The sequence below is a fragment of the Telopea speciosissima genome, chromosome 5 (genome assembly GCF_018873765.1).
Source record: "Telopea speciosissima isolate NSW1024214 ecotype Mountain lineage chromosome 5, Tspe_v1, whole genome shotgun sequence".
Lineage (NCBI taxonomy): Eukaryota > Viridiplantae > Streptophyta > Magnoliopsida > Proteales > Proteaceae > Telopea > Telopea speciosissima.
This window is the reverse complement of record NC_057920.1, coordinates 6,615,740-6,757,164: the sequence shown is the minus strand read 5'-3', so window position 1 is coordinate 6,757,164 and position 141,425 is coordinate 6,615,740. Positions and strand designations below refer to the sequence as shown.

Sequence of the window (141,425 nt, the reverse complement as noted above, 5' to 3'; positions counted from 1 at the left end):
GTCCGAGAAAATACCAACCTCCTTGCTGACGGAGCGGCGGTTCAATTTCCTGTTGCACGGCTTTGGCGATATTCTTGTTCACCCGCCGAGCGCCTCTGGGGCGCGGAGGGTGGAGTCTTGAGCGAGCGGAGTGCGAGGATGCAGCCCGACTAAGCTCGGCCCTACGCCGCCACCATTTTGCTGCAAGTTTCTTTCAACGCGGACCGAGCCGGAGGGAGCGCGACCGCGGCTAGCCCATCAGCCCGCCTCGGGCCATCTCGGTTCATGAAGGCGCGCAAAGATCTCGTTGGTGTGGAGCATCTGCGAGCAACGCAAATCCATAACTCGCGATTATTTGCCGGGGCTTATGGGTCCAAACTCTCCGGCAAGGGTGGCGGTCTTTGGTAGGCCATTCCCAGCCCAAACTTGGCTCGGCTCAGCCCGCTAGCCGCGGCCGTGGTCCCGCTCCAAACCTCCTGCTTGGTTCGCCCGTGGATGAACTCCGCAAAAACCAAGCAATGAGCGCAAGAGGGCGGTGTGGCTCCGCCTAGGACTCTCCGATGCTCAAGTCAGTCTCCAACGCGACAACAGAATCGCGTAGTAAAAAGCAAGATGCGAATAGTGCTCCATACCGGGTATTTATAGGGTAAGGAGGAGATGAGACGGTTGGAAGAGTCCTAGTATGGTAGGAGTCCTTCTTTCGGAAGGTTCTCTCGCGTAGATCGGAGTGGAGAGTTATTTTTGGCCTGACTCTTATTAAGGTAAGAGTCCATGTGTGATGCGATTCCTGTCGCGGCCGGGATCGTGGCTCGATCCTTATCCCGTGATTCTGGGATGTGCCGACGTGGCCAGGAGATCCCTGGGGGGGCTATGAGAGCTTCAATGGAGGAGGGTTCGGCCTACGAGGTCGGCCCATGGGGTCGGCAATGGAGGTCGAGCTCGGGAGGTTGGTCTCGCCATGAGCTCGGCTAGGTGTCTATGGTCGACCAGTATAATCTCGCCTCACCACCACTAGCTTGCTCAAAACAGGCTTTGTCGTGACTTATTGGAAATGGGGTCGGCCCAATTTCCCCGCTTCGCCCAACTCGGTTCTCGGATCGAGGTCGGATCGGCCACATGGTAGCCTCTGATAGGTGGGGTGTTATATGCCTCATCAACAAGTATGCACGCAAAAGAGCCACAATATTCCTCTCCTTCACCTGAGAAGTATAATGAATGGATCTTGGAAAATGAGTAGACGGCAAAAGCCAATCCAGCAACTGTTAAAGTGGATAAACGAAGCATGCAAAGCATCCATCAAAGCAACCCTTTAGACTGTCCCCCTAATTCTTTGTTAGCATTAGACCTCCTTGATACCATAAAACTGCAAGCAAAGATATTGGTAGCCACATCATTTTCTCATATCTAAAACACACATTTTGCACGCCTTCCATCCTCAAATTAAGCCCAATAGAAATGAAGGAAAACCCTTAACCCCAGCTCACAACAATGGTTAGAATGAGTTCAAAATTTTGTTGATAGGTAAACCCTCAACCCCGGCTCACATTTCAAATTCTAGCCCAAATAAAATTGACAAATTGAAAAAGTAAGAACTACAAAAAAGGGTGCATAGACTGCATAGTCTTTCTTCTTTTTATGTTGATTTTATGTTCCTGGAGGGAGGTTTTACAGGAAACTCATCAACTAGGGGGGCATGTAGGGAATTTCCATGGAGAGGACCAATAATATGGGTGGGGGTGTGGAGTTTCAATTTTATGCTGGCGTTGTGGGGATCTTTTTCCTTTTTTATTTTTCAAATAAACCCTTGAAGGGGACAATTTAATTAATCCATTTTGGACAAAGCATGATTTAAAAAAGGTAGTAACTCCTTAGGAAATGATGATTGCCACAACTCTTATCATAGGGTAATAAAGAGATCATCTTGCAATACTATGGGCATGCAAGTCTATGCTTTGTTTACATAAGAGAAAGAGTCATGCATGCATGTAACGGCATAGGCATGTAATTTTACACATTGCCCATTTAGACAAATTGATAATATCGAATTGGTAAAAAGAACTTTGTCGGGATTGTGCGCCCTACGCCCAAACAAAAAGGGTAAAATAACCGTCTTGCCCCTATGAAAGGTGGAAATGCCGCTTAGACAAATGCTTTTGCGCATCCTCCCATGGCCCCTACGTTGGGGTAGGGCCCATGCTCCCAGACAAATAATATCTTCCCTATCAAAGTTTCAAAATTTTCCACAAAAGCCTTCGTGCATAATCTTGATTATATTTCAGGTAGATGTTTACCATGGCGACAAAATGAGAAACCTTACCAATGAGAGGGCAAGAGATATATTCATTCAGTAGGGACCCACATTTTGTTTAAGGAGGGAGAATATTAGAATGAATCTAATGGCTCATTATGTCAGATGATGTGGAAAGAAATCTTCACTCTGACGTCATTAGGATATTTTTTGCCATACTTTCCTATGAAATTTTTTGGTAAATACTTTCCTATTAGGTGGTATTTATTTCCTTAAAAATGAAAAGGGTGAGCGTTCTATGAGTGAGCGGCATAGAATAAGTGCACGAATAAGTTGTGGCAAAATGGTATCATATATGAGCAGGCAGACACAGAATTGCTAGTATAACTTGCCCCAACAGCTGAACTTTTTCCTAAAAAAGAAAATGAAAAAAGAACTCTGTCTAGGAGTATGCGCGTTTAGACAAATGCTTCCACACACACTCCCATTGGCCCCCGCTTTGGTGCAAGGGCTATACTCTAGGATAGACCCGCATTTTGTTTAAGGAGAGAGAGTACAGAATGAATCTTATGGCTCAGCATTTGAGAGGGTGTGGAAAGAAATCTTTACTCTGACATTGTGAGGATCAAGGTTTTTTTTGGTAAAAACTTTTCTATTTGATGGTATTTATTTCCGCAAAAATGAAAAGGGATAGGGTTCTATGAGTGAGTGGCATAGAAAAAATACACCAATGAAGTGTGACAAAATGGTACTATATATATATGAGCGGGTAGGCAAAGAGTTGCTAGTATAAACTATCCCAACTGATTTTTTTTCTCAAAAAAGAAAAAGGAAAAAAAATTTGTCTAAGAGCATGCGTGCTCAAACAAATGCTTTTGTGCACGCTCCCATTGGCCCCCGCATTGGTGTAGGGACCATGCTCCCGAACATAAGATGCCTTTCCTATCGAATTTATAGATTTTTTCCGCAACACCCTTTGTGCATAATCTTGATATATTTTCAGGCAAATGTTTGCCACAACGACAAAATGAGAAACCTCACCAATGAGAAGGTAGTAGACGGATTCATTCAATAGGGACCCACATTTTGTTTAAGGAGAAAGAATATCATAATGAATCTCATGGCTTAGTATGTGAGAGAGTGTGGAAATAAATCTTTACTTTATCGTCATGAGGATCATTTTCCCTTGCTTTCTTATGAGGTTTTTTTGGTAAAGTCTTTCTTATTTGGTGATATTTATTTTTTAAAAAATGAAAGGAGATAGGGTTATATAAATGAGCGGAATAGAAAAAAAATGCACTGATGAGGTGTAACAAAATGGTATCATATATGAATGGACTGATGCAAAACGACTAGTATAACTTGCTTTAGTTGGGGCAGAATCCCGAATAATTATCACCTCCAATTCTCTGTCCGCTCTAATTCCTCCAATTCCTCTAATAGGGGGAGTGGACCACATCTTGGGCAATGTGTTTGGACAGGGGTAGGATGGTCATTTCCACCATCTATGTGAGGAATTGGAGCGGGCAGCGAATTGGAGGGGATAACGATTCGCTGAATCTCACCCCACCCCCAAAAAAATTGAAAAAATAAGAAAAAGAAAAGAACTCTGCCCGCACTGAGCCCAAGCATAGAAGAGTGATGTGACTGCCCTGCCCTCATGAAATGAGAAATGACACACCTTTCTGCATGCACTCACATTGGTCTTCGTACGCATAGGGGCCACGCTCCCAGAACACTTCCCCAAGGAAAATATCAGACGGGCCCCGATGAGTGTCACATTAGGCACTAGATCTTGGGCCATACAAGGTGTCCACTCCCCGAGGCCCAGCCTCGCAACTAGCACCACTCAAAGCGGCACGGGGCATCTCAGCAGCAAAACTCTCTGCAAGACTCAAGAACCAGAAGGTCAGAAAACGGTGGCAACTGAGGAGATTTCCGGTGTTCTCTATCGACATTGACGCCTGCGCTGTGGGTGTTCTTTATGCATCAGGCGTATTTCGGGGAGAAGCAACTCTCTATAACTCACTCAAACATTCGATTTTCTCTACGTGAGGGCGTAAAGTTTCGGACTTCACAGAAATAACCCTAAATAGCCATTGAAACTTATTCAATGCCTTGAACCTGTCGTCTCTTTTGGACTTGAAGCTCTTCTTTTTCCTGTCTTGGAGCTCCAAAAAACAAGCGAGCTTCACCTATTCATCGTACAGAAGAATCCTAGCTTCCTCGGCGGAAATCGGCATTTACGGTCAGGGCAAATCTCAAACCCTAGCTATTCACTTTGGAAACCCAGATATCTCAGGTAGTCCCAGGAAACGCTCGTTACCTTACCGTTTCTTTGAGAAATCTTCGGGGGTGTTGTTGTTCTTTAGCAGCAGAGGAGAAGCGGGAAAAGTTAAATGTGGTTCTCATATTAAGGTTTAAGGCTTTTATTTCATTCTTTACAGAGAGCTTCAAAAGTTCGAATTGCATTCTTGTTTTTGAAAGCAAAATGAGCGAGATGAAGGAAAATGGGGCAGGAGGACCAGATGTGCCCGAAGCGATGGACTCCGAGCCGGCTGGTGAGGAAGTCGAACAAGAACGGTTACCTCACTCGGGTGAAAACCAAAACCCTGTTGAAAATGGGCATTCGCTGCTCGAACCATCGGATGACAGGAACGTAGAATTGCCTATGGAGACTCATTCAAGCGACGATCAGGATTATGTTGAACCTGCTGCTGATGCCGATGGCCCATCTGAAAGCAAAAGCGATGTTGATGAGACAGGTCCGGTGAATGAGTCCCCGAATGAAGGCGCAAAACAACGCGAGGGATGCGCAGTCAAGAAGTCGGAGGATGAGAATGGGGGTGAATCCAAGAATGTGGTGATGGGAGAGGAAGCAATTCCATCTGAAGAAAATGATTTTAAAGAGACTGTGTTACAACAGGTTGTGGTAGCAGAAGAGTACCCTGTTAAAAAGGAGGAGCCCAGCCATTCATTTTTTTTGGAGACACAGTCGTTTGAGGGTGACGATTCGGGAACAGAGGAGGAACAAGCTGCATTCATGAGAGAATTGGAGAACTTCTTCAGGGAGAGGAGCTTGGAATTCAAGCCTCCAAAGTTTTACGGAGAAGGATTGAATTGCCTGAAGTAAGTTGTCAGTTCAAATCTTTTTCAAGCTTTTAACCTATATTTGTCCGCGAGCTTTTTGAGGGTTGGCTAATTCTTTTGTACTTGTAACTGTGTTAAGGTTGTGGAGAGCCGTGACTAGGTTAGGAGGCTATGACAAGGTATGCATGGCATCAGTTTATTTTGTTTTGTTTTATTTTTTGTTTTTTGTTTTTTTAAATTCTTTATGATTTTCTAGGATTTTAAGTTCCTGTTTGTGGTATTCCAATAGTTATGTGTAATGCAAACGCTTAATGATGTGAACATTGGGACCATGCGTTGTCTGCTTGAAATGTGACAAAACATAGTCAAAGATGAATGATCTTGACCAGATTCTCAGTACTACACATCCTAGCTTTGAGTCATTTATTTGAGTTTTCTCTAGTACTTGCTGGGTTTATTCTTTATGCAATATGAAACTTTTTCCCCCTGGACTATGGCATGTGCATTGTAGTATAGATTTCACTAATACAAAACATGATCAATCTTTCCATGTTTGTGGAATCTTTAGGTAACAACATGCAAGTTGTGGCGGCAAGTTGGAGAGTCCTTCAAACCCCCAAAGTAAGAATTCAGAAGTATTAAAATATTGGTTAACTTGATTTGACTATCCTGGATGTATGTAGTTTCCATGTGCTTTTTCATGTGTTTAATAGATGAAATGTTCACACTGTCTTCTTCTAAACTATTTGTTCCATTCTGTTGGAAAATTTGTACTTCTTTTGCGGTAGTAAAGTGGCTGCTATGATTTCATTTTCATCTTATAGATAATTTACCATAAACAACAACAATAACAACAACTCAGCCTTATCCCAACTAAATTGGGTCGGCTATATGGATCCTTTCAAAACAAAACAAAGTAGAAAATTGAGGTCCTCATAAAGGGAAAGGAAAGTAGTAGGAATGAAAAAATGAGATTAGAAAAGTGAGAATTAAAAATGGAAAATGAAAATGAAAGTAAGAGGAAAGAGGATAGCCCAGTAAATCAGGAAAAGCTTAGTTATCTGGTGTTGACTACGTGGATCCTTGCCCTTCAATAGGCTCTGTCTGAGGTCATACTTGGCACAAGACCCAGACTATGCGTGCCATTCTTCCCAACATCACCTATGGTCATTTTAGGCTTGCCCCTAGCTCTTTTAGCTCCTTCGATCGGAATCAGATTGCTCCTCCTTACTGGCCAAACCACCTCAGACGACATTCTTGGAGCTTGTCGCTGATTGGGGCAACTCCCACATCAGCTCTAATATGTTCGTTCCTCATTTTATCCTTCCTAGTTTTGCCGCACATTCATCTTAACATCCTCATCTCTGCCACATATAACTTCGCTATATGGCTCTTCTTAACTGCCCAACACTCCGCCCCATATAGATAATTGACCATTGAAAAAAGAAGGGCATCTTTCATAAAGCACATTGAATTTCTTGCATGCGAATTGGCAAGATTTTTGCTGTTTCTCAAAACATTAGAGGTACAAGTTCAATTGCATAATCTCTGGGATTGTTTTCTGGTCTGACAGCTGGATTTATAATCGGAAGTTTTATTTGTTGCTTACTTAAACTGATGAAGACAAGTTTGTCTTGTTATATGTTTCTGTATTAGTTATTACTTTAAGACCATGTCGAAATTGACCATCACCTTCAGATATTAGATGTGTAGCCTTCATGTTTGATGCTATGTGCTTTTGCCATTCAGCTCTCCCTCTCCCCCCCCCCCTACCACGAAAAAATGAGGGGTGGGGGGTGGGAGAACAAGGTTTTTTTGTGTCCCTACATATTTTGAGTACAGTTTATTGTTTGATGGTAACAACAGGTGGTACCATTACTCACCTCTGTTTTGGTTGGCAGGACTTGCACTACTGTCTCCTGGTCCTTCCGATGTTTCTACGAGAAGGTTTGTGAAAGACTCAGATTATTTTCTCCTGTTTTGGAGCTTTATTTCTTTCATCCTTCTTAGAGACTTGCCATCTTTCTGTTCTTTCTTGATGTGTCTAGATTTTTACATTTGAGGATGAGGATGAGGGTGAGGGTGAAAAATTGGGACACTCACAGTATAAGGACTCACAGATTATTTCCTCTTGTTTTGGAGCTTTATTTCTTTAATCCTCAGAAAATTTCCATCTTTCTGCTCTTTCTGATGCGTTGTAGATTGTTTTGAGGGTGTGGGTGAAAAATTGAGACACTCAGTGTTTCTTGATGCATCTAGATTGTTTGAGGTTGAGGGTGAAAAATTGGAACACTCAGTATACTTTGCATGCTACGTATGATTTGTAACTTGTGTCGTTGAATGTTCTGAATGAAAATTTCTATTATACAAATTGCATGCTTACATAATGATGTACTTATATTCAGGTTTTAGTGTGTGTGTAATATACTCTCTCTATCCTGCAAAGACGGTCCTTAATCCTTTTTTTGTCGTTCACAAATTTAGGTGCATTAATAGGGCTTAAGACTCTTTTTTGGGGGGAAAATAGGGCTTAAGACTCCAGACATGAATTGTGAGCCTCTAAAAATCTTTTTTCATGACAAATCCATTAAGCATGTGATTGATTTGTTTAGGATGTATTAAGAGATGACAAGGAATTAATATTAAGATGCATGACATGAGGTATGTTAGGTAGTAGGAAATGTAACGTAGTCCTAGATAGGTAGGAGACCTACTAGGAGCCAGTTCAACCAGGTTCTAATCTGAACAGGTCATCCGAATGGGTGAAACTTGAGTTTTAGGTCAAATTTAGGGTTAAAGTTAGGTTTAGGTTAGGGTTGTCTTATATAGTACTGATGGGCAGATGTAGGGAAGTCTAATGGTATAGGTTCTATGATGTTTGAGTGAATGGAAGTAGGTTAGGTGAGTTGGGCAGCAAGATAAGGTTATTTGAGACAATTCCTAATGGAGGTAGGAGAAGGGGATTCTAGGGTTTAGGGTGTTGTGGGTCTGATGAAACTTGGATCGAGTGTCAATAATGATGCAAGGGATGTATGCTGAAAGTTTGGTTTGAAACTGATGGACAGATTTGAAGTTATGGAGGAATCCTAGTTAGGGTAGGAGTGAGAGTATTATGGTAAATAGGGTATTGGAACTAGGGTTAAGAGATATGATTAGGTTACTAATTTTAGAATTAACATGTCATGAAATCAACTGCTTATTCTGAGCATGAATTCAGAATCGAGTATGGTTGAAGGTCTGAAACTGTGCTTTAATGGAGGTAGGGGCAGAATGGGAAATATGAGAATATATTCAAATCAGGCCACAGGAATTAGGTCAAATTTGAATCACTTCCCAAATTAGGGTTAATAGAGGTATGGGGAAAACCTGAGTTCAATCGGATGGCTGGTTTGGTAGATCTCAAAAATCACCTTGTATGTGACCTTCTAGAAGGAAGAAGAATAGTTGCAGAACTTCTTACTTTTTGCAGGTTTAATGGAGGGGGATGGAAGGTTGGTTTAATGGATCTGATTGGGATCGATGGAAAGAGGGTAGGTCTAGGTTAGAGGGTAAGAAATAGGTGTAAACAGAAACTTTGAATCAAACTTACTGGTTTGAAAAACTCAAAGGCAGCAGCTTGAAAATTGAAGAAACCTCCCGATCTTCTCGATGCAAGGAGTCGCAGGAGTCCACCCACCCTATCCACCTTGAGATCCACAAGGATATACACTCACAAAGAGTAGCAGCAATGACAGCAAGCATAAAACTAATTTTTATTAATCAAATTCGTATGCAATGCTGGCCTCCCTTACAAACTTATATAGAAGACTCAAAAATAGACTTAGACACTAAAAAGGAAAGGCCTAACCCAATCCTTAACCTATTAGCTAACTTAAACTGACTAGGAAACTGAAATAGACTCAAAATAGAGTCCTAATCTAGCCCAACTAAACAACTAAACAAAAAACTAATAAAATCACTTAAATTGAACCATTGGTTGAACCGGTTCAATTTAAAACACCAAATAAAAAGCGAAGTATGGAAATAAAACCAAGTATGGGAGCTAATCCTGTATGTAACCTATTTACCCATATTTTAGGCCCATAAAAGTGGCCTATTACATTAGAAACCCATGGGATCAAGGGCCCAACATGTATGTAACCCAACCCTAGACTTATTCCCAATGAAACAAGCCCTATTTGGTGATGAATCTGCATCAAAATGACATGAATTTCATTCAGTTATTAACAGTACATTTGAGGACCTTACCACCTCGCATGGCATGCTTGTTCGTCCCTTTGAGCCTAGGAAATACCATGTCTAAGAATCAAACAGAGTAAAAAAATAAACCTTAAATGAATAATTACTTTGATTTGGAATAACTTTTTTGTCCGTTTCCAAATTGTAAAACTAATCATCAATTCATAATAATAAACCTTTCTTGTTAAAAAAGATAACAAAGTGAAAAGAATCATACTGGAGAGCAGTTAAAACAATGATTGCAAGTTCACAGCTTCCCACATTTGAGTCAACTATATTGGCATCATAGAAGAAGAACTCGTCTCGAGTACAGGTTTTGACTAGCCCAAATAGCAAGTTGGCCGATCTCGACGAGTTGGGGTAATTTTTTTTCCAGCTCAATGGGTGGTTTCGATGGGTTTTAGACCTATTTTGGGGCTGAAACTTGGTACTCAGTCTATTTTAGGCCATTTAAACACAATGACACTATCAGATTTTGTAAAAAACAAAGTTCAAATAGGAGTTTCACTTCGGACCCTAGGTTGGTAGGCAACGACGTTCTAAAATACCCTACTCTACACATAATTAGTAATAGAAAGCAATCAAGGCAGTCAATTAATGTAAAACAACAAGCATTAGATATGTTAAAGTGTACGATACATCAATATGTTTAACTTATTACATCTATGATCTATCATCCCATAAAATGTGATGCATTCACTCATTTAGAATGATTCGGTCCACATATTCTTCCCATATCATAATGCTGCTGTAGTGTTGCACATAGTTTGCCATAGTACTCATATAAGTGTTGTCATCAACATATTCCAAGTCCCCTATCTTAGGGTATAGAAGAGCCGGTTGCCATGAGGCGTGAGATCCACTGCTAATGTCATATTGAGGCATGTATGGGTGTGGCTGGTTTGGGATTGGGAATATGTCCACAAAACCTGACCTAGTGCTTTGATTGTCAAACGCAAGTGCTGACTGCCTAAATTGACCATAGCCACTATATTCGGAACCAGTGCTCTCCTGGCCATAATCATAGTCTCTGGCAGGTTGTACATTGAAATCCAGGTGCAACATGAGGCAGCAACAACTCATAGGGGGAAAAAAGGGTCGAAATCTGGAACGCGACAGAGAACTCGCAAGATCTGTCGAGTTTTGGAAGTCTTTAAAGGAAAAAAAGGGTCGAAATCTGGGTCGGTTTGAGATCTCGACTTGATCGAGATTTCACCCGAAATGGTGTATTTTATGAATTCGTCTAGCATCTCGTCTCGACATATTCAAAAAGCGAGAAACTCGTTGAGATCTCGCGAGTTCTTCTTCCATGACTGGCATACCAAAAGAATGCATATTCTACGATGAGAGAGAGGCAGCCAAAACAGTTTTGATTATATTAGCACTACACCTACTCCATACATCAAACTTCTAGTAACTGAAGGATAGAGAGTCTACTATATCATTGGAGGATCTAGGCCTCTGTTGGTATTAAGGGTTGTAAAACCAATCTGAAACTGTTTACTGAAACCAAACCAAGCCGTTTGCATCGAAACCGCAAAGCCGTTTAATTAATGGTTTGGTTTTGGTTTAAAAATTGAGACTGTTTAATTAAATGGTTCAAACCAACGGTGAACCGTTTATGTAAACATTTAAAACCAATACATATAAAGTTAATTCATTCATGGTTAAAATAAAAAAAAGTAAGATTAAACAAATCCCACTAAAAATTTAAAAGACATTCAAACCTTTTGATTTTTGAATAAAAAATTAAAGCATATAAACAGTTATAACCTTACAATTATAAAAAATAAACATAGAACAATAACCAATTCAATTTAATGTTAAGTTTACATATATTTCAATAAAAAATAAAAAGAGAAAGAAGCTATTTGAATAAAAAAGTAAAAAAAACCCATCTAAAACCGTTTAAAACCATCTAAAACCAAAACCGTTTACACTGAAACCAAACTGTTTAACACCCTAGTTGGTATTAGATGCATAGTTGCCAAGGCGTTGCTTAGTTGTCCAGGCGCCTTGACAACTAGGGTCCCGTTGGTCACCTAGACACCGTGGTAACTATGGTTAGATGAGCCGAGCCGAGCCTCCCCGCCCCGACCCATGAGAGTATGCTAATCTATGAGGACAAACAATAGAAACTCTCATCCAGGATCCCTTTGACAACAACCTCTGGAATTCCAAGGATTGGGTTTGTCTGAACTCTGAATTAAAGTAAGATCACAGGTCTACCAGCTGAACTTCTCTGTATATTTTGACCCAAATGTGCTCACTTAGTTCCTTCCAGCTCTGAGTCACCCCCCATTCCCAATGGGTCCTGGTTGTCTGTGGAGTATGGAGCAACCACCAAAGTTCAGAATGGCCGCACCCAAAAGGAAGAGAACTGATACACAACTCTGCTGTGTAGGTGATGCAGCTATGCACATGGTTGCTTAGGGATGTTTAAGTAATTTGTTTTTTGATTTTATCTTGCTGGAGTTTAACGTAGGGAAGTTGATTTCAGAGTCAGTTATAGAGTTTGATTAGGAAACCTCTTTTTTCTCCCCCTTCCCCTTGTATATGTACACACTCACCTAGAGATAGGATTGGAATTGGATGGAATAGTTTACCTTGTAGAGTGCTTCTGTTGCACAAACCCTGGCTGTTGTTCCTCTTCTTCTTCCCTCTCTCAGGTTTGATTCCTCCCCTCAATCCTTCCATTGGTCTTTGTACTTGTTCCAAACTTTCTGCTTACCCTTTTCGTCCCTTTTTAACTGTATTATTATTCTTTTATATATCTCTGTTTTGACTTTGCTGGACCAAACTTGATCTTCTGGCCAATCTAATAGTTCCCATATAATTTGATCGAGCTCCATCAAGGTTAGTCCATTTGATTTGAAACTTTGAGGTTATACTTGTTACTTGAGGACGACCTAATCTGTGAGTTCTAGTCCGCGAACGTGCTGGATTACAGACTTTCCATCGAAACACAGATCTGGTCTTCAACACTACCGCCTACTCAGTTTCAGTGTCCAAAATTAAATTATTTGCTGGTTTAATTGGGTACTTACTGGTTGGGGTTAGTCCTTTGGGTCTTTGGCTTCCACCAGTAATTTCAGGTTAAAGGGGACTTGCATGGAAGAGATACTTCACCTGAACTCAAACCTGTTTCCGCTGTTTTCTTTGTTTCTGACTTTCTGTGGAAGGTAGAAGAAGATAGAGCCTTTTGATATTTACGATCAACCCCCTCGCGTGCCTTTATTACTTAAACACCCTTTCTTTATATTTTGTTTATGTTTCATCCAGTCATTATGTCAACTTTCTGAACCCTTCTCTTTTAAAATTGATTCCAGACTGGTTCCAAATCCTGTTTACTTATCACGACATTGCTTCAGAAATTACAGATTTGCCATAGAACCCTTAATTTGAGTTGTCTATTTTTCTTGTGGGGCCATAGCGATCTAATTTGAGGGGTTCAGAACTCGGGATTGCATCAATTGTTATCAGAGCAGAATTTCTTCCAGTTCCTAACCATGACAGTATCCTCTCACATCACGAACTGTTGTGTTGTACAAGCTATATCGAGAACTTGCTGAGAGTCGACAAAAGGCTGAATGATGAAGCACCAAGTGCCCACATCCGTAGGAAGAAGAAGAAGAAAAAGTCCTGAAATTAGGGCTTAGTTGGGAGCCATAGCTTTGGTTTGCATTCTAGTATTTTTCCATTCCATACTTAGTTTATTTTTCTATTTTTTAATTGAACCGGTTCAAATTGGTTGCATCTAATTGGTTCAATTGGATCAATTTAAGTTATTTAGTTAAGTGTCTTTTAGTTTAAGTTAGTAGGGTCAATTAGGTCTTTTTACTGTTTTAAGTTATTAGTTTTTAATTGTGGCCATTCCTTCCACGATTTATGAAGGAAGGATTTAATTTGTAGTAGGATTTGGCCATTGGCCTTATTATAAATAAAGTTAAATCGTGGGAGGCTCCCCCACAATTGAATATTTGGAAAAAAAAATAGAATTGTTGGCTGCCATTGTTGCTGCTTCTTTGCTCCGTGTGAATGTGCATCCTTGTGGTTCTATCAAGGTGGAAAGGGATCGGTGCAATCCGGCTGACTCCTTACGCCGTGACGGCTAGGAGGATCCTCTACAGCTGGAAGGTGGTTCTATCCTTCTATCACAGAGCTGCTGCCTCCATTGAAGACTTTCTTCAACCAGTAAGTTATTTAATTAATTTTCTTCATCCCCTTCTTCTTCTCATCCTCTAATCCAGTCCAGCCGATCTGCCATACCATTCCCTCTATTAACTTCAATCAATCCACAAAACCCTTAGTGTTCTAGTTTCTGCCCAGACCTATCCCACCAACCAAATCCTTTTAAATTTCAAACATAACTCTTTCACAGCCTCCCCTCCACTCGATCCAACTTGCAGCCCCATTCTCCCACTCCAACCCTAGTTTACCCCGTCTCTGTGAAACCCTAAAAAACCCTAAAACCTGTCCAGCATTATTTAACCATCCAAATCACCTCAAACTTCAACCGAATTCCCTTCTCATCGTTCCTAACACTCGACCAAAGCCCCAGCCTTAAAATCCCATTAAAAACCCGAGTTTCAGCCTAAGTTCTAAAACCCAAAACCCGAAACCCTAACCCTAAAATTCTGAAATTTCAAATCCTTATCTAAACCTAACCAAACCTAGTTTATTAAACTCCCTACAACCTGCCCATTATTATCATATTAGAGTTACCCCATTCCCCTAACCATAACCCTAGAATTGCCCTACCTTTCATCAAATCTGCCCCATCGACTTAGCCATTCAGCAGGTCTTGGGTATTTGGCTCCTAGTGGATCTATCCTCCATCTAGGACTACATTACTGAAGTGAAATTTCCCCAGTACATGGTGGTAATTTCCAAATCCAAGTGTGAGGAAAATTTGTCAGCTGTAGCAACTCTCACTTCCAAGGTAGATTTAATTTTTGAGAGCCTAAATATCAACATGAGAGACCAAGCATGACCGCTTACACTGGTTCCCTAGTTTGGTACGTTTCGGATTGTAGATACACCTCTGAGCCAGCAACATGAGCAGTTATTCCACATGATGACTCATGACAGTTCTCAGACAAGGATTGCGGCATTAAGGTTGAGGTTTCGGTGTTCGATGGCAAGAAGGGGCTTGAGGATTTTCTTGACTGGTCGACTAAAGTCAAATGGATTTTCTCCAAGTCCTTTCCAGGTTACATGAAGTATGGGCTTATCCTCACCAAGTTCATTGGTTATGCTTGTTTGTGGTGAGATGAATTGCTACAGTCAAGGCTTATCATGCGATTGTAACCCGTCACAAATTGGGAGGCAATGAAGCAGATGTTGAATGAAAAATTTGTTCCTTCCAATTTTGAGTAGATGCTCCAACATAAGATGGTCAACTACCATCAAGTTGATAAAATGTAGATACCTACACCATGGAATTTCACAAATTGTCTTCCAGAAGGAGACTCAGGGAGATGGATCAACAATGGCTATTGAGGTATATTAGTGGGACACGGAGATCCTGATATTAGTCCTTGATGTCCAGAACATCAGATCCAATTAGAGCTTGCCAACGGGGACTTCAGATCAGCTGATGGCGCAACTGCATATGCCAATAGTGTTGAAGAAAACATACAATTAAAGGACATGCTCAAGACTCCTTCAACCTATAAACCTACACTCAAAACTAAAGAAACAAAATTTGAGCCCCGTAAGGTGACAAAAAGAAGCCAGAGGCCTCCAAGGGTACTTAATGGCTAAAGAATATTTTGTGCTGTAATTGTAGTGAGAAAGGTCACTTTGGCAACAACTGTCCCAACAAGATCCGTTCTCTGAACATGGTTGAGACGTTGTTGGAAAATATGGACGACAAGGATGATGTGGAGGTTTATAAGGGTTGTCCTTCTGAGCCAAATGATGATATCCATTATGGTCAAGATGAGAAGTTGAAACCAATTCAGCTATCCTAACTTCCTCCTACTTTCATCTTTCACCTTTCATTTTTTCTCTTTTTTTATTTATTATCGTTCATTTTTTTCATTTTTCACTTAGCATGTCTCATCGCATTTTCCATCCCTCTTCTCCCATCTCTTCATTCCCCTTTTTATTTAGACCTCAGTTGTACCTACCTTGTTTTGTTTGGATCCATGTAGCCTACCCCATTTAGTTGGGATAAGACTGAATTTGTTGTTGTAGTTGTTAACTTCCTTCTCCAATGGACTAATAGAAAATGCGCCTCTCTTCCGAGTCTCCAACAGAAGAGTACTTTGCTATATGATGAGGATTCCACGACAATGCATACGGTTGTTGATACAGGAGCGGAAGCTAACCTCATCTCTGTAAACCTAGATCGGGCACTTAATCTTCTGCAAAAGCAGCTTTTAAAAGCAAAAATATGTGTGAAGTTTTGAACCTAATGCTAGAGGAGGGGCTGTTGCAGTTGCACATGTTGATCTATAGTTTGGGCAGTTTCACTACCAGTTGTCTTGCCTAGTCAGCCAGCTGGTGTATTGTAACGTTCTGTTAAGGTGAGCTTGGTAGTGAAAGGTTGGTATTCTCTATGATGGTGCACGGAACACCATCAAGGTGAAACAAAGAGGGCAAACGTTCCTGATGTTATCTTATGCGTCGACGGACATGCCTCGACGACAACAATTCTATCATCCAGCTATGAGTCACTCTCTCCTTCCCACTCATGGAGTTGTGTTTTGATTGTTTTCCTCTATATATGTGCCACTTTAGTGTCGAGATCACTACAAGGGTATATTGGGTTCACGACCTAACTCAGTGGAGGTGAGTTCTTTTAAGAGCAGGAGAGTTGATATAGTTATGCGCATGGTTGCTTATGGATATTTATGTATTTTTTTCTTAAAATCTTGTTGGAGTGAATATAGGGAAATTGATATCAGAGTCAGTTTTAGAGTTTGATTAGGAATTCTCTTTGTTTCTGTAAACACGCTCAATGAGAGATACGATTGGAATTGAATGGAATAGTTTACCTTGTAGAGTGCTGTTGTTGCAAAAACCCTGGCTGGTATTCCTCTTCTTTTCTCTCTCTCAGGTTTGATTACTTCCTTCAGTCCCTCCGTTTTTTTTTCTACTTCTTCTCAACTCTCTCCGTACCCTTTTCTTCCCTTATTTAGTCTATTATTACTCTTTTATATCTCTGTTGCAATCGACTTTGCTGAATTAAACTTGCTCTGTTGTGGGCGAGATCTAACAGCCCCCATATAATTTGATTGAGCTCCATCGAGGTTAGTTGAGGTTATACTTTTTCCTTGAGGACGACCTAATCTGTCAAGTTCCAGTCCGGAAACCTGCTGGATTACAGTGTTTTCATCGAAACTCAAGATCTGATCTTCAACCCTACTGCCCTACTCAGTTTCAGTCTCCAAAATTAAATTATTTGCTTGTTTGCTTACCGGTTGGGGTCAGTAGACATTTGCTTCTTTTACATCCACCAGAAATTTCAGGTTAAAGGGGACTCACATGGAAGAGATACTTCACCTGAACTCAAACCTGTTTCCACTGGTTTCTTTGTTTCTGTTGAAGGTTGAAGAAGATGAACCTTTTGATATTTACAATCAACCCCCCATCACTTGCCTTTATTACTTTATCACCCTTTCTTTTATGTTTTGTTTTTTTTATCCAGTCATTATATTAACTTCCAGATACCCTTCTCTTTTAGAATTTATTTCAGATTGGTCCCATATCGTGTGTGCTTACTTTTAAGGTCCTATCTTGCTTTGGAAATTACAGATTTGCCATCGAACCGTTAATTTGAGTTATCTATTGCCCATGCCTATTCTGTGATCAAGTTAACACTTGTGCTCCTAGTTATTTCAGATGACAAAGCCTAACAAGGAACTCCGACTGATAAAATCACGCTTTGTTTGGAATGAAAGTGAGCCTTCGATGTTTAGGAATGGCTTTCCCCCCATGTTCAAAACTCTTTTTTTCCCCCTTTTTGCAGGAGGGCAAAATATCCAGCTCCTCATCTATTAACAGACATCCCTTTGAGAGACCTAGGAAAACCTAAAGAGAGTTGAAGTGTAGAACTGTAGCTGATTATTGTCCAAGAAGCTGCGATGGATAAACAAGTGGTTCCCTAATTTATTAAAGAGGAGAAAAAGGGTGGTTCACTCAGAGGAAGGGTGTGGGTCTGATTTCAACATGCAGTTCTAAGAGAGTTTGGAGAATGACAATAAATTATGAATTTGTGGGATAATACAGGACGACTGGAGTGTCATCTTAAGCAAATTTATATCTTAATAATATTGAAGTTCGAGGCCTAGTATTAGCCGACCCCATTTAGTTGGGATAAGGCTGAGTTGTTGTTGTTGAGGCCTAGTATTATATGAACATCATTTTCAATTGAGATGATGTACATGGCCCTTATTTGGTCGCAGTTATTGGTTGTGAATATTTCTAGTAGTTTTATGTCTAATCATCCAAATTTTAGGATACGAGGACATCCTTCAGTCAACTAAGTATGAGATTATGAGTATGTGAAATACTGGACATAACACTGACATGAAATTTCCACATCAACAAACAAGGAATACACAGCATCTAGAGGTATTAATCATTGATAAGCAGTTATAAACTTGCAACATACCTTTAGACTTAAGATGTGGCATTTTACTGAGAATATGAAATGCATAAGGTTGAGAGCGCATGAATGAGATGGGATGGGGATTGCATACATGCACATATTGATTTGTCATTGTCATTTCTATGTCAGTAACCATTTATTATGTTGGACGTGTCTCGAAATGATAGATATGTGCTCAACCATAAAATTTAAGGGGTGGGAAGAATAAACAACAACAACAACAACTCAGCCTTATCCCAATTAAATGGGGTCGGTTACATGGATCCTGTTAGCATTGTTATGGAGAGAGTTTTTTTCTTTAGTACAAGCTGGATCTTCTTTCTTTAGTATTTGTATAACCCAGCTTGAGGGGAGTGTTAGAATAATGTACACCAGAATACCGTGGGGGTATTCTGGTCCTTTTGGGGTATTTTTTATGTTATTTAATGTGTTAAGTTTATATTGGCTGTGTGGGTTTAGTCCCACATCACCTAGCTTACTTTATTTTGTAACTTCCCCTCTATTATAAATAGAGGGGCCTTTCTATCATTAATACAAGTTATTCCATTATTTTATTCCCTCTCTAGGACCCACGGTTAAACCAACATGGTATCAAAGTTGGTCTGATCTAGGTTAGAGAGAAGAAAAAAAAAACCTATTTCTCCCTACTTCTCCTCCATCGATCTCTCTCTTCTTCTCCCTTTCTCGGTTTTCTCCTTCTCCTGTTCTTCTTCTTCTCAGCCTATAAAGGGGCAGCACTAATGAGATAATCTGAGTATATCGATGACTTAGTTGCTGCCCCCCCTTCCTTTCTATTTTTTTTATTAAAAAATCTGCTCGAACCCTGCTGGAGCCACATCTGCGATTTGGAGTTCCCCTTTTCTTTGGAGATCAGATCTCTATCACCTAATGAAAATTGATCCTCCAATTTTGGAGCACCCTATGCAGCCTTTTCCAGCCCTATTCTGCCCTATTCCAAAACCTAACTTCCCTTTTTCTGTCTCTCCATCTTAAAATTAAGTTTTCCAGGCACAATCCCCAAATCGATCTCACCTTGTCAGGTTTTTTTTCAAAACCCAGACTCCAATCGATTTTGGGGTTTCCCTTGTCAGATACAACTAATTTTTTAGGGATAATTTCCTACTACTACCAGCCTTAATCGACCTCAGTTTGGCTACTATCTGATGGCTGGATTTGTACCTACAGCAAAATCTTCTTAACCTGCTATTTTTGGTTACCTGTTAAAACCCTGACTCAAATCGACATTAGGGTTACAGGTTTCAGTTTTGGAGGGATGCTTACTCCACCTACAAGAATCACTTGACCTCAGTTTCAGCCTCTTTCCAAGTGTTTGAAGACCCCTAACCCCAATCGATCTTTCTTTTCAGGGTTTTGAAAGCCAAATATCGATTTTAGGGTTAGGGTTGATTGCTGCTATTGGAGTTTTTTGGGAGGTGTTTCTACCATTAAGAAGGACATTCTACTTCAACTATTCCTGACTTGACGAAGGTCTATTGCACATGATAGGTGCTGCCCTATTTTTCTGCAATTTTTTGGTGTTTCTCCCACGTGAAGATCAAGTCTCAATTACCAAGGAGATTGGTTATTCGAATCGGTTAGCATTTATTACCAGAAGACATCACCTTTGACAAGTCATCATCACTTTTGTTGAAGCCCCCTTCCTTACAATCGATATTCACTGTCAGGGTTTTTTACAAAGCCCTGGCTATAATCGATCTAAGGGTTAGGGCAGTCCACTCTTGCTGATTTTTTGAGGAGAGTTTTATAACCATCAAAAGAGTATTCAGCCCATATTTCAGCATCATTCATCAGGTTTTTTTTGCAAAAATTACAGTTCATTCTATTGGCTTGGTTTCTCCAATTATCAACCTGTTTTTCTTGTTCCTATATGGCTGGCTGCTTCAACTGCCTATGGATTTGTCTGGTTATTTATCTTATATTTGCTGGTTATTTTGAGCTTCACTACCTACCTGGCTGGTGTTATTGATTGGCTTCAGTAAGCATGACTGGTTGATGTGTTACTGCTGCCTTCATGTGGAATACTGCTGCTCTATAATTGTGACTGAGTTTCCTATTATTGGAGATTGAATTTCTTTTGTTATGGAAGACTCGAATCTGCTACCCTGGAGATCAGCTTATTTGGGACTACAACAGTGTGTTCCACGGTTATTGGCTGCACCTATGAACCTATTCAGTTATGTGCAGCTTTTCTGGTTCATATCCGGCTCACTTTGGAGCTTAAATCTTAGCATTGTTACTAATTCAGATCTGATCCAATTTTTTGTTGAAGCTTCTTCAATGCATTACTGTCCAGATATCTTCATTAGTACTGTTTAGCATGTGGGACTTTATACATTGGAATTTTTGCACACTTGTTCCTCCTTTGAAGATTGCTCAAGCCTTGAAGAATGGAATATTTCCTTACTTCAAATCAGATCTATATACTTCTCAGAATTGAATATTGGAGTTAGGAGTTTCTCCCCTGCAGGGGTTTCTATCAAAAGTGTTTGTTTGATCGATGGAAGATGGTTGGAACTTTATATGTTGCATAATTTACTCCTACTTCATTATCCCACTGCTGTTTTTCCTTCACCACCTCCCAAAACATACCTTTGGCATTCCCCATAACCACCTTGGAAGTTAATGGTATTCTCTTCTTTACCATTTTTTTTTTTTTTTTTTTCCATTACACTTGGCAACCATTGAAAAATTCTGGAATGTTGTGTTTTGCTTTTTCTCTTACATCATCTCTCTTATGTCCACGTGCACTACACGTGAGGGGGGGATTATATACAGTATACCTGCAACCATTGCAGAGAGCAGAACATGCAGGGACACTTGGTGCAAAACATAGAAGGTCAAAGGTTTCACCATTGCCAATGGGTATCTACTTTGTTATTGGGTTAAAGTTTGTCATAATGGAGAGGTTGGCTTTAAAGTTTTGAAGATGTTTGGTTATTGCCTGCCCATATGAGATCCTACAGTTTGGTTGTTTTTTCCGCTGCTTGATCTTTACTGCTACTTGACTCATTTGCCGGCTACCATACTTACTTATCGTCAAGATTATAATTCAGAGATTCATTATTGGACAAAGATTGGTGAGAGATGCCTTTTTGCTGATCAAGTCTGTCCAAGTTTGAAGGTCTATTTTTTTCAAGTTCTTGAAGGTCTATTTGGGAGTTGCATTCATTCTGGAGCTGGATTCTGCTACAACTTATTTTTTTCCCATTTTATTCAAGTTGGGCATTAGTACCTTGTATGCGTCAACTTGAGGGGGAGTGTTAGCATTGTTATGGAGAGAGTTTTTTTCTTTAGTCCAAGCTTGATCTTCTTTCTTTAGTATTTGTATAATCCTGCTTGAGGGGGAGTGTTAGAATAATGTACCGAGGGGGTATTCTGGTCCTGTTGGGGTATTTTTTATGTTATTTAATGTGTTAAGTTTATATTGGCTGTGTGGGTTTAGTCCCACATCGCCTAGCTTACTTTATTTTGTAACTTCCCCTTATAATAGAGGGGCCTTTCTATCATTAATACAAGTTATTCCATTATTTTATTCCCTCTCTCTGACCCACGGTTCAACCAACAGATCCTTTCAAAATAAAGTAGGGAAAACTAAGGCCCTCACATAGGGAAATGAAGGTAAGAGGAATGAAGAATAAAAATGAAAAGAGATAAGAGAAATATCATTGTTTCTGAAAAGAGAAAGTAAGAGGAAAGAATAAAAAAGGGCATATTGTTAGATCTGACATAACAAAGTTAGGACAGTCTCCAAATTCACCCTCCCAGGACCCCACATACGTAGGATCAGCACTGGATAATGGTCCTTACATTGTTAGATCTGAAATATCTTATGCACACTAAGGTATTTCATGTGTGTCCCCAGTATTTGGGTAAGATGAAGGGTCCATGCATGACAGGCTGGTAAGGACGTAAGCTGAGTATGTGTGAATTACTCTAGCCACCGTTTCTTCTTATTCTATATCATTGTTTCTGATACTGGTTTGTATTTTGACCCAATTGGACTCATCAACTTTCTTAGGAGAGTTCGGAATAAAAAAATTGATTAAGAGGAAAGGGTGTGAGTGTTTAGTTTGCCACTTAAGATGCATCCATGCCTTCTGGCCAACAAAGGTGCATTGGGTGAAATGAGGGGTCCATACGTCATAGGCCTGGTAAGTCGATTTTAACCAGCATTGCTTATATTATGCCTTTTGTGCTGGTTTCTATTGGAAACCAGTTGGACAAGACAGAGCAAATCTCTTTCGGAAAGGGTGGATGAGGATTTCAAGTTTCATTTTCAGCTTCGAAAGAGTTTGGCAATTAAAGGAGGTACCAAATGAAGTGGAGTGTGGGGCCTAAGGGTAGACATTAATATGAAGAAAGCTCTTCTGGAAATGTGGCTGGGAAGATTCAGCTTGGAGAATAGTTTGTGGAGATAGTTGGCAAAGAATGGGAGTACTAATTGGAGGGACACAAATGAAGTGATTCCCTTGCAGATCTAGTGTTTGGAAGGGTGCAATGGGTTGAAAATGCCTTTTGGTAAGGAATGGGATTTGATATGGGGGATGGGGCCAAATTTTGTGAGGTATGGGGAAGCTTTCCTTCAATTATTTTGAATTGTGTGGGCCTGCAGGACAAGGTGGCCAGGTTGGCAGAGTACATGCTATTGCTGTTGCAAAAGCCAGTATTTGATACTCAGGTTTTGGGGCAGTACCCCCGGAGCGCAGGACCAAGTGGGGTCCAGGATGACAGAGACTCGAGAAACTCCCTTTGGTCACTGCGAGAGAGAAAATATTAAGTTGCGCCTTTCCTGACAGCTTAAGCTTTTAGGTAAGATGGCTTCACTTGCCTTGAGTGAATGTTTCTGGGTGCTCCGACTTTTCCTTAAAAGGAAGAGTAGATTCTCAACAACCAGCCTGGTTGCTGCTCCATGAAATCCCTACAGTAAATGAAAAGGTCATAACCTGGTGTGACTCCTGGTTTCGCATGGTCCCAGGAGGGTTGTATTGGAGATGGCCTTAAACTCTGAATTGCAAGGGAAAAGTCTCTCTGCGGTTTATGCTACACCACTGCTCTCTATCTGTCTTTCCGTGACACTCTCTCCTCTCCATGCCCTATTGACAAACCGTGTCCCACACTCCCCATTGGCTGGCTCCCTCACCGTGTCTGCTCAGAGAACCCTCTTTCTTTTTGCAGTGTGCGCTTTCAAGACTAACCTATCCCCTCGTGCTAGCAGCCCAAGCTTTCTACCATCAGATCAAGCAATGGGACCTCCATGAAATCCTTACATTGGACCACCTATTCGCAAAGGGTTGGTGATGCCACACATGTGCTTTATATATAAGAGGCTGAAGAATTTGGCGGCATCTTCCTTGTGTTGTGATTTTTGGGGTACTTCCAAGAAAGCTATTAGATGTTATCAATGGACGGATGAGACTAGTTCATGGCAAATTGCACTGATGTTACTTGACTATTTTTCAAGTCGAGCCCTGTTCTGCGCTGCAATCCACACATACCATACACGACTAGTCTTGTTTTGCTGAAACCTCTGCCTCAAGTGGTTGCTAACTGTGTTTTTTTAATGGTTTTAGCCATTTGTTGTGGTCTGAAATGCTGGCTGGCTTTTTTGTTTTTCCTTCCCTCCCCCCCCAAAAAAGGATTAAACCTCAAGGTACTCCCTTGTGTTCATGGGAGCCTAGACATGTTTTATAACGGATTTACCCTCAGCAGCTCCAAGTCTTCTCATGCATGATGGGCCATTACACTGTTTGACCATGCTAATTTCTGTGAGAAGCAAGTCTTTCCTCTTAACATCTGTAAACACCTTTGCCAAGTGCCTTGGCTCCTACAGTTTAGTTTACCTAGCATTCTTCTGAAACAAGGTATGGTACACTCATTTATGTTAATATTTCTCTGGATGTAGATGCTTAATTTTAATTACTGTTTTTTTTTTTTTTTCCGTTTCCCTTCCATACATATGAATCCTTTCTTATAAAGATTTTTAGATTATCTGAGACATTTCATTGTATTATGCTTCACCATGTTTACTTTATCTGCTGTATATTCTGTAATTTTTTTCATCATTAGTTTGCATCCTTTGTCCTTACTCCTTAGTTATCTTTGAATCCCTAATTTTTCTCTTTATGCAGGCACTCCTTGACTATGAAAGGCATAAAATGCGTGGTGGTGAGCTCCAAGGACCTATTTCTTCCCTTGCAGAGAACATGAGTGTTGATAATCAGGTAATGCCCCAGCCTCTTTGATTTTCTTCTTGCCTAGGGTAGTTAATGTATTTTATTATTATTTGATTCCTCTTTAGTTTGTCTTGGGTTTTGGCCTTAGTGCATTGGTTTTAGATTATTTTAGATGTAGAGGTTATATTCTTCACTACTGTCATAAGGAACAGTATATTTAGCTGGTCAATATCAGCGCTTTATTTTACTCTGTGCGAGGAAAAGATTTGTCAGGGCTGCCCATCGTGAGACATTTTCAGGGATAAAACGCCACAGTGTGTATTGCCTAGTAAAATGAGACATTTAGGGGCGGTTGAAAAGGAAAAAAGTGTCAAGAGGGACAATCTAAGGCATTCTTTAGCGAAAAAGTCAATGATGCAGGAAGAAGAGACTCAGCCAACAAATACTGCACCATGCCCATGATTTGCCTTTCTGCAATGTTCTCAGGATCCTTTTCTTTATTGGGCTTTGAAGGCTTCTTATTGGATGGGGATTCTCTTTTGGAGGCTGCCAGACATGGCATTCAGAATTTCACTTGTGTTTTTGAGTTCCTAACTCTATATATTTAAAATGGTTGGTAGAGTGGCTGACTTATCTGGAAACAACCTCTCTGCGAAAGCAGGGTAAGGCTGCGTACATTATGATCCTCCCCAGACCCCGCAGTTGCGGGATCCTCGTGCACTGGTACAGTCTTTTAGAGTGGCTGACTATTGCAGAAGACCTATTTATTTTTAAAAAATTGTATGTCTAAAAAGGAAAAGGATATATTGTAACTCATATCTTCTGTATTTACTGTTTTCTATGATGAGCTTTATATGAGGAAGTTCAAATTCATAATGAATCCTGGATTTTCATTTATGTTGAATAAATAAGGATTTTAAAGAAAAGGAGATCCATGATACCATGGTTTAGCTCTAGAATCCAAGAGGGTCAGAATCTGTCATTTGTCTCATGTCTTTTGGGGATCCATGCAACATTTTCTGTAAACTGTTTAGGTTTTCTCATCTTCTTAGGCTGATTACTTCTTTGGCTCTTCCATGAGAATTAGTTCCAATGGTGGCAGTGGTGAGTCAGCTCCCTTGCTAATGAGTTTCCTATGGGGGGTTTCAAGGCTAGTTCTCCTATGGGATTAGATTGCTTTTTATTTATTTATTTTGCGGGTTTATATTCGGTAATGGTAATCTGCTGGCCACATTGATTCTTCCTCGCATCGTTTCTGTCAACAGGCAGGTGGTATTCAAGCGTCAGGGTCAGGTAGGGCACGGAGGGATGCTGCAGCTCGTGCTATGCAGGGATGGCATTCCCAGCGTCTTCTCGGTAATGGGGAGGTTGGCGATCCAATTATAAAGGTCTGTAGGGTTAATTGATAAATCCTCAACATGTGCTGCTCTTATTAGGAGACATTCATGATTGTCCTCTTTGTGGTATTTATTCAGTACAATGACCTTTTCTCCCTCCTTTTTGTAGGATAAGACTCCCGTTACTATGCCAAAGCGTGAAAAACCAATTAAAAGTGTTGGTATGGCTGGTTTGCAGGATCAGTGTTTTTAACAGCATGAGCCAGTCAGCATGGTTTCTTGGCTGAACTTTTTTTTTTTTTTTTTTTTTTTCTCATTTTGTTTGACTTAGGTTTACATAAGCGTAAAAAACCATCCAACCTCGAGCGTGCTGTCAAAGCTGCGCGTACTAAAGTTGTGAAGCCACAGTAAGATCCCCTGCCCCTACTTTTCTTTTTCTGTTTCTATGGTGATCAACTGATTAGTGTCTAATATTTCTTTCTGGTGGTATATTTATGTTGTAACCTTCTCTCGTCACTTGGAACTAATTGTTTGAATGCATTTCCTGATTACTAAGATATAAACTTTCACCTCCGCAAGGAAAAAAAGAGGTATTTATTATGTGGATTTCAATGATGTGCTCTTTTGAGGCGACAATTAACCAAGTTCTCTTGCACCAATATTGTGAATTCCTGTGACCTGCTCCTTTGGGGTGCTTGTCTACCAAAAGTTTGCTTCTCTTGCTGTGATATATTAATGAAGGTGGATATTTATGTGCATTCTGACTTAATATTCTTATTCAGTAGTCTTTTATTTTAAAGGAGGCTGTCCATTATTCTATTGCATGTCTCAACAAAAGTGAGAACCAAAAAGAAAACAAAAGATAACGAGAACCTAATGAACACAACTAAAGGAATTTGGACTTGATTCTTTAGTACCCAAAGAAAGGTAGGCCTAATCTTGATATTTTCCTAATCACCTGTTGCTAGTAATGAGGAAAACCAAGAGTAACCAAAATCACAGGGCTGAAATTAAACCAGAAACAAGGACTGTTCTACAACTCACAGCAGGCTTCTCAGATAGGGTCTGAATGCTAGTTGAAATTACCTGCTAGGGTGCTGAACAAAATATCAAAGTCTGGTCTAGATCTAACGGTTTGATTGGAAGTTATGCCACTGTCACAGCATTAATAATTACCAAAAAAGAATTAGAAAGTCGTGTAAAACAGAGGATAAACCGAGAATAATAACTTGTACAATACAACACTCGAGTTATTGAAAGAAATCCTGCAAATTAGGTTAGAAAGTAACGGAAATAGAAGTTTCTAATTTGGTATGGTGGCTGGAAACAGCAACTGTTGATGTATAGACCTATAGCACCATGCGCAGGTCAGTAGACTTGAGGATTTTGATTAAAAAAACAGAATGCTCAGATGGGAATTGACAGAAGATAGAGATGAGAACTGCCAGCAGTAAGTTCTCCAATAGATCAGCAACACAACTTCAGAAGTAAGGCTCGGACAGGTTCAGAAAATAGAGATAGGATCAAGGGATTAAGTGGAAGAGAAAAGAAAGAAAAAGGATATCACCAGCTAGAAGTTGCCGTCTCACCAATCTCCACCTTGGTACCTCACCAAGGTTTGCTGTCTCTCACAGCATGGGTGTCTCTTATTCTCCCACACATGCACAAAGGACACACAGGTTGGCTGTCAAAATTGTGGGAGGCTAGACTGCCTTCACCTTTATTTATTAACTGCATTGCCATTGGTACAAAAATAGGAGCTCTCCTTGGCCAATGGAGAGAATTACAAAAGAGGAACTAAATAAAATTTCAAAGAAATAGAAACTCAAAATATGGAATCCTAATATTCTTAATGACTAAGAAACAGTAAATAACTACTTAATCCCATATAAGACTGACATTCCTAATAATTGAGCTTTTAGAATTGGCCCATTACAAAAACACCCAAAAATATAAAGCCCATGGCCCATACATCCCATTCTTGGTCCAGTTTGATAGTCTGGTTTGTTGCTGGCTTTCTCATTCTTCTGAACTGCAGCAAATCTGGGTTTTCTTCTTCTGCCAGAATGGATACTATGGTTGTTGATATTGGAGCTCCTGCTGATTGGGTGAAGATCAATGTGCGGAAAACTGTAAGCTAATCTGGACACTCTAAGTAGAGGATGACAACATATTTCAACTGTATTTTGATAAATTTTGACCGGGTGTGCATATTTTGCCTTGTGCAGAAGGATTGCTTTGAGGTCTATGCTTTAGTTCCTGGGCTTCTACGTGAAGAGGTACATACAATTTATCCTGAAACAATAGCTCTTTTGATTTTGGTTGTGCCAAATTGTGGGCACCTCAATTATATGTCCCACCATGTTTTTGACTTCTCCATTCATATTTTCAACTGCTACAACTGTTTTGTGAGAAGGGGGACCTTTCAACCGATGTTATTAAAAGCATTTGCGCTGTATGAGTAGATGCTGATTTGGATGTCCTCAGAATTTGGGTCCCAGTTAAGCTCCCATATGGGAGGCTTAGCCACCTTCAAGGAAGGTTCCTTGACTGGCAGCATGGGAAACCAGTGGTTTATGTGTCTGCACACATACATGGATAGGCACAATATCTTACCCCCACCTTTTGGTATTACTATTATATCTGGAACATTCTGTGGGCCTGGCCCTTGTAACTTTGCCACATGTTCATTGGTCAGAGGATCAGGACCCATTGTTAGGTGCATCTTCAGCATGAATGGGTTGATTACTACCTGTAATCATTTGTTAGGATGGTTAAGAAATATTCAAATAAGGTCTCAAAAGCGCTCTAAAAGGTAAGAGGGGATCAGATGGCTAAAAATCATCTACTCCTAGTTGGACGATGCTGGTGTGTAGATGCAGGGTTCAAGTTTTAGGGCGACCACTTAACCCTGCAGGTTAGTATTGAATCCACTCCTCCCTTCCTTAGACCCTGTGAAAGCAGGACTTACACTGGTATATGGTAGTTGGTCCTTTATCTTCAAGGTGGGGCCTACTTGTTTATAGAGTCATGCTCCTTTGAATGTATGAGACGTTGCATGTAATCACTGCCATAGTAAATTTGCATGAACCAACAGCAATACAACAACAACAACTCAGCCTTATCCCAACTAAATGGGGTCGGCCCAAACTTGTCAAATTATTCACTTTTGAATTTGGATAGGTCTGAAATATCTGAGAAGATTTGTGATATAAATTTTTGTTCAAATAGTGTGGTAAATAAATAATTTCCCCATTAAAAATGGACTCTTTAAAGGAGAGAGAATGCTGCTTGGCCCTCTGCCAGAGCAGGGGCAATGGGAATGTGCACCTAGGCATGCAACATGGGGGACAAGATGGTCTTTTCGCCAACCACGTCTGGGTGTAGGGGTGCGCAGCCAAGCAGCGTTCTTTTTCCCTAAAAAGAATTGAGAAAGGCTGGCTTTTTGTCTCTGAATGTTGACAATGTAGATATTTAAAAAGGTCTGCCCTTCTGTGAGCTGATTTATTCCCAAATCTGAATTTACTATGGGTTCTTACACATGTGTACAGGTCCACTTGCCTGAGATCTGAGATTTTCCCCATGCTTCAATTTTCCTTTGATGCTTTTTAATATGGTGCTGGTGGTTTCCTGTGTTCTGAAAAATTGCTTTAAGTGCTACCTATTGGAATGAATAATAAAGACAATGGTGCAGATGTAGGGGTTAGTGGCCGCCATTCAGTGAGCCTTCTTAGCACATATACTGAAAATAACAATTTAGTTGAATGATTTTGATAGCTGATAATGGTGTCAAAAGAGATCAGTTATAATACCTTAGAACCGCCATTCAGTTATTTTGCCCTCATGCTGCAAGTGTACCATAATTTTTTTTCCTGTATCCATTGCACCATTTGCATATTTACCTTTGTAGGATAACTCTGGATGGAACATATTTATTATGATGTTATGAAGTCAAGGATTTGTTTGTTCGTATTAAAGCTTCTCTATCTTTTGGTGGATGAAATTCCATGTCAAGGAAATGTTGGCATTTGATATTCATCCGCACTATATAATTGGATCTTGCCTTGAAGTCAACATTATAATTCTATGTAGAAGGAATAATTTTCTTCGTTCTGACAGAATTGACTTGTGTATTTGCGAGCTCAGGTGCGTGTTCAGTCAGATCCAGCTGGACGATTGGTTATATCTGGTGAACCAGAGCAGCCTGATAATCCTTGGGGTGTCACCCCCTTTAAAAAGGTCTGCTATTTTATCCATTGGGATTGAGGAAAATTAAGAGTAGCCATTGGTTTGACTGAGTAGGCTAACTTAGCACAATGTTAGGTAGGATGGTCCAAAGTAGCCTAGCTGTTTTGGAAATGGAGGGGTAATTGAATCAATTTTGACTTGGATGAAGGTCAAACTTGAACCATTGACCTGGTTGATTTTAATTGCCTAATGTGTGAAATTTTAGACCGTAAGAAAGGGCTACTGGTTCTTGAAGTATGGTCTGTTGATGTTACAAATTAGTCATTATCGGTCATGACTACACAGTCTTATGGATTGGTGCTGGGATGCTCCTGGGATTTCCAATTATAAGATTATTTTGCTTGTGAACCATCCTTGCTCTGTTGCTCATGAGTACTTCAAATTGTTGGCCTTAGACTCACTAACAAAGCTAGCTTACCGGTAGCTCATCTGTCAATTTCAATTTCTTAGAGAATCATTCAAGCATACATTACAGTAACTGGGTTTTGGTTTTTGTTCCAGGTTATCAGCTTACCATCAAGAATTGATCCTCATCAGACATCTGCTGTTGTGACCCTGCATGGCCAGTTGTTTGTACGTGTGCCTTTTGAGCAGTCAGATTTGTAGGATGTGGTTAAAACTTAGTACTCTTTGCCCATTTCGTGAGATAACAGTAGTTATGTCAGTTACAGATAGGGAGATTTCAGGGAATACATCAGACATGAAGCTCAGTTGTGCATATGGATATTTACACATTCTAAATACTTCGAGCTGAACTATATTTGATTTCACCATATTGTTGTTGTAGACTTGTAGGTGTAACAGACATGAAGCTCATTGTCAAATGTTTATGTCAATCTGATTGGTAATGTCTAATTCATAGTTGGAAAACTAGGTTTTCATCAACTCGCATTTTATCAAAACTTGGTGAGTCGAACGAGTAAAACCTGGAAAGGGTGAGGGCATGTTTTTTTCTTATTTTTTTAACATCTTGCTCATCCCTCATGTGAAGAAAAAATGGGCTAATATTGAAAACAACAGAAAAAAAAAAAAAAAAAAGGCCAAATGTTCTCTGTGTCGGGGGTGCAGGCTGCATTCAGACACATGGGGATTGGTGAAATGACCACTGTGCCCTCCTGAATGGCAGGACCATGTCTCTGGGCACAAGCTGCGCTGTGGCACAGAGAATATCAACCCAAAAAAAAATTATAGGGTTTTATTTAGTTGTTGACCGAACTTATAACCCATTAATTGTATATGGCCCAATGAAAAAAAAGAAAGAAAAAAGGAAAGATTCAGTTGAGTTTCACATGATTCGGGCAAAACACTGAGTTGGACCTAGTCTGGTCATTTCTTAAATATTGGTGAATTCATAAATCCTCTTAAATCCTGATTTTTATTTTTTTTTTCACGACTTGGGTGATTTGCCCGAGTCAAAACCTGGTTTTTCAATTAGGATCAAATTTGCAATTATGTTTAGAAATATTTGATATCACCATATTGATATTGTAGGGCAATCAGAAATTTCTTGGGAAAATTACTAGATTATCAAAAATGGGTTTAAGTTTATTAAATTAGTCATATAATCTTTTGTTTAAGCCAATCACAAAAGTAAACAGTTCCTGCTTCCTTCCGTATATTTTTTAACACTTTTTTGCATCCAACTTCCCTCTTCCTCCACCAGATCGATGAGAAAGCACCACCAGAGAGGGTGATTAAATGGTGAATGGTTAATTAAAGTTTGTCTAGTGGTTGAGGATGTCGATTTTTTTTTTTGTTTTTTTGATGAGCAAGAAGTATAGACCAAGGGAACTTAGTATAGTTTGAATGGTTAAGAAGGTTAGTTAGGGTCTTATTAAAACTCTAAACTTCTTTGATGCTGATATTGGTACTGTTTGCAACTTTGCATATCGCTACCCTTGAATTAGACCATTAAGTTCTGCTTCCATGCTGTCAGAGGAAGTAATGTACCCTGCAGAAATTAGAAATCCCTGATCTACTAGCAAAATGCAAAATGCCCACCTTGTTAATCTTAGTTGAGGTTCAAAAATGCTGTGCAGATTAAAACAGGACAATGCATTTCAAAGTTAGATGGTAAGGTAGTTAACTCATGGTAACAAGGAGATAAGGTAGGATTAGATATAATGGTAGGTGGAGAAATGTTCAAATCACGGAGCCATTTATATACAGACTTCAAATACCAACTTGGGATTAGGTGTGGCTGACCCTTGGATTACTTTGTTCCTTTCATTTCAAATGAAATAACAAGTAATTATAAAAACTTGATAGAACCAGATAGAAGATTGTTTGTCCCAAGCTGTGGAAAGGAAAAGATTACGACACAGTTGTGCCAAGGAGGGGCGGGAGAGAAGCTCTGTTCTCAATTCCAAAGGGCCAGATGTCCAGATATGCTTAGTCCAGTCACAAGATAGAAAGAGGTGTCACATGGACTCATCACTAGAACCGCACAGAATACAAGTCGGATCGACTGCCACCCATTTTGCGATAGCGGGTTTGACGGGGTAGTCCTACATGTAAAAAACGCCAAAAGAACATTTTAAACTTCGGATGGATATTAATTTTCCAGAAAAATCTCCACCATTTAGTTAGAGTGGAAGTAGATTGCGAATTGGAAATGAATTTTGCAGCCTGTTGAGAGGAGAATAAATCAGATTTAGAGAGGTTGCACTTCCAAAGATCATCCAAGTCAGAGATATTGATTTTTAAAATTTCATTGCAAATATCAGAAGGGAAAACTTGAGAGAGTAAATCATTATTCCAACAATTATTCAAAGTGAAATCATGAACCAAAGTAGAAGATGGTGAAAAACTCAAGTAAGAGTGTAAGGATTTACTTGAAAAGGTAGGAATCCATGGGTCAAACCAGCAATTGGTATTGGTGCCTAAACCTATATTCTTCCAAACTATGTTTTTTAAAGAGGGCAGCAAGGTTGCTATACTATTCCAACACCAGGATCCTCTTTTTCTCAAAACTTTAGGGTAAATAATGGAGGTATTGGGAAAGTATTTTGATTTCGCGGTTCGAGCCCTAGTTGAATTGGGCTCACAAAGTAACCTCCATCCTAACTTGAGAATTAGAGCATGAGTGTGGGTAGAGGCATTTCTAAGACGCTCCAGAAGAGAGAAGTGAGCAAATCTTATGCCAAGCAATAAGATGAAGTTTTTTGGAGGACCCTTGATCACAATTCCGAAAATGAAGACAAGTTGAATCAAGAGTATTCATAGTTTTCTTAGGAAACAAAAAACAAGACATAAGATAAGAGGGAATAGCATAAAGTACAAATTGAATTAAATCTTTCCGACCAGTTTAAGATGGAAAATTAGATTTCCAAGTTAAAAGTTTAGATTGTACCTTTTTCACCATGTAGTCTAGATCCTTGACTTTGGATCGAGAGTGACAAAGTTTTGTCCCAAGATAAAGAGAAGATAAAGACATTTCAGGGATATTAGAATAGAGCAACATTTTCTTTTCATGGAGCCATCCATATTTTTGCTAAAAAATATCTCACTCTTTGAGAAATTAATTTTCTACCCTGTAATGTCTGAGAATAAATCTAATACAGATTTGATAGTTAAGATGTCATCCTCAGTGGCACGACAGAATACAAAGGTATCATCTGCAAAGAGGAGATGAGAGATCTCCAGGGTGCCCCTTGCAACTTTAATCCCTCTTTAAACATCAAGGTCTCTATAAGCAGATAAAGGTCTAGACAGAACTTCCATAGTAAGAAGAAAAAGATATGGGCTAAGGGGACAGCCCGTCTAAGACCTCTTTCAGGTTTGATGTAACCAAAATTTTGAAAGAAAAAGAAGTTGAAGAAATCAAGGTATGGATCAGATTAATCCAATGCAAGTGGAAACCAAGGTAGGAGAAAAGATTACACACTAAAGACCATTCAACTCTATCATAAGCCTTGGACATTTTTTGGTTGAAAGCAAGGCTATTCATTCATGGGCGCCTAACGCCAAAAGAAAGAAAACAAAAAACATAACGCAAATAACGCAGATAGTTGACATGTGATACACAAGGTTTCAAAACTGACAGGGTTCAGAAACCAGTGAGAGACATATGGTCCTGACATACATGTCATAGGCGGACCGATCGGGGGAGGAAATGGGTAACAACCAAATCCCAAGGAAACTCGTTGTAGACACAGCTTACATAATGAAGCGCAAACACGATCGTGCCATAAAAAAGGAATACATCAGTAATAAACAACAAGAAGACATCATTTTTTATGCCGCATGCTCGACACGACCCTGGGAGACAGGGAAAGTCACAGTATACACGCGGCCCAATGAAGTTCTTGATGGTCATTGCATCGATTCTAGGCGCACATTCCAAGTAGCTTCACCATCGCCGGCGAAGGTGACCGCCCAATCGAAAGGGGAAAGGGCTTCGATTTTGGCTAAATCCAAGGCGCCACTAACGTCAGAACCTGCAAAAGCTGCATAGCCACAAGCAAAAAAAGAAAAGGAAAAATAGAGCCAGGCGGATGCATAGGGGTGGAAAGGGGTGAGGTGGGGCTGAGGTGGGAATAGGAAATCAGAGTAGGAGTTTTGATGGGAGTGAGAGAGGAGGTCTTTGGGTTAAGGCGAATAGGGAGGGTGTGGTGAGGGTGAATAGGGGGGAAAGGGTGAACCGTGGGGTATGGTGAGTGTGAGTAGGGGGTGAGGTGAGGGTGAACAATGGCGTGGAGGATGAAGGCGTCGATGAGGGTGAGCGAGGTAGCGGCAGCTAGGGCGATGACGAGGGGGATGGGAGCAGTGAGGGCGGTGGCGTGGAGGATGGGAACAGTGAGGGCGATGGCGTGGAGGATGGGGGCAGTGAGCAGGGGGGCGTCGGTGAGGGCAATGGAGGTGGCGGTGAGGGGGTGGGGGTGAGAGAGGTGGTGGTGAGGGCGACGTGGAGGATCGTCATCGTCGGCGGCGGCTTTGGCGGCGTCATTAGCGACATCAAGGGTCATGGCTGGTGGACTAATACTGAACCTCACAAGGAGGAGACACACCACTGGGGCGGAGAGCTTACATGCCAATAGGGGCGGAGGGGGTGCATGCGGCGGCATGGGAGGTTGCAAAGCTCATTTGAGCGTAGAGATTAGGGCGTTATTCATCATAAGTTTTGGACATGTCCAATTTGATAGCAAGGTGACCAGTTTTCCCCTTTTTCTTTAAGCGGAGATAGTAAAATATCTCTTGGGCTAAAATAATGTTGTGAGAAATCTAACACCTAGGTAAAAAAGCATCTTGGAAAGGTGATATAAAAGAAGGAATGAAAGTTTTTAATCTTAAAGCCAATAGCTTAGCTATAATTTTATAAGAGACATTACACAGGCTAATAGGTCTAAAATCAAAGACATTGCATGCATTCTCCTTTTTGGGCATCATACTAATGAGGATGTGATTACAACCCGAAGGTAAATCACCATAGGAGAAGAAATGATGTACCATGCTAGCAATCTCATCCACCAACAAATCCCAAAAGTATGGAAAAAACATACTTGAAACCCATGTGATCCTTGTGCTTTAAAAGCACCATTAGAAAAAGTGGCTTTTTAAATTTCATCCAAAGAAAGGATGAGAAGATAGGAAATCAGCAGATTGATCATCAATGCATTTATCAAATAAGCATTCCACAAATCTAGAATCTAACGGATTGGATGTTTTAAAAAGTTGGGGCATGTGATTGGTGAAAAGAGATGCCATACCTTGAGGATTAGTAATTTTATTACCATTCTGGTCGAGGATAAAAGTTATACTCCGCTTCCCCAAGTTAGCTTTAGAGATCATATGGTAAAATCTAGTATTCCTATCTTCATCTCTGATAAAAGCATGGCGAGAGTTTGTCGTTTATTTAATACAAAATAAAAACTAATTAATTAATTAAGTTTGGGGGAATTGCCTAGATCTATCAAATAGAAACAAATTTATAAAATTGGTAGGTATAAATTATGTTTACAATTAAAAGGTATGATGTCAAAAAGATTTACCAAATCCTCGTATGAGTAAGAAAAAAAAATAAACAACCTAAAATACTCTCTCTCTCTCTCTCTCTCTCTCTCTCTTCTTCTTCTTCTTCTACTTCTTCTTCACCACAAGCACTCCCTCCTCCCTGCAGACTGGCCTTGCACCACCATTGCCGTCTGCCGCCACCCACCTCTCTCTCTCTCTCTCACTAACCCTCTCTCTTTTGCAAACCTGCCCCACCATGAGTCTGAGTCAAGCATCCGAAGAGAAAGAACAATAGTCAAAGAAGGTAAGAAACAATTATGAACACATCTAACACAAAATACTAGGGATTCTTACATGTTCTCTGATTTTCCCCGATCGGATTGGTAGAGTGCAACTAGAGATTATTGAAAATGATACGAACACGTATTGGCCTGCAATGGAATTGGTTGTAATGGAAGGGGTAATGCCACTTCGAGGGGGCAGCCTCCTAGAAACAGGGGAAGGAGAAGAAGAAGATAGACAAGGAAAGAGATTTGATATATTTCTTCTGCTCTTTACAACGATCCTCTTACTATATAAAGCCCTATCTAATGAAATTACCCATCTACCCTTATCTACTAATTACCCATCTACCCATGATCATAACATTGCCAACTCCTTCACAGAACCTTGTCCTCAAGGTTCAATTGCATACAACCAACACAACATAAGTATAGTTTTCCACGATCGAACACCAAACGTACCCTAAGGCACTTGAAGGAAGGATCGGAGGTGGACCTTGTTGACCTAGAGCTGTGGTTCATCTCGCTGAAGACGGATAGGCGTGAATGCATGGGGGTCGTGCTGGTAGCCGAAGCTCATGTCGACCTGGAGACCAATAGTCCTAAGCCCATCGAACTTGTTTTGGGACCTTCTTTGAGCCCATTTAAGACCATATAATAATGGTGTAGACCCATTTAACATTGGGCTCTTCTTTGCCCGTCCAATCTGCATTTTGAAACTCTCAACAAAATTGAGCTGCCCATCACACCATAGCCCACACTCATCATTACCCATATGCTCATCACACCATACCCCACACTCCTCATTAGCATAAGCCAACAAAACGGATCCTTTAAGACATGCTTTCAAAGATGGCGTGAGTGCATGAAAGATTAAAAATTGGGTTTTTTACAATTAACATCCCAAAATCTTTCATATTTATTATGACCCCTAAAAACTTTGAAACAGCTGTTACCTTCCCCTGTTGCATATTAATAACTAACTGGTCCCCACCGTTATAGAATCGGAAGGGGTTAGTCGTGACAGTGTGTTGTTGTCACGAATTTTCTAAGACCAAAATGCCCTTTTGAGGTGGTAATTGTAAAAAATTCCCTTCTCGTCCTCCTTCTCGTTCTTCTTCTTCCTGCTCACATGAACCGTACGAACCTCCAAGCTGATTTTAGGAGAGGAAAAAGGAGAAGGAGATCCTTTATTTTTTGTAAACCCAAATTTAACCCTCCCCTATCCATTGCCTTCTCCCTCCCTGCAACCCCACCCTTGGCGAATACCCATTTGAAGTCTGGGTTTATGAACGACGACAAAGATGGGATTTCTATTTTATGAATTAAGAGAGAGATAATAGAAGAAGAGGAGGTGATGGGGTGGTCATCATCTATGCAGCCTCAGTTGTCACTAAACCATGTTTCGTTCGTCTGCAAATCAGTGAGCAGATCAGTGAAATTCTATGAGGAAGTATTAGGGTTTGTGCTGATTAAACGCCCTTCTTCCTTCAAATTTGAAGGAGCTTGGTAAGATATATAATAATCTCTCTCTCTCTCTCTCTCTCTCTCTCTCTACATGTTTATTATTTTTTTTCACCCGCATTCCCTTCTCTACTCATTGTTTTTGTTTAATTTGTTTTCTTCTTTTCAACTTTTGTTCTTCCTTTTGTTTATCTCTTAGCTTTTTCTAAAATGCTAAATGTACGGCCCACTTCATATATCATCTATTTACAGGTGAAAGATCTTCATGTACTGGCTGGCTGCGTTAAAATCAGAATGGAAGGAGCCCCCAAAGGAATTCGTCTGTCCGATTTCTGGGTCTTTAATGGCGGATCCGGTGATTGTTGCTTCAGGGCATACTATCGAACGAATCTGCGTTCAGGTTTGTAAAGACTTGGGGTTTACTCCAATACTCCCAGATGGCTCAAAACCTGATTTCTCTACTGTAATCCCTAATATCGCCATTAAATCCACTATTCTCAACTGGTGTCGTACTAATGGCATCGAACGACCAACACCTCTAGAGCTCTGCTTTACGGAGAAGCTCGTTCGTGCACTAATATCGACTGAAAAATCAACTCTCAATTCCACGAAAGAAGAAGAAGAAACAGAGAAGGAAGAGTTGCTAAAAGGTGGCGGAGAAGCCTCCAGTCAAATTTTCTTACGCTGCAACCGAGTTAAATCCCCGGCTCACTCACCTCTACACAAGCTCTGAGGAATCGGTAATGTCCGCGCTTCCCACATGAGAAACACTTGCCCATGAAACCACCCTGGACGAAGGGTTTGTCGTCGGTGGAACCAATCTCTGTGATACGTTTGCGGAACAGAGGGTATAGCGAGCGAGGGTTGCAGAACTGAGGGCATGGATGGGTTGGAGTTGCAAGGGGTGTAGGTCTGGGCGGTGATTGCAGTGGTAGATTACTGCAGAGGTTGGGGTTCACAAAGGGGCTGGTGGTTGGGTGGTGGTGGTGACGGATGAGAGTCTCAGTTGAAAATGTGACAACAGCAGGATGAAGAAGAAGGAGAAGGAGGAGGAGGCGGAGAAGGAACGGTGATGGGTGGGAGTGTTTTTACAATTACCATCCCAAAAGGGCATTTTGGTCTTAAAAAATCTGTGACAACAGTACACTCGCACGATTAACCCCCTCCGTTACGATTTTGTAATGGTGGAGGCCAGTTAGTTATTAGTATGCAACAGGTAAAGTAACAATTGTTTCAAAGTTTTTTTTGGGGGAGGGTAATAATAAATATGAAAGATTTTGGGATGATAATTGTAAAAAACCCTTAAAAATTTCCAATGCGTGGGAGTTTCAACCACGTTGAAACCAGAAGTCTCCAAAAGCTGACTTAAAAAAATCCTTGAAGACTCAGAAGACATTGGCGGAAGACCCCGACAAAAATATCAGAAGACCCATCTTCGGCGTTTAAGGCTTTTGTGTTCTTGTTTCATCGATAATCGTGGCCCCGTGGCACCAGAAAATCAAGGGACGACGACGAACAACACTGCATTCTCAGCAAAAAGAAGGGATCAAGTAAACACAAATCATGTATATCGATCCAAGGATCGAACACAAAACACGCCATAACAAGCTCTGATTTCCTTCCGCTGCGCTGCACATTAGATCAAAGAGATTCAAAGCAGCATTGACACTTCCATGCATCCCATACCCCAATATCAATGCACTCCAAGAAATCACATCTCTCTCAGGCATTCTATTAAAAAATTTTTGGGCATAGCTTAACGAGGCGCATTTCACATACATGTGAACAAAAGCATTCCCTAAATTCAATCCAAGCCGCAGACCCCTCCTAATATTCCACCCGTGCACACTCTTACCATGTCTCAGCCAACCCAATTGGTTATAGATCAAAAGCAAGCTAACCATAACCACAGCATCAAGCAGAATACCTTCACCAACCATCTCCCTAAATACCATCAAACCCAACATTGGTTCCTTATGCTGCGCATACCCAGCCAGCATCGTTATCCCAAGCACGGCATCTCTTACAAACATTTCATCAAACAGTTTGGTTGCGTCGTTGCCGTCGCAGCACACACCATACAGATGGAGGAACGAGTTCTGTACGAAGACATCACTTGAGAAACCCATCTTCTTGTTAGGGTTAGGGTTTTAAGCACAAGGTTGCTTAAAGCATTACACCCTGAGTATCTAGTTTGGAATACCTGATCTGCGCTCCAAACTAGTATATATAGGAAAACTAGGGTTTAGGTCGATGGGCTAATTACTAGATTGCCCTCACACTGGGCATTAATACAAGTAGGATTATATTAGAACATATAAAGGGATATTACATAAATACCCTTACAATCTCCTCCTATGTTCTACATATATCCATTACACATGTATAGGAACCATTGTTCAATCAGTAATTGAATCAATATAAATTGAATATCAATAATCCAATAAATCATATAAGAAATAAGTAAACTTCAAGAAATAAAACAAAGGTTTTAGATCAAAACTAAACCCAACAATAAATCCGAAGTTCCACATGCAAGTGGCTAAACCAAAAAAATAATCAAAAGGAAAAGTCCTTGCAATCCATGTGACTTTACTCATCAAGTAAGTCATCCTCATCGAGATCCGATTCAACCGTTCTCCTCCATCTTCGCCATTCTCTCGTAATTTGTCAAATATGAATTTCATAAGATATTATGAATTCAATCATTTGCACAATAGTATCTAGTTCAACAATAAGAACTTAGTACATTTCATATATGGTCAAGGTAAATCAAAAAACAATAAGCATCATCATCAAGTTTCTTTACAAGAACTCGATCCTATATAGTCTCTATCATAAGGACCATACCATGTTTCCATTTGGAATACGTATTCGTCATATCACATAGATTTATGTTGTATCATCAAATTTGGAATGGTACACCATACTATGAAAGACATGTCATCAAATTTGGAATGACATAAAGACTAGCACAATATCATTGAAACATATCAGACATTTTTCATATTCCTTTGTGGAATAACAAAGTAAGGAGACTTCACATGAAAATTTGCTACACCATCAAGTTTGGAATGGTTTCACAAACCCCCATACTTAGTAACCTAACTAAGTTATCTAAAACATGTAAACTGTCCCGAATGCTTACCAAGGCTAGATGAGATTCGAATAATTCAAAATAATATTGGGTTAGGTTAAGACCTGACTAAATGGTCTTTAACCCCATCTCCCCGTAGTTTTGAATGTTCAATCTTTGTTCAATCCCTTTGTAAGGGCATCCGCGTATTATCCTTCGATCTCACATCAATCAAAGTGATAATCCCTTGTTCTGTTCTATAATTCAGCATAGTCTGCTTCAGCCGATGTGTCTCCTCTTACCATTAAAGAGTGAGTTATTCACAATCGTCTTGGTTGCTTGATTATCACGGAATATAGATATAGAGTTTAACTTAAAACTCCTCAATGGAATATCCATGATCGATCCTTTATCCACTCTGCTTCATCTCCCGCAGAAGCTAGAGCATAAAGTTCCGATTCCATAGATGACAGAGCAATACTAGTCTATCTTTTGGATTTCCATGCTACAGTGCTCCTCCTAGTGTAAATACATAACCACTGGTGGATCTGTCGCCCAAATCGAGCACCAAGATGTATCGAATATCCTTCCAAAGTTGGAGGATGTCCAATATAACATAAAGCATAACCTTGAGTACCCTTAAGGTATCTCATCAACCTCGATAGGGCATCCCAATGCTCTTTTCCAGGATTACTAGTGAAACGACTCAGCATGCCTACCGTAAAGGCTATGTCTGGCCTAGTACAACTCATTGCATACATGAGACTACCAATCAGTTTAGAATAATCTAACTGATTCACGATGTCACCTGTGTTAGGTTTCAACCGTTTGTTATAGTCATAGGGTGTCTCAATCGGTTTACAATCACTGTATCCCCAACTAGAAAGTAGCTTCTCAATGTAATGAGTCTGACTAAGGGTGATCCCTTGCTCACTGAAGCTTACTCTCATCCCAAGAATGGTGTCTACCACACCAAGATCTTTCATGTCGAATTCTTTGGACAAGATTTCTTTAATGTCACTCACTACAGAGAGATCAGAACCTAGAATCAACATGTCGTCTACATACAAGCAAATAATCGCGACCTTGTTTGACTCAGACAAAAAATAAAGACACTTATCCGAGTTGCTGGTTTGAAAACCAAAGCTCTTTACTGTCTTGTCAAACTTCTCATGCCACAATTTAGGTGCTTGTTTAAGACTATAGAGAGATTTATTTAATTTACAAACTCTTTTTTCCGAACCTTCCATGACAAACCCTTCAGGTTGGTTCATGTAGATTTCTTCTGTTAGGTCTCCATTAAGGAAAGCCGTTTTTATATCCATTTGATGCACAACATAGTGCTCAATAGATGCTATGGCAAGAAGAATCCTTATTGTTGCCAAATGGCAGACCGGGGAGTAGATGTCAAAATAATCTATCCCTCTCACCTGTTTATAGCCCTTAGCTACTAATCGTGCTTTATACCTGGCCATAGACCCATCCGGATTAAGTTTCTTCTTCAAGCACCCACTTACACCCTATTGTCTTGGCCCCTCTAGGCGATCAACAAGGTGCCAGGTCTCATTCTGCATTAAAGAGCTCATTTCCTCATCAATGGCTTCTTTCCATAACAGGAGTCCCTAGATCTCATCGCTTCCTTATAGGTGGATGGATCAGCCTCTAAATGGTAGGTCACAAAATCCTCACCAAAATTCTTGGGTACTCGATCTCTAGTAGATACTCTTCTAGATTCTGATTCAAGGAGCATTGTGGGAGTAGTGTCAGAAACAATTGGTTCAGATTCCAAAGGTGATTCTGTAACCACTTCAGTTAAACTAGGCAAGGTCAGGCCTTTATCTCTAAGGAATTTATCCTCAAAGAATATAGCATCCCTAGATTCTATCACCACATTGGTTGATAGATCCAAAAACCGGTCTGCAGCATTGTCTTCTGCACAACCTAGATATACACAAGTGTTTGTTCTAGTTCCCACCTTAGGTCTCCTAGGGTCTTGTATCCTAACATAAGCTATACAGCCCCAAACCTTAAGAGTGTCATATCTACAGGGATGATTATGCCATAGTTCATAAGGTGTAGAAGTCAGTTTTGAATGTGGTAGTCTATTTAGAATGTGATTTGCAATCAACACTGTTTCTCCCCAATAGCAAGAGGGCATACCAATTATCAATAACATGGAGTTTAACATCTCTGTTAACGTCCTGTTCTTTCTTTCAGCTATGCCATTTGATTGAGGTGAGTAAGGAGCAGAGTTTCAAGGATTATGCTCGAGGCACAATTCCTTGAACTCGTCAATTTGTATTCTCCTCCCTTATCACTTCTAAATCTTTTAATTTTCAAGTTCAACTATTTTCTACCCTATTCTTGAAAATTTTAAATTTTTCAAAAGCTTCATCTTTAGATTTTAACAGGTATAAATGACAATATCTAGAAAAATCGTCTATAAATGTTATCAAATACTTCCGACCTCCTCTAGTTATGTAGCTTTTAAAGTCACAAATGTCAGAATGTATAAGTTCAAGAAGTTGAGTGCTCCTAGAAACCGGTCTGAAGGGTTTTCTAGTTATTTTAGTTTGAGCACACACTTCACATCTGTTAAATCTAATTGAAGTGTCTAATGGTAAATTATGAGTTTTAGCTAGTTTGAGCATTTTCCTATAGTTCACATGTCCTAACCTACAATGTAGTATTTTGGGATCAAGTGAATTATGGTTAACCTGGTTTATTGTCTCATTAGCTAAACTCAACCTAAACATACCATTCAAATTATAAGCACATCCAAAATAAAAGGAGTTAACAGACAATGTTACTCTACCACTACTAAAAGTAATAGACATGCCAAAGATCAAGCAAAATTCCAATGGAAATTAAATTCTTTTCAAAATCGAAAGATTTTAACATTTTTCAAAGTTAATATTTTACCTCGATGATAGAACCAGGTTCGCGTCCCTTGTTGAGCCACTTCCACGACGTCTCCATTTGCAACAAGGATGCCTCTGCTACTTGAACAACATCGCTGAGCGTGTCCTTGCTATTGCAAACATGACAAGTCGCTCAGAGTCTAACCACCAATCAAGATGTACTGCCAACCCCTTACCCTTGCCAACCATGGCAACAAAGTTAGTAGGCTCGATCTTGTCCACCAAAGATATGAACTTCCTTCCAGTGGTGTGTCGGTGTTCCCTTTCTTAGGACCCCTACACTCGATGCATAGTGACCCCACTTTCCACGATGCGGCACTTGTCCCTCTTTTTAAAATTAGTCTTTTTGGCCTCCAACTCGTTGGGGTTCTTTCTTAGGTGGCTTGGACTGCCTAGGATATTTCTTGGGTTGTGAAACCAAATTGGCAGATGCCTGTTGTTGTTTCACCATCTTCAAGTTATTCCTGGCTCTGTTCTCATCTTCGATTCTAATGAACCGCTTGAGATCATCCATTCCACTTGTGTTTTCTTTCAGTGCATCTCGCTTTAAAGGAATGCCGGTAGAGGGTAACTTAAAGATAATTGCACCCACTAAGAATGCATCAACAACGGGATGTTTTCTTGGTTCAATTTTGTTCTCAAGTTCTCAAAGTCTGTTACTTGTGGAAGTATCTCCTTATCTTCTGAAACTTGAAGTCCATAAACTTGTCAACCAAGTGAGTTTTGATAGGTCCTCCTCCTTTTTGAATTGGGCTTCTAGGTTTTCCCAAATCTCTTTTGCAGTCTCATATTTACTATAGGTCTCTGCCAATTATCTCGACGAGCAGCTTCAATTGGTAGTCTTTGCAAAAGTCTTCATCACTTATCCATTGGGCTTGATTAGGTCCGTACAATCGAAAAATTTATTTACTACAAGATAGAAAATATTGAGGTATTTCATCCAAACTCGAGTCCTCCTTTTCCAAGAATCGAACTCGAGCCACTAAAGCTTTCCAATTTGATCATCTCAATTGGAACAGCATGTTTCTCCATTGTTAAGTGATTTGTTTATATGTTCAAGTAAAAATAAAAAATAAATACTTCAAAGAACGATCACACCTGAGATGGAGAACCCTGGATTCAGACGATGGAGGAAAAGATTACAGCGATGCAACGGCGTCACTAAATAAAATAGTCCCACTCCAATGAGAACTCAGCAAATTCCTGAACTTGAGTGCGTCTGAGAAACCAGCAGCGGAACAAAAGGAGTGATTGGCTTCAAATTCTGAATCTCTGAATTTCTCTAGAACTTGAATGAAGACCAAACAGTCAGATGCTTTAGCTTTTGTCAAAAAAACTTTGAGAAATTGATTTGGTTTTGTACCTTTGTCCTTTCTTCCTTTTTTTTTTTTTTTTTTTTTTAATGCCAACGAACATTCAATGCCAAACCACTTTTGGCTTTTGAATTGAATCAAAAAGCAAAGATTCCAAAAGCAAACGTACTTTCTGACAAAGTTAATGCCTTCTTCTTTTCTTTTCTTTTAAGTAATCAAATCAAAGAAAATAAAGAAGAACTTTGAAAATAGCTTTCTGCAAACCTTCCTTTTTGTTTTCCTTCGATCAAATCAAAGTTTGATTAAAGCTTTGTCACAAGAAAAGACAAACCGTGATTGACTCTGTTTCACACTTTCCTTTATTTAATCAATGAAGGAAAAACAAATCGAAAACGAACTTCAAGAGCAGAACCGTGATTGAAGAACAACGAACCATAAATCGATCAACACACACGAAGCCGATCTTGGAATCGTGAATGATGAACACCAAGGCTGATCTCTCAAAAACAAATTGTGAATCCAAAAAATCCAAAGCTGATCTTGATCGCAGGGAAACAAATATCCTAATGCTTTAAGATTGTTAGGGTTAGGGTTTTAAGCACAAGGTTGCTTAAAGCATTACACCCTGAGTATCTAGTTTGGAATACCCAGACTGCTGCCTCCAGCTAGTATATATAGGAAAACTAGGGTTTAGGTCAGATGGGCTAATTACTAGATTGCCCCTCACAGCCTGGGCATTAATACAAGTAGGATTATATTAGAACATATAAAGGGATATTACATAAATACCCTTACACTTCTCAACCACACCATGGACCTGTTTCCCCTCTCCAATCCCCATAACCTTGGCACAGAACTTGAGAAGCACTAGGAAAGTGTACTTGTCAGCCAAGAACCCAATTTGCACTATCCGTTTATAAGGTAAAATTGCAGCCCATGGCGTGTCGCTGCCAGCATAGCCAACAATCAAAGTGTTGAAAGGGAAAGAACTTAAATTATACCGAATTTGATTCAGGAAGTCGCTGGCGTCCTTTATGAGCTGAACGTCAATACTTGAGCTGGTGAATATATGAGAACATCCTTTGGAAGTCAACCACCCGTGCACTATATCTATTAAGTTCCACAATGATCTTTCCAGCGTCCTGGATGAACACCTTAATCACATCGGTTACAACGGAAGGATTGCTTTCATCCTGGAATGCTTGAAGCTGAGCAAATTGGAGCTGCTCAAGACCTTCGTTTGAAACAAACGGTAAGCGACCCTGTTGCCATGGTCGGACTGCGATAATGATTAACAGGGGCACATAATGCATTTGAAGAAATAGGAGGAAACAGAAAATGGCTACGATAACGATTAACAGGGGCACAGAATGCATTTGAAGAAATGGAAAGAAAGAGAAATTGGAATCCATGGTGTCCATATAATCCGGACCTTCGCTGGTCCAACAGCTGAGACGCCGGCAGCTGGCTACGGGCAGAGGTGGTGGTGGCTCCGGTGGTGGCCTACTGATCTAGTCTTCGGCTCTCCCTATCCTTGTCGTATCGACGAACATCTTCAAGGCATCCATAGCGTGCACATCAGCGGCACACTTGCCGCACATAATCAGAGGCCGCCCAGCGCTTTGAAGCAAGATCCTTGATAGACCGGCGAGGCCATGAACGCAACCAGAACCTGAAGCGGTGAGAAGAAAATAAGCAAAGGGAACAGGGGAGGAAGTGAGAAGAACGGATTGGGTGGATTCCGTTGTCGTGGAACAAAGAGCCAGAGTTGCGCCAGTGGTGTTTTCCAGATCGGCTTTGTGCATGCCGGAAGATACAACGGTAGGAATGAGCTCTGTTCCAGTGGGATTCTAATTGGCAAAGGAAGGGACCAGCGTTGCTGCCACGATCGTTGAAGCAACCAGATTCTGCTCGATGGCTGCATCGTTGAAGGTCTGGTTTCCATGATCGACGACGACATCAATCCCAGATTCCTGCTGATCTAGAATCTGGTCCATCAGGGCAAGGATCGAAGAAGGAAGCGACGCTGGCTCCCTGGGAATCAGGTGGTTCGTTGCTTGCTGATTATGGTCGACGCGAACGGTATGAGGGTGGTCATCATTCACGACACCGGGAACCGGATCTGATCCCACGACCGCCGAAACCAGTGGGGCCGAAACCAAAGCCGTGGAGTCAGCATGTGTATCGTCGTGCTCCCTGGAAATTGCTGCGCCTTCCACTGTGTCAAGATAGTAGATCCGCTCGAGCTCGGTGGCGATTGCAGCTTCAAGACATCCTAGGACCAGAGAAGTCTGATCGCGTTGTTCCCATGAATGAAAACAGAGGACCAAACTGTTATAATGAGAGAAGAGACCCATTGGAATGGAAGGGTAGAGGGAGGTTCAATGAAAGCACCAATGATACGAACACGTATCGGCCTGCAATGGAATTAGTTAGTTGTAATGGAAGGGGTAATGCCACTTCGAGGGGCAGCCTCCTAGAAACAGGGAAAGGAGAAGAAGAAGATAGACAAGAAAAGATATTTGATATATTTCTTATGCTCTTTACAACGATCCTCTTATTATATAAAGCCTTATCTAATGAAATTATCCATTTATCCTTATCTATTAATTATCCATCTACCCATGATCATAACAGAAAACATCAATAGAATTTTGCTTCGTTGGTTAAATTTTACAGACCCTATTTCAGAGTAGATTAAATTAAATTCATGGAAAACCGCACTTCTTCCATATCTGCGTGTTCATGTTGAATTCTTAACTGCAAAACCTTGTCAATTGTCGACGCCGCAAGGCTCCCAGACTTCAGATTGCCTTGGGTGAAAAACCATAAAACTTTACTAACCTCAAATAGAAAACCTGGCGTTAACTTCAAACCGAATAAAGCAATAACAACAAATATCACAACCCAACAAATTTTAAATACCCATTTCCCAAAACCAGAAAGTTGCAATTTTTTGTTGTAAACAGAATCCTAAAAGTAAGACATCTTCTGTAACAAAAATCACCAAATATAATGGTGGAAAAGAAAGAGAGAGATTGTCTGTGGTTTCTTAATTTATTATATTCCTGACTGTCTATGTTTGTTTTTTCGTTTTATTAAATGATTTATTAAGGAAGAAGCATGGTGGGGCGTGCAGGGAAAGAAAGTGGGAGAGGAAGGGAGGGGGTGGATGGCAGTGGTGCTGTGGGGCGGGTTTTCAAGGAGGAAGGTAGGGTGGGGTTGCACAGGGAAGGAGGGAGGAGGGAGGAACGAGTGGTTGCAGAGGTGTTCCTTCGTCAAAGAAAGGAAGAAGGAAGAAAGGAGAGAGACGAAGCACAAGAAGAAAGGATGTTAGGGGGTATTTTAGGCAGTTTACTTATTTTTTTTAATTTAATTGGGGATTTGGTAATAAATTTTTAGGCAGGAGATCTCTACTTGGTCGCATGATCTCTACACAAGCGTCTGAGTCAATGGGTGAGGATGCTAGATACACAGGGGCAAAGACACCATCTCATGGTGTCCTGTAAGAGGTCATAAGAAACACCACCAAGTAGAGATCTTTTTTCCTAAATTTTTTTTGGTTTTTTTCCTAAATTTTCAACCTCATAACTTGTGAGTGTAAAATATAATTTATACTCCGTAAGTACCAATTTTGTAAATTTTTTTTTTTTAATTAGTAGATCTAGGCTATTCTCCCTATGCAATAATAATGGCGATCATAGTATGCAAAAAAAGAGTTTCACACACCCATGTGTTTTGGCATAGGTGTACACGACCAAATAACATCTTTTTTTCTAAAAAAAGATTAGAGATTGCTGCCAGGTCATGTAGCCCTTACATGAGCATGGCGTCAATGAGGAAATGTACAAGGGCATCAACATGGATGAGATTTGCCACAACTAGGTACTTTCTAGGAAGATTCTCATGTATATTGGATGAAGAGATAGTAAAGACACCTTTGGCTGTAGAAGTCTAAACAAAATGATCATCCAACTCAAGAAGGGGGAGTAGGGAGGGATTTTTATCGTCTCCATATATCTGCCCTTCCATTTCCTCCATTTCATCTCATAGGGGGGTTGAAATGACCACCCTCCCCCCTGCCCTAACACATTGCCCGGGTGAGGTCCACTCTCCTCTATTAGATGAAATAGAGGAAATGGAGGGGCAAACAAATGGAAATGATAATTTTCCGAGTAGAGATGGAGAGAATAGGTTCAACTTGTTTTGAGTGTTAAGGGTGTGTGTGAATGGATATGCAATAATAGTGGTGGTGATGGCTGCAAATGGTAGTACTTGTACTCTCATATTATGTTAGAAGGGGAGGGGGAGGGGGTACAAGGGGGTTGTGAGTAAGGGTGCAAATTAGAACCGGAGCTGAAAATCGAAATCGAAATCGGACTGAATAAGTTGAATCAAATTGAACCAAATAAAATTCAGTTAGATTTGAATATTAGATTTCAGAACCGATTCGGTTCTTAGTTTGGTTTCGAATCAAGCATAGGAACCGAATTCTAGAACCGAAAACGAACTGAATTTGGATATTAGTATATTATACTATGTTATTTTATGGGAAAAGTTTTCATGCACGGTCATATAAACCGTGTATGTGAGAGGGTGGGAGTTGCAAGACATTAATTAATGAGTGGGGATTTTTGACTTTTTCATTTCTTTGTGAGAGACCCTCTCACATATGAAAACCTTCCCCTTATTTTATTATAATACTAATAGATTGTAGTGTATCATTATAATATTAATATATTATAATATATATTATTAATATTAGTATTAGATTTTATAATATTATTATACTATACGATAATATTATAGGTATGGATTGAGTAGAGGAATAGAAACTGAACCGTGTAAGAACCTAATAGAACCGTATAAGAATTGGAATCAAATCAACCGAACAAATTCGATTTGAATATCGAATTTCAAAACTGATTTGGTTTTTGAATCACAACAACACTCTCTCGAACCAAATCGAAACCAAACTAAATACCCGAAATGGAACCGATTGATACCCTTGCCTTGTAAAAGGGTAAAACCCGCTTTGATTTCTCAAATCCCAATTTGTGTTTTTCGAAGAAAGCACGTGAAGACCCAAAGCTTTAGGTCTTAAAGAAGAATTTAGCCCACGCAGACGCTTTTGTCTTCTATCAAAAAATTAAAAAAACAGACAGAAGCTTCTGCCACGGTGCAGTGGTGGGCGTGTTTTTTTATCCGAATCTGATGGGCCCCTTTTATTGTCCAAATCTCCAAATTATGAGAAAGATAGGCAAAAACGGTAGAGTGAAACAATCCATTTCACTCTTCATAGCATGGTTTGAGATATAGGATCGGATTGGCCGATATTGGTTGGATCGAATTGGTATCGGTCGAGGCCAATCCCAAGATTTGACCGATACAATAAGGTTTGATTGGATCATTGATTGGATCACTCAACTCAATTGGATCGATCGATCTGATCCGATCCTTGACCGATCCAACTGAATATTTTTTTTTTAGTTTTTTATATTATTTTGATCAATACCAATCGATTTTGACCGATCCGATCCAAATAATATCGGTCGATCTGATCCCGATATCACAACACCCATCAACTCTGGCCGATACATGACCCAATCCATAAAAAATGATTTTGGGGGTTTTTTTTTACCGATCTTGACCGATTTGAATCGATCCAATCCTGATCTGAAAAGGTTTCGACCATGACCGATCGTGAGTCCAATACTTGGATTTTGAACATTGCTTCATAGTGACAAATAGAAGGACCCCAAACAAATAACTTCCCGACTGAAAAAAACCCAAAGTTCCGATCTAGTCAACAAACACACCTTAGGATCGGATGGTCACTGTTTGTTTGCCATCATTCTAACGATAGTGATGGAGGACGAAAATTTTTTTCCCAGGGCAAACAAACAGCGTGTATTTAGCGGTGTGTTTAACTCACTTTCCCTGTCTACCGCGCTGCGACTTTTTTTCCCATCCAAAAAGAAAGGGAGAAAGGGAAGATTATGACAGTCAATCACACTGGTCATACTTGTCCACGGCTTGCTGCCCGTAACCCATAGAAGATCTGCCCGTAGAAGATGTGAATTGCCTAATAACTCCATAAAGCTAAAGCTGCGGCTTGCTGTCCATAGGGGATGTGAATTGCCTAATAACTCTATAAAACTGAAGGTGCTGCTGGAGCCTGGAAGGAGACGAAGGAAAATCAGACGATATGGAAGTCATGAAGCATATATACCAAGGCCTTCATAGCTACCTTCTCTGCTATTCATCTGTTCTTCCTCTTCAGGCAACCAAGGCCAAGGCCAAGTCCAAGTCCAAGTCCAAGTCCAAGTCCAAGCCCATCAACTACTATTGATTCTTCTGCTGTTGCTGCTGATACTGTCATAGAGATAATGGCATTGGAGGAGGAGGAGGAGGAGGCTATTCCCAACGGCCGACACAATTCCAACAATTCGACTTCAGTGGCGGTGATTGACTGGGGGAAAACCATCTTTGAATTCTGCCTAATGAGTGCCCTTGCTCTTGTGCCCCTCTCCTTCCAACAAACCACCACCCATTTGAACCTTTCATCATCATTTTACGTGTTTTGCGTTCTAATCTTGCTCGCCTTCGCAACATCCTTAGCTGGGCTTTTGTTCCGCCGCACTAAGTTACCAACTACAGCAGCAGTACTATTGGAGCATATGGGTATCATCTTCGCTGTGCTTGCTTTCTTTATGGTTATGTATATGTCCGTTACTCCACCACCTCTCAAATGGCTCACTTCCCTTATTTCTGCTCTCTCCTTCTTTTCCTTCTTCATCTACTATTATTACAGCAATTAACAATGCTTTATGGCTATGGTTCCAAGTAAAGAGTATATATATATATATTACTTCTTCGATCTACTATGATGAATAATTGTAGAAGAAGAGCAAGATGGTGAGACAGAAGTGGGTGGCGGCGGTGGTGGCAGACGGCAGTGGTGGTGCGACGTGGGTTTGCAGTGAAGAGGGAGTGGTTGTGGAGAGGATGATGTTGGGGTTATTTTAAGTTGTTCATTTATCTTTTCTTACTCATATTACTTATATGGGGATTTGGTAAAATCTTTTTTAATATTGTAATTTATAATTATAAAATATAATTTATACCTATCAATTTTATATATATTTTTTCCTACTCAGTAGATCTAGGGCAATTCACCCTTAAATAAAAAGTCCATAACATTATCTTTAACCGAGGTTAAGACCTTCGAAAGCGAGCCCCATCTATGGGCAATTTGACAACATCTGTACGTCTGTCCTTTTTAACCATGCGTATAGAATCAAAACTCTTCATTAGGTCAGAAATGTCAAATAAATAAAGAGGAATTTTCCCATGGCCACCCTTTATTTGTTGTTCCGTGCATTAACTAATCGAGTTCTACTATTTCTTGGCAATCCGTCTAAACATTTACATGAAAAATTATCTCCACTAATTTAACTGGGTCGGGCAAAAAACTTAAGGGGACAAAGATCCACATTTACACGTGTCTATTCTTGTTCTTGCACTCCCTTGAAGTTTTTTGGTATAGGAAAAAAAAAATCTCACAAAAACCGAGACACACAAGACACCCTTGCATTGGTCTAGAGGTCCCCTATTTAAGGGTGTCAAAACCTAGCCTGAACCGTTAAGATCGATTGAAATCGATCAAAAAAACCCGAACCAAACCGAATCGATCCTTATTGGATTGGTTTTGGGCTAGGGTATGACGGGGTCGGTTGAAAATCAGATCGTATCGGATCGGCAGATAACAAACCGAAAACTGAACCGAATGAAACCAATAAAAAAAATCATTAAGTATAAGGTTATGAATAGATGAATTGATATCCATTTGATTTCAATATTAGTGAACAAATTTCTAGTTTTAAGGGGAATTGTTACAAATCAATGAGTAGGAGGTTATGAAAAAAAGGAAATTGATTTGTAACTATACATTGATCTCCTTGTTTGCTATACAAAATTAGTTGGTTATCAAAATAAATGATTTGATAGTAGGGCTCATTTTGTGATTTTAATATTAATTATCTTCTCAGTGATTATTTATTGATTTCAATTTTAATTATCTTTTCCTTACAATTAATGATAAATAATTATATGATTTGTAATAATGATTTCTCTACGAGCTCTATTTATCGATTGATTTGAATATTAATTATCTTCCATTCTTCCCCATATAATTTATTATTCTTTGTTCGAATTATAGTATGGACATATCAAATCAATTTTATTATTGTTAGTTGTATACTTGTTTTGACTTGGGAAGGTGAATTGAGGTGTTTTTATCGAATCTTTTCTCATTGCGAATGATGAATTTAAGATTTAATTGTGACTCAAACTCAAAAAAAATCGATCTAAACCGGTATTAATTCGATATTGAAAAATCGAAATAAATCAAAACCGCACCGGACCAAAATCGAAAACCGAAAACCAAAGTTTTTTAACAGTTTGGTTTTAGTCTCACCATTCCGAGACCGAAACCAATTCAACCCCGGACCAAAACCGAGCCAAACCGGTACATCTAGTGGGAGTTCAAGTTATTCATGGAAGAGGAAATTGTTTCATCCGTTTTTACTATTGACTCCCAGGACATGGTGATGGGTGAGGGATGATTGCTTATCCAGTAGTGCTGTGTCAGCCTCTTGGACCCTTTGAAATTTTGAATCACTTGTGGCCTCCGGGGGGTTCTCTTTTCTCAAAGCTCAAAAATGGTGAAAGCATTATGGGAGTTCTTCCCTTGAGGTTGTACAAATGTTACAGGAAATGTTCCTAGTAAATTGAAATTGGAGACTCGAACTTGATTTAGTTTTCAGACCTCTTAAAAATTTTGGCTTCAAACTCTGTTAGGCATTCATCCACATGAATCTTAAAATTTAAATCTTGATTCTCTTATAATTTTGTTTAAAGTTACATTACTTCACTGCTCAAAATCAAAATCAGCTTCTGTAAAATACACATATTTATCATCTTCCATTACAAATTGAATCAGCTATCACAGTGTACATACATAAATTATTTTTTTTCTCTCCTGCATTTCAACCAAACAACCCATCACAGATATGAACAGATCCTGCAACTAGAATTTAGAAATCCATCTCCAAAAGAAGCCCACCCCTTCAATGTCACAGGATGCAGAAAGAATGACCTCCCACACTTCATTTGTTAAATCATCTGTAGGAAATTCAATCACCCAACATCATTTTCTTCAGTTGCAGGAGGAAGAGGAAAAAAGAATAGAATTCCACATTAATCAAGTCCCACAAAACCCCAATCCTCAAAAGTTGAAAAAGTATCTAATATCAATCTCTCAGCAGCTCCTCTGTTTCTATTGAGTGAAAAAAAACAAAAACAAAAACCCACCCTTACTCTGTTTGTTTCAATTTTTAGAAAGATAAATCAAGAGCCCATCTCCTAGAAAAAAGATAAGAAAATGAAAAAGAAAAAGAAAAAAAAAAAAAAAGGGAAAAACCTCAAGCTTTCTTGTGATGTGGAAGTTAAAACTGAACATGAATGGATCATCATCATCTGGTCATGGGAACTGAAATCCTGAAGTAGCGGGCGTTGTAGGCGCCTTTTGTGGGTTAACTGCTATCCAAAGTAAGGACAAAGTAATAGCGATCAGACCTGACCAGACAAATACAATGGTGGGTGTCTTGCCTCCCCTTCCCATGAGCCCCTTTGCGAAGGGATAGAGATGAGTCAATACCCAGAGACTAAAGAAAGCTCCTCCCACGAACTTGTTCCATTGAGGGGAGGAAGCATAGATTGTCCTAGCAAATGCAGTAGCAATCGCAATTATGTTAACCATGCCGATGACGATGGGAGGAATCATCAAAGAAGTCCACTTGACCAAGTAGAGCTCTGCAAATGCGTCTTCATTCTCGTCTCCCGCAGATTTGGAAGTCAAAGTAAATGAGATTTCAATACCTGCAACGACCTTGAGAAGCCCCTGTAACACAGCGGCCAAGTGAGCACTGGTGCCTGAGATGAGCCAGAACTGCTCGTTTCTCCACCACTCCTCAAGGGCAATACCAGACCACTTGACCTCCAGAATGGCAGAACCGATGAGGCAAAGAGTGGTGACTAGGAGGTATAAGAGGAAAGTAACACTCAAGGTTTTCACGATAAAGTACCCAGAGAAGAGAGAGAGTGCAGGAAGGAAGCAGTAAACGATAAGGAAGAGGGAAGTGAAGGGGTAAACACCGACATTGATGTAAGACAAGCGTTGCAGAAACTTGACCTTCCTGGTGGCAAGGAAGGCATTGTTTCTGGAGAAAAAGATCTCAACAGAACCTGTAGCCCATCGCAACACCTGATGAAGCCGATCTGTGAGGTTAATGGGTGCCGATCCTCGGAACGCATCACGCTTCGTGACACAGTAAACGGAGCGCCACCCACGGTTGTGCATACGGTAGCCCGTCACCACGTCCTCCGTCACCGACCCATAAATCCAACCCACTCGATCTCCCCACTCTGTCTTGTCCTCATACCAACAAGAGATTACAGAAACTGCCTCAGCGACGGTGGTGGCATCAAGAGGCTCGCGTGGGACGGTAAGGATTCCAGGTGGTCTTCCATACTTGATTGCAGGATGGTCGGCGAGTGGGCGGCCTTGGAACTCGCAAATTGGTATGGACTCTGCAAGTAAGGTTGAATTGCCGAACCGCTTAGGAAGCATGTTCACGTCTAGATCAGGATCAAAATCGGTGGGTTTCAACGCACGCGTCTCTTGTTCTCCGTTCTTCACTATTTTATTCACATTCGGAGGATCAAACCCGTACAGAGCAAATCTCCTGAACATACATCCTGTTCCCACATAAAACGGGCCCTGCAATTTTCCAAATCCCAAACTCTTAGCCCTTCTGGAAAATTCAAAAATTCATTCATTCAACAGAATGAAAAACCCCAAAACTTAATTACCTGCACACCATCCAATGCTCGCATATTTCCATCGAAGAAGACAGTATTGTTATTGGCATAACGATCAGAAGGATCAATACCTTCAAACCTTTGGGGGAATTGAATATAGCAAATGTCTTCGCCTCCACGATCCATCATGAAACAGAGACCCTCTCGAACGGCTTTGCAATTGAAGATATAATGATCACAATCGAGATTTAGGATGAAGGAGCCATTAGAAAGAACAGCTGAAGAACGAACCAGTGCGTTCATGGCTCCTGCTTTCTTGTTGTGATCATAGCCTTGACGCTTCTCACGAGACATGTACACGAACATGGGAAGCCTTATATCCACATCAGTGAAATCTATGATCTTATCTTCTGCACACCCCATTAAAGCATCTGCACTTGGTGGCTTTAGCATCACCTGCAACAACAAACAAGGGAGGGAAGGGAAGGGAAGGGAAGGGAAGGAAGAAGAAGAGAGATTCAATAATTTTACTGAGTTGTCATCATCATGACTGAGTCTCCATAAACCGAGTTCGATCAAATTTAGTTTAATTAGTTTCCTCTCACCTGGAGGATACTAGCATGGTCACCTTTTTTATGATCACGGGAAGGGGTGGCCCACGTACCAGGCCAGTGGGTCCCATCAGCCATCCACGTGGCTTTCTGAACCTTAACAGGCTCCAAGGGATCACCACCAGTTTCTCTCATGTGCTTCAACATCTTCATCTCCTCCCTCGCATTAAATGCATCAGATCTCCTCCGAATAGAATCTGGGAGACCATTAATCCTGACCTTAAACTCATCATACTCTCTCTTGATCCTTCTCCTGTCCTTAACAAAATCCGACCGTCTCTTGTTCTTTGTGGGGTCCCCTTTCAAGGCAAAATAAGAATCCGGGTTCCTAGGTTCAATATCATGTTTTCTGCAGAAAGGGACCCACAAGTCAGCAAAACTACAAGCTTCAGCCATAGCCTCAAAGGTCAGAAGTGCACCACCATCATCAGATATGTAACAAGCGAGCTTCTCCACAGGATAATCAACTGCTAAGATGGAAAGAATGGTGTTTGCAGTAACTAATGGTGGTTCCTTCTCTGGATCGGCGGTAGAAACGAAGAGATCAACGGCGGGAAGATCAGACCTTCCGGTAGGATTATAAGGGGTGGGCATATCGAACTTGTCCCTTAAAACTTCCAATTCTGTGCAACGATTAACTGGACAGAGCTTAGGGACCTGATCAAGAATCCAAGAGAAAGCGAACCAGACCTCACATACCACCGACATCATCCATAACCACATAGCCTCATCGTTTGGGTGCTGTAAACGCCATGTCAGGAAGAAACAGAGCACAACAAACCTCACTGCAATCAATAACCTATAAGGGCTTATGATTCCAGCAGGCATTGGAATAACTCTACTCAATGGTCTCCATGGTTTATCTGCTGTTTCCACCATTCCACCTTGAAGACCTTCATCTCTGTCTTCATCACCATACATGTCGTCTTGAGGCCAGAAAGCATTTCCATAACCGTAAGTACCTTTTGTCTCGAACAACCATCTGTTATGATCGAATTCTCCAGTTTGATTTCTTAACAACATAGATTTATTGTTATTGGAATTCATCACTGACATTCGACGATCCATCTTTGAAGAATCATCTAGTCCTGGCAATGGAAGTCTCCCACTCATCATATCTTGCATGTCGTCATCGTCGTAATCTCCAATCTTGTATGGTTCCTTGCATCCCGGGCATATTCCTGACCCTTTTGTTGCATCTAGGAAACAATCTCTGCAAATTTTGAACCTATACACAAACAAACACAATATTTTCTTGAAAAAATTCCTTACAATTAAGTATCAGAGCGAAGTTTGTGGTAAAGCATATGGAGACGACGAACGAACACATACCTGCATTCGCAAGGAGTGATATCATTACCTCTCTCGTCTCTCATTACCTTACCATCACAAGCAGGCATACCACATGCAGAACCTCTGGATCCAGCCATCTGAGGGTGAGATACTTCGGAATCGATGACCTTATCCATGAGATGAGCACGGGTAACACTGTTAAACCCTCCGGTGAACAGAGAATTCGCTACGTATTGTTCTTCGGCTTTCGTCGCCACCGACGAGTCCATAGGTTGGTTGTCCGGTGTCGGAGGAATGTGAACGGTGTAGTTCATGTAATCTCCATTAATCTCTCCTGACATGTCAAGGTCATCCCTCTCAAGGCTCACATAACGACCGCTTGAAGTCCTTCTTGCGAATTTCACCGTTTGCCCACTTGAACTTCTGCTTGGCTGTGATTCTGAAGCTCTGGGACTCCTTATAGCCTTCTTTGATGGGTTTGTCGATAAAGATGCCATTTTTATTTTCTCTTCAACCTTTCAGTTCTGCAAATGCTTCTTCTCTGCACTTTTCCTGCTCAAATAAGTATATCCCAGAATTAAGGTGAAATTTGAATGGGAGAGAGAGAAAGCAAAATACTTACAGATCAAACCAGCATCAAAGATGATGTCTTCTGGGCTGAACCCAATTTACCCAGATCATAAAACCGCCATAAGAAAGAAGCTTACTAAACCATTTTTATTTTGAGAGATTTAATTAAACAGATTTGGGTCTTGTAAAACTGGAGAAATGGCTGTATAAAAAACTCTAAAGGAAAGGTTGGTTTAATTGGTGGTAGGTTGAAGAAGATGTGATCATTGAAGAAGCCCTTTCTACCACCTAGTGAAGGAACAAATGGGGAAGTACGTAAAGAGAGAATTGATTGAAGAAGAAAGATATTGAGAAAGAGAGAGAAAGAAGGAAAGAAGAGAGACAGAACAAAGAAAATTTTGTTATAGGTCAAAGATTGGTCGATGAATTGATGGTGAGAGACTCAGTCATTGTTTGTTATTTTTGGGTTCTCTCTTGCCTGTTTTAAGCAGTGTGTTTGTGGAGGAGAATGGAGGGCTTGGAGACTTCTTTTCTGCGGGAGAGAGGAAATTTAGGAACCTTCATTTTCCTGAGTCCGAATCAGGATCGGCTTCAACCAATTCTGATTCAAATCGGCCGATCCAATCCCGATTATTGAAACCATGGTCTTGTGGGTACATATATGCTTAATTAGTAGGTTAGTTAATTAGAGGATTAAATTATTTTAATATGTATTTATGCTAATTTTATACGTAGATAGAGAATATGCTATAAAATTTGTCAATCCACATTACATATATCAAATATCACACATTGTTGGATTGATGGTGTCCATGTGGATGCTAAAATGAAAATAGGACAAATAACGCTACTTGGTCGTGTGGCCCTTGCACCCAAACACAATAGCGTGTGAAAGTACTGCCCTGTTCTCTATGAAATTAAAAATCGCATATATGTTGATGCCCCTACGTGTGCTCTAATTGGTAAAGGGGATAGCGGAGGTGGGGTGGAATGGAGTGGGGCAAAGGGCACAGCTGGTGTCGGGGAAGGGGGTACGTGCTGTGAGAAGGACGGGGACGGGGAAGGGGTGAGGGGAGCCAACGTAGGAATTTGGTACAGTTTTCTTTGTGTGCAATTCCTATAACTAACCTAAAAATACTAAACAATATGGATACAATATATGGGTAAAAAAGTCATAGTGAAACAATACATTTCACTCTTCATAGTGCTATGAAAGACTACCCATATTTTTATATCATAGAATAGTCACATAGTATATATAGGATCGGGTTGGGTTGGACTGAACTCAGCCCAATGCCACAACCCGGCCCCAGCCCAGCACAACTGCAGGCTTCAAAATCCCAACCCAAGCCCACCCTGCAGATTGAATAGTTCAGCCCAAGCCCTGTTCGGGCTCAAGACAGAACGTTGCTGCTACCCAGCTAGCAGCTAAATTAATTTATCCGCGACCTATAGACTCTCTCAAGTTGTTTTGGCGTTTTATACACACAAAAAACTGAAAAAAAAGTGTGCAAGAGTGTGAACCACGTTTAAAATGTAAAAATAAAATAAGGGAAAAGTTTTCATACACGGTCTTGATCCCTCTCACAAAGAATTGGAAAAATCATAAATCCTTATTCATTAATTAATGCCATGAACTCCCACTCTCTCACTCTCACATACACGCACACGCGTGTATGAAAACTTTTCCCATAAAATAAAAACTCTTCCAAGTTATTATTATTATTTTTTTAAATCTTTATCGTTGTCGTAGCGTGTTATATGCCCACAAAAGGTATACAAATGAGGATTTGTATCCTCTGTGACATGTGGTTGAGCGGTCATCGTGCTGCACTCGATTCATGGGCCGCCATTTGGATTTCATATTGAGACAGCGATTTGCTATTTTTGAATTTTAAATTGAACTCATCTACTAAACATTAAATTGGCATGAAATCCACATAACGGCCTTTGAATGGAGACTTGAGCACAACACAATGGCGCTCAACCCCAAGCCGCCACGGATTTCATGCCAAATGATGATTATGGCATGTCGCAAACAATTGCGAATAATTGAAATACAGTTTCCTCTACCAATTTTTCCTGACCTCTCTCTATCTCTCTCTCTCTGGTGTACACAAACTGAGTACTATACAGGTCCTTGGATCAGTTGAAAAGTAAGAAAAATGGATTCATCAGAGAGAAATGCTAACCGGAATTTCACTCCAGCTTCCTCTGCCACCACCCAACCTCTTCTAGATTCCGATTCTTCTTCAACTCCTCCTCCTGAGTATCCAAATGGTTGGGCTCCTTGGTCATCCGGCCTCTTCGACTGCGGTGCCGATATTAAGAACTGTAAGTCTTAATTAATCTAATGTTGTTCCTTGGATGGATTGCTTCTCATCGATCTACTTCCACCCACAGGTGGCATAACAATGTGGTGTCCATGCATTACCTACGGTCAGATCTCAGAGACCCTGTTTGAGAATGCAAACTGTGTTTCAGAAGGAACAATCTATACACTTCTAATGTTCTTACCCGGCTTAAATTGCTTTTGCTCGACTCTCAATCGGTTATGTATGAGGCAGCGATTTGCCTTCGAAGAGAGTCCTTGTGAGGATTGTCTGGTTCATTGTTTCTGTGAGCAATGTGCCCTTTGCCAAGAGTATAGAGAGCTCAAAAGCCGTGGTTTCGACATGAACATCGAAGGTTAATTAATTTCACTTCTTAACCCTTATTCTCTGAATTTGAATCTTTTGTTAAAAAGGGCATACCCAGTGCACAAGGCTCCCGCAACTGTAGGGTCTGGGAGGGTCATATGTATGCAGCCTTACCCCTGCTTTTGCAATGAGGCTGCTTAAGGGAGAATGTCGACCAGACACATGGGGGTGGACACATTAACCACCCTGCCCCTGAGTGACAGGCCCATGTGTTTGGGCGCAGCCTGCGGCACAGAGAACATAAGCCCTTAATTTAATTGCTTCTCTTGAATGAGCTTGATGATTTGCAGGATGGAGAAGAGGTAACATGGAAAGGCAGATCCTAGAAGCAGCAGCAGAAGCTGGAGTGGAGAAGGCTCCCACCGTGCCCCAAAGCACGAGTCGCATGGCCTGTAAGAGTGACTAACCAAGAAAGCGATCCGAAAGATTATAAGTTTGACCCATTGAAACCCCTCCGGCCCCCTTATGTGTCTTTAATTAAATCTTTAATTATCTGGTCCTAGTGTGGAGTCTTACAACCCTAACCCCAACCCCAAACCCCAACCCCGAAAACAAAATAAAAAATTGTAAGAAAAGGGTGTTTTGTGTTTGTTTATAAGTTAAATAATGGAAGTAGGTTTTCTGATCAAGTTCACATGTATTGGAATGGGTATCAGCCAATTTCGAAACTGATACGATATGGATATGTATCGATCGATGATATCTGTTGAATGAGCCAAAAAGATGCTCAATTTTTTTAATTTTTGGCTGACAACAGTGATACATATCGGTATCGTATCACGACTGATATTGATACAGTCATTCTAGTACTGATACTTAAAATTATGAAGAGCATACCAATGAAATACGACAAAACAATATCGTACATTTGAGGGTAATTAGGTCATTTCATTTGAGGAAGAGAGATTGATGCATACAAAAAATGCTAGCGTACCCTAATCCAATTGCTCATATATAGAACATTTTCCCTTTTAAAATAATTAGGGTTAAATACGCATATCCCCCTAAAATGTACCCAATATTCCTCATGCCCCCCTAAAGTTTTATTAAGTCCACACGCACCCCTGAAAATTCCACGTACCACCCCTACTTTACCCCCCTAAAGTCATTTAAGTCCATACCAGGGGTTAAAATGTTAAAAAATGACCAAACTACCCTTTCTTCTATTTTTTCTAGATTTTGAAAAGACCTAATTGACCTAACCTATTTGCTAAAATTTGAAAAGACCAAAATGCCCTCATCTTTCCCAAATCATCATCTTCTTTTACAATGTAGATACCCTATACTGCCACCCATCCTTAACACCATCACCACCATGAAGCCCTACCTCCTGCACCACCTCCAACTCCTCCACCTTTACCCCCCTCCCAAGCCCTATTTGAGCTTAGTACAGGTTCGAGTGGGTTCAGACTGGCTGGGTTTTTTTGGCACCCCTCCGAATGTTGCTGCTACCCAGTTAGCAGCTAAATTTTATCCGCGATCCATAGGAAAAATATCCTCTCCAATTCCTTAAAGTGTGGTAGTGTGGCAGTGCTAGGTGGAGATGTCGACACCTGGCAACTACCGCATCTAACCATCCGAGCTCATTGATATGGACCATTAGATTCGGCAGCTGCCAGGTGTCGACATCTCCACCTAGTACTACCGCACTGCCACACTTCAGGAATTGGAAAGGATAATAACAGACTCTCTCAAGTTGTTTTGGCCTGTTATAAACCCAGAAAAGGTGTGCAAGAGTGTATGAACCACGTTTAAAAGGCTCAATTAAAAAAAACTCTCTCAAGTTGTTGTGGCGTGTTATATGCTCACAAAAGGTGTACAAATGATGGTGGCATGTCACAAACAATTGCAGAGAAATGAAATACATAGTCAATTAATCGATAGACAAGCTTAGTCATACAAACTACCAGTGAATCACATCTCTCTCTCTCTCTTTCTCTCTGGTGTACACAAACAGAGTTGTATAAACCTCCTTGGATCAATTGAAAGGTAAGAAAAATGGATTCGTCAGAGAGAAATGCTAATTGGAAGTTCACTCCAGCTTCCTCTGTCACGGCACAACTTATTCCACATTTCGATGCTTCTTCAACTCCTCCTCCTGAGAATCCAGATGGTTCGGTTCCTTGGTCATCCGGCCTATTCGACTGCGGTGCCGATGTTAAGAACTGTATGTCTGAATTAATCTAATTTTGCTCCTCTCCTACCATGCTACCATATATCTTTTCTGTCCAAAACATATTCACAATCTGACCATATAATGGATTGCTTCAACTTTCACAGGTTGCATAACAATGTGGTGTCCATGCATTACCTTTGGTCAAATCTCAGAGATCATGAATGAGGGAACCTCCTGTGTTTCACAAGGAGCAATCTATGCACTGCTCATGTTCTTACCAGGCATAGGATGCATCTTCTCGGCTGGCAATCGGTTATGTATGAGACAGCGATTTGGCCTCGAAGAGAGTCCTTGTGGGGAACCCTGTGGGGATTGCCGGGTTCATTGCTTGTGTGAGCAATGTGCTCTTTGCCAAGAGTACAGAGAGCTCAAAAGCCAAGGATTCGACATGAACATAGGTTGTCAATTAATTTAAGTTTACCGTTATTCGAATTTGAATCTATTGGTATTGAATTGAAAGAGATTAATGGCTTTATTGCTTCTGAATGAACTTGATTTGCAGGATGGCAAGCTAACATGGAAAAGCAGATCCTAGCAGCAGCAGCTGGAGTGGAGGACGCTCCCACCTTGGAAGGGATGACCCGGTTGATTGAATAGCAAAAAAAAAAAAAAAAAAGAATAATGAAGAACATGAGAAGTGGAAGAGAATGAGTTTTACTGGCTTAGGTTTCTTGTTCACATTTCACAACGGACTCTTGGTTCCTATCTTGTCTATTCTTTCTTTGTTTTTGTATACTTGGTGCCTATAAGGCATTGTAACATATATATTCCTCCACAGTTTTGATGAGAGCCAAATATAATTCTACCTTTCATTAGGGTTAATTTGCAGCTTGATATGGTATTAGAGCTCTAATGGCCAACGGTCGCACAGCCACTGCCTCCCACACACTGTCGGCAACCAACCTGCCTGCCGCTGCCTCCCTTACCTGCAATCCCCATCTTCTTCCCTACCTGAAATCACCATCTTCTCCTGCCAAGCGTCAGCCCCGCCAACTCCGCACCATGCAATGACACCGCCTATCACGCCCCATCCTTGTTATCCCACACTCTCACATTCCCCCTAGACATCATATCTTCTCTTCTCATTAAATGCCCACCCCTACTGGATGATTTGTAATCTTCCCGACTAATTGGTGCAAAACTACACCCTGGTGTCATAACGAACCCTCCCAAATCAGTTTCTCTTTTAGTGAAGCAAAAAGAGCATTTATCCTCAATCTAAATTCAGACAGAAGCCGAGACAATCCTTCCATAGCCAAAATAAAAAGATACAGACTCAAAGCACATCCGTGCCTTATTCCTCTAGACGGTTCAAAAAAAATTAAAAGACGAACCTTCTAAGTTTAATAGAATAGAACACAAAAGATAACAAATAACTTGTCAAGTCACAGCAGTGCTCCAAGAACCCCCAAAAACTGAAAGAGAGCATGGACATACCCCCATTCCAGTCTATCACACGCCTTGGACATGTCTAATTTAATAGCAACCCATCCTAATTTAACCTTACAATAATGCTTTAAAAATCCAATAATATGAAGAATGCATAATTGTTGTTGAACAAACATAAGGGTGTATAGCCATATACGGGGATGCCTGCCAATACATTGGAGAGTATTTGCTTAGGCCCTAAAATTTGAAGTCTGGCTATTTTACACCGTGACCTCTCTATCCAACTGATAGAATAGGCACATCATCTGTTCACCCAACAATATTCAAAGTACACATATAAGAAACATTTTCCCTAACTTGGTTCTAACATTAATTTTTTTGGGTAGGGACCTTAGTTCTAACTTCTAACGTGATGGCAGATCTTCTAGCACTTGTAACATTAGAGGCTTGGGATGGGCAGGGCAAGGCAAGGCAACATCCTCTCGATGAATTTTATACAGCTTTTAGCTCTTACCCTGCAATGATTCCTATGTTTATCTACCTCAGAGATCAGGTTTTGGATTGTTTGGGATGATTCACCCTCTAGATTTTCAAAACCAAAATCTTGGATTTTGTATGGATTCTGAATATAAGAAGGAAAAAAATTTCTTAAGGGGGCAGTGAGAGGTATTAAACCATGTAATTAAGAACTAGGTTAACCTCTCCCTCTACATATGAACAACATTTACAAAGGCGGACAAAAGAAATTTCTTTTTGCAGCAAAAATTACTGAATTTTAAAGGATTCCAGGATATAAATATCTACAACATACAATAGAGGAGATAATACATGGAAAAAAAAGAAGGAAAGATTATACACGACAAAATTTTCATGTTTAGATAAACATGTACATGAACGCATTCACATGGATGCAAAATCCAGCTCTTCATCTGAATCAATCACATCTTTATAATTATAGTACGCATTCACCTGCACCAGATTGCATTTAGATGATCAATTTAAAGAAGCTTCTCATAGTATGAAGAGAGCTGAGTATTGTGCAAACACAGAAGTTCATATACCAAAAAGTATGCTTTGGTTCATAGACGAGAAGTACAATATCTGTACCTTTGGCCTTGGCATTACGGCTACAAAAGTACGGAAAACTGGCATATCAAATTCAGGGGGTTCCAGCACAATATATGCTCCCTGGTTCCTATACCTCTCCTCCGCTGCCTGCATAGCAGACAACAAATGTTAAGATGAATATTCCGACAGATTATCACAGTAATGCAATTAAAGCACACGATTAGTGTAACGATCCCATGAACTTGTGTCAAAATTATCTTTACTCTAGTTTTAGTTTCAGGGCCAAATTTCTCAATAAGATCCTAACCTAGTATCCAACAGAGAGCATGAGTTCAAGTCTTATTGCTCTGAAGTCAACCAGGCCAACTGAACATTCTCCGTTGGAATAACATACATAAGACCTAATGTCTCCAACATGGTAAAAATAACATTTGTTCAAAATGGCATTATAGGCATTTGGTTTTAAAGGAGTTGAATTCTGGTTCTCAAAGAAGCGAAGGAAATAATAATACTCCATGTGTGACATCTATATCTGGTGGCACATACAGTCAAAGTGTTCACTTTAGAAACTCCATATTGGTTCCTCGAATCCATTCATAATACCACAGAGCAAGATAGAATTTCAGGCCTAGCTGTGCTGGTTGACTTGTAGTTAGGGAAATAGAGACTCCTTCCATCCCTCAAAGACTGCCCGTGTTGGAGTTTTTCTACGTCCCAATTTGTTTTTCCATTACAACATTGGATACTTCAAAATTTTATTACTTTCCCATACTATTCTTAGCATGTTTAATGCATTAAGAGAGAGAGACTTCTGGTAGAGGCTTCGACAAAGTATCCATGCCCTACATGTAAAGGACTAGAGTACAAATCTGAGATAATATATCATCCTCTTTAGATCATGATTATTTCTAGAGTTAAATTTGAGTACACGTGATATTTGTCTTCCATATCAAGGAAATTTAATGAAACTATTGTAAGACACTGAGCATTTTTTTCCCTGAAACTATTTGTAAGACACTGAGCATCCACCATTACACATGTTCACCATGTAAAGGCCACCATAACCTGGTGCTGGTCCAGCCTATGTGGGGCGAGTTTGGAGAAGGTCTTAACCTTTGGCATTTTTTGCACAAAGTGGCCACTTTCAAAACTCGAACTCTGGCATTTGCCCTGGCAGCCTGAACCTTCTACCATTTCTCTACCATGTAAAGTTTCAAAAAATAAACAGCAAGAGACTATGGTGTATGGAATAGCACCTACAGAAGATCATTAATCTCAGAAGCCAATGTCTAGCATACAAGATCCATACATTGGTACTACGAATTACAATGCCCTACTTGCTTGTATGTGCCACACACACCATGACAGCTTATTTTCATCTACGGTCTACCTGCAGGGTAACTTTTAGAAGATGAAATGGTTATAACTTACTGATGCATTCCACTAACCTGTTTGGAGGACAGATTTGGGAAACTAACGCAAAGGACAGAATTGCAGTGACCCAGGTCTAGAGAACAATAGGGCAGAAATAGAGAAGATCGATAATTAAAGAACCAGCCAATGATGAGTTTGAGAAACTGGACAAAGGCTGGCCTGGCCTATACCTGCTGCACTTGTGGCTAAAACATCATAGAAAACCAACGGTTAAATGGTAACGATGGTTGACAGGAAACTTAAGAAAAACAGAAAACAGTAAGTTTCGAAAACAAGGATAACTCCAAAGTTCCTGTCCTAATGAACCTGCAAATTTGGACAAGTGTAGTCCCAATAAGGAGGAACATCTCAAAAATTGGGCTTGAACCAACGCTGGAATGGCTGAAATCTTTGATGGAAGTCTGACATCACAAGTTTTTTTTTTTTTTTTGGTAGGGGACAGAAACTACTGCTGCAGAGAATAAAACTGAGTAATAGAGCTAGTAAAAGATGGAGTGAATAATAACTGAACTAAGTCAATAGGAATGGAGGTAATAATGATAGAATCCAACCCACAAAATTAGAGTTTCGGAGTTCCTTGGTAGTCACCCACGCACTCCTTGTATAACTTGCTGAAACTGAGAATAAGTGGAAGGGAAGAAGGGGAAAAGAAAAGGGATATGACCTGGTTTCACCACCGAGGAATCACCACCTTGGGTTTGGTGCTGAATCACAACAGTAACTTGCATCTAATGAGAGTTAGCAAAAAAAAAACTTGCATCTAATGAGAGAACACACAATGTTTTTTGCCAAATCGGAGTGTAGATGCTACTTGCTTGTATTTATAAATTTAGAGACGGTGTTAGAAGAATAGCAAGTCTTGGCTACCAAGTAGCTTACAAAATAACAACTCAATAACATAACAACTTTCTAGAAAGAAGATCTATTTGCTAAAAAACAAAAAGGAAAGAAATAGAACAAAAATAGCAACTCCTAGATTGCTAATGGCTTAGCAACCAAATGTATTACAAAATATTTACTAGAATAAAGGAACTATCACAAAAGAGAAACTAAAGTAGTAGTAGATCTAACAGAATATTCCAGCCAGCAATCTTCGAGATAATCTCCCCTCCATGCAAATCACATGGGGCCCACTCAAATCTTCATTCAATCTTTTTGAAGGAAATCTACAAGTGCTGGTTGTGGGCCTCTTCTAGAACCAGAACCAGGTCTAGTTTTGGCCTGGTTCTTTTTCCTCCTACGCTGGTACTATTTGAGGCTTTGAGCTCTGCATCACTTACCCAAGATGCTGAGCATGAAAAGGAAGCAGATATGAAGAACAGGGACTTGGCATGGAGCTTGGCAACATGTCCATGCTGCCAATTTTTGCCTCTTATTTTTAAATGTTTAAGTTGTATAAACAACAAATACTAGTTGCATTTTTTATTTTAGTTTATGACATGCTAAATAGCTAATCATCCATTATGGAGACCAAGTGAGAATCCTATTAAAATGCAAGTTTGGTGCACATTTCTTAGGCATGCTATATCCTTTTTCCTCCGGTGGGGGGGGGGAGAGGGGTTAGTTACTTAATTAGTTTTGCTAAATCCTCCAAGACATAGGATTCTTTTCACCTCTTGTATGCATGAAGCCAAACTCATTTTTCACGCATCTTTTGCTTAAGGAGTCTTACAAGGCAACTAAAGTGATTAATAACAACGTCCAGTTAACCCATATCTACAAGTATCCTTGTAGTATTATGCGCAATATTAATAATTTATCATGTACATTTTGTGCCTATTCTTGGATAGGTATCCAGTTATTAGCACCCAAAATTTTGAAGGTAAGAAAATGGTCAAAACTTGTGTTGCACTGCTAAAACAAAAGTTGAGAAAGAAGGGCATGTAGTTTATCTCTCATAACAAAGATAATCGAAAGAAAAACCCAAATTAAGCATTAGAGAAGGGAAACAGAGCAAATATAGAAGGAAAAACCTGAAACTGTGGGTAATCAGGAGCACTGAAAAGGGTAATTAGCTTCCCAAACTCCACCACATGATCTATTGTGTATCCCTCCTGCATCCCTGAAAGACCTGGCCGTTTTTCCCTTGCATCAGGCCCTTCATGTGATCTTATAATCTGCAGTCCCAGCAAGAAACATCTTCACAGTTAGCATTGCAACTTCTAGTATTATTTGGAGCTGAAATCTTTTAATAGGATACAGAAAAGGAAATAAATGTTTCAAGATATGTAAGCTACAAAGAAAGAGAGAAAGAAAAAGTCCAAGTAACAAACGCACTTTCCATTGGGGGTGGGGGGCTCAAATCCTTCACGTGTTAAGAAAAAGCTCAATCTAACCAAAAAAAAAAATATTTGCATTTCTCAGCCTGCGCATGTTCACGCCATGGGAGCACTCACTTGCGCATTGACAGCCAAGTTCTAATACAATAATCATCTCTCTCCTCACAGGCTAGATCAGAACTTTCTGTTTATATATATCCTAATTTTTACCCAAAAATTCTACTGATCCAGGTGATATGATCCAGGTGATAAGATCCAGAATTTAACTATATAGCTCTCTCCCTTCTCAATTTAACCTTAAAATAAAGGTTCAGAAGACAGCTTCTCTAAAGGATTGGCCAGTACTATACTATTCTCTTAGCTTTTAAAAACAGATTATAGCACTTTGCCTCAAATTTAGCAGGATTCAAATTATGAAGCTGGAGAAGATCAGAATTTAATCTAATCCCTTCAAAAGTAGACTCTTTTGCATGGGCAGTAGCACTTCAAAGAATTTCAACAGAGAATTACGTAAAGAAGAAGGGTTATTGCTTAGCCAATGGATGTCGCATCTGTAAGAAAAAGGGAGCCTGCAGACATATCTCCATTGTGAAGTGGCACAGCAATGATCAGTTAATATATTGGCCTTGAAGTACATCAGGTCATGCCTTGCAACACTCAGTGCCCCCTTCCTTTAAGATATTGTTCGTAGGATCCTCTAAAACTAATTTCTTTCATTATGTTGGTCTTCTTGGTAAGAGTGAAATAGTCATATCTTTGTGGACAAGTACACAATATCTACATTTAGAAGTGGACAAGGTGGGAAATGTCATATTTCAACAGTCATACATCCCCAATGGGTTCAAGTGCATTTTGGTATGTTGGGCTTAAAGTTTTTTCATTAATGTATGATTTGAGCCTTGCCAATTATACTATTTATCAGTTTTAGTCAAATTTCAGGTTAAGTTTGAGTTGTCTCTGATTCATCTCTAGAAGCTTTAAGTTGAGAGCATCTCTTATTCCTCCCTCTTCAGGTTAGGATTACCAGCTTTGCTTGATCTTTGATGCCATCAAGGACACAGTTGTCAAGGTGTCACCTAGGCATCCAAACTCTTTCTTGGGTCCAAGGCGACAGCACGCCTTGCTGAGACTTATATGAGTTTTTACATTAATTAATGTTTATTGTTTTGATTTTTGATGAATTTGCTTTATTATATCCTATGCTTTGTTTATTACATGCTGATTTTCTCAACTTAGGTCATTACTATCATAATTATATCATATTGTGACCTCTATGTTGCATATAAGCATAATTATATAAAATTATCACTGTTATATTACATATAGTCATATAATGCATGTGTAGGGCTTAGACGATGCGTAGGCAGACGCCCCTCCAATGCCTTAGGTTGCCTGACAACTATAGTCAGGGACCTTCTTCAATTATCTAAAGATACCCAACACTTTGTCAATCCAATGACATTAGAAAAGAGAAGGCCAAAATGCTGGTAAATTATCAGTTTAAGATGAGATATTGTTAGAACAAACACCAACCAAAACACGAACAAAAACGAAAACAGAGCAAGATGAAATGGAGATTTAGTTCACACACCAGTATGGTGTGCTACGTCCACGGGCGAAGGCAAAGATACCCAACACTTTGTCAATCCAATGACATTAGAAAAGAGAAGACCAAAATGCTGGTAAATTATCAGTTTAAGATGAGATATTGTTAGAACAAACACCAACCAAAACACGAACAAAAACGAAAACAGAGCAAGATGAAATGGAGATTTAGTTCACACACCAGTATGGTGTGCTACGTCCACGGGCGAAGGCAAAGATGTTTCACTATGTAAATCGGAGAAAGTTACAATGGAGATCTTGCAAGAACACCCAAAACGGCGCTGCTTCACTCTCCCAGATACCCTAAATCGAAAACCCCAAAATTCTCACACACATTACAACAAAGCAGGTAAAGAATATAAATACTCCTCCATCGGATCGGGCTGATTCATCGGGTTGCCACCAAAAATGTCGGAGCAGGTCATTCTTTGAAACGGGTCTAAGAATTCGAGACATACATAACAAATATTTATTTACCAAAGTCAAACATTTCGGAATGAGTCCAACTATCTATATAAATACTCCGGGCAGAATCGAATTAAAGCTTACTGAAGGTTCTTGTACCACTTTTGCATGAAGAACTACGATACTTTCTGACCATTCTAAGTGTAACTCCTACAAAGCCTAGCAGTGGAATGCCTAATAGGCTCAACACCTATTCTGCACTTCTCTTTTTTATCTTTTCAGTGCCTATTTACTTGCTTAACTTTTCTTATATACGTCCAAAATATTTACCCTATCAATAACCCATGTTAGGACTGTAATATACTAACACCTACTAATTCTTTCAACTAATTGTTTATAATACCCATTTTAGAAACCCATGCCTATAAACCAGCCTTTAACATCAAGATTTTGAAGTCTAATGCTTTAAAAGAATGATCCTCGATCTTCAATCCATCCTATTTCCATGTTCCTTGATCAAGTATCCAAAAATTTCAATAAGTTGGAAAAGGTGTGTTTATCATGTTTCAAGAACAAGGTAAGCTCATCCAACTCGCAATCAGAAATAAGTACAATAGTGAGTTCCTTTAGTAGTTATACTTTCATGCATACACGATCAAGTTTTCATGGTTTTGTCAACTTTTAAGCTTAACTCTTCACTGATCAATACGGTTAGTTGTTCAAGTAGTCAATAATGAGCATCACGATGCAAATCAGGTAAATTTAATTTGGAAATCTTGTTTGGAACCATACCTTTAACTGGTACTTCTTTAGGAACTCTTCAGTGCAGTCAGGACCCCATAGTAGACCAATGCCTCTCTCTTTATTTGGAGAAAGACCAGGGTCCATTGATGGATCTGACCACATCACATCACCAGGGATCAAATTCAAACCTTCCCATGGAGGATCGAGAACTGATCTCCTTGCTTTGGATAATTCATCCAATGAACCAAGTGCGAGAGAATTCGCTTGTTTCTTTAAAACCACTCTGGGACCCTTCTTTCCCTTGGTTCTCTTTGATGGTGTAGCTGCCATGGAGCGGAAGAGCCCTCTGTGACTAGTAAAAACACGGCCAGCTATAAGAGAGGCCAATGGGAGCCCCTTAAAGCATCCTAAACATTTTCGGTAAACATGTTCCCCTTGGTCTCCATATTTTTTCATCACCTCTTGCTCAAAACCATAAACAGAGGTGCAATATTTTGATTCATGATTCCCACGGAGGAGAAACACTCTGTTTGGCAAAAAGACCTGTGAACAGGGAGAGGTTATTCAGAAGTAAACCTCGAACAAAAGAGTTGGAGTGCATATGCAAATGCATTTAGTTCGTTTCCAATAAACAAGATATATCTTTGACAAAGAATCAAAAGAAAATCTTTAGATGCTATTTGTCCATTCCATTTCTTTTCTTTTCTTTCCAAATTTACAGAAAAAAGATGGAACCAAACATTTCGGCCAGTAACCTCAATTTGCTTACAGAATCAACTAAGTAAATGAAGTTACAAAGCTATGAAACAAATCGATAGGTCGTACTTCAGAAGCAAAGGAGTGAAATCCCATATTTTTCTTATAAAAAAGAACCACAGAACACATATGAAAGATCGAAAAGTGAGTATCAAAACGTCAGAAGGAGAGAAACCCTACCTTCCAAGCCAATAAGAGCAGGAATGTCTCAAGACCCCAAGCTCCTCTATCAACATAATCACCATTAAACACGAAGAAGCGATTGTCAGAGGGAAACCCAGCATCCCGCAAAAGGAAAATCACGTCATGTAGCTGCCCATGAACATCACCGACGACAACGGCACTAGAGTCTTCCCCACATCCATCAATTCTGACGCAATTGGGTTCATTAAGCAGGATATTTAACGCCGAGCGAACCAGAGAATCGAAAATGGATACAGATAAGACAGAGGAAAAATTCGAAGGTGCAATGTTCTTCGATGACCACTCAAAGGTGAAACTGAGGTCCTGAACCCAATCTAGAGTTAGCTTCCCGTCGGGTGGCCATGAGAGAGGGATCTTGGAAGGTGGTCGAGGTGAATCTTCTACGGTAGTGGCGATATCGTCCGGTAAAGAGTTCTCATCTGAACCAGGTTTTAGGTTTGGAGCTGGAGAAGAATTTGTAGTGGTCGTTGTTGAAGTAGGAGATTCTGATTGCGACAACATAGTTCGCTAGCTTCTGGTTCTTTGGGAAGAAAGATCCTAACTGTTACTTTAGCAGTATATTGAAGAACTGAAGAAGATCTCTTGCAAAATAATTTATATAAAATTTCGTATTGGATTTTTGCAGCTACTTCTAACCTAGAAAATCCAACAAATGAATAAAGAAACTTCTCATGTACAGTTGGATTTTTGGTAACAGCTTTTTAAAATTTAAAGGTTGGGGAAAGGCTGGCACACCGCCGGTATACCGTAAGCTAGCACCATTTGTATTTATCTTTTCTCATTTGAAATGACTTCTTTACCCCTCATGTATGATGTTCCACCCGATTTATCTATGGATCCGACTCCTCTACTTCCGCCTGCCCGGTACCTCCTTGCACCCCCACGGCCGACACACAAGCACAACGGAAAGTACCACCTTACCCCCGCTCAGGCAGGAGTAAGCCGGTACATTCTGCCTTGCTTGTGTGTGGGACGCACACGGCAGTAGGGGAAGGCGAAAATAGAGGAGTCGAATTGTATATCTATTGTTGTTGGCTGCTAGTTTACTGCACACGGACAGTTCCAAGCATTCTACTCTCCTATTTTCCAATGCAATATATCTACTTTCCGAGTGGTTGCACAGCGTAGCGTAGTCCTTGAGCTCCGAGCGGGGTGTCTCTGCTATTAATGTTGGAGGCAGAAATTCTGGTACGCCCATGGTCAACGGTTCACCCATGAATCTATATATTGATCCCATGCATTCATTGTAGGTAACCACATGATATGATGATATTATCTCACACTGTATATGGTAGGGGTGAATCAGGGTTTTTCAAAACAGCAGTCCAACCCTAAGTCCTCTTAGTTCAGCCCAAGTCCAAGCCGACCCCGCCCTAGGTGGGGTTGAGATATCTCAGCCCAGGAGCAATCATGTCAAGCTCAGCCCAACCCAGCCCGGCCCTGATTGACCCTGATTGGGCTGGGGTAGGCCGGGTTGACCCTGATTGACTCTATTTTTGTAACCCTAATTGACCCTTCTTTTTTTCCATTTGCATTGTCGTATGCATTAAAAAAATGAGAATCATGTGATTGAGTATTGGTTTGTTTCATACTCAATTGACTATAAGATTTTTCTTTGGGTTAAAAAACTTAGTCCAAACTTAAAATTTTAAACACTTTCATTCAATAGATAATTAGACTGTTTTTTTTTTTTTTTGGGTAAACCAATAAATAATTAGATACTAAACAAAAATTGTAATATATAAACACTAAATTGTAAAGCATAAACTAACACAAGGTCAGGCTGGGCCGGACACAGCCCAAGACCTTAACCCTGACCCAACTCGACCCAAACCATCCTCAAGGTTGAAAAATCCAGCCCAGATCCTACTCAGGTTTAGGGTGGGCTAGGGCGGGCTTTGGGGTATGGGATCCATACCCTATGGATGGTGTGAGATTGGGTGATGTAGTTACCCGCCAGGGAGTGGAACCTGATTCCCCATTCAAAAGCAATGATAGCAATATATGAAGGAATTCGCTTCACTGTAGCTTAAGGAAAACTCGGTCTTTTATGATATGAGAATAATTATGCATAATAAGGGCTCGTTATGACGGAGCTGTATTATATGATCCAACAGCTCTAATGAACCTAATCCAATAGTTGAAATCTCCAATCCTTCCTCTAGTAGTTTGTTTCTTCTCCTCTGGTGAATATCTAGCTGCAGATATGATTGCGAGAACCACAAGAAAAAGGGAAGTTTCTCTCTTCAATTGGTTATGAAGTTTAGTTGATAAATTGGAGTCTATGATATTTGTGGGATTGCTGAATCAGTTGGGAAACATTCAAGTTGAGAGTAGATATTAGAAACCTACTTCTTATTGTATTTTCCTATTGTTTGTCAACCTTGTGGTGAAGTATCTAACTAAAAGCCTATGCTATTAGGTGGAGATGCCCAAGACTATATGAAGACATCCAATGTCCCGAACTTAAGTAATGTAGGATTATTTTCAACACTATCCCTCACGTGTAGCTTAAGATATCAAGTGCAGGCGCCCAAGGGTATATGAAGATATCCAAGGTCCAAGATTTCACCGATGTTGAACTATTCTCAACACCTTGTGAATTGAGGTCTCCAACTCCAATCAATTTTGATCAAACCCAGTCAAGTATAGAAATGACGACTCTACTTAAAACATTTTTCCATCCACCACAATTTCTCTTTAAGAGTATTTTACAAGAGAGAGGAAAAAGATTTTTTCCTTGTTTGGTTGAACAATGAAGGAATTCTTCCCTTTTCTTGTGAGACAAGACATTAAGTAATCCCATGCCAAAGTTTGAAAAGCTCTCTATCAAAGACGATGCAAGGATGCATAATTCTTCTTAATTGAGAGATCTATACACCATCTGCGTGTATTGGCATCTCCCTTGTCAAGCCAATGGACGCAAAATGGAGTGAGTGCCTCACAATTCTTATACATGGAGGGTCCACATGGTCAGGGGAGAGAGAGAGTGTTTGAGAGGGTATGTGCATCAGTTTTCCTATTCTTTTTTAAGGGAAACGGTTGGGCAAATCGCCAAGGTGCTCAACATGTGTCATCCTCTCTACTTCCCTTTTGAAAAGACCTCATTGCCCTCCTTTGTCCAACTCTGTGATTGGTGTGTGCTGCTAGCTTATCGAAAACTGGCAGTATTTTTAAAAGATTAAATATTTCAAGTTCGCATTATCCCTCCCTATTGTACGAAGTTGCCCTTGCCCATTGAAGTCACATCCAACAACACTGAAGCTAAGGAATCTTTTCATCATGGGTGAAGAGAAACTCGGTCCATTAATAAAATAAGAGAAGTATCGTAACACCTAAAACACTCTTTTAGCTGGCTAATTGGCATCCTGGTGGGCCTGGGTTTCGCAATCCTTCATTTTCTAATACGGGCTGAACGCCTTAAACTATTGGGTTGTGCCTGCTTGGGCCTCCAGATTAATAAAGCACATGAGAGATTGATATGGAAATTGACATCTAATGGTATTTTCTTTAATACTCAGTTTTTTTTCATCTACCAGTGAGATCTGACCCTTTGATTGGAATAAGGCTGAGTTGTTGTTGTTGTTGTTGTTGTATTTCATATGAGCAAGTTGGCAATTTAACATGCAAAATAATTTTTCTTATAAACAATACCAAAACCATAACAGTAGAATGATATCATTAAGAGCTAAGCTTTGATGGCATATTGTCCATGTAATCATTTTAACAACTGTGAATTTTTTAAGTAATGATTGGATTAGTGGGAGACTGAATTAGGTCACCCTTCCATATCACATAAGAGGTAAGAGCATTTAGAGGCATTTTATGACAAAGGTGGCTATGCATTGTTAAAGGAAGTACTCTATATGGGGCAAAGAAGAATCAAAAATGATTTCGTTCATCAATAATAAATAATGGGAAGTAGTTTCCAGTCTGGGAGTGTGGCCTACGTCAATACTCTCATCCTTCTATTCATTTTCTCCTCAAAACAAAGAGGCAAAAGTGTCTTTTCAAATGGAGAGGGGAGAGATAGACTCATGGGAGTGTTGGCATAGGCCACACTCCCGAACATAGTTCTTTTTTCCATAAATAATAATCAAAAGTATTTTCTTATTATTTTGAAAAGAATACATATTCCATTGATGAAAATGTATGAAGCATGATGCGACCTTTTATTACTAATACTCATTTTGGGAGTAAAGAAAAATTTTCCTTTCCCCATGAATTGGACAATATTTTGCTACTGCCTTTACTTATGAGTCTATCTCTCTCCTCCCCGTGAAAGGACAACTTTATCCTTTGTTTGAGGGAGAAGAGAGAGAGAGAGAGAGAAGGAGCATTAGGGTAAGTCACACTATCAGAAGGCAGAGAATCACATTTATGTCCCTAATTTGATATATATGAAACTTGGGAAAAAAGAACCGTCTAGGAGTGCATGTTTTGTGCTCAAACATATGGAAGTTGAAATGACCATCCCGCCTCGCATGGAATATGCAAATAACATCCCACTTGATGCTTTCACTCGCTTTCCCATTGCCCTCTCCCCATACGCAGGAGCAACGCTCTCGAATAGAAAACGTTTCCCAATAAAATTTATCGGAGAGGGTTTGCTGAGCAAGTGGCATAGAGGAGCACACCAATTCAATAAGTTGGAGCAAAATAGTATCATTCATTAGAAGGCAACGAGGGCATTTCATGTGAGGAAGAAAGAGATAGACATAGAGGTTCTAGCTAGCGTACCCTACCCAAAGGGCGACCAAGAGAACCTTTTCCCATAACTTATCCAACAAATAACCCCTCAAGGACCAGGACATCCATATATCGGTGTAAGTTTTCTTCAATATGAGAGAAGAGAATCAATTGATAGGAATCACATCCAACCACCAAAACCTTTGGATTAAAAGATTCTCTCTTAACCTTACATGAAATAAATCTGATCTTCAACACTAGAGGGTCAAAGGTTCAAATTTCTTAACCTCCAACTCAGATGTCATCATCTATGCACAGAAGTAAAACCCAAAAAACTTGGGAAAATTGGACTTGGAATTCAAATATTTGGGCTAAAAGGCTCTCCTCAGTCTTCCCTCCTTTTTTCGGACCTTGATCCTCTACTGTCGAGTTGTCCGGCAAGATCCTACTACCAAGACATAGCAAGACAGTAAATGACAACCTTACCCTTGCTCAAGCGCCTTACCCAAGTGGGGGTAAGATGGTCATTTATCACCTTGCTATGTCTTGGCAGTAGGGTCCTGCCAGCCCTGCCGGGCAGCTCGGCAGTAGAGGATCCAAATTACCTTTTTTCTTTGTTGACAAGTCTTTTGGGCTCTGGGTCAACCTGATACTCTTAATTTGTGGTGACAAAAAAGCGGCTAGGGAACTTTTCCATGGTTTCCTTCACATTTGCCATGTGGAACTCTTGTGACGTGCCACGTAAGAAGAGGTTTTTGGACACGTTAGCTTTTGCCTTACACACGTAGTGGAGTGTGGGCTTCACTTGTCACAGATTCACAGCCCATAAACTACGTGTTTTAAGAGTTTAGTTTCTAACTCGGTATATAATAGTGGAGGTCTAAGGGTGTTAATTTTAAACCGAAATTGTTCAATAGAAATTGAATCGAAACGTTTAGTTCGATTTTGATTAGAAAAAAATATAATTGGTTTGGTTTCGCCTTTGAATCGATAAATTGTGGTTTTAAATTATGGGAAGTAGTTTTTTGTTTGGTACTTTGGCCTAAGTTAGCAATCTCATTTGTTTATCTGTCTCCACTTCAAAACAAGGTAAAGATGTTTTTTCATACAGGGAGGAGAGAGATAGACTCATGGGAGTGCTGGCGTAGGCCACACTTCCAGACAGAGTTCTTTCTTCTTTAAACTATTTAAAAGTGAAATAAGTTACAAACTGAAAAAAATTGATTAAATAGAACAACTAAATCGTTAAATTGAAAAATCGATTAAATCATATAAAGCGATTAACTAAGGCTGCTTTGTTATGGTGTTCGGTATGATTTTTTCACATATTTATAAAAAATTGAAATCCCAATTTCATTTGAAATAATAAAATAACTTGAAATCAATTTCAAGTCTTTTTTGTGCTCCACTTTAATAAGCATAGGCTAATAATTGAGGGTGTCCTTTGACATGTTTAAAAATAAATGAAAGCTTTATTTTACCAATACCATCGCTACCACCACCACCAACTTTCCATCCCCACCCCTACCCTCGCTCGTACCGCCCTCTCCCAAAGAAATATATAAAATATATTCTCAGAAATTGAATTATAAAATGAATTTCTTATTCTTGAAATGTTTTAAATTGATGCAACCAAAACAATTTCAATTTCTTGAGCAAGAAATCTATTTGTTTACTATTTCATAAAATCAGCTCTTAACTGAGCCGATGAAGTGACTATTACTCGGTTTAGGAACTTGAAACTAGGGGTGTAAATGAATAGCTGAAATCCATTTCCGTATCCATGTTCGTATCCGTTTGGCACTATCCGAATCTGTCCGAAAGCTAAACGGATAAGCTATAGCTATCCAAAAAGCTATATTTACATGTAAACGGATAAAATATCTGATTCGTATCCGTATCCGTTCAGCACTATCCAAATCCATCCAAAAGCTAATCGGATACGGATGCGGACATAGCACTATCCGAGCCAAATCCGATCCGTTTACATTCCTACTTGGAACCAAGTAGTAATTGATTCGATTTTCAATTTCCATCCATTACATCATAAATCAAATCAAACCACACCATTTAACAACCTTAAGTCGAACATTATAGAAATTAAATTTTTTAAAAACTTTAAGAAGGTGAATAGTAATATTGTTGCAATTGTCAATTGAAATAGTAAAATAACTGAGGATGATATTGAAATTGAAATCAATTTCAAGTCTTTTTTGTGCTCCACTTTAATAAGCATATGTTAATAATGGAAGTAAATATGTCCGTTGACCTGTTTCAATATAAATGAAAGCTCTATTTCCCCAATACCATCACTACGACCACCACCATTTCCCATCTCCACCCCCACCCCTTGCTCCTACCGCTCTCTCCCAAAGAAATATAGAAAATATATTCTCAAAATATAAATTATAAAATGAATTACTTATTCTTCAAATTTTTTAAATTGATGTAATCAAAACAATTTCAATTTCTTGAGCAATAAATCTATTTGTTTACTATTTCATAAAATCAGCTCTTAACTGAGCCGATTAAGTGACTATTACTTGGTTTAGGAACTTGAAACCAAGTAATAATTGATTCGATTTTCAATTTTCATCAATTACATCATAAATCAAATCGAACCAAATCATTTAACAATCTTAAGTCGAACATTCTAGAAATTTTATTTTTTTTTTTTTTAAAACTTTAAGGAGGTGAATAGTAATATTGCTGCAACTGTCAACCCCACCCTAGAAATTAAAACAATGGATTTACCAGTATTCCCCTTAACCCTACCTAATTCGACGACAACATTTACTTAAACTAATACAAAAAATGAAAGTGAAGTAAGAGGTTGATGGACAACCCTAGCTGACTTAGATACTATTTTTTTCAATATTTTCCTGCTGCCGACCATGTAGGATAGGATGGGCCTTCCTCTGTTTCCTCCTTAACCTCTTCTTCTACCTTTAAATAAAAGGTTAAACCTTTCACTAATTTAACACTAATTGTCATAATCAAAGTTAAGCTAAAAAGTTTTCCCTTCCCAATACAAAATTCTCTTAAGAGATGATAGAGTCAACATTGTTAAACTAACAACAAAAATTAAATTAGCCACTTTCCTTCATACTTCTCCTTTTTATTCTCCTCTGTAATCACATTTCTTATAACATTAATTTAACAATAAATCTGTTCATGTCCACGTTGTAAAATTCGTTCACCTTTCTGTAAATTAAAGACTTTTTGTCCAAAACCCAACCAATCTTCCCCGTATCTTCGTCCCCTTTTATGATCTCACCTTCCACCATTCTTTATATCTGTGTATAAAAAGTCCATTAGGAGAGACTAATAGAGCTCTGTTTCATGTTTACTGCAAATGGGTCAGTCTGAGATGAGCTTAAACAAGGTTGGGAAGAGATGGAATCGGACGAGAGGTTTCCGGCTAAGCCCTCGGAGGTTCTCTGTGTATCGGTTGCGTGTGAGGTTTCTGTACTTCATAAGGCTCTTAAACAGGTGGAAATCTTCATATGGGCAAGCCATAGGTTCCTTGAAGAAAGGCATCACTAGGTGCAGTGGTTGCAAGAAGAGCAGCAAAGCAGTGGCAGTAGTGGAAGAAGGAAGCTTTAATGGTGGTAATTGTAAGTTGAGAAACTATGGGAGATCAAATTCTTTCTATTCAGAAGCTATTGCTGATTGTTTGGAGTTCATCAAGAGGTCCTCTGTTTCTATTGATGATAACCCAGTTGTTCAGAGATGAGAAAAACTGGTAAAAATCACATATAGAAATGTTTATATGTAGTTATTGAAGTATTATTTTTGTTGGGTTTGTTTAATTTTCTGTGTTTGATCAATTCAAAGAACCCCTGTTCTCAAGGTTGAGACTTTAGAGCACTATTGATCTCTGAGTGCAACTCTTGTCCACCTTAATTTTGTTTTACAGGAAAAAATCCGAAATGAGGATTTGTTTCACTGGGTTGTGTTAATTTTTCTTTCTTTCTTGCTTCCTTCTTTCCTAGATTCCTTGAAGTCTCTGTAGAAAATTATGAAGAATGAGAAGAAGAAAAAAATAAATTTCTCTTCCGTGTGGATGGAATAACTGAAGTATTTTCAAACTGGTTTAGCGGAACCTCTCCCTGCGTTGAGAGATCTTCTCCTGGTTTCGCTTCTTATTCGGTGCCGTTAGAATATTTGGATTTGAAAATTAAGAACCAGAAAGGCAAAGGTGAAAGACAGCGAAGATTGACAGTCTTTCTTTGTATTATTATTAGTTCTGTAGGGGCACAAGGAGAGTTTAATTAAGAACGAAGAGAGGAAAATCAACATTGTTGGTGAGAAGTGAGTGAACCGTTATACTTCACTAGGATAGTGACAGAAAGAAAACCATTTATTATTTATTGATTTATATATTTAATAATTGGGTTATAATTACTAAAAATCAAGATTTATATATATTTTGCATATAAGCCTATATGAATTATGAACTCAATTTAAGGTGTTAGATTGAAGTTTATATATTTATTAGGGGGAGAGAATGATACTTGGTACGCGTGGCCACTGCACTAGTCATTTTGCTACCCATGTGTTTGGGCGTAGGGAGTGTGACCAAGTAGCCTTTTTTTTTCTTCTATTAATTATATTAATTTTTTTATAAGTATTTGATAAGTGGCAGATAGCCAAATCAATAAGAGGGAAAAAAATTTGTTCATAGCAATCGCTAATCAGCCTCGATTTGATGTTAAGGATTGAGTAGTTTATCAATCGATTTCAGCTTAGACTCTAGACTAAGATGTGTTAAGGGTCTAAGTCAGCTTCATTGAAATTAACCGAGACCAGTCGATTGACACCCTTAAGGGTCTGAGTCAGCTTCATCAAAATTGACCGAGACCAATCAATTGACACCCTTAGGCACAATAGAAAGGATTCTAGATACGAGAGCATTCCAAAATATTAATATGAAATTGCAACAATGGTTGGTGAAGTCTCATCATCATCACCAATTTGTTATGTGGTGAAATTAATAGCCAAGGGTGGGTTCATGTGATGAAGTATGCCCCATGCTGGCTCATCTCCATGGTCTAATTTCAGCCAAAGATGAATAATAGAAGTGATTTAAAAGTGGTTTATAAAAAACAAAAAAGATAACAAAGTATGCATATATTGAGGACATTTTGGTTATAGCTTCCTCCTATATATATTTTTTAAGGATATGTCAATAGAACAGTAAATAATGTAGCTCACTCTATGGCTAAATTTGGGTTAGGGAGTTCCTCTTCTCTTAGTTTCTCCTCCTACTAGAAAGTGATGTATTCGTAGATCTCCTTTCAACTTAATGAATTCCTTATTTACCCTTTCCCCCCAAAAAAAAAGCCACATATGAAAAATTGCTTGCTCAATTGGTTGGTGGCTTGCCAGAGTCCATGCCCCAGGATGTCACAAGATCGACTCTAAATCTCTTGTAACTATAGTTAAAATCCTATTACGCAATCAAAAAAAAAGAAAATAACCACCTTGATCTTCATGGGGGGCAGTACAAGTGAGCATTTACATCACAATTGTACCTAACCAATTAAATTGATGGCAAGGTTATGATAGCTTGCCAACACTTTGGACCACCATTTATCACCTAGCTTTGTCAAGGAAGAGGAAAACAATAAATGATCATGATCATTGAACTAATGAATGAGAATTATGAATTCATGATTGGACTAATGAATGAGAATCATATGTTTGAGAACAGGCAATATTGTGAAAAAAATCAATGAATATGGTACTATATGCAGAAATAAAAAATCTCTCAATACTAAGATTAAAGTAAAAATGTGATTGATAATGCTCAATTAGAATGAAAATAGGACCTAATTGAACCAATAAACCACGGAAAAACTCATACCTAAATTGAAAATCCATTGTACAGATGTGAAAGAATATGAGAAAAGTTGCAACATGCTCTAATACCATGTGAATTAAGGATGTAAATGGATATTCGAAAATTCAAAACTCGATTTGCATCCGTATTTATTTAGAGGCATCTGTATCTGTTTAGGGTTATTCGGATTCAAAATTAGAAAAACTAGAAAAAATATATTTGATCTGAAAAGATATCCAATTAAAATAAAAAATTAAATAGCTAATAATCCCGAGGGTTTTTGAAGATTTGACAAATTTTAGAGAATGAAGAAAAAAGAATCATGAGACTAAGACAACTAAAAGACAATTACAAGACATGAATTGAGACGAATCATATCATTGGGGAGGAAGATCCGAGTTACACAAGTTAGGGAAATAAACAGATAATTAAAAATCTGAATTTGATTTGCATCCATATTCAGATAAGAGGACGAAAGGTCTCTTAGGGTAATCGATGTACGGCTATTATCCCAACACATATCTTAATAGCTATTGAGCCATGTGGAACACCAAAAGCAAGAATTTTGCCAGAGTTTTGGGAGGTTAGACTAGATAAAGAGACTCCTTTCAAGACCTTCTAGTGAAGGGTTTTATGAGCTTGAGCTAAACCTTCTAAGCGTTCAATGGGCTTTGGATGCTGATAAATTGTTAATACTAAAATCCGTGACTTTTTGCTTTCTTTGGGACTCATAAAAGGATTTGAGCTCTCACAGGACATGCTTTGGAACTTGAAATTTGTAGCTTGGATAACAAGGATTCTCTCAAAGAGTTATTCTTTCTTGCTTTTGATAAGAACAAAAAAAAAACCCATGCAATAAAAGTAGTACTGAGTTTTCCTTAAGTCATGGTGAAGGTGAATCCTTGACTGTAGCTTTTGGATGAGCGAAAGAGGGTATCCGGTATTAGTAAAGGATATTATCCACTTCATTCAATAGGGAGGATGTTTTAAGGAATCGTTATCTTTTCCTGTCCGCGATAGGATCGTGTTTTCCCCTCACATGGGGGTGCAAAATGACGACCTTACCCCCTGCCCGCACACAATGCCTGGGCGAGGTTAAGTCATCATTTCACGCCCCCCATGTGAGGGGACAGCACGGTCCTGTTCGGGCAGCGGACAAGAGAGGAAAAAAATTCATGTTTTAAAACCCTTGGATGGTGGCTGAACCCTTCCCATACGCACGATGAAAGAAAACTCTCTCCAAAACCCTAAAAGTAAAAGAAAAAATTCAATCTTTTTTTAAAATAGAACAATGAAACCCATGGTCGCCTTGGAGCTTACCCTGAAGTGAGCAATCGTCTACTCAAAATTACTTTCCACATTCCATTATATATAGTTATTAAAAAAAAAAAAAAAACTCATTCCTAGAAAAAGGCTTTCCATTTTTAATGACTCTTTAATCTCTATAATGCATTTGTAAATTTGAACCGTTGCTTTTGTTGGTAAATGTCAATAGAACAATGATTTAAATGAGAGGCCTCATATCTTACCAACCGACCCTCATATATAAAATTTGACCGTCCATCTCTTAGAAACAAAGCTCTTCTTTCCCTAAAAGAAAAAATAAAAAAAATACTTTATATCCATATTGCATGAGCCAAATAGCTGAAATTTGCCGGAGGAAGTGGACAACTCTACTTGTATCGTTCTGTACCTCATCTTATTTTTTTTTATTTGAAGATTCCTTTTCTTGGTCAGAAAATGTTTTAAAGCTCAAAAAAAAATGGATTGGGAGTAGAACCGAATTTTAGGTTGTCGGCCTTGGCCACGTACGGTAGGAGACCACAGTCATATTAGTGGGGAATTTTTATCACCTGTGGTTCCCCTGTCTAGTACGGTTTTCTAGTGCCTCTAATAAAAGGGGGTGGACCCCATCTGGATAGTGTGTTTGATCAGGGAATGAAATTATCATTTCAGCCCCCCTATGAGAGGAATTGCACAATCGTACCAATCAACGAATCTCAGGGGATAAAGGTTCGTTTAGTGGATCCCACACATGGTGCAAATGGATTTAAATCCTCTCCAATTCCTCCAATGGTATAGTGCGATGTCGTTCGGAGTAGAAAATTCGACACTTAGCAAGTGCGATATCCAACTGTCCAAACTCATTGACCCAGTTTTTTTTTAAGATGAAAAAAGAAAATATCGATCAGGACTGACTGATCGATACCCTTATTACAATCATAGAGTTCAACTCAAGTCAGGTTGGTATCAACCTAGCCCAGCCCAATCACATTTAGGGTTGACCCAACCTGGTCCAAATGAGTACATTTTCTCAAACAAACCGGCTTGAGTCATACCAGCCCTATTTAGATGTACTAATTTAATTTTTTAAAACAAAATAAGGGTAAATATGTCTGATCCAGACCGATACAGATCGATATCGATCCTGATACCAATTAGTAACACTTATGAAAGAAAATGGATAGATGTTATCAACTATATGTACTTAAGGTTACATACATGGGTAGGTGATCCAGAATCTAAGGTTGCCTTTGATATGCATTCCTAAAATGCATTTTAGTTTGAATTTTGCATTCCTATTCTTATCTTTTTATAATGTGTAATTGACTTAGAATGCATTTCAAGAATGCAACCACGCACAACCTACCGGCCATGTTTGATTCTGACCGTCCAGAATAATGTTTGAAACTAATGTTACTCTTAATAAAGAAAGCCAGGGGTTCAACTCAGGCGCAAATTACGGCTCGACTTTGAACCAAATTGAGTGGCTGGACAGAGTTGGGCTCATTTTGTTTCAAATTTAATCTATTCCCCAACTCAGGCCCGACCCACAATAGGATTAAAAATGCAAACAGGAGAGACGCAATGGGCCGGCTCATAACCTAGCCAAATGGGCCATGGATTTGGGACTTCTTCTTTGCCAGTGGAGATAATTTCCTTGGAGCTGATTTCTTGTTCTCTGGGCCCAATATATGAGTAAAGATGCTGATCGGTTGGCAAACGATTCAAAGAGAAAACAGCATGGAACCGTGAGATTAGCATTTTCGTCCACCCCACAATCTCACTCACATAAAAGTACGAAGCATCAAAGTATCAAACCCCCGTCCTCTCGCCGGTGAGTCGAAGGCTGAAGTGAAATCGATGACTGGATCACCGGACACGTTTTGGCGCCCAAAATTGAGGAAAGATAAGACCCTTAAAAGGAGCGAGGGAAGACTGAGGCAGAATGGCAGATGATATGTGCGGATCCTGAGGCGTTAGTGCTCAAAGCTCATTGCCCTTCTCAGGAGCTTCTCAGCTATCGCTTTCGTTTCCGCCGCCGCTTCTGCCTTCTTTTCTTCTCCCTCTAAACTCTCCGGCGCCGTCATGGATGAACTCCAGGCCCTGAAGACCCGCCTCTGCATCATCGGCAGCGGCCCCGCTGCTCACACCGCCGCCATCTACGCCGCCCGTGCAGAGCTCAAACCCATCCTCTTCGAAGGTTGGATGGCCAACGATATTGCACCTGGTGGCCAACTCACCACCACCACCGATGTCGAGAACTTCCCTGGCTTCCCTGATGGTCTCATGGGGATGGAGCTCATGGATCGCTGCCGCAGCCAGTCCGTTCGCTTCGGCACCGAAATTTTCACCGAGACTGTCACTAAAGTCGATTTCTCCACTAACCCTTTCAAGGTTTTTACTGATTCCAAGTCCGTTCTGGCCGATTCCGTTATTGTCGCCACTGGTGCTGTCGCAAAGCGTTTGCAGTTCCCTGGGTCTGGCGATGGCCAAGGTGGTTTCTGGAATCGAGGGATCTCTGCTTGTGCGGTTTGTGATGGTGCGGCCCCCATATTCAGGGACAAGCCATTGGCGGTGATCGGAGGAGGTGATTCCGCGATGGAGGAGGCGAATTTCTTGACTAAGTATGGATCTAAGGTTTATGTCATTCACCGAAGGGATACTTTTAGGGCTTCCAAAATCATGCAGAATCGTGCATTGACCAATCCTAAGATCGAGGTCGTGTGGAACTCGGCGGTGCTTGAAGCCTATGGGGATGGAGTCAAGGGTGTTTTGGGAGGTTTAAAGGTGGAGAATGTGGTAACTGGCGACGTTTCCGATTTAAAGGTGTCGGGTTTGTTCTTTGCCATCGGGCATGAGCCGGCAACCAAGTTCTTGGATGGCCAGCTGGAACTCGACTCTGATGGTTACGTTTTGACGAAGCCCGGAACGACACAGACGAGTGTCAGAGGTGTTTACGCGGCTGGTGATGTGCAGGACAAAAAGTACAGGCAAGCGATTACTGCTGCTGGCACAGGTCAGTGCTACTATTACTTGGCGATGTTCTTATTTTTGGTTTCTTCATTCAGTCTTCTGGTTGTCTTCTCTCAATCGATTTATTAAAGATAAATGCGGTGCGTGGTATCTGTTTGATGGGTTTCATTATTTCGTTGAGCTTAGTGAAATGATGTTCGCTGTTTGCTTGGCTTTGCTTTTATTGAGTCTGTCCAATTTGTTTCATTTAGGAGTTTTATTTTTGCATTCGAGGCTCTTCTGTTGTTTCAGAAAATGTTGGCCTGCTTTGGTGGTTGATTCAAATTAATTTTGGCATCCTAAATATGTTTGCCGGACATCTGTCCCTTGAATTTTTGCATTACCATGTTTATTGGTAATCAGGAACTTGACATACTGATTTATTCATTGTAGTTTAGACGTCATCTGTATCATCAGTTTGTCATATTCACATTCTCAAGGCTGTCACTTGAAGTTTTTAAAGAAACAACCATAGTATCTGATCTGGGAACTTTTGCTCAAGATTCAATTCGAGCTATCCATTCTTCATATATTGCATAGAACGATCTAAGTCCATGTAAGAATGCACACTCTGAGTTCCAAGAGGGCAGCCAATGATTTCAGATTTGTACGACTGAAATTATAGGATAGTTGGTACTACTGCAACTGAAGCGGAATTCACCCTTTGTGTTTCTTTCCTAATATTTATTTTAAAACCACAGATTTAGGTACAAAATCTGTTGGTCATTGATCACCAACTGCCTCCCCTCCCCCCTCATCTCTATTTGCTGATGGCCAAACCATCACCAAGGTTTATTTCCCCCCTAAACAAGTGAATCACAAAGTGATTATGCAAGGCTACTTGGTTGGGATCTTTTTCAATAATAAATCCTATGAGATGAAGCACTTGCATGTCCTAGTTGTTTGATTAAATGTTGTTGTAAATAGATCCTTCTCTTGTACACTCACTCGTTATACAAAGATTATGACATTTTGAGAATGAAAACGGTAATATCAATTATTTGGGTGAATGATAGGGCAGCTCATATGATGTCTAGGAGCCCCACACACCCAACCACCTTTGTGGTTAACCCCCGACTCTTGGGTTTGCTCACTCTTCTCCTCTAGTCTGTGTTTCTTTATGGTTTGTGGCTTTGCATGTCTTGTTTTTGGATTTCACATGTCCATTATTGCCCTTGGTTTCACAAGATAAAGTGTCCACTAATAGAGAAAACAGTGGACAAACCACCAATTGGGGGGAACGTTCAACAATAACAAGCTTGCTTAATCAACTATCTGTCAAGAAACTACCAAAGTAAATAGAGATATTGAAATTACAAATTTTCTCTTGGTTAAAGAGATTATCTTTTGATTCCATTACATTATGGTGGAGAGGTTTGAGGAAAGGAAAAGTCCCGGGGGGGGGGGGGGAAGGTGTGGTTACTAAGCCACCAATTAGAGGAATATCACTCAAAATCGAAATATCTTATAACCAGAGTATTAGCAGGGTTTTTTCAGTCCCCGGCAATCATTTGGTGGTAGGGTAGGCGTCTATTGTTTAAGGATTACTTAAGGGATATTGAAATTAACAATTTATTTCTTGGTTAAAGAGATTAACTTTGATTTCATTACATTATGAAGGAGACGTTTGAGGAAAGGAAGAGTCTTCCAGGGAGGGGGGAGGCTTACTAAGCCACCTGTTAAAGCGTCTACCGATTTATGTAAAGTTGTGTTTCTGTTTAATAGTTCTAGATAGTCTAGGATTCTTTGTTTCCTTCTTTGAGTCTGTTTTAGACTCCTACTATAAGTTGTATTCTTTCTATATTTATATAGTCATAGGGTGACCTCATAGACTCACCGGTTCTGCTTCCTTTCTTGTTACAGAGTTCCTTTATCTCGTCTCTCTTACTTCTGTTACTGGTTTATTAGTCTCTATATTGTTACATGGTATCAAAGCTGTAACCAGTACCTGATTCTCTCTGTGATAGCCGTTCTGAGAGTCGTTTTTGGGTCTCTGTTTTGAGGAAGAAAACCCTAGTTCATAGAAAAAGAATTAGGGTTTCATGTACTGATTTTGGTTGATTAGTATGAAGATCATTCCTGCTCCTACTATTTTCTGAATTGATTATCGTATATTGCTGCTGCTGTATCGTGATTTGATGGTTCAAGCCATCGAACTAGAGTTCAGACCAAGTACGTGATGAGAAGATCAACTATCTATTTTTTTCTGGCTCTGCTAATTGCTGCATACGAATTGAAGAACAAGTGCTGTCATCGATTTGCTGCTAGTATTCATATACTGCTACTGCTACAATTTCATCATCTGCTACTGTTCTGCAATCTCATGGTAGAAGGTTGAAGAAGAGAAGGTGCAGGTTCATTCTTGGTTACTGCCATCTTCTTCCTTGGTTACTGTTGAGATAAGGCTACGTTACCCACTAGAGGTAACCTAGTCCTAGTTGGCTTTCCTTTCTAATTTTAGTTTGATTAGTTTTTAATTGTTTTTTCCCTGTTTTTCTCCCCTATACAATTTCTATTTGGGATTCCTAGTTATAGTGGGAATTCATAGTAGGAATAGGATTGGGGGGGATTCCTATCTTTGCTGTAATTTGTTTTTATTATAAATAAGAGGCTGGGATGATCGATCAGATCATCTAAGCATTAATTCCAAGGCTGTTTACATGGTATCAGAGCCTAATCTGATCTAGGAACAGCTACTCTCGATTTCTGGTTCTCTCCTCTCTCTTATTTCTCAGTTTTTTCTTTTTTTCTTCTTCTCCACCACTCTCGGCCTCTTTCTCTCCATCAGGGCAGCAACTATGAGGTGATAGAATGCAAATTTAGTTGCTGCCCTCAATGTCACCTCATTGAAGATCAAAGAACAGAGGTGTGACCTATTTCTGCCGGCAGGTTTTTTCCATCCTTGGAGATCGAACTATTTTTCAACTGGAGTTTGATTTCTGCACTTATGGAGTTTGGTTCCTGCTATTAGTGGTCTGCACCAGTCCTTGTTTGAAGACTGCAGCATTGGTTTAGATCCAATTCTGCATTTTTTTTCTGCATCTTTTTCCTGCAATCAGGGTTTCTGCAATCAGATTTTATTTCTAAATTTGGCAAAAATTTAGGGCTTTTTATTGGCTTATTAGAAAGAGCTAATTTTTGGCAGATATCTTCCCTGCTATTAGAGGGAAACTCGACATCAGTTTCAGCCCATTCTGCAGGCTGAAAATTCTGCAATTTCAAAACCCATTATTCACACTCGAATCAGGTTGTTTGAAGATCTGATTTTTACTACTGCTTGGCTGAATCATGGGTGACTCAGAGATGACTATTGCTACTTCTGGAGGAGATCAAACAAGGTCTGATTTTCTCCCTTATCTCTTGTCATCAAGCTTGATGGTACAAACTACTTAATTTGGGCCGATCATTATCCCTAACGATGGTGGAAGGGGACTCACCGGCCATCTTCTCGGCACCACCAAACAACCCATCAAGAAGGGGTGCTCGTACTAAATGGGCTGCCAATGATGCAATGGTAATGCCCTTTATTCTAAACTCTATGACCACTGACCTCTCTAGTCAGTATCTTCTCCTTGACACTGCTACACAAATATGGAGAGCTGTCAAGGGCACTTATGGTCGTTCAGGTAGTGGTGCTCAGGTTTATGAAATTAGAAAGACACTCCAAAACACTACTCAGAAGGAGATGTCTGTCACCAAATACTATGCTACCCTCAAGTGTTTATGGCAACAATTGGATCACTATGCTCGGTTTCGACCTACTCTGCTGCCGATATTCTGCCTACCACACCTATGTAGACCAATTCCGTGTCTATGATTTCCTGGCTGGCCTCAATGATGACTATGACCCTATTTGGGTGCAAGTCCTTGGACGGGTTCCTTTCCCTACTCTAGAGGAGACCTTTTCTTATGTTCACAGTGAAGAGACACGCAGGGCTGCCATGATGATCACTCCCAAAGTTGAGAGATCAGCCTTCCAGACTGCTGGTTCTACTCCTGTTGCTTCTGCTGACAGTGTTGCTACTTCTACTACTACTACCAAAGAGCCTGTTAAGTGTGAGCATTGTCACAAACCATATCACACTAAGGCTCAGTGTTGGAAATTACATGGGAAGCCAGCTGATTTTGAGGCTAAACGTGGTCGTGCTAAGTCTAAAAACAAAGCTAATCACACTGAAAGTATAGCTCCAATACCCATCCAATTGCCGAACCCAGATCCAGAACCTGCCTCTCCACCTGGTAATGTTCCTGATTTACCTATTGCTCTTCGCAAAGGTGTCAGATCTTGCACTCAGCATCCGATATCTCATGTTGTTTCTTATGATTCCCTTTCCCCATCCTTTCGTGCCTTTGTTTCCTCTCTTTCTTCTGTTCGTATTCCTAACAATTGGCAGGACGCTTTATTAGACGGAAAGTGGAAGGCAGCTATGATGGAAGAAATGGAAGCCCTGAAAAAAAATAACACATGGGAGCTTGTGGTTCTTCCACCTGGGAAGAAAACCGTTGGATGCAAATGGGTGTTTGTGGTGAAACAGAAGGTGGATGGCATTGTGGATAGGTATAAGGCACGACTCGTGGCCAAAGGTTTCACTCAGACATACGGCATTGATTACCAGGAAACTTTTGCACCTGTTGCCAAGTTAAATACTGTTCGTGTGTTATTATCTTGTGCAGTCAACCTTGGATGGGATTTGCAGCAGCTAGATGTAAAAAATGCCTTCCTAAATGGAACACTGGATGAGGAGGTGTATATGGACATTCCACCAGGATTATCTTGTGACAGAAACCAAGGAAAAGTTTGTAAATTGAAGCGTGCACTTTATGGGCTGAAGCAGTCACCTCGAGCATGGTTTGGGTGGTTCCACAAGGCCATGATTTCTGTGGATTATAAGCAGAGTAATGCTGATCACACACTCTTTATAAAGAGGGTTGGTGAAAAACTCACTGTTCTTATAGTCTACGTTGATGATATAGTGGTTACTGGCAATGATGGTGATGAGATCGGACGGTTGAAGACCTTCCTTGGACAAGAATTTGAGATTAAGGATCTAGGGAAACTACGATACTTTCTTGGGATTGAAGTAGCCAGATCTTCTAAAGGCATTTTTCTCTCCCAGAGGAAGTATGTCCTCGATTTATTGGTTGAGACCGGGTTGTTTGGCTGTCATCCTTTAGATACTCCTATGGACCCTACTATTCGACTCAAGGAGAAAGAGGGTGAGCCTGTTGATAAAGGCCGGTACCAAAGACTTGTAGGGAAGCTGATTTATCTTTCACACACTCGTCCTGACATTGCTGTCGCCGTGAGTACTGTGAGCCAATTTATGCATGATCCCTACTCTTCACATATGGAGGCTGTTCTTCGTATCTTGCACTATTTGAAGTCAGCTCCTGGAAAAGGAATTCTTTTGTCTACGCATGGCCATCTACGGATTGAAGCATACACTGATGCTGATTGGGCTGGTTCTGCAGATCGCAAGTCTATTTTTGGGTATTGCTCATTTGTAGGTGGAAATCTTGTCACGTGGCGTAGTAAGAAGCAAAATGTTGTTGCTCGTTCTAGTGCCGAAGCTGAGTTTCGAGCTATGGCACAAGGGATTTGTGAGTTACTCTGGCTTAAAGGGCTGCTACAAGATCTTGGTGTTCCTATTCGTCTTCCTATGATGTTGTACTATGGCAACAAGGTTGCAATCAGCATCGCACACAACCCAGTACAGCATGATTGTACCAAGCATGTTGAGGTGGATAGGCATTTCATCAAAGAGAAGTTAGAAGAAGGGTTGATTTGCATTCCCTTTGTGACGTCTACTGATCAACTTGCAGATATCTTCACTAAGGGATTGTCTGGGAAGCTGTTTCATCCCAATCTAGTCAAGTTGGGCATGATCGACATCTTTGCTCCAACTTGAGGGGGAGTGTTGAGATAAGGCTACGTTACCCACTAGGGGTAACCTAGTCCTAGTTGGCTTTCCTTTCTTATTTTAGTTTGATTAGTTTTTAATTGTTTTTTCCCTGTTTTTCTCCCCTATACGATTTCTATTTGGGATTCCTAGTTATAGTGGGAATTCCTAGTAGGAATAGGATTGGGGGGGATTCCTATCTTTGCTGTAATTTGTTTTTATTATAAATAAGAGGCTGGGATGATTGATCAGATCATCTAAGCATTAATTCCAAGGCTGTTACAGTTACCTACCCTCGAAATCCCTTTTTCTCCTTTGTTCTAGAATCTTGATAGTTGCTGGTAGCATGTGTCACGTTTATTTCTTGTTTTTAATGCCTATTTCCCAGCCCCCACCCTCTTTATTTGATTTTCCAATATTATCTTGCCATTGGTTCATAATCCCCCTTTGTCCTTATTTTGTTTTCTGTTCCAAGTTTTCCCTTTCACTATGTTATACTCCTCTCGGTTTTGCACTTTTGCCCTTTGGTTTATTTTTTAGTTATTTATTTATTTTTTAATCTCATAATTACCCCATTTCACCCATGTCACTCATGTCCCATAATTTGTTCCTTCCATAGTACCCTTGTCTTCGTGCCTAATTCAGCCCATATCCATTTTTATGTTATTGCCTAGTGTACCCCCAAGCAATAAATATTAATTCCCTTCATTCCCCTTGCTTCATTATTTCCCAATAACCCCTTGAAAAAATCTGGTTACCAAATTATCATTGTCTTTTTAATTCTTGGTGTCTTGTTAAATGGGTGGGCCCATAAGCCATCCAAGTTGGGTTGTGGAACCCTAGTTACATTATTTGGTATTTTTGTTTGGGTGGTCCCATTAATGTGGCCAGAATTTGCAAAATTGCCATTGAGCTTATATATTTGCCATAGTATTACTTTGGTGGGGCCCTCGATCGCATCAGTTTGGGATTTATAATTGCGTGACAATTATTTGCTACCGTGAGGGGAGATTGGAAATTATTTATTGGGATCTTACTTGCATGGAGATTATTTCTACCGTTACAGGGTGAATTAGGGATTATTTTATTGGGATCTTGTTGCAACGCTACTCTTGATTATTGGATTTTTTTTTGTGATGCTCATCTTTTGAGATGCTGATTAGTGGTAGTCATTATTTGTCCATGTGTAATGTTACACGTGAGGGGGAGATTGAAGATTATTATTCTCTTTTTTGCTCAAATCATCAGTTCAAGACTATTTTTGTCTGAAGATTATTATTATTTATTTGTTCGTGTCCTCAACAACAATTTTATCTGTGAAGATGGTATTCAACAACAATTCATATTTATTTAGTCTACAACAACTTGATGTTGTCTGGTCCACAGTAACCTATATTGTCTATTTGGTCCACAGTAACCTATACTGCCTATTTGGTTATTTGGTTTACAACAAACTGATGCTGTTTGGTTTGATCCGCAATAACCTATACTGCCTATTTATCATTAGAGTTTTTATCTGAGACCTCTGTTTGGGGCTTCATATTTACCTTTGTTTGAGCAGAATACTACTTATTACCTATCTTCCTTAATAAGGGCTTTTGATGTAGCCATTGGATGCTGCACTTTTATCTTTTTTTGAGAAGATGCCTACCTATTATTGGCCTTCTTTGTGAAATGCTACCTATTACTGGCGTGTTTTGATATTGTTGTTGTTGTTATAATATTGGGGATTGTGGTTAGTGCTCATTACTTGCCTATTTTGCTCGTTGCTGATTGGATTTTATTCGACATGAAGATTATTATCTATTGGAGTTGTTGATGATTGATGTGTTAAAGTTAGGGGTGTCAATTACAGACCCCCATCGGTAGAACTGACCGGTACCGACCGATGAAAAACCGTGACCGACACGACCGTTTATAAACATGTCAGGCTTCAAGACCGACGATTATTAATCGGTCGTTCCCAGTGCAGAATGGGAGACCGGCCGACTGATCGAAACCTAGACTTGTCATCAAATTGATTTTTTTAAAGTAAAAAATTATACTCTGTTGACATGATATATAATATATATATAGATATAATGGCTAATGGAATGATCAAATTAATGATTTCACTGACATATTTATATAATCAACGATGACTTCTACTGATTGAAGTGACACAAAATATTAAAATATTAACCCACTACTTCACAAACCCTATTTTGTTTCTTCTCCACCGCACGGTTCAAAACCCTAAAAGTCTCCGGAAAGATCAGCCGCAACAGTTTCAACATCTTCAAGCCACGCTCCTCAAAATGTAATCCTAGAAGCATAGTTTGTTTTGTGAGCCTATCGTCGAGGCTTCCATATGGTTTTTGCTTAAATTCTCATTTCACTTTTCTTTCCTGAAACCTTCCCCTCTCTTGCCATGGATATCGTTTGTCTCTCAGGGGCGCAACCTCGGCTGCTGTTAAAGTTTTGATTTGCTTTTTTTTCTTTTTCCCTCTCTATTTCTCTATTGACAAAATCCCAAAAGCTTCATGCCTGGAACTCACCGTCTATGGAAATCTTGTGTTGATCTATGAGATGAATATTGGAATTTATTCATCTCACAGATCAACATTAAGGAGACCACGAAGAACAGGAAAAGCTCTGCTAGCATCTCCATCCTTAAAGCCCAATTATGGCCTGGAAAAGCGTCGCCAAATCTCCATCCTCACGCCGATAATGGCCCGGCAACCGACCGACCGAATGGTGTCGTGTTCATGCCCAGCGTCTGAAGGCCCAACTCCATAATCGGTCAGGAAAGGTGCAACATCTTAAGCTGGTGGTGCCCGATTAAGCCCGACCGAGACCGGCCGACACCGACCGGTTGACACCTAAACTTTAAGTTGATACTACTACCTGAATGTTATCCCTGTGCTTATTGGCGTCTACCACTACTGTTTATGCTCAAGATTGGTGCTACTTTTAATACCTGTTCTTGTTCCAAGCAAGAGCCCATATGTATACTCCAGCTTGAGGGGGAGTGTTAAAGAGTCTACCAATTTATGTAAAGTTGTGTTTCTGTTTAATAGTTCTAGGTAGTCTAGTATTCTTTATTTCCTTCTTTGAGTCTGTTTTTGACTCCTACTATAAGTTGTAATCTTTCTATACTTAAATGGTCATAGGGTGAGCTCATAGACTCACCGGCTTGCTTCCTTTTTTGTTGCAGAGTTCGTTAATCTTCTCTCTCTTACTTCTGTTACTGGTTTATTAGTCTCTATATTGTTACACCACCAATTAGAGGAAAATCACTCAAACTCAAAATACCACATAACCAGAGTATTAGCAGGGTTTTTTTTTTCAGTCGCCAGTAATCATTTGGTGGTAGGTATTATGTTCAAGGACTATTTACGAAGGTTCTTTCATCACATCCTTGCTCACTTTTTGAAGTTTTTTAATAAATAGGCCTAGCATAAAATGACTAGTTCTTCCGCACTAATCTTGTTTCAGCTGGTTGTTTCAAGTGTAACAGGGACTCAATACATTCATAAAAAACAATAGCAGGGGGGGTTCACCATAGGCTACACCTATTGGACTCTCTTTCTCTATGTCTGAGCAACTGCTACCCATAGCATTTGGCACTTCATGAATGCCTTTTAGCTCCTTGCAAAAACCAACAAGGAAATTCTTCTACTTCTTTTTAGTTCCTTTGGACTCCTTTTGATGCCCTCGGAAACACATGTTAATTGTGGTTAAAAAATCTGGAGTTTGTTCTCATCCTGACTTCATTTTTCAAAACATCTTAATGTCTTTGAGACCGGCTTCTGAGGCTTTGACATCAGAATGCCCCATTGGTAGGGGTGTAAAGATTTAAATATGGTACATATATTGACCTTTTAGTGACTCATGATCTGAAATACCCTGTTTCAGAGGGATAAGAAGTTGCCAAAGATCAACAGTTGGGCGACTCCTAGGGCTTGGTATTATTGGGTTGAATCACTGGTGGAGATTTGGGTGGAGGCTGCAGGGAATTATTTTTGTTGAGGGGATTTCAGCCTTCTAACTCAAAAGTTTTTCTCTCTTTCCTGAAATTTAAGGGAAAATTTGGAAAATAAGGCATTGCAGCTCTATCTCTCCTGATGACATGTCACTCCACTAGGGTCAGTCTTGCATTTCCGACCTCAGATCCTAGTATAAGGTTTGTGTTGTACGACTTATTTTGTCCATACTGGATATGTTGCACAGAGTATTAGATTCCATCTCTTGCATCTCCTAATGAGAAAACAACCTCCATTAATGATGTTTAGTACATATAGTGCAGGAGATTTCTCCCGTAACCATTGCCATGCTGATCAGGAGCATAATGTGTCCTATCTTTTTCTTTATCAACATTGAGATGAATTGTTTGCTAAAGTAATAATGATAATCTTTATAGGCGAAATCCATCCACCACATGAATGGCCATGCTGTTGCAGACTGTTTTCTGTCTTCAAGATTTAGGGGGTGTTTGGTATGGAATACAGGATTAGTATCTCGACATGGCTTGCAATCCAGGCTCAAGTGGGTGTGTTTGGTGCCGAAAGGATTGAATCCTGGGATTGAGATTGCAAAATCGCTAGGATTGGAATTGCATTCAATGGCTCAATTCCAAATACAGGATCCGATTGGCGGATCTCAATTCTACCAAAATTGCACTAAACGGTTAATTAGTATGTGGTTTATACACCATATTTGAGGGTTATTATGAGGATGTTGAGATGGATGAGTGGTAAAAGTGTAAAACTAGAAAATATAAAATTAGTAATGGACATATTAGAACTAATTTTGGAGTAGCTACGATATATGATAAGTTGTGAGAGTTGTTTGAGGTGGTATGGACATGTGCAATGGGAGGCCTTTGAATGCTCCAGTAAGGAGAGGTAATATGATCCAGATTGGAAAAGAGTCAGGGTAAGCCTAAAAGGATTTTAGGAGAAGTGGTGAGGAAAGACATGCATAGCTTAGGATTAATAACAAGTATGACTTTGAATAGAGTTGCTTGGAGAAAGATCCATCTAGCTGACCCCATCTTTTCACACTAACTTCTCTGCATAAGAGTATGAAGGAGAGCCTCCTCTGTCGCTGATTGAGGCATGCATCTCTCTCTTGCATATGTAAATATTTTTTTTTCTTTAAATTAATCTGGTAGAAACGGGTTTATTCTCGAAAGGCAATTTTTATCTTCCCTCCATTATTTCATCAATTTTGTTGCTGCAACTATTGTAGTTATCTTCATCAAACACTCCATATGCAAGGTCTGTTTGTTTGTCTTTCAATTTTAACTAGTCTGACCCCTTTGGTTTTAAGTTTCTATTCATAACTTTTTAATTCCTTATTATAATATGAATGATTTACTTTTTATGAGAATTTTTTTCGTGGGTTCTATTTTGAGTACTCTATGAGCTATACATACCTCTTATGGCGTGTAGATGAACGATGAACTCTTATTTGGATGATCTCAAAGTACATATTAAGCTGGGTATGGGGGGAGGAAGAAGAATTGTTCTCTCCCTTTAATTGTCCCATGTGACACACTTATTCCTATAATTGGCCTCGTTGGTTTTTGAGCCTAGGAAAGTGTATATGCATTTTATAGAAAATGATGAAAAAATTTCCCCATGAAATGTGCCATATATGGGGTCTAAGTTTCCCAGCTGTGTCATCAACAAGTCTGACTTATCATCCAAGTGGGGCCCATGGGATACTATCATTATTGACCAATCACAGTTGAAGAGATAGGGTTGGTGGATAGATGAACATTTATCTTATTTGATATACTGTGTTGTTGATAGATGGTAAGTATAAAAGAGTGTCCTAGTGCATGAGGCTCCCGCTACAGCAGGGACTGGGAGGGGCAAATGTACGCAGCCATACCCCCTTTGAACCTGCAACCAACAAATGGTAAGTAAAGTATATAATTTGTAAATTGCAAAATTACCAAGAGTAACCAAACACTTATCTCAATCCAGATCTTCAGGATTACAATCCAGGATGTAACACACCCAAACACAATCCTTATCCCGGATACTCAATTCAAGATTATAATCCAGGATTGAAAATCTAGGATTGCATGCCAAGTGTCCCTTTAGAATCTGATTTTTCTCCACCTCCCCTGATGCCTTACGAACTAGATTGAATCAGGTGCTTGTAATAGCACATACTCCATTTAAAGCCTGCATTTACATTTTTTTTTGGGTAAATAAAGTATGCGTTTACCAAAGTGGGTTTCATTTGCTTCTATTTTGAGATGACTTGACATCTTAAGTTTTCATTTTATATAGGAGATTGCAGCAGGGTAGTTGTAATTGCACATTCTCCAGCTAAAGTCGGCATTAAAATTTTTTTTTGGTAAATAAAGTATGCGTTTTCCAAAGTGGGTTTCATTTGCTTCTATTTTGAGATGATTTGGCACCTTAAGTTTTCATTTTATACAGGAGATTGCATCAGGGTAGTTTAATTGCACATTCTCCATCTAAAGTCGGCATTTAATATTTTTTTGGTAAATAAAGTATGCGTTTACCAAAGTGGGTTTCATTTGCTTCTATTTCGAGATGATTTGGCATCTTAAGTTTTCATTTTATACAGGATGCATGGCCGCTTTAGAGGCAGAGCATTACCTGCAAGAGATTGGTTCTCAAGAGGGCAAGAGTGATTGACTATCTGTCTGCTGCTCCAGTAAACCAACCGTGTCACGGAAAATTACCTCTCATCTGTAGAAGGAAGCTTTCATTTTGGATATGTTTGCATTCTCAACTATATCCATTGTTGTTTTCATGAGATAAAAAATAATATCTGTTAGTGTTTCGGTTTCCCTTGTTATTGTTATTGTTCTGCTACATGTCTTCTTTTGTTGATTGATTAAGCATCTGGATACCAGTTTTCTGTATATCCTGATACTACAGAAATGAAATATACAGATTGAAGAAATTTTTGGTAGAAAGAATACATGTCCCATAACAATGCTACTCAGGTTTTTGGCCTCGCACGGCCGAGAAATCTTTGTTTTGGAATTGGCAAGGATCTGTTGGATTGGAATTTTTATTTATTTATTTATTGACTTTTTTAATTCATCAACTAGAAGAATGGGAATGATTAGTTGGTAGATGTGTACCTTGTTTATGCTACTCTTTCCTTCTTTCATTCTCTCCCACGACTCTTAGAGCATTTCAGACTTTTATTGCTAGAGGATTACTTTCTCTGAAGCTTTGTTGTATCCTAGAAGCAGCTTGCCAATAAAACATTCATCAGCAAACTCAATTTTGAGTGGGACCAAATCACGCCTGAAAGCCATCTTCATTTTCTAATGTTATTGTTTATGACAATATCGTTCCAACACGTTTTGATCATTGTAGCTTCATTCATGTTTATTGATCCCGTGTCAAAAAAGCCTGCCCTGAGCCTGGACAGGGCTTGGCCCCGGTTTTGTAGCCTGCAGTGTGGGCTTGGGCCGGGCTTGGCCTAGATTGATGCCTTGAACTGAGCCCGACCCTATAATATTCATGCGTTGGTATTCTCTTTCTTGATGTTGCTGGGCCACATTTCAACCTGCTTTCCAGCCCTCATTAGCTTCTTGATGAGGATTTGAGTATCAATGTTTCCAAGCACCTCTCTCACTCTTGGTTTCGTGCTGCTCATACAACATATGTTCATTGATCAAATATATAGCACCTATCTACAAATGTCAAGGTTATTACTATAAATCTACTTAGGAGGAATGTCTATAAATCTACATCCACCCCTAAATATTTATTCATCTTTTTCTGAGTCTCGTTAATTCTTGACCTTCAATGCTTTGCAACACATTCTTCACTTTCCTGTTACAACCTTTGCAGCAGTTTACCGACACCTTCAATTCGACAGTCTGGAAGAACAAACCGAATGCATGAACTTGTGTCTCAGTACTCAGTGCAACAAGACAAATGGTAAAGCATTTCTTTGAAGAAAGAGTGCACACGGGGATAACAAGTAAAAGAAGAAAGAGAAATAAGAGATTTGGTCAATGAGGGTCAATCAGGGCTGGGCTAGGGTAAACTGTGGCAGGGTCAGGCTGGGCTTGGGTCGAGTTTAAGATCCCTAGGGTTGGGCTAGGGTTTAAGGCAAGCCCGGCCCATTGACACCCCTAGCAATTTTGCACCATCGTTTTGGTTTTAGTCTTACTTGGAGATACTGTTCAAGAAGAACTTGAGGGCCTGCATCATCAATCCTAATGCTAATGAACACAGTGATCCAAAGGAGGCTAATCCAGAGAGAGAGAGAGAGAGAGATGCATTTTGCAACCTTCACTTTCCCTTTTTCCTCTGGAATTTTTTTTTTTTTTTTTTGGTTTTAGTAATGTCACAACTCTAGCCTCTAAGCATTACCATTTGAAAAGGCATGGATTCGGCCCAGATAAGATTTTGGGATGGAAATATACAAGCTAGGGCCTATTTTGATTATGGGCTGTTCCAAACAACTTGGATTTTTTGGGCTGGCAGAAAAGTCAATTATTATGTTAAGTCTTCTTCTCTTATTTTCTTGTCCTTGCTAGCAATTCATTATCCATCATATTGATTAGCTTATCACATCATAAATTCATATGTACACTACATGCAGGCTACATGTGGGCTCTTTTTCTATCTTGTAACAAGATGATTTGATATATTAACAATTAGATAAGAGTAAGAGAATGCCACCTGGTCACGTAGCACACGCCGCCCCTACATCCTGACTTAGGGGCATGCAAAATGACCGCCGCACCTCGTGGAACCCTATGAATGAGTAGGGGTGTGGTGGTCATTTCCTATGCCCCTGTGTCAGTGTGCAGAGACAGTGTGTCTAGCGATCAGGTGGCGTTCTTTTTCCTATTAGGTAAATAAGAGATAGGCTATAGATCCAATTTGAATATCCTTCTCAAGCTTATTACCCTTCTTGTCCATAGTTAGATGGGTCATTAAATTTGGGTATTTCTCAACACCCTTTTTTTGAACGAGCTAAATATTCTTTTCTACGTAAGAAATGATAAAATATTCTCTAAGCCGCCAGCAGGATCGAGGGTATGCTAGCACCCTCTCTATCTTTGTACTCTCCATATGAAATGATCTCGTTGATCTTCTATATACAAAAACATTCTACCGCATCTCATCGTTGCGCTCCTCTATGCCACTTTTAAAGAACCCTCTTCCTTGGCAAGTCATTGTAGTAAAATTATATTAAAAATTAAGAAAAATGTTCTCTATGGAAGGGGGGTGTAGACCAAACCTAAACACGATGGGGACGAAATGATCGCCCCACCCCCCATGAAAGGCGCAAATTCCAAACTGAGATGCCAGCACGCGCAATGATAGGATATAATATCCCTTGAATTTTCTTTGAACAATGGCATTATTATTAACCATGGTACCTGGGATTGAAGTAAACAGGATATATAGGATATAATAGAATTAATTAAAAATAGGGAAAAGGCTGGGTATGCTAGCGGTATACCGTAAGCTAGCACCCTCTGTATCTATCTCTCTTCCTCCCTTTGAGGAGTAAGGGAGTCATTTCAAAAGGGGAAGAGAGAGATACATATATAGGGCGCTAGCTTACGGTATACCACTAGCATACCCATCCCTCTCCTTTAAAAATAATACCTATTCAAAGAAGCAAAACTATCATGAAACATCTTATTTTTCTTTTATATTCTGGGAATAGTTTTGAGAGGCAAATACCCTAATATTTTAATATTTTAAAACAATATAAAACAAAAGTAAGGACAATAGAAACATGTATTATCTTTTTTTTCTTTTTTTTTTCTATAACAAAATAAATAATATCTGCATGCCTAATTTAAATTTAAAATTAATAGAGGACTTGGTGGGATCGTACAAGAAGTACTTAATATTCACATGGTGACTTAGAATAATTGTAGGGCTAATAGAATGTATTCCTTAAAAAATTTTCTCGTGTTTCGGACATCTAATAAAGTTCAAATTATAAAAGAAAAATGAGTTTTGGGGTTGCGCAAGAATAATTTTTTTTAAAAACCTTAGGATTCTATAAACTAAGTTTCTATTAATTTTTTAAGAGTTGAATTAGAAATAATATATGTAGGCTTATGTTTGGTAACTTAACATTAATACCTTCATATACGCAGGATTTGAGATCAGTTGATGCTAACATTAGATCAGTTGATGCTAACATTAATTAATAAGAGGCCACCAAAAAATAAACAAATCCTAGAGTAAGAAAATAAGCCAATCTAAACAAAATTTCTTAAGGGGTCAAAATTCAAAACTAAGATCACTTACCATTAAAAAACAAATTAAGATCATATAATATTAAAGAGAGAGAACGCTAACCGGTGCTGTGCCTGTGGGTGTACCTACGCCCAGACATAGGTCAGTGCGAAAAGACCGACACTACCCCTTGGAAAGGTAGAAAGGAACAGAGGCAGCACCAGTCTTTTTGCACTGGGCTATGTCTGGGCACAGGTACATGCCCAGGCACAACACTGAGTAGTGTTCCTTTCCCCTATATTAAATTTGGGAAGTCATTCTCTGTGTGGGATGCAGGGGCCACGCCGCACGTGGCAGCCAATGAGAACGCGTACGACAGCACAATGGGCGGTGGAATTTCCATCATTCATGGGGGTATCATGAAACTTTTTCCCATAAAATTTTTAGTGAGACATCATGTTGGTTAGGACATAGAAGTTCAAAGTAGGAGAATATAAAAGAGGATAATATTTAAAATAAAAGTAATTTTTTTCTTCTTTTTTAAGCATTTAAATGAAGCATCTAGCTAGTTTAATGTCCCTTATCATTTTAAAGATTAACACTTTAATTTTTTATAGAAGGACTATGACCTTTTTTTTTTCTTTGGAAGGTGCAACTTGGAATTTAATGTGAATTAAAACCTTTCACCTTATGCAAGCTGAAATGCCATTGTTTAATCGGTTAAGTGGTGGTTAGTATGATATGTGTCATGTGTTGTTTTATTATAAGACCCGGCCTCTCACTTCTTCTCAAAATAATGTTGGCCATTGAATTAGGTCTAAAATTTCTACCACCAAAAAAAAAAAAAAAATCTAAAATTTGAACAGTCAACTTTGAACATCTCTTTTTTTTTTTTCGCTCTCTATTTTTCCACTGAGAAGCCTCTATTAACCCTGCAACTTTAAAACACATCAAATTATGAGAGTTGATGAACTTCATAAAATCACATGAAAACTTGTATGAGACCATTACAACGATTTATAAGATGAGGTAATCCAAGATCATATCAGTTGACACCAAATTTTTTTCGTAATCGATGTGAAATCAGCCCGTCATATGACTGAAATGGAATTGTAACAATTCACCATAGTATACCTAATCGCTAGAGAGATCACTAATTAATGAAGGACAAAGTTAATGTATAGATTGCTAGAGGTTGCTTTTCAGCCTTGTAGAATTGCCTTGATTTGCAAAGGCCTTGAAGAAACATGAGGAGGAGAATGAGGAGTATTGGACAGTTATGGAGGTGGGTTCCCATTAAGAGATAAATTTTACTCCCCTTTTTTTGTTAAATTTTCTTCCATTTAGTTCAGTTAAAATCTTTAAAAATTTGTCAGAATTGAAATCAACAAGTTTCCTCAACTGTGGAATAATAAAGGCTATCGTCTACTACCAGAGTGAAAGCTACCTAGAGTGGGAGTCGTCAAGGACGACAGTTGCAGAATAGTGGTGATCTGTTATGTACCTAATGAGACCCACTCTAATGTATGAACGCTAAATTGAACCAACCTAATCTTATTGACACTTTGACACCCCACAAGGTGTCAAGTAACACACACACACAATAACTAAGTTAATTGCCACATTCTTCTTGTTAATTAACATTGAATAAACATTGATAAATCAAGATTTTCGTAGATTCCAAGATTATAAACCCCCCTTGTTATCCACTGCTTTTGATAATTTCATATAAATACCTGTGACACACTTCTGGTTTTTTTCAATTACTTCATTGAAATTAACAAATTAAGCTTTAAAGACAACCATCTTGTGGATTGCAGCAGAAATCTATCTCTCTCTCTCTAACACAAACATAACCACCCCACCCACACTACTACTCAAAGCTCTTTCAAACCAATTAAATGCACACACAAAGACTCATGCATGCATATATATAAATGATTGATAAATGATTGATTGATGTATGTGTGAAGTGCTTGCCATGTTCTATTATTTTATGCATATATGCTTTGCATGCACAAATTTGGCAATAATAGCTTCTCAACAATCTTGACTGCAAAAGCTAACTCATCAATAAGTGCTCTCAACATACAAGAAAAGCTTCAAAAACAAGAAACTATCACTTTCATGTCTGAAAAACACAAGAGAAGCAAAAAAAATGTATATATATATATATGCCCAGAACCTACATGCCAAGAAACAAAAAAATTCTTTGACTAAAATGGAAGTTGTTGAAACTAAAGGCTTCTGGGGTTTAAAAGATTGGGTTTACTAGATATATACTTGAAATTAATTTGGAATTTAGAGCTATTTTGAACAATCAAGCAGAAAGTGTATAAAAAACCAAACAAGAAACAAAGGAGTTGCCACTTGGTTTTTTGTATTATATATAATAATTTTTTCCAGTTTTTGGGGAAGTGGGTGGAAATGCTTTACAGCATAAATTCCATATCTCTATAACAAGAAGTGAAACAGCTGGTGAAATCTTGCAGACTCATTTTAATGCTTCTCCAAAGAGTTATTTATTTGTGTTTTGGTAACTGACACAAGAGAAACTTTCTTTTTCTTCACAGTGACTTTTTCTCAGTAAGGTAAGTAGAAAATGAGTTAAAGAGAGCAAAAAAGATAAAGAATCCATCCCTACAAGCAAGCAAGACAGACTAATAAACTAACTCTGTACTTGAAACTTCTTCTGAATGACCTAAAAATTAAGATTTTTCTCAGCTCAATTCAGTACTAGGTTTTCTTAGAAACCAAACACATACATTATTGGAGCTATATATAATTCTATCCAATGTAAGAGAAATAAACACAAAATAATATTTTATTTTCAGTTCATTTTATGTATTTGAACTTTAAAATTCTTCAGAAAGAAACAAACAAGTCAATGAGAAGGGAACAGTTGTTGATGAACTGAAGAGTACATAAATTTATGGAACAGTTAAAGCTCAAAGAAACCCAAGACATGTTTCCACATTAAATCTTCACTCAAAATCAGTAAACATGGTAAAGAAGAGAAATTAAACCAACAAAAAAAAAAAAAAACCCTAAAATGATTTGTACATGAAAATTACCTATTTGTAGAAGCTGTAATCCCCCCCCATTTTTTTAATTTCCAACTGGATTTCAGGTTTCAGTCTCCCAACTTTCTGCCATTCTCCATTAATTCTTCTTCTTCTTCTTCTTCTTCAAGAAATAACTGAGGATCATAGGAGATCTAAATTCATCTTCTTTCTTCTTATTTTTATTCTGTCGTCTTGAATTTAAATTTCTTTTTTCCATTATCGATCAAATAGAACCCACTCTCCATGGACGGTGAAATATAAACGAGAACTCTAAAGTGGAGGTCTTCCAGCATTTCCACTCCAACCAAAAACATCACTAGGGAATTGATAATTCGGCATGTTACCTCCCAAATTATAAAACGGAACACCGCCGGTGCTACCACCTGCACCATCACCCAATTGCCCACCTCCACCACCACCACCACCTGTAACACCTGAAGACTGAGACGCAGTAGGCTGGACCTGCACCGGTGACTCTTCCTCCTCCAACGGTAGCCTCTCAAAAACTGCATTAGAAAATGACGCCGCCATCAAAACCACCGGACCTGACGCCACCAAAGGTCCAACAACACTCCCTCCTAAAACCTGTCCTTGCCCACCTGCCAAAAATATCGTTAACCCACCAGCTCCAGGCGGCGCCGGCGGTGGCAACACTGTCCCAGACAACGATAATATCTCAAACCGCCCATGTAGAGTAACTACACTCCCCGCCGGAGCTCCAGGTTGTCTTATCGTCACATTTGCGACTGATCCACCACCACTAAGCACAGATACAGCACGCCCTCGCCGCCTTGCATAATTAGATATTGACTCCACAACATCGGCGCCGGCTGAGATTTCTAGTACATGAGATCGGAGTGCATTTGGGCTGTCACGGGTAACAATTATTGGTGGTCTTGGCTTGTTCTTTGAGCCCGGAGGACGACCACGTGGCCGGCGATTGGCGGAGGAAGTGGTGGCTGCGTTTGGATCAGATTTCTGGTCTTTCTCGGGTGATTCATTAGAATCTGAGATTTGGGTTGTTTGGTTTTGAAGGTCTAAGGATCTTTGTAAGTGCAACTCTGGTCTGTGAAGTTGGTGAACGTAACGAGAACCTGGGCCTGGTTCCAAACCTGCCATCGCCACATCTATTCTCTCCCACCACTTGCTTGCCAGCTTTTTTTGTTTCTTACTTCTTTCTTCTTCTCTCTTTCTCTATAACACAAGAAATTAATAATGAAGGAATTAAGATCAAGAATTGTTTTTTTTTTTTCTGAAATTCCAAACCTAAAGTTATAAATCCAAAACATAAAATAAAAATTTAACTCTGAAAAGCCAAAACCCTGAAACTAAGAAGCTAAGAAGCTAAGATCTAAAGCCTATAAATAAATCATGTCTAGCTACCTGTTTCAAGATCAGTAACTCCTCCAAGGCTCCAAACCAGATTGATCAGATCTTTGATAGAAGTAAAGGAGCAGAGCTTGCACAAGTTTCTGAGAAGAAAAACAGTAGAGACCCAAGTAAAAGAGAGAGAGAGAGAGATGGGTTTTGAAGAGGAAATGGTGGAAAGAGGGGGCTAATAGAGAAGCAATTAACAAAAGAAGAGGCTTTGGCATGTGGGGGAAGAAAGAAATATATAATTATGGGCATATTCTATAGTTTGTTTGGTCATTTGGTCCTATGTTATGATATAATATATAGTACATATAAGAATATAATAATAGGAAGAATGTTCTCTGTGCCGCAGCACAGGCTGCGTCTAGGCACATGGGCCTGCCACTCAAGGGGACAAGGTGGTCATTGTACCGACCCCCATGTGCTTGGGCGCAGCCTGTGCTGCGGCACAGAGAACAGCACCCCTATACATGTATATATAATACATATAAGAATATAATAATAATAATAATACACAATTTAGAGGTCGAAGAGGACTAATTAAGTAACATTTGAGTACTTATTTGTCGTAATAAAGGATTTATAATGATGGAATAAGAGTTCTAGGGTTAAGGGTAATAGTTGTTATTTCATGAAATATATAAGGGTATTATTGTCTCTATGATTTTGTTGATTAAAGATAGCATATTGTACGTCCACGCCTCTCCCACTTGACATATTATAAATGTCCTCGTGTTTTAACAACAAAAAAAATAAATAAAAAAAATCCCTCGTCTTTTGTGATAAAATCATAAAATATCAAATTAATTTGATTTTAATTGTATTTATTAAGGGAGAAAGAACGCCGCATCCGGTGCGCTGCCCCTACACCCAAACACAGAGGCAGGTAAAATGACCGTCGCACCTCATGAAAAGGCTGAATTACTTGGGGTAACGACAGTCATTTTAATTGCCCTGTGTCTTCGCGTAGGGGCAGTGTACCACACGTGCCTAGATAGTGTTCGTTTTCCCATTTATCAACTAAAAATACAGATATTAGTTTTGGGCAAGAGAGCACTTCATGGTTGCATGCCCTATGCCAATTTGAAGGCTAATGGGAGCATGCACAGAAGTATCATGGGGATAGAATTCTCACCTTTCCATGGGGACAAGGCAGTCATTTTACACCCCTTGTGTTAGGTGCAGTGGGCACACAACCAGGTAACGTTTTTTTCTCTATTATTTTTAATGGGAAAGAGAACGCTACCTGGGTGAGTGCGGTGCGTTGCCCCTGCACCCAGACATGGGCGGGCAAAATGACCGCCCCACCCCTAAGAAATTCTACCTGTCCATGGGGGCCGGTGTCGCAATCATTTCACCCACTCATGTGTCTGGCATAGGGGCAACGCGCTGCACGTGCCCAGGTAGCTTTCTTTTTCCCTATTATTATAGTGTTTCGAGACTTTAAGTCTTCATTAAAATAAATCAATATAATAAATATCTTTTATAAATAATTAGTACACCGAGGGGTCAAACTATACTCTCTTTCCCCCTCCCCCCGCCCTCCAAACAAAAAAGAGAAAATAATAAAGCTATTCCTATCTATTTGGAAATGTTTGAATTTTTTTTTTTCATTTTAGATATGACTTGCTTGATTTAATCAACATAATAAATATTTTTTTAATATTTAATTTGAAAAATTTTAAACATGACATATTTTTTCAGATATTTATTTAAAGGGGAAGAGATCATTATCTAATCGCATGGCCTCTACCACCAGCGTGGGGGCCAATAATAGGGTGTGTAGGGGCATCAATATGGATGGATGGAAGAGATTTTTTATTTCACAAGGGACGGTAATTTCATGAGCTCCTATGTTTGAGCACAAAAGCCGCATGACTAGGCAATATTCTTTTTTTCCTTATTTAAAAAGCCAATGAATGATTTTTGCATAAATTGGTAAATTAATTTAGGTCAAATTTGGTATAATTTCTATTTCGGATTGATTTCACGAAATAGTCAACAAATAGATTTTTTGTCTAGAAATTGAAATTTTTTTGGTTGCATCAATCTTATATATTTTAAGAAAAATAAATATATTTGATAATTCAATTTCTGATAATAGATTCTACATATTTATTTGGGAGAAGGTGATGGCAAAGCTCGCACAATTTTTATTTTAAATTTTCCATAAAAAGCTTTGTCTAGTTAATAAAGATTTATTTCTCAACAAAGTAAATCAAGACCAACAATAGATGAGAAATCTTTAATATAAATAGAATATGACCAAATGTGCCAATTTAAAATATAAGTATGATATTTACTAATCGATCGTGTAGCCCTTGCACCAGAGAGGTAACCAACGAAAGTGCACACAAAGGCATTGATTTGGATGCAATGATTTCACTGAGAATTAAAAGATCTTTTCGTTCACAAAGACATTGGCTTGTATCTAGGTGCAAGAACCACGCTAATCAAGGGACCTGTTAGTGCTCTTTTTTTCTATTAGTTATTATTAAACAACTCTTTAAAGTAGATAGATGCTTTTTCACTATCTCCTTTGGTGAAAAAGACCAAGTCATTATAGTTTGCTAGGAATAAATTCAACTATGGTGACTCTTCATGTTATCTCATTTTTAATTTGTTTTCATCCTAAAAGATAGTGTATGATTATAGACACAAGAATTTTGTGCCAAAAGTAGTAGTAATCATTTTGAGTGCTTACATTTGCTTCGGATTCGTGCATTGATCGATAATTATACTAAACAAATACTTAAAATAATCTTTCGTCATTTATTTCTTAAAGTATATTCTATATGTATATTTTATAAGAACTAAGTTTTCCTCCACCCATAGAAGACGGTCAACACATCATCTTAGGGTTCACAAAGCCCTCATTAGGTTTTAGTATGTTCTAAAATATCCTCCCGATACCTTTTTCACCCTTTCCCACCCTGCAGTGAATGCATGGGATCCCACTCATTGTGGGTGGGGAGAAACTCGATCCTATTTATAATAGTATAAGATAATTTTAAGATTTTTACGAAGGGGAGAGTTTTCATACACGGCCGTACATGTGCACAGTCGTGCTTTCAAATGTTGGATGAACATGATCATGTACAGTGGTTCCTCATCTCCATCCAACGGTTGTAGGCATGGTCGTGCACCATACACGGCGTGCACGAAACCTTTTGCCTTTTACAAATGTTCCAAGCATAAACTAATTAGGTTGTGTTTGGTATGCATTTTAGGTTAATTTTGTATTCTTGGACGATAAAAACAACTATTTTTATCATACGAGAATGTATACCAAGCGCAGCCTAATACTCATTTTCTTTTTACACAAAAAAAAAAAAAAAAAATTTAAATCTAACACTCAATTTTTTTTTACTTCTAGTCATCTCCACATAATTATAGCATCTATCATACACGTGGTTCATTTTGTTCCTGCATTGTAATGTTTATTTGTAATTTTAATTATAAACTATTAACGAATTGGATTTTTTTGTCAATTAGTTTGAAAAATAGAGGTGGTATGTGAAAATTTCCAAACTTTATGGGTGAAAGTATAATTAAGGCAAATCTTAAGAGAGATACGTGAAAATTTCCCAAAAAATTATTTTTCCATGCATTGCATATGACTAATATCAGATGAGAATAGGCCGAAATTGAAAATCAGATTCATCCAATTCCACTGAGCTTAGCAATTTGATTCCGATATCTCAAACAATAATGGTTGAGAGAGGCTGTGGTCTAACCCAAGATATTAACCTAACTCCAAATACCTTGTGTGGAATATGCATTTAAGAATAGATGACCACACCCCATACCTGGTGGGGCAGTCGTATGATCTATATCTGATGTCATTTGTTACTGCTAGATCGCTAGCTTGGTCAGCTTGATTCTTATGATTTATGAGTTATGACTTATTCTGATGATCCCCTTTTACATTAGGGTTTAAAATTTTGGAATTGATCAATCGATTCAGATTGGAATCAGCATTGGTCGGTTCGATTTCAACCAATCTTGTACAAAAATTAGGGTTTATAGGTCTTTTTTTCTTGTTAATTTCCATTGATGTTTGATCGAGTTTAGCAAATTGTGATTGAATTTGTTGCACACGATTTTAAAATACGTTATATCATGTGAAGGTTGCTTATCACTTATACGAACATTCCATGATTCAAACATAATTAACGTAAGATTAAATTCCGTGACACAACAAGATGGTCGCACTCGCCACCTAACAATGTTTACGTGGAAGTGAACGGACGTGCAGAGGTCAGAGGATCATTTTTCGTCGGGTGGAGTCAGATACTTCGGAGAGTTGCGAATGCAATGGCTGCAGAAGAATCAGGAAGAGGGGGGGGGGGTGTACCTATAAATTCAGTCCGGTCAGTGTGTGCACGTGTACACATAAATCTCTGTAGAGCCATCTGTCGTCACGTGTGGTCAAAAGGTCAAAGCGGTATGGGTTAAAGGTCCATCTGTCAGACACGTGGATGGTGATCGGAACATCGGTACTTGGATCAAAACCGTATCTACTGGAGCTGGGCCAGTTTTTTGAGAACCAGAACTTTGTCCTTTCATTCCCCCAAAGAGGCCCAAAACGGGGATGAGTGATTAAATGACGTGGCAAGTTTTGTTATGTACCATGACGTGGACTCTTGGTCGCTGCCAGATCAGCATCATCATCATTTACTCTTACTCAATACTCATCCCCCCACTTGTTTTGTGGGTCCCATAGATGTACTACTGCCAAAATCTGCCTGTTTGATAGGCGGCGTGGACTTTACTTCTCTGTGGGCTTTCACAGAGCTCAAGAATCGAACTTGGCGAGCCAGGTGGGCCCACTCCATGTCGTCACCTGGACTGGACTCATGGGCACCTACTTGTTTTCATGTTTATCTACCAAAAGAAAGGCCTTTCCAGATACTTTTTCTTTTTTGAGGTTTTATATTTTAGGCATTCATTTCCTTCCTCCTTTACTCTGCAATTTCTCACATTTATTTGGGTATTTTTGTCTTTTGAGAGACAAGTAGAAAACCCCTAACCTTACAAGCAAGTCCTCTCTCTCTCTCATATGTTCAAGACTCTTCAGATTATGTTCCTTGGCTTGGACTGGGCATTTAGTTCATGTTGCTATTCTGGTTCCATGGGAGAGTACGAATTCGATGGAATAATTTTTTAGATGTATTACCGCATCCCAAGGGTTAGGCCCAATTTTTTCAGATCAATGGAATCTGTATGCCCACAGTCCGATTCTAATAGTCATTTATTTCCCAAGGAGCGGGAATTGCTCGCTCTCTCTCTCTCTCTCTCTCTCTCTGTTAAGAATCAGATAAGGATGGAAAAAATGAAGGTGTGAGTTAATGGTAACTTTCACTATTCCAAGAGTCCAATTATAAGGTCAAATCGACTTAGATGAAGAGATTCTTTTTTTATCTTAAGTGAAAGAAAACTTCCACTTATTATTTGAACTTTTCTATTTCTACTCATTTTCAAACACTTGCAATAAAAATACAAGTTAATGGAAGATGGATCGATTTCGGGGAAGATGAGATTTGGGGAAGATGAGGGTATTTTGATAATTATGTCCGAGCAGGGGTATTTTAGTAATTAGATTGGGTTAGGTTCTTAAGAACAAATAGTGGGGGTAAAAAGGTCTTATCAAAATAGGTTAGGGCAAAAAGCTCTTTTCATATTATGAACAAATAGGTCAAGACAATTAAGTATTTTCAAATTTATAAACATAGAAGAAAGGGTAAAATGATCAAATTTTTTACACTTAACGACTAAATTTAACAGTTTGCACTTATCTGACATTAGGGGGCCAAAATAGGGGTAGTACGTGGACTTTTCAAAACCTTAGGGGTACGAAGAATATTGGGTGCATTATAGGGAATACGTGTACTTTACCCATTTGTTTATCACTCTATGTGCTTCTCGTCCTATAAAAACAGAAAAATGAGATAGCCATGTTCTATATTTATTATGCCTATTCTCAATATTATTGGAATTAACAATTTAAGAATATCTAAGGAATTGGAAGTATCTATTATTAAATAAAATAAGATAAAAACCATTGATTTATATTTGTTTTTAGTTGGTATCATTAATTAATATATTTCCCAAACCATAAACTCATGATATCATTAACTAACATTTACATTCTTCTTGTAAAGTTTGTAGCTTCCATTCTTTTGTTAAATATTTTTGTTTATTATATGGTCAAACAAATTATCTTATCTTAAGAGGTAAATCACATTTCACACTATTAAAACTCATATTTAAATGATATTTAAAGAGTGATGTAACCTTTTAAAATGCGAGGAATGAAAAACTAAAATATCCATACATGACTTGACATATTACCATCTCTTCTCACATCATATTCTATACAAGTGAGCTACTTTGATTTGCTCTATGAATTGCTTTCCTTTGTGGATATATTGATTTCTATTATAAATTCATTTATAAAATATTTTTCGACCAATCAAAAAAGTTAGAACATGTCACGCGGATTTCGATAAATCCGCCAATGAGATTAATTGCTAAAATATAGATTAATCAAAGCCCAAGTATAACCACATCCATTAATCCTTGTAATCTTTTCTTCATTCATTTTTCTTGACATACATATCCACTAAATATCAAAGAGGTAATAATCTCTAGAGGATTTTAAACCTAACTAATCAAGAAATCAAATCACAAACTACAAAATCAGGCCATTTCTTTCATTACATCTAATAGGGAGGCAGAAATGACCACTCTACCCCTGCCCGAACACACTACCTAGGTAGGGTCTACTCCCCTCCTATTAGATGTAATGGAGAAAATAGAGGGACAGATAAATGGAGACGATAACTTTTCCAAAATGAGCATGGGTTGTATCAAAGTCCCAACTTGGTAATTTACTTACTAATCCATAATTAAACCACTTGCCAGACAAAAGGAGGGATATAAAAAATTTCCTAGTCTAAATGGTCGTGCTTCAGACAAGTTTCTAGGGTTTTTAGGCTTTATGGTTCACTCATTGTTGAACCCTCAAAGTAAGACACACTATCTCAAAGAATAATAACTTCCTCAATACTGATTCCACATAGTTAAGGAATAATCTTCTTTTAATCAAAGGTAGATCATATGTCACAACTCATAATCACTATATAAGTATATAGTATGGGTTTCTATTAAGTAAACAAAGCTAGTATGGAATTTGTTCTTTAAGAATCCACAAAGAATCTGAAACTATATAAAGAAACTGATTGTTACCAGAGTGTGCCTTTATCCTCACTAGTTCACAATACTAAAAGAACTAGTATTTAAGGACAACATACCTTTAACTTAAAGATCCACCCGAGGTTTAAGAGAGGACTTAAGATTGAAACTTCATTTAAATAGGTTTAAAAAAAAAAAGAAAAAGGCCAACTTGAAGTCTTGTGTTAGGGGCCACTTAATTAAATAATTTAGTGATGCACATTAAGCTTTGACAATGCCTTTGGGCATCCCCCTACATGGCTTAATTATCAATTCAAAGCATAATCAAGTTGCAAATAACTTTATATTAGTGAAATGTGATAGTGAAGGCACACTGCCTCGTCAGCGGCGACGAACGTGTGGTCGACACCTACTCCGTTGTCGTCTTCCTCAGATTCTTTTTCTCCCAATTGCATTTGGTTGTACGTAACAATGATATATCCATCTTAATTTTAATAAGAGAAGTCCCTTAATTTAAATTGTTGTTGATTGTAACCTCATCCCTTCATTACCTTTTTTTATTATTAAAAATAAGAGGGTTCTCAATGCTGGTGGTGTCTAGAACCCATCAATCAGGGAGACGACCGATGGTTCGTTAATACGGGGACAAGGAGGAGAGAGAGTGTCAGGAAAGAGAGAGAAAGAGGTGTTGGCAAACCCTCCACTGCGAATTTAGAGAATCTTTTCTCATTAAAGATACAGACTAATTAATAGGTGGACGATAATGGGAGAAAATGATTGCATGATTCCATTAGTGTTAGTCATAGTATGAGATATATCTTGTCATGTGTTTATACTTTCAATTGTAGAAAACTAAGAGCCACTGGCTTGCAAATTTGGAGTCATACTTTGTTGAGATGTTGGGAGAGAGTTATAGTCCTACATCATTTATTAAGGATCCCGAATGCATCTTTACATACTATTGAGCTATCTCTACTTAATAGCTGTAGGTTTTTGAGTTGGACTTTCTACCATGGTATCAAAACAATGTCATTCCGGCCTAAATTGTCTATCCATGTATAAAGTTAGGTATGTCGAAACTGTAAGTGATGGATAGTGTTGAGATGTTGGAAATTATAGACTTATAGTTCTACATTAATTATCTACTTATCTATGACATTAGATGTGTCTTTATATACCATTGGTCTATCTCTATCTAATAACTTAAGCTTTTGGATTGACCCAGGTGGACTGGTTGACATCCGCTAGTTGAAAACGCTAACAAGAGAAACAAGAGACCCAAGTACAATTTTGAACCCGACGGGGTGTTGGCTCAAACCTATCCTGAACCGTTTCAACTCAAGTGTCACCAACTCGGTCGAGTCTAATTCCGAGTTGTGATGCCTAACTTACAAGTGTTTTTGTTGTTTTTTTTTAATCTTTTTGGGACCTTCTAACGGTGGACCTTGACACGTGTTCCATCGCAAAGAGAGATCTTCCAGGACCCATTCACGTGCTGGGCCGCCACGTTGGTGGTGGTGGAAGAGACCATGGGCCCTTCAGAGATCGAAAATCCATGAGCGTATCCAAGGGATTGAGAAGACCGAGCTGGTGGGTCCCATATTCACGTGATGTTGTCGACTGTGGAGCATTATAGTGGGGTCCAAAGCCACGTGGGAATGTAGGATGCTCCCCTTAATTCGTTTCTTCCCAGTTCTTAAAGCTTTTTCCCTTCCGCTTTATTTTTATACTTTGTACGTGGCGTGTGACAAGCAACGTGTGAAGAATCGCATGACTATCCGGCTTGATGTTCCGTCCTACTTCTCTTTTGTAATGGTTATTTAAAGATAATATTTATAGTATCAATGCCGTCTTAGCTCAGCTGGTAGAGCGCGTGGCTTTTAACCACGTGGTCGTGGGTTCGATTCCCACAGACGGCGGTTATTTAAGTAAGTTCTTTTATTACCTTTTTACCGGGTCGTGTCAGTGGATTGGTATCGGCCTTGTTGGTCCGATCTAGGAGATTCCATGAGTGAGTCGCAAAAAAACATGATCCAAAAAGGTTGCATCAGTTCAAGGTTCAAAATCCAGGTATCGGACTCGGTATCGGTCATTGCCAAAACCTTTTCGGAATGGGATCGGATCAGTACAAATCAGTCAAAAACCCCCCCAAAATCGTTTTTTTATGGATCGGGTCATGTGTCGGCCAAAGTTGGTGGGTGTTTTGATCTCGAGATTGGATCGACTGATACTATCCGGATCAAATCAATCAATATCGGTTGGTATCGGTCAATATCGGTGTTTTGATCTCGGGATTGGATCGACTGATACTATCCGGATCAGATCGATCAATATCGGTTGGTATCGGTCAATATCGGTCAAGATAATATAAAAAATAAAACAAAAACTTAAAACTTTGAAAAAATAAAAAAATATTCAATCGAATCGGTCAAGGATCGGATCAAATAGGCCGATCCAAGGAACGATCCAGTCAAACCTTTTCATATCGGTCAAATCTCGAGATCGGCCTTGACTGATACCGTTCCGATCCTACTAATATCGGCCGATCCTATTCGAGATTACAAACCATGCATCGGTTTGGGTTTGGTTTAGGTTTACTATCGGTTTGGTTATGGTTTATCATGTAAATATGTTCATAAGTATGGAACATGTGTGTTTTTATATGAATTTTGGACTGCTATCGGTTTCTTATCGGGTTATTTCAGTTTCAGTCTGGTTTTCTAAGTTCAGTTTAGTGTCTTATCATTTAGAGTGCAGTCTAGTTTGGTTTCTGTATCACAAAACCCCAATCCGAAACATGATCCAATAAACTCATATCAGTTTCTATCAGTTTTCGCTGATTCAAGGTAGGTTTTGACACTCCTACAAGACCGATTCCTTGTCTTATCATTTTTTTTAGTGCAGATTTGGTTTTTGTATCACAAAACCCCAATCCGAAACATAATCCAATAAAAGCTCATCAGTTTCTATCTGTTTTTGCTGGGTTCTGACACTCCTACAAGACTGATTCCTTGAACCATGCTCTCCGTCCATTTCATCAAACCCTCTGGAGGGATATTTTGGGACCATAAACAATAGTATTTGGATGTATTACCAACAAAAAAAAAAAAATAGAGAATAGTATTTGGATGTTAACGATGAACCAAGAATCCAATCATAACATCACATCACCTTTACCATTGGTCATGGGTTAGAATACCACAGACGAGTGTTGATTTTTGTTGACTCAGGATAGAATTGCCCAAACATTTTAACAAAAATTAATTTTTATTACCTTTTTACCCTTATTCGTACCAATAGTATGGGATGTTAATGATGAACCAAGAATCCAACCATAATATCACATCATCATTAGTAAAGAGATTTTCTCTTCACCATGGTTGAAGCAAAACTAAATCAAAGCCCATATAATTCCACTAAATCGTCTGGACTCTATAGGGTGAAACAGGAATTAGGACATCAAAACAGTAGGCTCAACAACCATGGTGTGCACCAAATGGGAAAAAGGCTACCAAAAGGATGTGATAGTAGTTCACGGTTACACACAATTTTTGTTGTGCATATGAGAATTCAAGAACCGATACGATCCGGATCAAATGGTTTTGCCCTCATTTCTGGAAGGAAAAAAAAAAAAACTTTTTGAATCATTTTACCCTTAATACAGACTGATGCACTGGTGTCGGTATCTCGGTATTGAGTACCAGCGATACCAATACATATCGGCTAATACAGCCCATACAATACTGATATTATGAATTGCTTGATCCCTGTGTGGGAAGCAATTAGAACTTAAGTCATTGGATCTATCACAAAAGGGACAAATGGGTTCCCTTCTATACTGAAATTACGAAGCAGTCACTTGAGCTCTCACTGAAAGGCTGTCACTTCACTTCTGGAGAACTACTCTTTTGGATAGATCTTTATGCCATGCATTCATGCCTAGTAACAAAAATCCATTGCTGTTATGCATGGGTTTCTATGCGCCACAAAGTGGGAAAATTGTCTCCTCCAGTTTCCTGCCCGGCCAAATTCCTCTAATAGGGGGTGGTAGACCCCACCCAGGCAGAATGTTCGGGCAGGGGTAGGATGGTCATTCCACCCCCCCTCTTCTGTTGTTAGAGGAGCTGGGGAACTGGAGGTGATAAAGATCCCACAAAGTGCAGTTCAAAAGCGCAGGCCAACAAGGAAGACAACCAATTTAGGGTAACCACTCATCTTTGTCACAGGCTAGATCCTCTATATACCGAGTTTAAATCTATCTCCAAGCATACTCCCATCGCTTGTTTTCCTCGGAACTGTGGTCTCAACAGATGAATTTAAGGATGCTCAGCAATCGGTCTCAAAGCATGGATTCATGGATTGACAGCAGGATTAGCACGCCAGCCCGTAAGATGGATGAACTACACAGATTTACAAAAAAAAACCACAACCTGGACATCCATTGCCAATAGCCATTGCGAAAAAATGAAAGCCAGTTAAAACATGTGATACTGAAAAAGCCCCAAGTACAATAGACAATATAATCTTAAACCCCTCTCCCCACCTCAAAACAACAAATAAATAACAGTGAGAGCTCACTACAATATATTTTTTGAAAGAATTTGCTCCATTCTACTACTTCTCCACTGTAATGCCATTTGTACTAAATATTACATTCTCTTGCATAAGATGACTGAAAAGATAAGATTTTAAAATATTTTAAGTGCTGTTTATTGAACTAACTCATACAAAGATTTCAAAATATTTTAAGAGGGTGTTTATTGAACTAACTCATACAAGCACACAGCCTGTGGTGTGCCTTATCATGTAAAAACAAAAAAATGAGCTACACAATTATAACTGGCTACAGGTAGTAGCCAGTGACCGACAAGTTGTGTCATACAAACAGTAAAGCATTTTTTATTGTCAATGCCCAGAAATTAAGCCATGGTGACATATTGGGAGTATGAAACTCAAGATCTAGAGCTACATTTTGCTTGTGATGGGTGAGGTAAGACATGAAATGCAGCACCGATGCTTTCTCCGTCTCACTGAAGCTGATATCAAAATGAACCTATTAATTGAACAGCTTAGAAGTAAATTCCCTTCAGTCACCAACTTAAGAGACAGCTGGAATCATCAGTAAACACAATATAACATAATTAGCATCGCGATATAGAGAATGAAGTCATAAAGCAGTGTGCATAAAAACACCCCAAATTCTAAATTATTCATTGCTTCCACCAAAAGAAATAAGGGGAACAAAACCTGGTTGTAAGAGCTCCCAAGGAATTATGGTGGAGATAACTATGATTTGAGACTTAAAACAGTAACAAAAAGAAATATTATCTTATGAGAAAAATATGTAAAACTGTGTTACCATCCTTAATGCATCTAACCGTGATACAATACCCTATCTGATATGCCATGCAGTGTTCAGTGGGTTGGGCAACAAACAAAGAAGAGTTCCATTGAAAACATAAAATCATTTGTTTGGCTTGCACTCACTGAGTCTCGAATTTGATAATTTCCTATTTTTAAATCCTGGGAAGGGGGGTAAACGCAATGCTGACAATAAACTTGGCATAAAGTTGGCAAAAGATACTATAGCGATGGTCATTGTCTGACTTAAGTACAGTATTCCAGTTTCTCTGATCCTTAGAAATTCATTTGGAATGGCAATCATCCAAGACTGTTCAGCAAAATATTTAAAATAGAGGAGGTGGAGGAAACCCTTACCTAAGAATAACATGATAAACATGAATTTCTTAACTAAATACATGGTTTTAAGTATCCTTCCGTATCCACCGATACTTATCGCATCTTTAAGGTACCGATACGATACCTAAAAAAAATTGGTATTCATACATGTAAGAAACCTCATCCTTTATACTTTCTTATACATAATATATTTTCCATATTTATTTGTAGTGTATTAAAACTGTATTTTGCATTTATCCTCAGCATTTCCATACGTTTCTTGACCATTTCCATATTGTATCTTTAACGTACCTTGCATCTCTTTGATACAATACGCCTCTTAAAAAGTTCTACTAAGTTACACTATCATTAAATGAATTTGCAGGACCAAATATAGAAGCCAAAAAACATTAACTCGACAAAGATCACAAATTTGAATATTCTCACAGCCCAGTGAAGTACAAATCGAGCGATAAGATTTCTATTGTCCATTCGTTCCCTTAAAAAAATCCAAAAGCTATGGAGCAATAAAATAAAAGTAACAAAGACCAGTTAATGAAAAGAATAATGAATCTTCTCTATGTCGAGTTAAACTGACGGGAGAAAAAACAAACAAAAATATAAAGAAAGAAGAAATAGGTACACCTGGGAACTCAAACAGCTCGAAGAATTTTTAGAATCGTGTTTACATGGGCATATAGAAATCAACCAGGGGTTTTACTAGTAGAGCATACAATTGTCAAAAATTAACATTAATAGTATAAGGGAGCACTTAACATGGGTGGTCTGAGGATTTGGTGCAAAATTGTCATCACAAAGTTTCTTTTCTGATGTTTCCAAGATGACTGCTCTCTGCACTGAAAACTCCAGGATTAATGGGAATAGAAGACAAGAAGTACCATTGTCTTTACCAAAAATTGTTATAAAGTATCAGGTTCGTAAATCTTGTACACTGCAAAAAAGGTCACTGAAAGGAAAGAGAAGGGGACAGAACCCCAAAAACAAAAAAGAATACAACTGCAGGAACCCCGCTACACAAAAGATGATCATCACAGATGGTACTCCATTGAGCTCTAAAAAATGTAGCTGAGGACCATCAAAGAAGATTCTTCACCATGTCCACTACTTTCAAAATAACCATACTTATCCTAATGGATAAAGCCCATTTTGCTTCTTCCAACAGACAAGGATAACATGGAAGGAAAAGCATTCAGAAGGATTGTACCACACTAGGTAATTTTATGGTTCATCTAAACATTCATGAATCATGATAGTCATAGGGTGAAAGAAGTAACATAACTAGCCCAGAGGGAAGCCAAGAATGTCTATAGGGAAGTTTAAAGCGATAGCAAAGACCATAGGGGATAGGATCTCTTTCTGCATCTACTGATGCTAATTCGGATGCTTTTGAAACAGCGTTTGGGTTGGAGTCTGTGGCTCATTTGTTTGATTAGTAAACCGGGTGCTTCAGCTTCATAAGTGGGATTTGGAGAAGCCTTCTAAGCCCGCCCACCGGCCTTATACCGCACCGTGTGCCAATAGTATCGTATCTTTAAGGTAATGATACGATAAGGCACCACTACGATACCTAAAAAAACATCGGCTGTATTGGGTCGATACATGACCCAATATGGTTGATACTAATCGATATGCTTGGTACATCTCTAATAAACTATATATTACAATCAATGACTGCAAAATACATACCAAGAACTCCTACAAGGCAGTCTAATCAATTTTGTTCTGCTAAAATGACTCTAATACTGTTGATTTCATCATCATTTGGTGAATAAACAACCTGCAATCAAGGATCGAACCCAGATTTGCACAGGAACAGTTTTCTACCTAAACTCTGAATTTCTTGCTCAAATATTGATTTAATGTTGTTTTTTGCAATGGATCATTAGATTAGTGAAAAACGTCCTGAACAATTACATCAAACTAGGTTTTCTTTTTGCAATGATGTGTGCATCTAAATCGTAAATCTTCCGCAAACTGAAAATGACATTTTCTTTTTGAGTAAATTACACTGACCTCCCCTGATCTTTCTGACAATTACATGAACCTCCCCTGCATTTCTGAAGTTGAAGTTTGTAAACTAAAGGATTGGGGCCAAGTGCAATGAAGTTTGTAAAGTAGGGGAGGTTTGAATAAATGTTAGAAATGTAGGGGAGGCTCGTGTAATTATCAGAAAGGTCAGGAGAGGTCACCATATTACTCTTTCTTTTTTGGTATTATTACATATAAGAAATCTCATCTTTTATATGTAATCAATTGAATGCACTTGTCTTGTCATACTTTGTTCTCTTTATACATAATATATTTTACATAGGGAAGGGGTTTTCTGCCAAGCTGCAAGGTCCCTGCACCAGCATGGGGGCCAATGGAAACGCACACACGGGCATCCAAGGGGAGGGATGGGGTGGTCATTTCACTGCCACATGTGAGAGAGCGTTGCTGGTCAGCGTTTTTTTATTTATAGTATTTTATGCTTCAAAACTGCATTTCACATGTATCCTAATCATTTCAATACATATTTTACCGTTATCTTGCGTCTCTCCGATACGTCTCTTAAAATCACCTTTCCTATATGATACCTGATACCGGTACTTTAAAACTTGGCTATGCTTTCTTGGTGACAGTGCAATGAGTTAGGATGGTGATCCATTAACACACAAATATACTTATATAAGAAGCATAAGTTGAACACTAAACATTTATGCCACTAAGTAGGCAATCCATAACAAGAAGGAAAACTTGGTTTGGCTACACAGAATCCACACAAAGTTGGTTGAAAATACCAGCTCTGACCAGGAATGAAATAGCAGCAGATTATTCCCCCACCCACCACCACGGAGGACCTAAATGCAGTCTCCACACTTGCCTATCCCCAGTTTTTGGAACTATCTTGAAGTTGTCCAACTTTGTCCAAGACCTCACTGATTCTACTTTTCAGTCATTAACAATTTAACATGCCTACAAGAACTTGGAGGCAAAAATAATGTGCCCATGGTGCTCATAGCAACTCCAGACTGATGCCCCAACCCAAGGCCGTGGAGAGATGCAAAATTCTGACAGATTTTCCACACTTGAAAATCCTGCCAAAAAATTTGATCCTGTTACCAACAACCCCCTCAAATAAATGAAATTATTGAAGTCCCCAAGCATTATCCGATTACCCTCCCACATACTAATCCCATAGTTGATTCGGTTTCTAGCATGCACTGACCAAGCTATATCTACTATTGACTCGAAAGCTGTCATGACTTTCTTCATCACTTCAACCAAGGCCATTTACAGCAACATTTTTCCTACATTGGCAATTCTTCCCATTGAACCAACTTCCTCCAAGCTTGACATGGTATTGCTCAAATCACCACAAGCATTTCCTAGAAAAGCCTTATTCATTAATCTATGATGCCTCACTAAACCACAAACCCATATAGCTTGCCATGTATAGGCATTTTTACAATTTGGGTTTGGCGTCTCGTCTGGGTCCAGGATTAGTCTTCAGTTCTTGATATTGTCAATCTTAATGGTGTTTGGTCCTTTGGATTTATTTGTTGATGTCTTGATAGAAGAAATTTAAGGGTCAACTCAGCTTCTCAAGCAACCTTCTTCTACCAGTTCCTACATAGTACAAGGATATAAAACCTCTTCTTTTAAATACCCAAAATAAGAAGAAAAAAAAAGATCATTTTTAGACATTGAGAAATAAAAATTTTGACGATAATCAAGCTCTTGATTCCAGGTGAGACTTTGTATCGGGTTTATTCATTGTTTCTTGCATGTATGAGCAATCAATGGATGTATATTCCTAAATTCCTAATGTCAGTGGTGCAAATGTTTCCCATTTATAAGAGATCTTACCATCCTCTATCCGTTGGAAATGGTGTAAGATTAATTGAAGAGATAAGAGGAGAAGATAGGAAGTAAGGAGAGGAGAGAAGAGAAGAAGAGAGAAAGAGATGGCAACCGAATAATTGAGAGAGTTGTTTCCTCTCCCCTATTTGATTCACTAATATGAAATAGTAATTACAACCACCTCCCTAAGGAGGTAAAAGGTAAAACAAGAAAAATAAGATACTAGACTAGTACCCAAACTACCCTTAATACATAACTCTACCACTCCCCCTCAAGCTAGAGAATAAATGTCATACATTCTCAGCTTGCATAATAGGGTACTAAACTAATGAGGGATGAGCCCCTTGGTAAAGATGTAAGCTATTTGATCGCCTGTCTTAACAAAAGGAGTACAAATGTAGCCAGAGTCAATCTTTCTCCTTGATGAAATGTCGGTCCACTTCAATGTGCTTTGTTCTGTCATGTTGCACAGGGTTGTGTGTTATGCAAATGGCAGCTTTGTTATCACAATAGAGTTTCATAACTGCCTCAGTATCAAATCCCAACTCTTGGACCAGCTGTCTCAACCATAGGAGTTCACAAACTCCATGAGCCATAGCTCTGAATTCTGCCTCTTCACTTGACCGAGCCACAACTGGTTGCTTTTCACTCCTCCATGTGACCATATTACCACCCACAAAAGTACAATAGCCAGATGTAGATTGTCTGTCAGAAACTGAACTAGCCCAATCAGCATCAATGTAGCCTTCAATTCTCAAATGGTTGTACTTGGCATATAGGAGACCTTTTCTTGGAGAGGACTTCAAGTATCTGAGGATCCTGTAAACAACATCCAAGATCCCACTCTTGGGGGCATGCATAAACTAACTCATGACCCCAACTGCATAGGTGATATCTGGGCGAGTCAAAGACAGATAAATCAACTTCCCTACAAGCCTCAGGTATTTCCCTTCATCAACAAGGTAAGGTCCACAGTCTTCTCCTAGCTAATGATTATGATCAATAAGTGAGTTTGCTGGTTTGCAACCCAACATCCTTGTCTCTTTCAACAAGTCTAGGACAAACTTACTTTGACATATTTATCCCCTTCTTAGACCTTAACACTTCAATCCCCAAGAAGTACTTTAAGGGACCCAAATCTTTAATCTCAAACTGTTGAGCCAAGTAGGTCTTCAGCCTAGCTATCTCAGCCCTGTCATCTCCAGTCACTACAATATCATCAACATAGACAATAAGGGTTGTGATGGTACCATTACCTCGCCAGGTAAATAAAGTGTGGTCAGCTTGGCTCTGGGAATACCCATTCTTCAAAATGACTTGTCTAAACCTCTCAAACCAACCCTTTGGGGACTGCTTGAGATCATATAGTGCCTTCTTGAGCAGGCACACTTTCCCTTCAGTTGAGGGACACTTGAAGTCAAGTGAAGTCTGCATGTACACTTCCTCTTCTAGATCACCATGGAGGAAAGCGTTCTTCACATCTAACTGATACAATGGCCAATCTTTATTAGCCGCCAAAGATAAAAGAACTCTTATTGAGTTGTGCTTCGCCACAGGACCAAATGTCTTCTGATAATCAATCCAATACACCTAACTGTAGCCTTTAGCCAGCAACCAGACCTTGTATCTCTCAACTGTACCATCTAATTGGTACTTGACTGTGTAGACCGATCTACTACCTACTGGAACCCTCCCCTTGGGAAGATCAACCAGTTTCTAAGTACAGTTCTTCTCAAGGGCCATCATTTCCTCAGACATGGCTTGTTTCCACTTTGGGTCAGACATGGCCTCAGTGACATTTTTTGGAATGGAAATAGAAGAGAGGGCATCAGTGACGGCAACACTTGTAGGAGAGAGAGCATCATAGGAAACAAACTGGGCTACAGGATTAGTGCAAACTCTCTTTCCGTTTCTACCAGCAATAGAAAGGTATAAATCAGAAGGAAGAGAAGGAATGTTACCTGGCTGGGGAGGATGCATCTCAGGATATGGATCCAAAGAGGACTCATGACAGGTCTTCTTTCCCTTTCCCTTCAAGCATTCACCTCTTTTGTACACAACAACCTCATTTTCATTGCTAGCAGCAACACCTCTTTTGTCCATAACAACCTCATTTTCATTGCTAGCATCAACACCTGAATGAGTATCAGTATCAACAACAGCCCTTTCTTTGTGTTTCCCAATATCAAACAAAAATGAAGTAGGCAACGGTGGGAGGAAAGAGATAGAAACAGCCTCTTCATTTCCATTATTCTCCCCCTGAAGGGGATGTTGAAAAGGAGTGAAAAAAGGTATAGATTCAAAGAAGGTAACATCTTTGGAGAGAAGTCGCATTCGGGAAGAGGGATGATAGCACTTATACTCCGTGGTAAAGGAGGAATATCCAAGGACAATAAATTTGAGTGTCTTGGGGTCAAGCTTAGTCCGAGCACATTTAATGACATGGACATAGCAGACACACCCAAACACCTTGGGAGGAAGAGAGAAAGCAGAAGTTTAAGGAGACAACAAGTCTAAAGGGGATTTGGACCCAAGAAGTTTTGTGGGCATGCGATTGATTAAAAAGGCAGCGGTAAGAAGAGCTTCAGACCAAAAAGTCTTAGGAACATGCATGTCAAATAGGAGACTCTTAGTGACTTCCAACAAATGGCGATTATTCCTTTCAACCACCCCATTCTGTTGAGGGGTGTCAACACAAGCAACTTGATGGATAATGCCATGATGAATAAAAAACTATTGAAACCCCCCATACATATAATCCCCCCCTTTATCAGAACGAACAATTTGAATGCAAGTACGAAACTGGGAATAAATGAGCTAATAAAATTTTTCAAGGCATCATAAACCTCACTTTTTTGTTTCATCAAAAAGGTCCAAGTTGACCGGGAATAGTCATAAGCAAAGGAAACAAAATAATGATAGCCAAACAAAGAAGTAGTGGGGGAAGGCCCCCAAACGGCCAAACATCAGAGTGTACAATATGGAAAGGAACAATAGATCTATTACCCTGATAAGGATAAAGAGAAGGAAAATGTTTGGCAAACAAATAAGGTTCACACTGAAATAAATGGGAAGAAGGAATGGAAGAAAACAAGTGGGGCAATTTTGTCCTCATAACACCAAAAGAAGGGTGGCCCAAACGTTGATGCCACAACATCACGGAGTCAATAGTACTGTTGTCATTACGCCCATATGCGTAGGACTGAGCAGTAGATAGAGGGGATGTTCCTTGATCAAGAAGGTAGAGTCCCTTTTCTTCACGTCCTCTGTCAATTACCCTCTTGTCACCAAATACTGACAAACACAATGAGATGGAAAAAAAAGGAACAGAACAATTCAAGGATTTGGTTAGGTTGCTCACAGATAAGAGGTTAGTATGAAACTGAGGAACATGAAGAACAGAGTCAAGGGAGATAGAAAAAGTGACACGAACACTGCCTTTACCAGAAATAGAGGAAAGGGAACCATTAGCAACTCTAACCTTTTCCCTACCGGAACAGTTAGAGTAGGAGTCATAACACTGAGATATGCCGGTCATATAGTCAGTGGCTCCAGAGTCAATGACCCACGTAGAGGTTGTGGAAGGACCAAATGTAGAGGCTTGTAAAGTGAAAGCCGAAGAATTTGGCACTGCAAGTGTAAAAGTAGGGTTATCCAAATATGACAAAACCCTGCGAAATGCTGCAATATCATCCTGAGTGAGGGATGTGGTATCTATCTGAAGTCCATATGGAGATCCCATAGGTGCAACTTCAGTCATCAAGGAGCATGCTTTGGCTCCCCCTCTCCTGCTGTCGTGCATACCAGGGGGACAACCATAAAGTATCCAAAATCTCTCTCTCGAGTGTCCAGACTTCCCACAATGGTCACAGTGGAACCTATCTCTGTCATTTCCTTTGGGTGGATCCTGGCCTCTTCCTCCAAGAGCTGACATAATGTAGGAATACACAAAAAAAGGAAATGATACTCAAATCCAATGGGGAGTACACACTCTACCCAAACAGAGACAGTTCTTATCACGGAAGACTTCTCTAAACGACCTCTGTCCATTAACTTTTCCAAAGAACACACTTACAAGGTGGGAGTAATACCCAAAGTCAAATGGGGAGTATATTCTCAACCCAAAAAGGAACACAGTCCAGCAGCCAAACAAGGCAAACAGCTCAAAGAAATTCAACACCACAATTGGAGGGGCTCAAACCACTTTCCTCATTAACACCAAGCAGTCAAATGGGGAGATCACACTCAACCCAAATACAAAAACAAATGGGGAGATCACACTCAACCCAAAAAGAAACAAACAACAGTTTCTTGAAAATAGCTGAATCAAATGCACCATGTTCACCTTAGCTTCATTCCATAATAATCAATAACACTCAAATAAGGTACTCCTTCAACCAACAGCAACTATTCAACACACCACAAGGCTGTAAAGATGAAACAGAGAAGTAAACTAGAAGCTGGCGGTACCTGTGAAGCTGTAAAGAAGTAAGCTATGTTCTACAACCATTCCACATCACCAACCGAGTCCCTAAGGACTTTAAAGGGTGCCTCTGGGAGATTCTAACAAGCCTGCCCCCACTGCAAAATATGGTGGAATAAGGGAGAATCGAAAAAAGAAGGGAGGAGCAGGCAGTACTGCAGCAGCAGCATAAACGTGAGTTGCAGGTATTGGGATGTCTTCTTTTGCAACCAGGCTTTTGGGGCTTGAAAGAGGAGCCTAGGGCAACTTCAATGAACCAAGATTGAGCTTAAACAAATGTAGGATGAAGAAGAGACAAGCTATAAACTCAGGAGCTGGCGGTAACCCAGTCTGAACATTCCTTTGTTGATTTGAGATTCAAATAGTCAAATCTTCACCTAAATACCCATGTTGGTGCTTCCATAGTCTTCATCAAGACATATGGTATGATCCCTTAAAAGTTTTCATATAGCAGCCCCTTCCTTGGAACCCCCCCCCCTTTGTAACCTAGGGTTCCAAAGAGAGGGAGAGAAGACGGTGAGCTTGTAGAACGACTCTCAAACCAGAATCAGAGAGTGCTTTGATACCAAGTTGGAAATGGTGTAAGATTAATCCAGGAGATAAGAGGAGAAGATAGGAAGTAAGGAGAGAAGGAGAGAAGAGAAGAAGAGAGAAAGAGATTGCAACCGAATAATTGAGAGAGTTGTTTCCTCTCCCCTATTTGATTCACTAATATGAAATAGTAATTACAACCACTTCCCTAAGGAGATAAAAGGTAAAACAAGAAAAATACAACACAAGAAAAATAAGATACTAGACTATTACCCAAACTACCCTTATTATATAACTCTAACATTATCCCCTTCATAAGTACTTTTTGTAGAAATAGAAAATCATTTCCAATAAACGCTTCTAGGAGTTATCATCAACCCATTTTCATACAGGTAAGACCACAAGATAATTTAAGCCACCAATATTCAGCTCCTAAAGGTTTTCATCCAATCAATTGATAAACACACCAGTACAGACAAAACCCATTGAATCAATGTATAACCCTACTAGTATAAATGCTTCCTAATTGATTCTCAAGACTACAATATGAATTGAATCCTACATAAGTAAATTGAATCAGAAAAGGGAGTAAAATCTTGACAATCAAATACATACTACTATAACTAGGGATTTGAATTGTAATTTTCCATCAGTCGAATTAAGTATTAAGGCCCAACATGGGTACAAAAATAATGAATAAAATAGCACACACGTATCACTCTTTTCTGTTTTCATTTTGAGAATTAACTTGTAATTGGGGGAGGGGGGGTGGGGTTTGTGGTAGGAGGTGAAGACTTGTATAACTCTTCCCTTCAGCAAAAATGCAAAGCAATGTTTTGCATTCCATGAATAGAGCCACCATTCTGAAATTCTTTTTCCCTCCTATCCCATCATTGGTATAGAGAGCCCATTTCCTACACACTCATGACAGGAACCCTCTCCCACAAGCTCAATTTAAATGCCAACAACTGCCACATGGCATATCGGATTGGGCTAAGCAATAATAAAGTAAGAAGTAAAATCTTGAAACTGATCCACGATTTATGCTTATAAGGTTCTATTGTAATTTTGATTTAAAGGTTAAACCAGTACTAAAAACAGACCCGAAACAGAGACAAAAAATTCCAAAGAATTGGGAGGAAATATATAGAATGATATCAACAAGTCAGATCAGGCTGAAAGCCTGGTCAAGTTCTCCTTATAGAGGGTAAGGGATTCCTAGTTACACTAGGATAGGGGTAAAACTGTTAAACTAGAATTCAGATTAAAGAACAGATTACAGAGTTAATAAACCCAACAGAAAACCAACGCAGGGTATTAATTTCAGGCTCAACAGAATAAGACACCCTATATCGAAATCAGGTTTCAAGTCTTTAAGAACAATCCTACTCAAAGTGGGACTGGGTCAAGTACTCAACAGAATCAGCTATTGAAAACAGAATATGGAAGAGCGCAATATCGATTGAAGGTTTCTAAAAACAGAATTGCAATCAGCACATCAGGATATAAAATCTATTCGTAGCAATTGCATTAACTTTCTGACGAAGTAGACAACCTTTTGCAAAATGCCCAAATTCCTAACAGTGATAACTGTCTTGTTGTTGCTAGTCATAGTTGCCTTCCCTTTATTGTCAAAACATGTAGGGGTTGTGGGCTTGTGGCACATGTAGGACCCATATTTGTGAGTCTAGGTTCTGGAAAATTTCTCTGGTTCTCCCCAGCTTAAAACCCATATCTTCTCAGAGAGCATATCAGTAGTTCTTCTGCATGCATAGCCTTCTCAAAGCAATCTAGTAGGCCGTAAACAATTATAACGCCAATTGCCTAGTTGATATCCGGCTTCAATCCCAATCTAAACCAAGATAATTACTGAATATAATCTTCTTTAATGCTTGTACGAGTAGTAGATAGAGAATCAAATTTTTCCATGTATTCAGCTACTGATGAATTCCTTTAAATAAGAGAGTTTAATTGATCTTGCAGTCGAGCTCTGAATGTCTATGGAAGATATCTCTCCTTCAGCTCTTCTTTCATTTCCTCCCATATTTTGGGTGCTCTACCACGACTCTGAAGCTTCATTTCATAAGTCCTCCACCATTCACGCACTGCAACGATCAATTTAGTTTGAGCCAACTCCATCTTCCTTATCTCAGAGAGTTCAAACCAGTCAAAGTAATCATCCAAGCTTGCCAGCCAATCATTAAGTATCTATGAATCATGTTTCCCACTATATTCCTTCAATTAGAGATGGTTCTACTGTGTGACATCAAAGCAACGTCGTGTTGCACCATTACCACCATTAAAATATGCTCACATGTGGTCTTTGGGGTGTGTAAACTAGGGCTGCAAGTTTGGCCCTGTCGGCCCGAACCCGCCCTGGCCCGCCCTGAGCCCGAACAGGGCCTGGGCTAAGATTTCTGGCCCTGAGGGCGGGTTAGGGCCAGAAATTCCTAGCCCTGAGTCAGGGTCGGGTTGGGTCAGGGTTGAGACCTCGGGCTCAGCCCGACCCTGATTTTGACCCTGATTTTTTACCCTGATTTTGGCACTGAAGAAATTTCTTTATTTATTAAAAAATAGAAGCTACTACTAATATAAATAAGTGCTTAGTGCACTTGGCAGTTTGTATTGTGAAAAAACCAATTGCTATCAAAAGGTCATGGGTTCAAGTTTCCTCTCTCACGTCTTCTCTAGAATTTGTTATTTTAATTTAATTATTGCAGGGCCAGGGCCAATCAGGGCGGGCTTGGGCTGGGCTTGGCCCGTCAGGGTCAGGGTTAGGGTCAAGGTATTTAGGCCCTGAGTCAGGGTCAAGGCGGGCTTAGGCCCAGCTAAGGGGACTCAGGGTTGGGCTAGGGTTTTAAAAAGCCCGGCCCAACCCGACCCTATTGCAACCCTAGTGTAAACCCTTTGTGGCCCTCCATCCATGAACCTTGGATTATGGTTGTTATTGTGGATTGTGTTGAATGCCTAGCCTCACCTTCAAGAGGTGCAAAACTGCCTTGTATAGGGGCATTAATTCGGTTGTCCAATGCTATCATTCGATCATTCATGCTTTTTTTTATCTGAGGTTACCTGTTGTAATCTCAATGATCCTACTATAAGAATCAAGAGGTGGGTCTGGAGTTCTTGAATTGTTATTTGCCATAGCTTTGACACCACTTAATGTAGCTTTGATTTAAAGGTTAAACCAGTACTAGAAACAGAATCAAAACAGAGACATAAAATTCCAGAATTAGGAGAAAATATATAGAATGAAATCAACAAGTCAGGTTAGGCTGAAAGCCCAGTCGTGTTCACCTTATAAGGGGGTAGGAAACTTGTTGAAAATCTCAGTTTGATCCAATGGTTGAATCCGAAGATATAGGGGATTCCTAGTGACACTAGGTGATGAAGCAATAATGTAACTAGTCACTAATTTCCAATGGCTCTATTCCAACAGCTAGTTCTCCCTTCTCCTATATATATTTGTATTGTGAACTGTGAAGTACAAAGGAGAGAAGAAGAGTTTGAATCCAATGCAACCTCTTGTGATGAGTAGTCCCACTCTTGGGTTGAGTGAGTCCCCATTTGAGTTTGAGGTCCTCTTGTGGTTGAGTGGGTCCTTAAGCGACCCCAGAGTTAAGTGATCCTCTTTGAGTCTTTGACCCTTGAGTTAAGCGGTCCTCTCTGACCCTTGCTATCTTGTACTTGATTTCTGATTTTGGCAATATAACTCTTCAATATTTTTGAGTTTAGTTTTGAGCTGTTCACTAGGATAGGGATAAAACTGTCAAACTAGAATTTAGATTAAAGAACAGACTACAGAGTTGATAAACCCAACAGAAAACCAACGCATGGTATTAATTTCAGGCTCAACGTAATAGAAAACACCCAATGTCGAAATCAGGTTTAAAGTCTTTTAAGAAAAATCCTAATCAAAGTAGGACTGGGTCAAATACTCAACAGAATGAGCAACAAACAAAATATACAAGAGTGCAATCTTTCAATTGGAGGTTTCTGAAAACAGAATTGAAATCAGCACCTCATATGACCCTTAAATTAACAATCCTAGTGAGGATAGTATTGCTGTACCACAAGAACCAAATCCGGACAGAATTGCAGGAAATAAAATGGCAGACAGTACCTTAATGAAGATAAGAACAAGAACAAAGCACCTGGGCTTCCCACCGCAAGGTGTTGACTGTATTCTCACCCATCACACCTTAATTCACACAAAGGAAGAACTCTCCACGTGAAGGAGCATAAAACAACAGCTTTTCAGAAACAAAATTGTGAGTGAATGACCTCCCATGCTTCTTATTTATTAAAGTCCACAAAATAGAGTTGGAGTTGGATTAGGAAACCCCTAGCCGACTCCTACAACCTGGCCAAATCCTCTTTAAAGTCTAAATGACCTTTAAGAGGAGGTGGACCCAACTTAGAACACCTAAAGACGATGAACAAAATATCTAACAAACTGAACCAAACTAAACCAATTGAACCACTGGTTCAACCAGGACTGGCTGTAAAAAACACTTAAAACAGAAAAGAATAACTTAAACAAGAAAAAAAATGGACCCAAGCCTTAAAAATAGACTGAGCCACACTAAGACTGAAACTTCTTGGACTTCCTACACTGGTAGGTCTTCAATTATGCATCAGGTTCCTCAAATTTAGGAACTCTAGAACTGCAGGTTGTAAACCCTTCCAAATTGGGCCATACAAACTGGATCAATCATATCTGGTTGAACCAAAGAACTGGTACTAATCATGAACCACATCCTGATCTAGTTCCAAAAAAAATGACCCACACCGAACTAGATTGAACCGCAGAATTCTTTTCTTCTCTTTCTAGCTAGATCTACATCACTAGGTCCCCTACTCGCATATCAAGTTTCAGCCTTGTCGGAGTTTGCCACATGGAAAAACAGAGCTTTAACAATCCAGGGGCTATGAGTGAGAATGCACACTGCAGAGTAGTGGTTGGAGTACCATAAGCATGCATGAGGACGCATGCCAATACACTGAAGGGTGTTTGATTGAATTAAGCTCTAAATTTGACACGTGGCTAATCCAGACCTTGACCTCTCTATCCAATGGTTATAATAGCCATATCAGCTGTCCATGTGGCAAAAGAATAGTCGGTATGTGAGAATAGGTTCCTACCATGGGTGTGTAGGAACCATTTTCCTTTTGGATATGTGATGTAGATTCATCGCTGAAATAAGCTTGTTTTATTAGTAATAAGTCTAAGGTTGGGTTACATACATGTTGGGCCTTTGATCCCATGGGTTTTCTATGTAATAGGTCACTTTTATGGGCCTAAAATATGTGATGGAGGGCCGGTTAGGAGAAGAGAGGAAACTGGGACAAATCAGAGTTGCAGGGGATAAAGGAGAACCCGCATAAGAAGAAGGGGGTGGGAGGGAGAAGAGTGCACACGCACACAGCCCTCAGGCTACTCAAACCATAAACTCAATTCATTATTCCAATCTGTCCCCAACGATGAGGAATTACATCATATATAAAGAGAAATAAAAGACTCCTAACAATAATGACTAACTCTCTAACTAGGAAACTAAGAACAATTGGGAAACCAAATATCCTAAGTAGATAACTTCTAAAATAAACAGAATAAAATAAACTAAAAGACATCATTTCCCTAAATAACATAAATTCCTAAAATCCTAGGAGATCCAAAATCTCAAACTGGACCCGGTTCATATTCGTCTGGATACCCAACTGGTTTGGGTCGGTCCAAGGTAGTGTATCTACATCAAAGCTCACAAGAGGGAGCTATAGGTTTCATATGTGCAACTTGAAGAAAATCCAAAATATGAAGCTTTGGGGTTCCATCTATGGCTGGAAAATCGGGGGAAGCACGAACTCATGATGTGGAATAGCTTTCACTACACTGGAATCCGCCGTTACTTGATCCATGATCTGCTCATCGTCCGTTGCCACTATTGGCTGTTCTAGTTGAGGTTGTATCACTAGTGCTGCCTCTTTTGGCTTGGAACAAACATCATCAACTAACCCATGAAGAATGAATGTCTAGGGCATGTGAAAAGGATGTAGAGTGCATAAGTTTCCGTCACAATCAATGATGCCTTTTCGTTCTTCTAGCCATTCACGACCCAATTTAATAACATGCCGAGGAGAATCAAACACTTTATAATGAGCTCCATCACAATAATAAGAAACAGAGAATTCGACGAATACAAAATCCTCAAAGTGAATAATGATCTGGTCGTTCTTGGATAACATCTCTACCACAAATCGTGAGACGAAATTGTTGCTTTGTCGTTCATCAATAAACAACATGGCAAGCTTTCCATTAGGCAACCAAACTCTAAACTTGAACAAAAAAGAATCAATGGCCAGGGTTATATTCGGATGTGTCCACACAGATAAGACAATATGCAAAGTAAGAGTTAATGGCAAAACAGTGAATAGATGAGGTTTATGACACTAGTGGCAAAATTGTAATTATGGGAAGTGCAGCTAACACACAAGGGGATGGAGTATCATGTATAGGGTAAAGGGCAAACTGGGAAGTGGGTGAAAAAAGAGAGGATAAAACAGAATTAATAAAAACTGAAGGGCAGTTTAGAAATTAAAAAAAGAAAAAGAGAAAAAGAGAGAAAGTGAGATCGTGGGTAGGGGGGATTACATTCTCCTACTTGGAGTCTTTTACTCCATTTACTCCAGAGAGGGAAAACAGTGATGGTTCTCGACTACGAAGGAGTCGTGGATTGTGACAATAGAGGAGGGTGGATAGCCAACGGAGTTCGATATCAACCAGGAGCTTGAATTTTAATCACCTGCAGTAGATGGAGGTCATGTGTGAACCAGTGTCTGCGGATGAAAGTTGAGTTCGACTTCAACTTGAGCGCAGGCAAGGAGTGGGAACACAGCGATGGTGTCTTCTGCACCAGGTATGGAATTTTTTTTCCCGTTCTCTGCTTCTCTTCTTCTGACTCTCGCTCAATCTTCTCTGCTCTCTCTCTCTCTCTCTCTCTCTCTCTATTTTCACTGGGTTGAACCCTAGAAGGGTCGATTGAATTTTCAGAGGGAAAGGGGCAGGGGGGTTGTTGCGGGTTGGGGTTATAGTGATACACAGGTTTTTTTTTTGGTTCACTATTACAGCGCGGAAGAAGGGAAAGGGAAGGTGGGTTGGGTTTTGCTAAGAGGGTGGAGACGAAGGGGAGGTGTGGTCGCTAGAGTTGAAGGGTGTTTTTTTTTTTTTGGGTTCACTGCTGATGGTCGTACAGCAGAACAGTAACAGAAGAGAGGGATGGAGAAGAAAACTGAACAGAAAGGAGAGAGAGATCACAAGGAAGGAGTTGAAGGATCCTTCGGCTCTGATACCAAATTGGTGGAGGGTCGGCTAGGAGAAGAAAGGAAGCTGGAAAAAATCAGGGTTGCAGAGGAGAGATGAAAAATCGCATAAGAAGAGAGAGGTGGGGAAGAAGAGTGCACACGCACACAGCACTCAGGCTACTCAAACCATAAACTCAATTCATTCTTCTAATCTGTCCCCAACGATGGGGAATTACATCATATATAAAGAGAAATAAAAAACTCCTAAAAATAAAGACCAAGTCTCTAACTAGGAAACTAAGAACAATTGAGAAACCAAATATCCTAAGTAGCTAACTTCTATAATAAACAGAATAAAATAAACTAAAAGACATCATTTCCCCAAATAACATAAATTCCTAAAATCCTACGAGATCCAAAATCTCAAACTGGACCTGGTTTATATTCTTCTGGACACCCAACTGGGTTTGGGTCGGTCCAAGGTAGTGTATTTGCATCAATATGGGTAATTAGATTGCATACGGGACTAGTTGTTTTAGTTCCACACTTAGTTTTATTTTGTTATTTTCGTGATTTTGTTAATAAATTGAACCGGTTCAACCAATGGTTCAATTTAAATAATTTTAGTAGTATTCTTTTAAGTGTTTAGTGGGGTTGGATTAGGACTTTGTTTGAGTCTATATCAGTTTCCTAGTCAGTTTAAGTTACCTAATAGGTTAAGGATTGGATTAGGCCTTTATTTTTTTAGTGTAGGAGTCAATTTTTTAGTCTAATATGTAAGTTTGTAAGGGGGGAAAGTATTGGACACGAATTTTGATATTAATGAAATGCTTTTTGGCTGCTCTTCTTCTCTATTGATGATTTTTGTTTTGTGTTTGATCAAGGCTGGTGGGATTGGTGGTCGATCCGATCGACACCTTGCGGAGGGAAACCCGGGTAGTTCGTTGGTGAGATTGGGGTTTCATCCAATTGACACCTTGCGATGTCAAGCCCGGGTGGTTCTTTTGAAGCTCTACATTCAAGTTTGAGTTCAAGATTGGATTTTAATCAAGAATCATATTCAAACAAGTTGTCCAGGAAATTCTGCAACTATAGTAAGTTTAAATCATCCCCAACCCCTACCCTTCTTCTTCTAACCTTCCATACATCCAAACCCTAGATTTTCCCTTTTTGTTTTCACTTTTCTCAAGACCTAAATTCTGCCCAGACCAAACCAGCTATCAAAACAACCCCAGTTTTGGATCGAATTCTCCCCTCACCCATTGGGAAACTTGATCCAAGTTGCAGCCCAAATTGACCATCATAAACCCTAAAAATCCATATTTTCCTCTTTTCAAAAACCCAAAACCCTAATCCTAACCTTGCTGCCGATTCTGATTAAAACGCCTAGACTTGTTAAAACTTAACAAGACCTTCACGGGAAGACTCCCCTACATCAACTTAGCATAACCCTACCTAGTTCCCATCAAACCCTAACCCTAATTTCACAATTTTCACCTATTTTGACCTAGAAGAATTACCTAGTTCATAGTAGATCCTGGTTATTGGCTTCTAGTTGGTTTCCTACCAATCTAGAACTACATTAATATATTTGTAGCTTGGATAGGCAAACTTTTTGCCTTCGTATTGTTTGAGTTTAAGTTCTTCCAAGGTTAGGACTCATAAAAGCCTATTCAGCTTGTACCCTATTGTGTCAATAGTTTTTCTTTAAACAAAAATTTTATATGATCAGCTAGTTAAGCGTTGTTAGTGTGGAAGCACCGACATTGAGAGTGAGTTTTGATTGATGAAGACAAATAGTAATGGAAACAATTACCTACCATGCAATTGCAAGAACCATTCTTTTTATTTCTTTTTATTACAAGGAAACACCCCCCACCATCTTAATCTGAAGAAGGATTTTATCACAGTTCTTTGCTATCAACACTCAACAGCAGGAGTGGCACCTCATACACCACAAATTATTACTGTTACAAACACAAAAGATCTCAAAAACACTAATGTAAATAGAATTGATCTTTAATCCCACAAATAATGCAACAAAAACCAACTCACTGATTATTAAGTTTAGCTATGTCAATCGTCCAATTTCTTGGTTGTGTTCTTCTTTCCATATATCAAGCCCGTTTCCTGACATAATTTTGGGGTAGGAGTGGAGAACAAAAGGAGGCGTATCAATTTTTCCGAAAATTACATACCAAACAATAGTTTCCGTTGTGTAAAGAAGTTAAAATATAAATAAACAACCTGAGGATCGGGAATAGGTTTTCTTTTTTCGACGTAACGATAACGATCCGAAGCTGCAGCCAGAGCGGCCCTTTCCTGAAACCAAACGAATGAATAAATAAATAACCACCAAAACAGTCGAAATACCAAAATCCAAATTCACAACCACTCAGGAACGAAAGAAATTATTGAATTGTATGGGAATTTAAAGCGACCTCTTGTTCTCTTTTTAGATCTTGAGAAGGTTTGACCCAAAGAAAGTAAGCTAAGGTTCCTGCGACAACCCATGAAGCGAGATTGGTTCCTCCTCTCAGACCTCCCATCGAGTTACCAATAAAAGATCTCACGTTTCCAAAAGTCCTTCTCCAACTGCTCGCCATTGCAATGAAACTCAGAAATTTTTTGTTGATTTCAAGGGGTTTTCCCTATGTCCGTTTCTTCTCCTCTTCTCTTCTCCCCTCTCCTCTCCTCTCCAAACTTCAAAGAAGGTACTTCCACTATCCCACAGATGTAAACCACCGATCACGACTCACGACTCACGACTCGCGACTGTAATGTCCAATTATTCAATCCGCCAACACCGCAGGCCCAAAGCCCCTTACCGCCAACAGATTATCCAATCAGCCAACACCGCAGGCCCCAAGCCCATAACCGCCAACAGATTATCCAATCAGTCTATGGTTTTAAATATCGGTATCGATATCTGTATCGGTATTCGTATTGGTATCATGGTTTTAGTGATTGATATCGGATTGGCATAATTGCCCGAATTGGATCTGTATTATAATGAGCGATCCTGATTCTGGGGCAATTTCGTACCGATGGATCAGTACCGATCAAAGGTCAAAAAGGTATTTAAAATTTTTATTTTTTAAATAAAAATCATGGGTAAATCTAAGGATGTAAGTTTGGCCTTGTCGGTCTGAGCCCGTCCTAAGCTCGAACAGGGCCTGGGTTGAATTTTTCAACCCTGAGGCCTGAGGGCAGGTTAGGGTTGAAATTTTAGGTCTTGGGTCAAGATTGGGCTAGGCCAGGATTGAGGCCTCAGGCTAAGACCAACCCGGCTCAAACCTGTGTTAGGGTATGTTTTACAATTTATTGTTTACATTTTTCAATTTTTGTTTAGTATCTAATTATCTATTGGTTTATTAAAAAAGAGACTAAATATCTATTGAACAAAAATATTTACAATTTTAATATTGGGTTAAGCTTTTTAACCGAATGAAAAGAGTAATAGTTATTTTATTTTATCAAGGAAAAATTTATTTAATCTAATAATTAATTGAGTATGAAACAAATTAATACTCAATCACATGTGTCTTATTTTTTTAATGCATAAGACAATGTAAATGGCAAAAAAAGTAGGGCAAATCAGGGCCAACCCAATCCTTGGCAAAAATCAGGGTCAATCAGGGTCAATCAGGGTCGGGCTAGGTTGGGTTGAGCTAGACAAGGTTGGGCCCGGGCTGAGATAGTTCAGCCCGATCTAGGGCCTAGGGCTGGGTTGGGCTTGGGTTGAGCTAAGAGAACTCAGGGTTGGGTTAGGGTTTTGAAAAAACCTGGCCCTGTTTCACCTCTAGGTAAATCTATCTAATAAAGACCGATACGGATTGATATCGACTGAGACCGATCCCATATTCGATTGTGGTTCCTAAAACCCTGATTGGTATAGTATGGTTTTACTGTCATTTTT

At 39.4% G+C, this 141,425-nt stretch overlaps 8 protein-coding genes and 1 non-coding gene across 16 annotated transcripts; 5 read left to right on the top strand and 4 right to left on the bottom strand.

Moving 5' to 3' along the window:
* Window positions 1–4,330: 4,330 nt before the first annotated feature.
* On the top strand, window positions 4,331–30,801 carry LOC122662018 (AT-rich interactive domain-containing protein 6-like). The gene is made up of 15 exons (XM_043857561.1): window positions 4,331–4,533; window positions 4,574–5,356; window positions 5,457–5,496; window positions 5,886–5,938; window positions 7,219–7,264; window positions 24,326–24,418; window positions 25,636–25,758; window positions 25,877–25,928; window positions 26,039–26,114; window positions 27,773–27,839; window positions 27,936–27,986; window positions 29,854–29,946; window positions 30,457–30,593; window positions 30,650–30,706; window positions 30,772–30,801. The coding sequence occupies exons 2-13, from the start codon at window positions 4,719–4,721 to the stop codon at window positions 30,559–30,561; spliced, it is 1,437 nt and encodes a 478-aa protein (XP_043713496.1). The 5' UTR covers window positions 4,331–4,533; window positions 4,574–4,718; the 3' UTR covers window positions 30,562–30,593; window positions 30,650–30,706; window positions 30,772–30,801.
* Window positions 30,802–54,427: 23,626 nt separating this feature from the next.
* Window positions 54,428–58,256, bottom strand: LOC122660883 (cellulose synthase-like protein D4). Its single transcript, XM_043856135.1, has 4 exons — window positions 57,790–58,256; window positions 56,452–57,685; window positions 55,898–56,302; window positions 54,428–55,805 (listed from the first exon to the last, which is right to left on the bottom strand). The coding sequence occupies exons 1-4, from the start codon at window positions 58,245–58,247 to the stop codon at window positions 54,507–54,509; spliced, it is 3,396 nt and encodes a 1,131-aa protein (XP_043712070.1). The 5' UTR covers window positions 58,248–58,256; the 3' UTR covers window positions 54,428–54,506.
* A 2,229-nt stretch (window positions 58,257–60,485) lies between these two features.
* On the top strand, window positions 60,486–61,425 carry LOC122661807 (protein PLANT CADMIUM RESISTANCE 2-like). The gene is made up of 3 exons (XM_043857321.1): window positions 60,486–60,654; window positions 60,724–61,008; window positions 61,310–61,425. The coding sequence occupies exons 1-3, from the start codon at window positions 60,486–60,488 to the stop codon at window positions 61,423–61,425; spliced, it is 570 nt and encodes a 189-aa protein (XP_043713256.1).
* A 1,592-nt stretch (window positions 61,426–63,017) lies between these two features.
* LOC122661806 (protein PLANT CADMIUM RESISTANCE 2-like) lies at window positions 63,018–63,792 on the top strand. Its single transcript, XM_043857320.1, has 3 exons — window positions 63,018–63,186; window positions 63,300–63,593; window positions 63,698–63,792. Exons 1-3 carry the CDS (start codon window positions 63,018–63,020, stop codon window positions 63,790–63,792), a joined length of 558 nt encoding a protein of 185 aa, XP_043713255.1.
* Window positions 63,793–65,457: 1,665 nt separating this feature from the next.
* On the bottom strand, window positions 65,458–73,680 carry LOC122661111 (serine/threonine-protein phosphatase 7-like). Of its 4 annotated transcripts, XM_043856427.1 has the most exons (5): window positions 73,056–73,680; window positions 72,166–72,662; window positions 69,060–69,204; window positions 65,692–65,799; window positions 65,458–65,553 (listed from the first exon to the last, which is right to left on the bottom strand). In XM_043856427.1, exons 1-5 carry the CDS (start codon window positions 73,578–73,580, stop codon window positions 65,485–65,487), a joined length of 1,344 nt encoding a protein of 447 aa, XP_043712362.1. In that variant the 5' UTR covers window positions 73,581–73,680; the 3' UTR covers window positions 65,458–65,484. The 4 variants fall into 4 exon arrangements, 2 of the variants coding, with proteins under 2 accessions (XP_043712362.1, XP_043712363.1); XR_006332830.1 differs by lacking the exon at window positions 65,692–65,799 and having other exon boundaries at window positions 69,060–69,148; window positions 72,168–72,662; XM_043856428.1 differs by lacking the exon at window positions 65,692–65,799.
* Window positions 73,681–86,776: 13,096 nt separating this feature from the next.
* LOC122662302 (thioredoxin reductase 1, mitochondrial) lies at window positions 86,777–100,744 on the top strand. Its single transcript, XM_043857891.1, has 2 exons — window positions 86,777–87,913; window positions 100,401–100,744. The coding sequence occupies exons 1-2, from the start codon at window positions 86,983–86,985 to the stop codon at window positions 100,469–100,471; spliced, it is 1,002 nt and encodes a 333-aa protein (XP_043713826.1). The 5' UTR covers window positions 86,777–86,982; the 3' UTR covers window positions 100,472–100,744.
* Window positions 100,745–107,346: 6,602 nt separating this feature from the next.
* LOC122662218 (AT-hook motif nuclear-localized protein 25-like) lies at window positions 107,347–108,270 on the bottom strand. The gene has a single exon (XM_043857794.1). The coding sequence runs from the start codon at window positions 108,193–108,195 to the stop codon at window positions 107,347–107,349; it is 849 nt and encodes a 282-aa protein (XP_043713729.1). The 5' UTR covers window positions 108,196–108,270.
* A 9,223-nt stretch (window positions 108,271–117,493) lies between these two features.
* On the top strand, window positions 117,494–117,566 carry TRNAK-UUU. The gene has a single exon. It is a non-coding gene; the product is annotated as a tRNA-Lys (tRNA).
* Window positions 117,567–120,473: 2,907 nt separating this feature from the next.
* On the bottom strand, window positions 120,474–140,183 carry LOC122661474. Of its 5 annotated transcripts, none has more exons than XM_043856871.1 (4): window positions 139,948–140,183; window positions 139,754–139,828; window positions 139,555–139,636; window positions 120,474–120,753 (listed from the first exon to the last, which is right to left on the bottom strand). In XM_043856871.1, the coding sequence occupies exons 1-3, from the start codon at window positions 140,110–140,112 to the stop codon at window positions 139,583–139,585; spliced, it is 294 nt and encodes a 97-aa protein (XP_043712806.1). In that variant the 5' UTR covers window positions 140,113–140,183; the 3' UTR covers window positions 120,474–120,753; window positions 139,555–139,582. The 5 variants fall into 5 exon arrangements, with proteins under 5 accessions (XP_043712806.1, XP_043712805.1, XP_043712807.1 ...); XM_043856870.1 differs by having other exon boundaries at window positions 120,474–120,756; window positions 139,562–139,636; XM_043856872.1 differs by having other exon boundaries at window positions 120,474–120,683; window positions 139,562–139,636.
* Window positions 140,184–141,425: the final 1,242 nt, after the last annotated feature.

What these genes read in the sequence shown, in the direction of transcription:
- LOC122661474 (XM_043856871.1), bottom strand. Translation starts at nt 140,112, where the DNA reads ATGGCGAGCAGTTGGAGAAGGACTTTTGGAAACGTGAGATCTTTTATT. An exon ending in ATCTAAAAAGAGAACAAGAG is followed by an intron (nt 139,829 to 139,947) that starts GTCGCTTTAAAT and finishes GTTTGGTTTCAG; the next exon opens with GAAAGGGCCGCTCTGGCTGC. An exon ending in AACCTATTCCCGATCCTCAG is followed by an intron (nt 139,637 to 139,753) that starts GTTGTTTATTTA and finishes AAATTATGTCAG; the next exon opens with GAAACGGGCTTGATATATGG.
- LOC122661111 (XM_043856427.1), bottom strand. Translation starts at nt 73,580, where the DNA reads ATGTTGTCGCAATCAGAATCTCCTACTTCAACAACGACCACTACAAAT. An exon ending in TGCTCTTATTGGCTTGGAAG is followed by an intron (nt 72,663 to 73,055) that starts GTAGGGTTTCTC and finishes CCCTGTTCACAG; the next exon opens with GTCTTTTTGCCAAACAGAGT. An exon ending in AAGAAGTACCAGTTAAAGGT is followed by an intron (nt 69,205 to 72,165) that starts ATGGTTCCAAAC and finishes GCTGGGACTGCA; the next exon opens with GATTATAAGATCACATGAAG.
- LOC122661806 (XM_043857320.1), top strand. Translation starts at nt 63,018, where the DNA reads ATGGATTCGTCAGAGAGAAATGCTAATTGGAAGTTCACTCCAGCTTCC. An exon ending in CGGTGCCGATGTTAAGAACT is followed by an intron (nt 63,187 to 63,299) that starts GTATGTCTGAAT and finishes CAACTTTCACAG; the next exon opens with GTTGCATAACAATGTGGTGT. An exon ending in AGGATTCGACATGAACATAG is followed by an intron (nt 63,594 to 63,697) that starts GTTGTCAATTAA and finishes CTTGATTTGCAG; the next exon opens with GATGGCAAGCTAACATGGAA.
- LOC122660883 (XM_043856135.1), bottom strand. Translation starts at nt 58,247, where the DNA reads ATGGCATCTTTATCGACAAACCCATCAAAGAAGGCTATAAGGAGTCCC. An exon ending in ATCACTCCTTGCGAATGCAG is followed by an intron (nt 57,686 to 57,789) that starts GTATGTGTTCGT and finishes GTTTGTGTATAG; the next exon opens with GTTCAAAATTTGCAGAGATT. An exon ending in ACCATGCTAGTATCCTCCAG is followed by an intron (nt 56,303 to 56,451) that starts GTGAGAGGAAAC and finishes TTGTTGTTGCAG; the next exon opens with GTGATGCTAAAGCCACCAAG.
- LOC122662302 (XM_043857891.1), top strand. Translation starts at nt 86,983, where the DNA reads ATGGATGAACTCCAGGCCCTGAAGACCCGCCTCTGCATCATCGGCAGC. An exon ending in GATTACTGCTGCTGGCACAG is followed by an intron (nt 87,914 to 100,400) that starts GTCAGTGCTACT and finishes CATTTTATACAG; the next exon opens with GATGCATGGCCGCTTTAGAG.
- LOC122662218 (XM_043857794.1), bottom strand. Translation starts at nt 108,195, where the DNA reads ATGGCAGGTTTGGAACCAGGCCCAGGTTCTCGTTACGTTCACCAACTT.
- LOC122662018 (XM_043857561.1), top strand. Translation starts at nt 4,719, where the DNA reads ATGAGCGAGATGAAGGAAAATGGGGCAGGAGGACCAGATGTGCCCGAA. An exon ending in GAAGGATTGAATTGCCTGAA is followed by an intron (nt 5,357 to 5,456) that starts GTAAGTTGTCAG and finishes AACTGTGTTAAG; the next exon opens with GTTGTGGAGAGCCGTGACTA. An exon ending in TTGGCGATCCAATTATAAAG is followed by an intron (nt 25,759 to 25,876) that starts GTCTGTAGGGTT and finishes TCCTTTTTGTAG; the next exon opens with GATAAGACTCCCGTTACTAT.
- LOC122661807 (XM_043857321.1), top strand. Translation starts at nt 60,486, where the DNA reads ATGGATTCATCAGAGAGAAATGCTAACCGGAATTTCACTCCAGCTTCC. An exon ending in CGGTGCCGATATTAAGAACT is followed by an intron (nt 60,655 to 60,723) that starts GTAAGTCTTAAT and finishes TTCCACCCACAG; the next exon opens with GTGGCATAACAATGTGGTGT. An exon ending in TTTCGACATGAACATCGAAG is followed by an intron (nt 61,009 to 61,309) that starts GTTAATTAATTT and finishes GATGATTTGCAG; the next exon opens with GATGGAGAAGAGGTAACATG.